A 140059-nucleotide genomic window follows, 5' to 3' on the forward strand; every position below is an offset into this window, starting at 1 on the left:
TGATGGACATTGCTTCAATATCCAATTCTTGGCCAACAAAAAAAGCTGCTATATATATTTTTGCACAAATAGGTCCTTTTCCTTTTTGTTTTTCAAGCTCTTTGGGATATAGACTTGGTAGTTATATTTCTGGATCAAAAGGTATGCACTGTTTTATAGCCTTTTGGGAACTGTTCCAAATTGCTTTCCAGAGGATTGGATCAGTTTATAACTTAACCAACAATTCATTAGTGTCTCGATTTTCCCATATGCCTTAAAGGGAATTTGTAAAGAAAATGACCTCTGATTACAAGTATACTAATAATTTTTCTTCTTTCTGCACATTGAGAGAAAATACTATGAACCAAATGTTTGTAAGCCCTTTCTGCTTTTTTTTCAGGTTGTCCACCTAACATACTTCTTGTCCACTAATTTGAACTTTAGCTTTAGAGTCCTGAAAACAGCAAAGAATTTCAACAGTGATAATGAAAATGACTTTCAGAAACATGGGAAATATAACTAAATTTGTAAATAGTTCTCATGATATTTCTGTCACTGAAGTTTAGATATTTAGGACACAGATTCCAATGAGACTGTTAATTCAAGAATGAACAAGTAGGTGTGTAATAATGTGAATGAGGACAGAATAGGATTCACAATAATGTCCTTCCTCCTAACATACATATTTTTTGGGTATCTAAGATTGTTTAATATTTAGTTCATTCAATTTTTCTGGTAAAATATTACTTTATTAAAAAGAACAGTATAAATTTGTTAACATTATAAACCATAACCAGTGATTAACTATAAGATACTGATAAACATAGTGGTGGTATTTAGTGGTATAATAGATACAGTACCATGCCTGAAGTCAGAAAGACCTGGATTCAAATCCAGCCTCAGTCACTTATTAACTGTGTTACAAGTCACTGAGTCTTTATTTGCATCAATTCTTCTCCATAAACTAAGGACATAATGGATTAGAAAAATGGCAAATGCCTCAAATATTTTTACCAAGAATGAGTCATGAAGAGTCAAATACAGCTGAACAATAAGAATGATTTTGTCCTATTAGTTGATTAACCAACAACTGAAATTTTGGGAAGCTATATAGTACAATGGATAATACTGGCTTAGAGTCAAAAAGATTCATTTCCTACCTGGGCAAATGAGTTAACCCTATTTGTTTCCATTCCTCATCTATAAAATGAGCTTGGGAGAGAAATGACAAACCAATCCAAAATCTTTGCTAAGAAAACCCCAAATAGATTCACAAATAATAAGACCAAAAAACACAGATAGATGGTAAGAGGTCAAATTGTTTTTAAAAAGGAATTAAAAACCTTTAATAAGGTTTAAAAAACCTTAGGTTTTTTTAGGAGTCTTTTGTAGTGCAGTTCTTATTAGGACAATTTTCCTTACAATCAAGCCTAAATTTGCTTGTCAAGTCCCTTTGTATGCAGATCTGGCTTTTTGGGGCCTAGGAACCACACATAGAAATTACTCTGAAACAACTTTGGAATGGACAAAAATGAGAAGTTAGAGAATCCTAATCTAGAATGGCTGCCTCAGGAAACTGAATTTCTATTAACTAGAGGTCTTTCAGCAGAGCTCCAATAACTACTTATAGAACATATTATATTATTGAGGAGGTTCTGCTTACCAGATGAGCAGATTCTGGTTGGCCTACATTACTTCTCAAGTGCTTTCCAACTCAGAGATTCTATAAATCTGTTTATGCTTTTTTTTAAATGAAATGTCTACCTAAGTTTTGAAAAAAAATTCTAATTGCTTCAGAGCTGCCTCTTATAAGAGCAAATGCATTTCTGGGGCTACCTGAAATACATTACATTTGACCAAAAGACCAAGAATTCCTCAATAATACTACCAGTGATTCAAATTACTCAAAAGTCAAGTGTTATAAAAAGGACTCTTTGTCTTATTCAGTACTTCACTACTGAAATTGTAGTCATCATTAATCTACTCTTCAGATTTAAAGAATGAAAAAAGTGTACTTTGAAAGAATAGAATGAGTTGAGAAAATTGTGATAAATATGAGAAATTTTATACCAGAAGGAACAAAGAACACAGAACTCTAAAAAATATAGGATACATATAAATTGATACCAAAAAAATGCTTTAAAGATGATTTAAAAGCATAACATTCAATGATATAAATGAAGACAAAATGTAACAAAAAAAGCCTTAGGTTAAAAACAATGGATGATATTAAAGTTAAAGTGTCTCTCCATCTATTCATTTTGGAAGACAGACTTGAACTTGTAACCCTGAGGAAATTTCCTCAAACTATGCAAGTCAGCACTTCCCATGCAATCCTCTATATTGCAAGTTTTTGAAAACACTGAAAAATTAAGTGCAAAAAGTTACAGAAACTGTATGGACCATGTACAAGATTAATACCTGGATCTGGCTCTTAGGCCAAGTCTCTATTGACTATACCATAGTGAATGATTCCATTTATTTAGCAATTGCTCAATTACAAAAATGTTGCGCAATTATATGACCTCGAAGACAGAGCATCAGCCTGAAATCAGAAGAATCTGAACTCAAATACAACCTTAGACACTTAACCATATTAGCTGTATTACCCTGGGCAAGTAACTTAACCCCAACTGCTTCACAAAAACATTTAAAAAAATGAAAATGAAATCCTACTTTAATTACAAAAATATACAGTAATATATACTGTAATTTATAAAAGTATGTTGTATAATTTAATGATTGTTGAGAGAATACTTTCATGGCTTGTACTTGAATATTTATGTTTATTAGTTATATTAAAACAATTTTTTTTTAAAAAAGACAGCATTTCAAAAGGAAAACAGAAAAAAAACATAATGTGAAAAGGTAAAAATCTAAACTTTGTCAAGAGACATGCAGTCAAGAGGCTCAAGGACAAAGGAAGGGAAGAATCATTGAATTATAAGGCAATAGAAAATGGAGCAGTATTTTCTGAGAAGGAAGTGGATCCTCATGTTCTAAGGAATAATGATAAAGCTGACCAAGAAGACTCAGCAGGAGAGCAGGTATCAATTATTGTGAAAGGAAGATGTAACTAAAATATGACAGACTCTATCAAAACTTGTCAAGACCAATGACTACTGCCTACCTATAATGATTCAAGTGGTGACTAATGCTACTGCCAGAGTAAACCTGAAAATGAACTCCTGGGAACACAAAAAAAAAAACAAACAAAAAAAACAGAAAACTATAGAGTCATGGATGTTTTCTTCACTGCTTTTAATTAAAGATAGGAGGTTTAGAAGACAAAAGTAGATTTTTAAAAGAAACAAACTGTTAAGAAAATGATCTTTGAGTCTTTCCTTCTCTGAGTATCAGTTTTATCATATGTAAAATTAGGATATTGGATTTTTGAAGACAAAAGGAAAAGCAATTACAGTAATGAGGAAAAGGAGGAGCTGCCTGAAGAGACTAATGTGGCTATATAAAGAATTTGACCAACTTTTATTTTTATAATACAGAAGATGGGGGAAATGGACATAATAATTCAAAAGAAATAATTTAAAAGCATTTGCAGAACCAGAAACACTAAAACTTTATATAGATTAAATTTGTAACAAACAGCAAATAACAACAAAAAGGTAAAGGAAGAAAGAAAGAATGAAACCTCCTTGAGTTGTATCCAAGATGACAAAACTACTCAAACGTTATTTTGCTTTAGTTTGTATATCAAAAAGAATAATAGTTGGACTCAAAAGCATGAAACAAAAATGATTAATTAGGAGATGAAATACAAGGTAAGTAGGGAGATAATGATAATACTGGGCTACATTTGATAAGTTCAAGTCTGCTAGACCAGATAAACTACATCCCTATGTACCTCAAGAGCTAGCATATATTGAAACCAGGAAAACTAATGTGGACTGATGTAGAGAAAAGTAAAAAGATAACAATGTTATAAAAAATAAAATAAACTTCAAAAGACTTTAAAACTCTGATCAATACAGTATTAAGCCATGAGTCCAAAAGAATGAAGATGAATTATTCTACTCACCTTCTTATGGAGGGGTGATTAATTTCACACACAGAAAGGCATATATTTTTGGACACTGCTAATATGTGGATTTGTCTTGCCAGACTATGCAGCTATGTGTTAAGGGTTTAATTTTCAAAGGTTTTTCTTTATTTGCTCAATTGGGTAAAGGCAGTAGGGAGGAAAGATGTTTGCATACTAATTAATTGAAAGAAACACCGCTTTTTTATAAGAACTAGCAGATGTGATAACTGAGACCCTGTTATTAATTACTGAAACATTATAAAGACACACACTGAACATGTTTAGTAATATTTCTTAAGCAATTAGCTGCAGAATATCTGAAGGACTGAGGTATAAACTCTTGTCACAAAAAAAAAAATCATTCAGGTTCTTTTCCAATATTACTACATTTTTTCTTTGCAAATATTTTGAATATAAAGTAGCAATGATGTATTGCATAGCTCACAAAAACTGGCCCTTAAGAACATACATCAAGAGCCTGTAAACATTTATGTGAACTGAGGCTGAATGAAGTGAGCCAAAAACCAGGAGAACGCTGAGAAGAGCTAAGTCTAACATAGTTGATCATCACATAATCTTGCTGCTACTGTATACAGCATTCTCATAAAGAAATAGACTTGGTTTGGAAAATGCCAACCATATTCAAAGAGAGCAATACGAAGACTGAATGTAGAAGCATAGTATTTTCACTTTTTTGTTTGTTTGCTTTATTCTTTCTTGTGGTTGTTTCCCTTTTTTGGTCTAATTTTTCTTATATAACAAGACAAATATGGAAATATGAATAGGTTTAGAAGAACCTACTTTCAGTCCAAAGAGTACAGACTTTTTTTTTTTTACAAAGATTTGTATGTCTGTGTGTCTTTGTGTGTGTGTATGTTGTAATCCGGGAGCCACCTCCCAGTGGCTACTGGAGGTCTAACTCAGAGCTGTAGAATGTATCTCTTCATGTGAGAGGATGATGATGATACAAAGAGACTCAGAGGCAGTTGCTATTCTCTGACCTCTCCACTGAGAGACTGTTATGTTGTCTCACCTCTCTCCTCTTCCCTCCAATTTATCTCATTCCCAGTCCACAAGGAACATCTACCTCAGCAAGGACTGCTTTGCAACTCCTTCAAATGTTATGATCCATAGCTGTGTAGACTCTTGGAGAATTGACCTGCCCCTTCACCTAGACATGGTCCTTAAACATGTGTGTGTGTACATGTGTTTGGTGCCTCTATAATATGTTTTAGGAAGCATGTTTCCTGTTCTTCCTAAATAATTTCTTCTTTTATTATGTAAGAGATGGATTCTATATAAGGCTAAACAGCAACTATCTTGAGGGGGCTAATATAATTCCTTTGTCTTGGTGTTAGATCATCTTTAATTCTAAATATACATTATTAGATTCATGTTGAATGAGAGTCTCTACTTCATTATCTTTTATAGGAATTCTTTTCTACTGAAAGATAAATAGAAATAGTAAAGTGATGTTTTTTCTTGGTTATCAGGAACTCTCTAGAGAGAAAATTCCCTTTATCCCTTCAATGTAGACATCTTTTCTGCAGTTTATAGTCTAAATTACCTAGAAAAGGGTTAATTAAACTCCCCCCATCAATCCCTTTTTACTAAAAAATTTTCATGTGACCCCAGGTATATAGGTAAATAAAATAAGTATATAAATCAGATATTTACTGATTATGAATCATAAAGAAATAAATTTAAGCCAATTCTTTGGTATACATATACCTTTATCATTTATTAAATACAAAAGCAAATTTGCATGCTAATAAGGTGGATGTGTTTGTTTATTTTTACATTAGGAATTAAATCTTGGAAGAATATTTGATGTTGCAGGATGTTCATCTTCAACATTTTTCAGAGTTGATCAATATTTTGATTTTACAGTCATCAGTGATGAGAATGCCACTTCACATAAATATGTAGTACAAAATGGCAGAAGTATTGTTAGGGTTACTTCACAAATTGTTGAAAATTCTGTTCTAATCCCAAGCCAAAATTCATTTAATGATTTTTTGAGAAAACTCAAGTTTTAAATCTGTGTTGCTTCCATAACAGCATATTCCTCTTGAACTTTTAATGGCAGATGACTAGAGATTTTACTTCAATAGAACATGGTTTTATGAACCCAACTTAGTTTTTTAGAATCAAAATTCAAAGGGAAGTATTTCTAAAACTGTTTCATGTCACTTCAAATGATGAATTACAACTCTTGAATTTAATCTTTGTCAAGATTATTTTCAATTATAAAAATCATCTGTAGCTATAAACATTTCTAAAGAATTATATTCCATCCTATTCTTCAACTTCCTTGATAAACTTTATGATTTTATCTTTGAATATAAATGTTACAGCCACTTCATTTTTGAGTAAATAATCTGTTTAAACTTTGTCCTCTTGAGAGCCACCTTATCTATGTAGTAATAAACTTTTATAATCAGAGTTTATGTTTTTTAAAGGTTTAAAGGTTGCTTATTAATGGCAAAATTTTAATGAAATTAATGATTTTGATAGCATCAAGAAAAACAGTATCTAATTCTGCTGATTTTTTTTGACTACAAATGCCTCCCAATGGATCATATAGTGAACACAAGTAATATGTTCATTGCCACCAACTTTAATTTTTGCTACATAATTCAATATTCTTGCCCATCATTGCTCTGGCAGCATTTATATAGACTTCAATGCAATTTTTCTATTATAAACCTTCATTTTTGGAAAATTCATCAACTGAAGATATATAAATATATATGTAATATGTTTTATATATTTATATATATATATATATATATATATATATTCCCCTCTTGTGTGTTCTTCCAAAAGATGACAAAACAATAATTTCTCATGTATGCTTCCTTAATAAACATGCTTTACAGAAAATACCAATTAGAAATATCAGTTGTTTCATCTAACTGAAATAAAAATTTGGACTGCCCTTAAGTCTGGTAATAAATTGCTAGAATTGGTCATTACTAATTTCGGAAATTCTTTTGTAAATTCTTTATCATGTCATAAAGGAATTTTACAAATTTCATCCCCACACTTTTTCCCATGAATTATTTCTGACATAGGGTTTTTTAAATTTTTGCCATTAAATAAGAAGCTTTGTAAGACACAAGTAAATAAGTTTCATTGACAGTTACAAATTTCTCAAAATATTTTTTCCTTATTTGAAAGTTTTAAGAGTTGTTCAAAATATTCCTTTATGCTGCATGTTTGATATTAACATGTCGTTTTAGTTTGACTGGTTTCATGCTTTCTGCAGTCAATTACAAGTTAAGCAAAAAAGACTTTTCCACACCATCATCATTATTAGAAGTGAATCAATATTGCAAAAATAATTAAACATATTTTCTTTTCCTTGTCAATTTAGGTGTCTTACAACCTGGTAGTGAAAACTCTGATTCATTGTCATCAGTATTTTTACCTCTTCTGTCAAAATTAACAACCTGTTTACAACCAAAAAATATTTTTATCCTAAAATATAAATAAATATTGCTAATAATTTCTCAAATAAATGCTAGCTTTAGCTTATGAAATTACATTTGCTTGTGCTTCATTTAAAAAATTGATGCTGATACTTTCATGCATATGCAGCAATGACAACAGAGAAATATTGTTAAAGAGCTTTTGTCTTTACTTGATGCTTATGTTTGTATAAAAGAAGGAGATAACTGCAACCTTTAAAATCAAGCATTTTAATATTATACCATCCAAAGATATATTAATTTGATACTTATACCCTAAGAAATGACCCCTTGTTCTAGAAGCTTTGGCCTAGAGCACTAAGATATTAAGTGACTTGCTCAGGGACATAGAGCCTATATGTGTTAGATGAGAAATTTGATCTTCCTAATATACAATAAAAAATTAAAATGCCATCTTGATCATATATTTTAATACCTTGTGTTCAGCTTCTTCAGAACAACATTTTGCTGTTTCTTCAAATTTAATCTTCTTAATATTTTACGAATACAACTAATTGCATTGCAATTCATTTTGCACTCATTCAATCTGAAAAATCTTTTGAATCTGAGAACTCACTTTCTGACAAATCACTCTTAAATTCCAAATCAATATATAGATAATCTCATTCAAGTCACAAAAATGTTTTTAAAATACATTAATTCTCATCTATTTTCATAGCCGAATCCAAATCATTTTTCTTTCAATACATTTTTGGCATTGTGAGATTGGTAAAAGAGTCTTACATTTCTTTATATAGCTCTTTTCCCCTTAATTTAAATTTGTTGGTTTAGGGTGTTTTTTTTTTAAGAGAACAAAATAAGTTTAATGGTAGTGAAAACAGTACTAATTTTCATTAAAGGACTGAGGATGAACTGTGCTTGGATTATACTATCTACTATCTGAACAAATATGTTCAAGAATCACCAACCTAGCATCAAAACATGATAGGGTAACACTAAATTTTTGACATGCCTTAATGATAATTCCATTCTTCAGAAGGTCAGGGAAACACTGATACTTTCATTTTATAGCTGATTTTGAAAAAGGAAAGGATGATTACTGAAGTAGAAAGATAGAAATCTTAAAAAAAGAAATAAGCTTGCCACCTTAAGAGCTTAAAAGAGAGAACAGGAAAGCAGTAGGTAGTCTGATGTTGTTGTTGTTATTGTTGTCATTTTAATCATGACTTTATTTGGGGTTTTCCTAGCAAAGCTATAGGATTGGTTTACATTTCCTTCTCCAGTTGATTTTACAGATGAGGAACTGAGGCAAACAGTGTGACTTTCTCAGGGTCGCACAACTAATAAGTGCTCAGCACATTCAATGCATGAATTCATGAATATGAGTCTTACTTATTCCAAGCCTAGTGCTTTACCATGCCACCAAGTTTCCTATAGCCTGCCTTACAACCTAGATTTTGTGAATGAATTTTAAGTATTTCAAAGAAAGATTGGTAATATATTATTGCCTAATGTCAACCCCAAAGGTTGACATTCACCAAACCATTCACCTGGCGAGCTTGCTATCTGCTCCTACACTGCCCTGTTTCTCCCTCCCTAGAACAACTCTCCTATACTATACTTCAGGAAAAAGAAATATTCACAGTTCCTGGGGTATTTAATTCACGCTTGGCACTTCCTGCCCTGGAGCCAACCTCTCTCAAAGGATGAGTGAGTGAGAGCAAATAAAACTAGCTTGCCATTTCTACCTGTTTTAACTCCACCAGAACAGATCATGTTTCATATCCCATCCAGCCACCTATTTCAATCGTCTTGCCAGAGATCCCCCCCAAAAAAAAGCATGCTTCCCCATGATCCCACTAACTACATTTTATTTTCCATCTCTTGCTTTTAGCTCAGTAATGAAATTAATTCTACCTTGTTGCTAGAAAGGGAATGTGAATTGAGTATATCATGAATCAAATTCACCATCCCTGTGACTCCTTTGATATTCCTATCTCTAGTTTGGCCACCATTTTCATATTTTGGCTGTCTTCCCCTATTAAACTGTAAACTCTTTGACAACAGGGATTATCTCACTGTGACACGTTTATATTTGCATCCCCAGTTGTTAACATAGTACCAGCACAGAGTTAACAATTACTAAATATTGGGAGGGAGAGTACATTCCGCAATTCATTCATACATCTCAAGTATTAAATTTAGATGGCAATTCCCACGAGGAAGAGCAGGAGGATCTGTTTGCACAAGAAACTTATTAACCATCTTATACTTGAAAACAACATATACTGCATAAAAAAGATTGGCATAAAGGCAGGTAACTGAAGATGAATACAAAAGGGTAGAATTGTAAGAATTGTGTCAAGAGTATTATGGAACAGAGTAGCAGAATCTGGCACAATAGTAAGCACAAAATTGATTGATTGTTGGTTCTCTTACAAAATGAAGAGTTCTGTTCAAGTGACTGAAAGACTTTCTGTGATAATGAATGTCACATACTCTGACAGATGGAATTGTGTGTTGTTGAACTGTTTCCATTCTTACAAAGCATGATTCTTAATACTTTGTGTAAGTAGTGAGGGAGAATGCTGACTTTGAATTTAATTCAACTCAACAAGCATTTATTAAGTTTTTGGTATTTTGTATTACATACAAGTTTTGGTATTTGTATTACATACCAAGAAGTGTTAGGTGCTAGGACTACAAAAACAATCCAATCAATATCTATCAAGGACTTATTATGTGCCAAGTACTGTGCTAAGCCTTGGAGATACAAAAAGAGGGAACCAAGTCCCTGCTTTCAAGGATCCTACAATATAATGAGGGAAAAACATATAATCAAAATATACACAGTTACACATGAGATAAATAGGAAATAATTAAGGGAAGGAAGGCACTACAATTAAGAGGGGTTAGAAAAAGCTTCTTATAAAATCTGAGATTTTAATTGGGACTTTAAAGGAAGCCAGAGAAGTCATTAAGCAAAAGGGAGGAGGCGAGGACATTCTGGGTTGATGTGACAGCTAGAGAAAATGCCTGGAAGTGAGACATTGAGGGTCTTGCTTGTGAAACAGGAGGCCAGTGTCAATGGGCTGAAGAAAACATGGAATAAATAAAATGTGAGAATACAGGAAAGATAAGAGGGGACAGTTTTGAAGGGCTTTGAATGCAAAATATGACTTTATATTTTATCTTTGAGGTGGGTGGGAGCCATTGGAGTTAATTTAGTGGGTAAGTGACACAGAGGGATGTGGGCTTTAGGGAATAAAGGACAGATTGGACTGAAGAGAGATTCTGAATTAGGCAAACCCAACAGCAAGTTACTGCAATAACCAAGCATGAGGTAATGAAGACCTACACTAAAGCAGTGGCAGTAGCAGAGGAAAGGGTCATAGAGGAGAGATGTTACAGAATTGAAATCAACAGACCATGGCAATTGCTTGGATACGGGGTAGAGAGACAGTGGAGGGGATGGAGAGATAGTGAAGAATCCTGGATGACTCCTAGATTGCTAGCTGATGGTGTATGGTAATAGGGAAAGGAGAAGATAGGGGGAAAGATAATGAGTTCTGCTTTGGGCATATTTACTTTATGATATCTATTAAGAGAAAGTTTGAGATATCTAAAAAAAAAGAGATGTGATATTGGAGGTCAGCAGAGAGAGTGGTGTTCTAAAAGTCTAGAAAGAAAAGAGTATCAGAGAGGAGAAAGTATGACCAACAGTGTCACTAAGGATAGGGAAAAGGCTATTGAATTTGGCAATGAAAAGAACATTGATAATTCTGGAGGGAGCATTTGGAGTGAAATGATGATATCAGAAGCCAGATTGTAAGCAGATAAGAAAAGAATAAGAAGAAAGAAAAGGAAGGTACCTGTGATAAATGGTCTTTCTAAGGGGTTAAGCTATAAATAGTGGAAGAAATATAAGACCATTCCTATCAGGAATGGAAAGATCAAGTGAGGGTTTTTTCTGGATGGGGGAGACATAGGCAGTAGGAAAATAATCAACGTAAAGGAAGAGATTGAAAATAATAGAAGGTGGTAAGAATCAGTGGGAGAAGATAGAATAAAATGGAATCACTTGAACAAGTAAAGGATTCAGAAAGTAACAGAAGACAAACAGAAACAAAAGTAGCCCAGACTCGGAAGAAAGTTGCATTCTATGGAGTGGAACCTTCTGCATAAAAAATCTCTGTGTGAGAGTGAATTTATTGTGTACATAACATAATACAAACTTATTAACTACTGAATGTTGTATATAATAAATACACATATAATATCTTTAGTGTGTGTGTGTGTGTGTGTGTGTGTGTGTGTGTGTAATTTCCAGATGAAAAAGAATAACAACTAGAGAGACTGGTAAAGGCTTCCTACAGAAGGTGGTGCTTGAGTTTTGAAGAAAGTTAGAGATTCTGTGAGAAAGAAGTGAAGGAAAAATGTATTCCAGATTTGAAGGACAACTTATGCAAAGTCAAAGAGATAAGAGATGCAAGGAATGAGAAATTAAAACATAGAGAAATGAAAAGGAAGAGTACATTATAAACCTGGAAAGATAGGCAGAAGTTGAATTGTAAAGGATTTGTACCTTTACGGAGAAAATTTTGAAGAATTTTTGTTGGAGGAAGGAAGGAAGGAAGGAAGGAAGGAAGGAAGGAAGGAAGGAAGGAAGGAAGGAAGGAAGGAAGGAAGGAAGGAAGGAAGGAAGGAAGGAAGGAAGGAAGAGCTGTATTGCCGAACTGGCCAATTCCTGTTCAGTTGGGTTCCTAGTACACAGCTCGCAGTCTCAAAGAGGACTATGACATCAGGCAGATGATCAAGAGATGACTCTCACAGAATCTACTCTTTATCATGAAAAATGTAATAGGCTAGATTTTTCACAAATATCTGGTTCTAGCCAGTATTTAAATCTAACAATTCAAATTTTAGAACAAATTTAGAATTTCCTTAAATGTTTTCACTAACTCTATAAAAATAAATTATTTAATTACTTCCAGGTGAAATTCAGCAGATTTTGAACCAAAGAAGGAATGGGTTAGGATTGGCATCATTTCATGGAACAGGACATCAGTGAAATTACAGATCCATCAGGAATCAAAAGAAGAGCAAGAAATGGATATATATCATCATTATAGCATAACCATCCTTACACCAATAAATATATCAAAATTCACATATATTTTATATAATTGCATTATATAGGTTAAACTTGAACACAGACTTATATATGAAGAAGTGAATGTTTTAAAGTTAAATTCTCAGTTCAATCCTCCTTGCACTAATATGTCTTTTGACACCTCTCCCCCAAACAATTCCTTTCATCAGGGATCAGATTATAATGAGAATTCATTTCAGGTTCCATGATGTGACCATAATAGCTTTGGCTTCATTTTTTTAATGTGTATTATATGTTTATAATGAACTATTACTCAAATATTGGAAGGATCTATAAAATGGTAACAAACAGATCACAGTTCTCTAACTCTGTCAATCAGTCTTAGAAAGTTACTTGAAGCACAGAGGTTATTGATTTTTCCAGAGTAACATAGCTAGAAAGCATCAGAAGTGGGATTTGAAGGGGATTTTCTCTAATCCATGACCAGAGAGGTATCCATTTTGCCATTACATCAAATTAGCCATTATAAACCACAAAATAACATTTTTCCATTTTTTCTTAACTCCTAAAATAATTTAAAATTAATTATTTCACATTTTTCAAAACTACAGAATTTTAAATTTTTATTAGAACATTAATAAATTTTTAACTGTCCAAATTTTTTTTCCTATTAAAAACTGACATTAAAGATCATCTTTGTCTTTGGTATCTTGGTAAGTAATGCAATATAACAATTTCTTTCTTTTTTCTTTCTCTCTCTCTCCTCTCTCTCTCTCTCTCTGAGGCAATTGGAATTAAGTGACTTGCCCAAGGTAATACAGCTAGGAGGTGTTAAGTGTTTGAGATCATATTTGAACTCAGGTCTCCTGACTTCAGGGCTGGTGCTGTAAATACTGTGCCATCTAGCTGCCCCAACAATTTCTATTTTCAAATAAATGTTTACTATACTTTAATGTTAACAAAAACTTCAAATTGATCAGATATCACAATGTAAATTTAAATCATCACCAATATATATGTTATTCATCCAGGAAGATTAAAAGCCTTATATCTGTTCTATAAAAAAGATTAAATCTTTGGACATGAATCTCTAAGCAATAGTATATAATCTTCCCCCAAAATTTGGTTAAAATTATCTATTTTCTTCTTTTTTATATCTCTAAATTAAATTATTTGTTCCTAAATGGACTCTATGTCTTTTAAGATTCTTTTATTACCTTTATCTGCTATTTTTTCTATTCTCTTTGCATTCAATGAAATATATTTGTAGTGTTCAAAAAGATGAAACCATCACATAGTCTTAAAGTCTGGTGGTAATTTCATTGCACTCTATCCATTTTTTTTTTGTTTAAAGTATTATGACTTCTAAGGAAAATTTCTCCCTAACATAAGAATAAAAATACTTTAGCGATTTCATTATAGTTCTCTGAAATGTATCTGTAGTTATAAAAATAAATGAATGAAGCTATAAATTATAATATAATCCTTTCATAAATGTACATATAAGTGGCTAAGTGCTGACTAGATATACTCAAAATTTGTCTTTTATCTAAATATGAAGGCATATTATCATAGATATAATTGTGTATTTACATCACCTTAATCTAAATTTCACATTAAATATTTCTAAAGGTGTCTTATAACTAAGACAATATAACTACATAGTAAAATAGTTCTTTGAAGGTAGAAATGTTTCCAATATCTCCCAAATTTTAATTTCAACAATTTTAACTGGAGTCAGTCCTTCTTATGTAAAAATACTCTTCAAAGTATTTTTAATGAGACTTAAGAAATCTGACGCATAGACATAGATTATGAGTCTTGTAATTCATCCTCCTTAATGCATGGAAGAAGAAAGAAGTTAAACAGATTGCCCAAGGTCTCACAGGTTTCTGTTTGTGTTTGTATCCCCAGTAAGCATGATATTGGATATTAAAAAGGTACTTATCAAATGCTTATTGGTTGGTTTGTAGATTGATTACATTTTCAATCCAATTGAATCAAACTATTTCTCCAATGTGAGATTTTTGAAATGAATTTTTTTCTATATATTTCAAAGTCAAATAAAAATGATTTTTGTATCATTCAGTTTATTTGTTATCAGCTCTTCTCAGCTCTCTTGTCTATATAAGTAAAGACTGCCTATAATGGTCAATCTATATATCTTTTTTGTTATTGTTCATGGGACTTTATATTAGTTTACTCTTTAGTCCCTAGCTTGTAACTTTATGCATTTGCTCTAGAATATATACTACATTTTAAAATAATAAACATGATGAATAAGTTTTTAAAGATTCTGATTAGAACAAATGATACCAGAAAAGAAAGGGGAAAAAATAGAAACTTCAAACATCATATTCAATGTTTAAGATATATAAACATCGAACAGAAATATTGGAGAACTAAAAAGTCATTCCCCAAAAGATAAATGGCCAAAGGATATGAACAGTCTTCACAAGAATTCTATAAATCACAAATAATAAGAGAAATGCAAATCAAAACAATCCTGAGAGTTTATCTCATGCTCGGTGAATTGGAAAAGATGACAAATGATGGGAATAGTCAACTTTGGAGAAGTTGTGATAAGGACATGAATATTTTGTTGATGGAACTATAAATTAGTATGACATTTCTAGAATTCAATATTCTTTTTACAAGTATTTATTATCTTTTCCTCTCACATTGCCCTCCCAGCTGATCAACAAATAAATAAAATCTTCATAACATATCTTTAGGCTAGCAAAACAAATCCCTCCTTTAGACATATCTAAAAATAGATGTCTCATGATATTTTAGGATTATTATTTTTTGACAGAAGGTTAGTAGATTGTCAGTCCTCTAAACTTGTGTTCCAAATGAATATAAAAAATATAAACCAGAACATGAAATGTTTTAAAATGAAATTTTGCAAATAAAGTGACTAAAATGGTCATACCTTTTTACCCAGATATTCACTACTAGGAGTCAATAAATAAAGACCAAAGAAGCCAATAACAATAACAACAACAAAAAGTCTTCATAAACACCAAAATATTTATAGCAGCACTTTTGCAGTAAATTTTAAAAAAACAACCTGGAAATAAAAGTGATGCTCATCAGTAAATGAGTATCCAAACTATGCAGAGATCATATGATCATATAACAAATATAGAGATGCATGGAAACACTCATATGAACTGATAAAAAGTAAAATGTAAGCCAGAAAAAAACAATATACACAATTAATATAACAACGTAAACTTTTTTTAAAAATTAATAAATAATTTAAAATGATGAAAAATATAAATAATAAGTTCAACACCAAAGAAGATATATAAAAAGATATTTGCTCCAACTTCTTTATAGAAGTCAAGTTCCATAAATGTAAAACATTATATATAACATCAAATCTTTGAAATGTTCTGATTGATTTTTACTGAAATTTTTTCTCTTCTTTTTCTTCCTAATTTAAAAAAAATTCAAATTATGAGAGATAGTGCTCCAGATTGGGAAGAAAAATGAAGAGAAGAAGAAATTTAAATGATATAACAAAAGATATCAGTAAGAACTTATTTTAGAATAAATTTATATTTAAAATATCCTCAGCCTCAAATTACCATGCACCATTAGAGTCCATAATACATGACTCTATTGCACTTGCTCTGGTAACTAAAGCCAGTCAGATGAGAGTAAAAGTGAGATGAGAGGCAGGCACATACTTTCAGGTAATCTGATAGCAGATAATACTCAGCCATAAGGACTATAGTTCATGGGCAGGACTCAGAAATATGTGAGAAATCAGAATAGTTCCAAAGGAACTAGATCATAGGAGAGGTTAGCAACTCAATGCATTAGGCACAGGAGACCAAGACAGAAAACCTGAATACTAGGATCATTGTTATACTGGCCAAAGCAAAAACCCAGGTTCTAGAATCAATGTAAAAGACCAGTGAGACAAGTAACAAGGGTGAACAAGTACAGAAATGGTTACACCTTGATCTTCCCATCACCTATGTATTCCACTTCCATGATCAAGAACTATGAACTTTGAATTTCCTTTATCTGATCATAAACTATCATACCATCTATCCCTATGATATATAGTATTCCTGAACCTATTCTTTGTCTTGATAATAACTTTCAAATCTTCCACTCTACCTTCTCAGATCATCATCCCTACTCTCACTTTATTTCCTCCCTTTTTAATCTCAATCCTTGAATTAACCAATTCAATTCTACCCTGTCCTCCACTGTCAAAATCCTTGCCCTTGCCCTACTTTTTCTTACACCTTACAAAAACCCAATCATGTATTGCTTTTATTATCTACATCCCCCACTATTATTCAGCTGCTGTTTAGAGGAGCTAGAGGAAATCATGCAATTGAGCTGACCTTGTCTATAATTATAACTATAAATTTGTTATCTACTCTCAATTAGACCCTCACTTTAGCAAAGCAACATTTCTACTTTTCTTTAATTTCTTTAATTCACTATCCCAGAGCAACTAGGTGGTACTATGTATGAGTAGAGCACTAGCCCTGGAATCAGGAGGACTGAGTTCAAATCAAATTCACATACTTGATACTTACTAGCTGTGTGATCCTAGGCAAATCACTTAACTCTGATTGCCTCACCCTCCCAAAAAAAATATATATATATATTTTTCCACTCCACAAAGCATCTCATCTAAATTGTCTCCTAATTTCTTTAATTCTCCTATCATTTTTCTCCTGATTTCTCAGCTGAGAACCATATCTCATGCTTTATCAAGAAAACTGAGACCATTTCTCATAGTATCTCTCTTCTTTTCCTGTTTTTCAGAACTTCTTGACATCATGTTAATCCTCTGCTCCTCTTTCCAATTTCAAATGATGAGGTAGCCCTTCCACATACTAAAGTCAAACTCTACACTTACCCTTGATCTAACTCTCTTCTATCTTCTTTAGTAGATTTCCTCAATCATCCCTTCTACTATTTGTAATAGCCCCCTAATTGGTATTCTTGGATCAAGTGTTTTCTCACTCCAATCCATCATATTCACAGGTGTCAAAGGGGTAAATCAAGCTGTCCACAAATCAAGGATCATAGATTTAAAGTTATAATGAATATCAGAAGTGATCTACTCCAACTTCCTATTTCTTTTTTTTTAAATTAAAGCTTTTTATTTACAAAACATATGCATAAGTAATTTTTCAACATTGACCCTTGCAAAACTTTCTGTTCCAAATTTTTCCCTCCTTCTCCCCACCCTCTCCCCTAGATGGCAGGTAGTCCAATACATGTTAAATATATTAAAATATATTTAAATCCAATATATGTATATATATATATATTTATACAGTTATCTTGCTGCACAAGAAAAATAGTTTCTAGGGAAAAAAAAAACCTGAGAAAGAAAACAAAATGGAAGCAAACATCAACAGAAAGCGTGAAAATGCTATGCTGTGGTCCACACTCAGTTCCCACAGGCCTCTCCTTGGGTATATATGGCCTTCTTCATCACTGAACACTTGGAACTGGTTTGAATCATCTCATTGTTAAAGAGAGCCACATACACCAGAATTGATCGCTTTTGTTGTTGCCATGTATAATCATCTCCTGATTCTGCTCATTTCACTCAGCATCAGTTCATGTAAGTCTCTGCAAACCTCTCTTAATTCATCCTCCTGGTTGTTTCTTATTAAACAATAATATTCCATAACATTCATATACTATAATTTATTCAGCCATTCTCCAATTGATGAGCATCCATTGTTTCCAGTTTCTCACTACTAGAAAAAGGGCTGCCACGAACATTTTTGCACAGTGGGTTCCTTTCCCTCCTTTAAGATCTTGTTGAGATATATAAGCCCAGTAGTAACACTGCTGGATCAAAAGGTATGCACAGTTTTTGAGCATCGTTCCAAATTGCTCTCCAGAATGGTTGGATCCGTTAACAACCCCCCCCAACAATGTATCAGTGTCCCAGTTTTCCCACATTCCCTCCAATATTCATCATTATCTTTTCCTGTCATCTTAGCCAATCTGACAGGTGTGTAGTGGTATCTCAGAGTTGTCTTAATTTGCATTTCTCTGATCAATAGTGGTTTGGAGCACCTTTTCATACAACTCCCTATTCCAGAGAAATTAAGTAACTTAATCAGGATATAACTTATATCCCAATGCCATAAACTCAATATATAGCTTGTGTTTAGCTAATGTTTACAGAAGTGGATATGAGTACTTAGATTCTGTACAAAAACTATAGAGGAGACAGCCTTGTTTTCACCCCACAGAAGATGCAGAAAACATGGACTTAAAGATGATACATAAATGGGATCCTATAGACCCTCTCAGAATCTTGGGGGTTTTTATTCTCCTCAAAAGAAACATAATTTGAAGATGCTAGGAATTTTTATCAGTCTTCCTTTAAAACCCATTGTTCAGAACTAAATACAACACTCTGGAAACAATCTTATTAACAGAGAGTAAAGTGAAATTTTGAATTCCCTTTTGTGTAAATTATTGACCTTATAGTCAACTAAAACCCTTATGTCAGTTTGACACAAAAACCCTGGAAGAGATGGAAGAGATATCTCTTCCATCCAATAAACGTACTGTTGTTTTTCTGAATTGCAGAACATATATACCTATTAAATTTTGCCTTATTAGCTTCACATTTCATCATGTCCAATATATTAACTCTCATTCACATTTTGCGTTATCTGCAAATTTCCTAAACAAGTCATCTTTAGTAGAGAAATGTATTGATCTTCCTTGGAAAGTCAAGGATGCAGCCTTATGGTAAACCACTAGAGGTCGCACCCTTCCTTGACTTTAATTCCTTCATCAGCACCCTTAGGCAGTTTATAAAACCATTTAACATTGTCAATCAAATTGTACATGGCTTTTCCAATGATACCCAAAAGGTCTCATTAATCACTTTGTCAAATTCCCTAATGAAATCCAAATAACTTATTCCTACAATGTTTCCTAGAAAAGGCCTTTCTTTTTTATTAAATATTTTTCCAGTTACATGTAAAAACAATTTTTTACATTTCTTTTAAAATCTGAGTTGCAGGTTCTCTCTGTCCATCCAGACCCTCCCCTGTCATTGAGAAAGTAATTTATTTGATATAAGTTTTACATGTGTAGTTGTGCAAAACATATTTCCACATTAGTCATGTTTTGAAAGAAAACAGATCAAAAAAACAAAAACAACTAAAATAAAGTTTTTAAAAATATATGCTTTGATCTTCACTCAGACTCCATCTATTCTTTCTCTGGAAGTAAAAAGCATTTTCATCATGAGTCCTTTGAAATTGTCTTGGATCTTTGGTTTGCTGAGAATAAATAAGTCATTCACAGCTTATCATCATACAGTATTCCTATTACTGTGTACATTGTTTTCCTCATTTTGCTCACTTCATTTTGCATGAAATCACTTAAGTCTTGCCAGGATTTTCTGAAAGCATCCTTATTTGTCATTTCTTACAACACAATAGCATTCCATCATGATCATATACCAAAACTGATTCAGTCATGAACAGAATGGTTGAATCAATTCACAACTTCACAAACAATACATTAACGTCCTAATTTTCCCACATTGTCTCAAACATTTATAAATTTCCTTTTCTGTCATATTAGCCAATAGGTGTGACTGGTACCTCAGAGTTGTTTTAATTTATATTTCTCTAATCTGATTTAGAGCAAGCTTTGATTTCTTTGTCTGAAAACTAACTCTTCATATCTTTTGATATGTTGGGGAATGGCTTGTACTCTTATAAATTTGGCTTATTTTTCTATGTATTTGAAAAATAAGATCTCTGTCGGAGAAATTTAATGTAAAATTTTTTCAAGTTATGATTACTGTATATTCTTCTCCAAACTATTTTTCCCATGTTGATCCTTCTCTCACTCTCCTTTTGTATTATCCCTCCTCACAAGTGTTTTGCTTCTGACTACTGCCTCCCCTAATCTTATTCTCTCTTCTATCAGCGCATCCTTATCCCTTTGCCCTCCTACTTCCTTTTAGAATAAGATAGATTTCTATACCCATTTGAGTGTGTATGTTATTCTCTCTTTGAGCCAACTTCGATGAGAGTAAGGTTCAAATGCTGTCACCTCCCTCCACTTTCCCTTGAAAAGGCTCTTTTCTCTTTATGTGAGATAATGTATCCAATTTAATTCTTCTTTACCCTTCTTTCAGTCTCTCTTGATCAACACCTTAATTTACTTTTCAAGATATCATCCTATCATAATCAACTCAACATCTGTGCCCTCTATCTATGTATACTCCTTCTAATTGACTTAATAATGAAAAAAGTATTGAGTTTCAAGTATCAATGTCCAATGTATGAATTTAAACAATTTAACTTTCTTTAAAGCTTTATGATTTCCCAATCCTCTTTACCATTTGATGTTCCTCTTGAGTTACCTATTTGAAAGTTATCTTTCTTTTCAGTTTTGATCTTTTCATCAGAAATTCTTGAAAGTCCTTTATTTTATTAAATATACATTCCCATCCCCTCCCTCTAACCCTGATGGATTACATTTCATTTTGCTGGGTACCTTGGTTGTAATCCTAGTTTCTTTGCTCTCTGGAATATCATATTCCTAGTCTTCCATTCTTTTAATGTCAAAGATGCTCAATCTTGTGTTATCTTCACTGTGGTTTCTGACTGCTTGCAATATTTTTCTCTTCACCTGTGAAATTTTGCCATTATATTCATGTAAGTTTTCATTTTGTAATCTTTTCCAGGAAGTGATTGGTAGATTCTTTCAATGTGTATTTTGCCTCTGGTTCTAGAATATTAGGTCAATTTTCCTTGACAATTTCTTGAAATATAAGATTGAAGCTCTTTTTTTGATAATGACTTTCAGTGGTCCAATATAATCCTTAAATGATCTTTTCTCAATCTATGTTCCAGATCAATTCCAGAAAGTTTGACTAAATCATAATAAATAAGGGTTTGTAAATCTTGTGCCAGCCACCGCGGTTATTTCACAAATGTTTTTATTCTTTTGACTTTGCTTTATTGTTTCTTGGTTAGTTTCTACTTGCCAATTCTAATTTTTAAAAAAAATTATTGTCTTCAGTGAGGTTTTGTATCTCTTTTTTCATCTAGTCAATTCTGCTTCTTAAGTTCTCTCCAGTTAACTTCTTTTACTTCTTTTTCCATTTGAACAATTCTGCTTTTTAAGGAGTTCTTTCCAATGGATAGTTTGTGCCTCTGTTATCATTTGGCCTATTCTATTTTTTAAAGAGTTATTTTATTTAGTATTTTTAATGCCTCCTTTAACAAGCTATTTTAGGCTCTTATTTCATGATTTTCTTCCATCATAACTTTTCCCATTCTTTTGTCTATCTCTCATATTTGATTTAAAAAAAAAAATTTTTGATCTCTTCTGGAAATTGCCTTGGGTACTGATATCAATTCACATTTTTTTTTGAGGGTTTTTAATGTTTTGACTTTGTTTTCTTCTTTTGAGTTTGTTTTGATCTTCCCTATCACCACTGGAACTTTTCTATGGCCAGATTCTTTTTTGTCATTTGCTCATTTTTTCCAGAGTACTTCTTAACTTTTGACTTTATATTAAAGTTGAACTCTGCTCCTAAGAAGATAAGAGGCACTGTTCCAAGCTTCATATTTTTGTGCTTCTGTTTTTAAACTACTTCTGGGGGTCTGTAAGTTTTCAATTCTTCCAAGGTGCTATGTTCTAAAAAGAGGTGCTATCACTGTTCTCCTGACCTTTAGTCTGGTTAATGAGTTACCACAAGCACCTTTTTCTGCCCTGGATGTGTGACCAGGGTCTCCATTTCCCTGTGACCATAGGCTCTGATGTACTAGTGCTTCCCCTCACCCTAGAACTATGCAATAAGGCAACAGAGTCCTGCCCTCCAATGCCAACAAAGGAACCACTGTCCCTTTCTGACAAGTTGTCCAACCTTCTTACCATCTGTGAGCTGAGAACTCCAGAAGCCACTGATGCTAATTCAATTACTCCAAAGTCTGCTCCTGGCTTTTTATCTGGCTCAATCACTCTCTGCCATTACTCTTTTTTTTTTTAATACACATTGCTTTATGAATTATATTGGGAGAGAAAAATCAGAACAAAAGGGAAAAATCATGGGAGAGGAAAAAAAACAGAAAAAAGAAATGAATATAGCATGTGTTAACTTGGAGATTCAATTTGGAAATTCAATCTCCAAAGTTCTTTTTCTGGATGAGGTGGCACTTTCTATTCAAAGTCTATTGGAATTGCTTTGGACCAGCCATTGCTTTTCAATAAATCTGGGCCATATATTTCATGTATAGCTTAATTTTTTCCAATAACATAAGAATGACATACCACATCAAATCCATGGATGATTCAGCCCCATATTTTGTATGGAGCAATAGTCCTGAGAAGTATTTTGTGAGAAGGGATTAAAAGGGCAGTGGATTTGGGTTCAAGGGACCTTATTCTACTATTCACTACAAGTTTGACCTTAGGCAATAAATCACTTAACTTCTTCTGACTTCATTTTCCTCATAGGCAAAATGAAGTTAAGTATCTCTGAGATACCTTATAGTTCTACATTTATGATAATATGATCTTCGGCAAATGATTAAAAGGTATTGCATAAAGTCCTGAACTCCCTACTACAAGTAGTCTATGAATGTACCTAAGTCTTTTTAGACTCGCTTTATATTTTCAACAAAAAGAACTTCCTAGAAAAACAAGTTTCATATATTTATTATCTATTATTATACCATCTAATCTTTTTGGTAATATTCTTAACCCACCTACTACATAAACTTAGTATTTAATCTAATTACTTTTCCAAAGAATTTGGCAAAGAAATTTTAGAACTATTAAATAGATACACAATCTATTTCTCAGGTAATGTTTATGATTATTGCTACTGATTATGGTGATATCTTATTTAAGATTTCCAGGTACTTTGCTGGATTTATATTAAACTATTTATTTATATTTTATTATATATCATATATAATATTATATGTAACTAGTTGGCTTTAAAGTGCTTACATTAAAAAAAATCATCTTTTTTTTAGTTTATGCTCCCTGACCCAATTCTTCTATTAAAAATAAAGATAAATCCTTGTTGTTTCTCTCCTTGTTTCACAATTTTTAAAATAAAGGTAAAATTCCAAGGATGTTTCTCTACCTTCAGCTATAAGTGTTGATGATGGTGTCTGGGGAAATAGTCAATAACAGGTCAGACTGAATGATAGAAAGTAGCAATGCACTGCTTAAAAAGGGGAGACCTCACCTGCTTCTGTCATATTTGATAGCCAGTTGGGCACATACAGAAAGTATAGGTTGACAAGAATATATTATTATGTGAGAGCCATTAGAACTAAAAGGAGAAAAAACGTATCCTTGAAAAAAGGAAAAACTATTAAACAATTGAACAGCTGACAAAGGAGGTTATTTAAGTGTTATCAGTAGATATGTCCCAAAAGAGTACTGTCAGCAAAATTATATAATCATTATGAAGGGTTGGGGATTAGTCTTGATGATTTGATGACATATCACATCCCTTACAGCCTTCACTTCTCAAGTAAACATTCAATTTTCCTGAAGGTTAAGCTGATCTGTGTCTGATGGCTATGATAGAAAACAAGACTACAGTCTCCTAAGAATGTTGACAACTGACCAAACAATTCTCATCTTTTATAAGAAAAATTCATTGAGGATACAAGCAGACAAACAGTATAATATTATTCAAAGAAGTACAAATTGACTGGATTTACATATCAGGTAAAAAATAGTTTTGGAGAAGAAATCAATGTTCATCTATTTATTAATCATTCCATTACATCAACAACAGCAATAATAACAATAAACATTATTTGAACACCTACTTTGTATAGACCTCTTGCTAAGTACTAGTGATATTTAAAAAAAGACATACTTACTACTATGTGTTCCCTTGACATCTGGTTAACCAGTTAACACTTGGCTGCAGATGCATGTAGTCTCATATCTTTATAGGGATAGTTAATGCCATCAAGTATCAATCAGTCATTTGACTACCATTTATAAAGCACCCACTATAATGCCAGGAATTTGGATAAAAAAGGAAAAGAAAAAAAAGTAGTTCTTGCTCTCAAGGAGTTCACAGTCTTACAGACTTTGTTCATTATACAAAAATAAGTATAAACAGATAGAATTGGGAAAGAAAGTCTTAGAGGGAAGATGCAAAAATTAGGGAGGACTAGAAAAAGTATCTTTCAGAAGGCAGAAATTTAGCTGAAGCTTAAAGGAATCCAAAGAAAATAGAAAGAAGAGATAAATAGAAATAGAGTTCCAGGAACAGGGGACAGCCTGTGAAAATGCTCAGTATGAAAATGTAGTATTCTATTGGAAAACTAGAAAAAAGGCCAGTATCAGCAGATTCCAGAAAAGGGTGGGAGGGGAAGAAAAATAGGGTGGAGAGCAAAATATTAAGAATACTAGAAAGATCATGAAGCATTTTTAAAGCCAGAGAATTTTATATTTGGTCCTGGAAGCAATAGAGGCACACTGGAATTTAGTTCCTTCTTATTTCAATATTAGGACAAAATGAGGAATTTGTGAACCTGAATAATTTACTTTACCCTGATACAGAAAGGTGAGCTAAATGGATAAAATGTCAGGGTTGAACTCAGGAAGACTCATTTTCCTGGAGAAGGAAATAGCAAACCACTTTTATATCATTACCTAGAAGACCCCAAATAGAGTCAGACACAACTCCAACAAGTAAACAACAAAATACAATCAGGCTATGCAACAAGGATACAAGGGCACTTGGATTCTCTGGTCAAGGCCCACCTCATCTTCATCTGAAAACACATCTGGTCAACCAGTTATCACAATAGATTATTCATGTAGTCTCAGGTACCTAACTAGTCCAAAAGGCAATGACTACATGTGGCTAGGATCTTTTTTGTCCCTAGATCAGTAAACTGCATAATGAAGCCCAGGCCCATCAGGTTGCATAGGAGCAGAAATCTGGAATCAGGGTCAGGAAAGCAATATCAAGAAACTATTGGTTCTAATACATACCATACTTTTGTGACAAGACACAAACGAGAGAAAACAGCTAGATGGCCCAATTCAGGAGGACCTGAATTCAAACCCAACTTCAGACACTTAATACTTAATAACTGTGTGATTCTAGGGAAGTCACAAATCCAACTTCAGACACTTAATATTGTGTGATTCTAGGAACTCACATTCTAGGGAAGTCCAATTGTCACAACAAAAAATAAAATAAAAAAAACTTAATATACAAATGAGCTAGAACATTGATGTCAAACACAGATAGAAACAAGAATCTCTAATTGTACATAGGGATCCCTGTGGGTGCATATAGACTTACTTTTAAAGTATATTATCAATGTTTTATTGTATTTTTTTACATATCCCAACTTTATTTTAATCTGATTCCAATCATACTCAGGAGTATTGTGGGCTGCATGCAACCCAAGGGCTGTGTGTTTGATACCTCTGTTCTAAGAATCTTCCACTATTTGAATGATTAGACAAAGCCACAGATTGCAGTACTAAGAAGGAAAGGAGGGAAGTCAAATCTGAATTCAATCTGGTTTCATGGGGAGAGAAATTTGTGTCATAATTGGGGAAACTACATAAGGAAATATGAAGAATGGATTGGAGTGGACCAAGACTGGCAGCATGAAGACCAACTTGCTGGTTATTATAATATCAAACATTGCAATTGTAAGGTAATAGGGGTCATAAATAGGCAGTGCCAGTGTCTCAGGAGAAAAGTAGGTATATAAGAGAAATGTTTCATATAGATAGATAGATATAGATATAGATATAGATATAGATGATAGAAACAACAGAACTCTTCAACTGATTGGATACAGGTGTCAAAGAGAGTGATAAGTGAAGCATCCTTCACTTTAGACTCTCTCCCTTTGGTCAAAAGGGGGAAATGTCAAGATATTAGGAGACACCCAGTTTTCCAGAGCTAAGTTATGAGTCTAAATCTGGTGATATGCTCACTAAGGAGATTAGAAAGAACAGCAATTTGAAGGAAGAGGAAGAAAATGAGTTAAAATTTTGGACATGTTAAATTTAAACCATCAAACATCCAGTTCAAGATAATTTTTTTCCATTGGATATTGGAAGAGAGGTAAGGCTAGATAAGTAGATCTGAGAGTCATCTGCAGAGATGAAAACTGAAACTAGAGGAGCTGATAAGATAGCCAAGTGACATCATTTAGAGAAAAAAAGAAATAAGGCCCAAGAGAAAGCCTTGTGGTTCCCATGTTTAACAGATGTAATTTGGATCAAGATCCAGTAAAGTACCCAGGGAGTTATCAGACAAATAGGGAACCAAGAGAGAATAGCATCATGAAAACCTAGAGAAAAAAAAGAGTATGATTGACACTGTTAAAGATTGCCCTGAGAAGTCAAGAAAAAAAAGATTAAGAAAAGATCTATCAATTAAGATATAATTAGTAACTCTAGAAAAATCAATTTCACTTCACTGATCATCTCAGAAGCCAGTCCAAAGAGTTAAGAAGAAAGAAGAAAAATAGTGGTGGTACCAATGGTGAATATCTTTCTCAAAGAATTTAGCTACAAAAGAAATATAGGAATTCCACTCAAGGAGTTCTAATGAAAAGATCAGAGCCATATAGAAACTTTGAAGTGTAAACATGGGTGGAAAGGGAAACCTAAAAAAGCAAATATGAACACTCATAAAAACTAAAAAATTAATAAACTGTCTATATTCTAACAGGGAGATGATATATTTGTCCTTTGAATGCAACACTATATACATCAAGGGTCATGGAGAGAGAATATACAGAGAGCCTAGGAGTGGTTCAGTTATATTTTGATTATCTTAAAGAATGGAACCTATGCAGTGAATTGTAGTAGCCCTGACAATGAGAGGTAATAGCAACAATTTGACAAATTTGGTTCATAGCAGGGCTTGTTGTGCCTTAGCTCTGGAAAACTGGGTGTCTCCTAATATCTTGACATTTCCCCCTTTTGACCAAAGGGAGAGAGTCTAAAGAACCTTTAACCTTATGACCAATAAAGGAAAGGCAAGTATATAAGTCAAGATGCCACAAAAGGCCAGCTGGGCCAGGACAAGTTGCTGCCAAAGAATTAGATCCTTGAGGGGATCTATTGGGGAATTGTCTCCCAATTATCATTGTTGTCAATTGTTTGCTCACAAACAGAAAGGAGGAGGAGGGAACCATGAATATATATAGGGAAAATGCCAATATACACTTGATTTAGGAGCTTGGTGGCTGGGCATATAACAAAACAAAAGAGGAGGAGGAACTAGGAGAGTATACTCAAGCCTCATCTGGAATCTTAGGACAGTGTCTCAATCTAGATGCTTCTGCATCTATATTACAGGGATTTTGAGGTGCCAGAACAGTTTTGCCATCCACTCAGGAGCAGGGTCTCTTTGATTCCAGGCATGATTAATATCTGACAGCCAATAATGTTGTCACAGGGTCTGAAAAGCAAGTCTCAAAATTAACCAGGTGGGAAAATTTCCTTTTCAGAAAGGAAATAGCACAATGGAGAGATAGACTCAAGAGAATCCTACCTAGGCTATGCCTAATTTGTCCCAAAAAAACTTTTCCCAAACATAGAGATCTCAGACTACAGCACATAGCTGTAATGTCCAGGCTGGGTCTCTGGAAGGCCTCAGGATCAGTCAGAGTCAGGATCAGTCAAAGTCCTTGGTCTTTAGGAGAAGAATTGAAGGAGGCAGGCAAGCTGCCATGTGGCTTGTAATAGATGGTTCCTGGACTCTGGAGTCTGGAGCCTGAAGTCTTCCTGCTGAGCATGCTATGGCAGAGAAAGTCTGACTCTCTTCCTCAGCCCTCCAATCCTTCCCTACAATTACCTCATCACAACACATTTAACAGGTGCCAATCATGAGGAAAGCCATCACATCACCATATCATTTGAGTATATATTTATAGAGCCATTATATCATATTGAGTAGGTACTTAGCCTTAAGTACTCTGCTGTCTTAGACTCAAGCACACCTTTTCAGAGTTTCTGCCCTTTACATCTCCCACTTTCTTTTGTTTTAGAACACAAGTGGTCACAGGTGGGGAGAACTCCAAAAAGGAGGTGATCACGCCCTCCCTGACTTCTTAGGAAGGGAAGTGAAAGCACTAAAAGGAAGAGAGATGAAAAACACTAAAGGGAAGTGGGAAGTCAAGCCAGATATTGTTAGTGGGTTTCTGGGCTGAAGGGTCTTATGAAAAACAGGTATGAACACTGATCAGCATGGTAGGTATTACACAAGCACATAGCAATAACACACAGACTATTAGTGATGACTCTCCCCACAGCTGGTGCAGGCTCAATGTGGTGTAACAAATATGAATTGTACACACAAGTAATGATATAACAAACAATATGAATCAACATGGCATTGTAAAAGATTTCCAGAAATCCTAGAAGGAGGGTATGTAAACAATAGTCACACATATGCCTTCTTTAGCAGCCAAGAGATAGTCCAAAACCAATCTATTGTCCATTGCTTCACATGTCAGGGAATCCAATGATTTCTGCAAATCTTAGAAGTCCTGCAACAGTCTTATTGAGTCTCAGGGATTCCAATGATTCCTGAGGGTTTTGAAGTCCTGGATTAGTCTCATTAACAATTTTTGATGTCCATGATTCAAACACCATAACTGCCATGCTCTTTTCAGTAGTAAGCACAATCAATGATGGAACCACCCGCTGTTTCTTGGGTCTTCTCCTTCGTTTCAAGGGTTTTCTCCATCTCTCTCCAATGGACAAGGTGAATACAGCTCACTGGTACCCATCTGATTCTTTCTCCATCTGTAGAGATACAAGCAAACCCTCTTCCCCAAGCAGTTAGTCTATCTGGTCCCTTCCATTCACCATTTTCTGGGTCGCACCACATCATCTGGCGATTATCTAAAGATAGTGGATCTGCTCACACTGGACACTGCCCTTACGGTGGGTTATAAAACCTGTCTGAACCAGTGCATCTTTGTCAAAAATCAAGAAGTTAATAGTATAAAGGACTAAGTTTAGAAATTCTCCACCTGTGGCTCCCCTTTCTTTTGTTTTTGGAGGAGCGTCTTAATGTTTCCATTTCTCCTCTCTACTATTGCCTGTCCTTGAATATTAAAGGGTATGCCAGTGGTGTGTAAAATCTTATACTGTGCACAAAAGTGTACAAAATGTTTAGAAGTATATGCAGGTCCATTATCTGTTTTTATTGCTTGTGACACACCCATAATTGCAAATGCTTGTATGAGGAATTCAGTGACCATTCGGGCTGTCTCTTTTGCTGCTGGTATTGCAAAAGTGAATCTTGAAAAGGTGTCTACTACAACATGGATAAAAGACAGACGACCAAAAGATTTATAATGGGTCACATCCATTTGCCAAATTTTATTGGGTCTCAAACCACAAGGGTTCTTTCTTGGAAGAAGCGTAGGAGGTGGAAAGGAAGGCAAACTATACAGCCTTTTACTATGCTCTTAGCTTCCTCTTTTGTTATTCCAAATTGCAAATGTAAAGCTCAAGCAACCTGATGATATTTAGAATGAGATTCTTGGGCTGCTTGAAATAAAGGAGTATTGGCCAACATGGTTAGAAGGCTATCTGCCTTTGAATTACCATCAAAAATAGGACCTGGAAGTCCACTATGTGAGTGGACATGAAAGATATAAATCTTACCTGGATGCTTTCTCACTTGCTCTTGAAGTTCCTTAAAGAATGATATATATTAGAGGCTACAAATTTTATTTGGGCTGTGGCAATTCTTTATACCACACCTACTGAATACGCCGAATCAGATATTATATTTATATCTCCTGGATAATAAGTAAGAGCTAGAATGATTGCATGCAATTCATTCTGCTAAGTGGACTGAAAAGGGGTTCTGACTACTCTCTTTATAGTTAAGTCACGAGAGTATTCAGTGCAAATATTATGTTTGGATGCATCTGTAAAGATAGTTGGTCCTTTAAGAGGAACCTTAGAAACCTTCTTCAAGAATCCATCATCAGTTATGTAATAGCCAGGTTATCTTTAATGGAAACCCGTGTGTAAAATTTGGAGCTGTGGCCAATAAAATTTGCCACATTGGGATGGTTTCACAGCCTACATTAATTTGTGCATTGGTATAAAAAGTATATATCTTGTCAAGTCTTATCCCAGATAATTGTTCTGCTCCTGACTGCTCAATTAATGGCCTTTAATAAAATTCTAGCCACAAGCACTGGGTAAGGAGTAAGGCTTTGTTCTGGTTGTGCTGGGAGATTCACCCACTCTGTGACACTGTCTCCTACATGAAGGACTGCTGTCAGTGCTTCATTTGTAGCAAAAACTGACATTTCCAAGGGTTTCTGAGTGACTCTTTTAACCACATTGGATAAAGCCAGTTCAACTTCTCAAAGAGCCTCTTGAACTTCTTTTGTAAGCTGGCATTGTGAGTTTAAAGCACTGTCTCCCCTTAAAATAGCATATAATGGTTGTAATTGATAGGTAGTTAAGCCTAACTCTGGATACATCCATTGGATATCTCCTATCAATTTCTGAAAGTCATTTAAGGTGTTTAACTTCTCTATTCTTAAAGAAAGTTTTTGTACTGTGAGCACCTTAGGATATATTTCATATCCTAAATATTGAAAAGGAGCATGTCTTTGAATTTTTTCTGGAGCTATATGCAATTTGTAATTCCTTAGTGTTTCTATGGTCTTTTGTAGACCTGCTTCTAACATTTCCTCCTCAGGTGCACACTCCAATATATCATCCATGTAATGCAACAGCATAACTTTTGGAAATGCTTTTCTTACTGAAGAGCAGCAGCAATATATCTTTGACACACAGTAGGGCTATTTTTCATTCCTGTGGCAAAACTGTCCATTTATATCTTTTATAAGGCTCAGCTAAGTTAACACTGGGCACTGAAAAAGCAAATCTTTTCATATCCTCCTTATCCAAAGGGATAGAATAGAAACAATACCTAATGTCTATAACCCAAAAAGGTCATTCTCTAGGCAATTGAGTAGGAGATGGAAGTCCAGGCTAAAGAGTTTCCATAGTTTCCATCTGTTCATTTACTTTTCTTAAATCAGTCAACATCCTCCATTTTCCAGATTTCTTTCTTAACAACAAATACTGGGGAATTCCAAGGACTTAGAGAAGGTTGTAAGTGTTTTTGGTCAAGTTGCTTCTGTACTATATCTAATAAGGTCTGGATTTTTACACTAGCTAAGGGCTGGTGTATCAGTTTGCCTTTGAATGGGAACAGGTCAGAGTGTTGGCAGGCCTTCAACAGCAGCCCTGCCTAAAAAGCCGAAGTACTCATTTGTAATCCTAGTTGTTGTAAGAAGTCTCTTCCCCACAAATTGATGGGGATCTTTTCAACTACAAAGGGAGTTAAAAACTCCTGTTTCAACTTCAAATGTCCATCTCAAAGGAGTAGCACTAACTTCAGCTGCTACTGATCCTCCTACACCAGACATGTAGATGTCTGCTTTAATCTTTGGCCAGTGACTGGGCCAGTTGGCACCTCTAATGACTGTACAATCTGCATCTGTGTCTACCAAACATTCCAAATGATATGCTATTTACATAGATAGTGAGCATAGGTCCGTAGATAAAATAGTTACATGTAAATAAAACATATTATTTTCTATTATTGGCTTCATGACAATTCAGACAACTATACTGCTACATAAAACTCAAAGCCAAAATAATTTACAGTCCAGGAATTTTTATTTTAAACAGTAAAGTTTCACTAACTACAATTCAGGGTTTGAATATCTTTTCTGATGTTTCCCTAACAGTGATATTTCATTTATCCTTTACTAATAAATTAAAACTGCCTATATTCTGGGACTTCAGACATTAAATACCTGATGGTTGACTCATTATTGATAAGTTAAAGGTACATCTTTAAGCCTCCCTACACATTTTCATAATAGCTTAGATTTTCAAATGAAAATTCACTATTATAGTAAAATTATTATTAGTATTATATCTTTTATAACAAAATGTGCTTCATTAAATATTTAAGTTTTCAAATATTTATTTTTATCACATCCTTTTAAAAGCACAATTCATGTGTAACAGTATCCAAATTAAAAAGTTGTTTTGTCTAACAGCATTTCTCTTACAATGGTCTTCCAAATTTCACAAAATAAAAGAATTTAGAAATACAACAATAACACAAACAATAATAAACTTCAGATGACATCAATTCAGTTAATTACATTTCCAAATTATCACATACAGGATGCTCAGGGGCACAGAGCCATTGGGATTACTGTCAGTGGATGCCCTGCTGCAGCTACTCTCCTTTCCCTCCACCAGCTGGGCCATGGGCAGTGTGCAGTTGGAGGGCTAGAATGTAATTCATGGTTCCTACATATTTTCAGCATTTTTTGTAACACTTGTACTTGGGAATCTGATCTGAAATGAGAGAGTGTTAACAAGGAGTGTATTCCTTGCGAGGAGTCATGGGGATCTTTGGTGTAAAAAAATCTTTTCTCTTTTCATGGTCAGAGGTGTTAAGGAAGAGTTAACGAGAGGTTCCTATAAGGTGAAAACCATTTACCTATTATTTTTTTTCTTTCTTCACTCTGGAATTATTTCCAAACTAGCTGCCTTCCTTCATTGCTCTAAAACAATGAAGCTATTAATCTTGCCATTTACTTTTAACTTTTATAAAATTGAATCCTTATTTTTCCTTAAAACAAATTCTACAGAATGGTACTTCAAAACATAATAAAATATTTCAGAAATGAATAAGTTCCTGGAATTATCCCAAATTCCAGGAGATCACCCTAGAAATCTTATGATAAATCTTCAAACTCCTTAATGATTAATCTGTTAAAATGTTTTTAATGGCTCTACAAACTTATAATGATTATATGACTATTTTTTCCAACATAGCCAAAGCTGAAATGACATTTAAATGACAATTGTTTTTTCTTTTTCTCTTTTCTTATAACCTAATCTCCCACAGAAACACTAAAGTAGAAATTAGATCTTCTGCTTATAGGAACAATTACTTCAACTATCAAAGTACATTAATCTTTCCCAATGTTCTAAACTCTCTGGATGTACAGCCTTAAGAAGTTTTTCTGGATAGTTGCATTCTAAATCTTTGAAAGTAACAGAATAACTCACAACACAAGTATGACATAGACATTTTACATTTTACAAAGATATAAATACAGACAAAGTGACAAGACAGATACAGACAGATATAAAGAGTTCTAACAAAGCACACAGTTACAGTTCTAATTTTAACCATTTCATCTGAGGTATACAAGTTACCATGGGATATAGTTGCAGAGGTGTACAGTTATTTTTACCAAAATGATCTGGAACAAAGCAGATCATGGCCTGGAGTTCTGCTCACAAGGAATGATGAGCTCAACCAATGATCAGAAGATTTGAGCAGAGACAAGAACAGAGGACTCCCCAAACAAGGGGGAATTGGGCTCTGGAAAAATAAATCTCTAGCGACACCTACTTCATTCCCACTGGTATTGAACAATCAAAAAGCCCAGTATTGCGTTTAACCCCACTTCTGACACCAATTAATATCAGTTGGATGGAACCAGCCTTTAACCTGTGACTGGCTGGAGTGGAAAAAAAAAGGGGGGGGGGGGGGGATGAGAAGAGTAGAGAAAGGAAAGTCAGTAATCAAACAAAAATTTAATTTCAAAATAAGGAAAATGACTTGTAAGCAAGGACACAAGTGCTAAGGCCATCCCTAAAAGGGAGGGGGGGGGGGCAGACAGTTTAGGGAAATCTCAATACTTTTATCTATACTATACAGTGAACTATATCCCTGACAATTAGAGATTATAGCTACAATGTGCCAAGTTTGATTCATAGTAGGGCTTCATGACCAGAAACCATGCTGAGATTTTGCTGTTGCTAAAATCATCCAGATTGTGAGCTCAAAGGGTAGACCCTGCTTACTATATCTTAGCTCTGAAAACAAGAGTGTTTCCTAATATATTTACACATCCTAAACTCAACATACCTAGGCAGTAATGGTAGTGGATAGAGCTCCTGGATTCAGGAAGACCTGAATGTAATCTAGCTTCAGACATTCATGAGCTGTGTGATGACAGACAAATCACTGAATTTCTGTCTGAGTTTCCTTATATATAAGATGGAGATAATAATAGCACTTCCTTCTCAGAGTTGCTATGAGGATCAAATGAAATAATAATTCTAAGGTAATTAGCCCAGTGTCTGGATTAGTCACATACAGCTCTTTTTGACCCCATTTGGGGTTTTTTTGGCAAAGATATTAGGGTGGTTTGCTATTTCCTCCTCCAGTTCATTTTTAAAATGAGGAAACTGAGGTAAACAGGACTAAATGTGTTGCCTAGGGTCACAGAGCTAAGAAATATCTGATTCCAGATTTGAATTCAAGGTCTTCCTGACCCAAGCCTGGTGCTCAATCTTGTAAAAAGGATCAAGAAACAAAATTTCTGGGTAATGTAATCATTGTATTAATAATTTCTGCATTTTAATAAGAGGAAAGTCATTTGAGAATCTTTCTCTTAGGCCAAAGTAGAGGAGTTGCTGACAATCAACTCTGATTTAATGAGAGAAAGAAAATTAGCACTGAGGGGATGTACCTGAACTTGGATTATATCACTTACTTCTAAAGTTACCCCCCAGCCTTGGTAAAAGAATTTATCCCTACTCAAATCTGAATGGAACACAATGGCTGCCCATCTTAGTGGGATCTGGATGGAGAGGAAGATAGACCTTCAGAGACTGAGGTTTTGATATAAGACTAAAAGAAGAAGGGGAAATCTGAATCTCTTCAAATCATTGTCATTAATAATAATTTCTCTTAATCTATTATACTAGCTAGCTGCCCATCAATATACATTTTATTTATTATATCCAAAATATAATTCATTATGCTTTCCCCTTAAATCCTTTCCTTTTTCTAATTTTATAGTTTCTGTTGAAGGCATTAACAACCTTCCAATATGTCCAGTTGACAACCTTGGAACCATTCTTGGATTTTCCTTCTTCCTCTGCCTTTAAATACAGTCAGTTATAAAAAGTTCTTAGTTCTACCTATATAACTCTCTCCATTCCCAAAACAACTGCATTACTGTCAGACACTCTACCTCTCCTCTAGACAATTACATTCCCCTCCTTCCTAATTTGTCTCCTTGCCTCTAGTCTCTCTCTTCTCCAACCCACTCTCCATATGATACTAATGAACAGTTCTTAAAAGGCAAGTCCAACCATGTCACTCTCCTGCTCAAGCTCTAGTGCTTTCCTATTATCTCCTTGATCAAATATCAGCTCTCCTACTTGACATGTAAAATCTTTCACAATTTGGCTCCTACTAGTCTTTACTGTTATCTCACACACCACTCTCCTTGACATATTCTATTCTCCAGCCAGACTAACTTACTCACTCTTTTCCTGTGCATGACAGTCCATGTCATGTCTCTATATCTTTGCATAAGTTATGTCCATGTTTTAATACTCATCCTCTTCATCTCTGCCTATTCCTATTTTCATCTAAAGCTCAAGTGTTACCTCTTACATGAGACCTATCATAATGCTTACAGTTGCTAGTACTCCTTTCCTCTGAAAATTATTTTGTATATATTTTGTGTATCGATTGCATTGCTAGACCCAGGGGTTTAAGACAATTTGACCCAGAAAATTAGTGCATTTATTCTCTTGGTTAAAAATTGAGTAGCATCTTGCCATATTTCAAATACATCCCATACCCTTCAGTATCTTTTTGGAAGAAGAAGAAAAAAATGTAGATATGTCTTTTCCCTTTAAATTATTAACTAGGATTGCTCTAGTACTTTTTTCAGTTATTGATATAATAGTTATGCATAAAATACAGCTGGAAAAACTTTAAAAATATTCATCTTCTTGCTAGTGAATGGAACAGTCAAGGCTTTTAATTGGATTCATTTCAAATATTCCTTGAACAAAGAATTTCTTGTGTCTACTGCATATTAAATCTATTTAGTAGGGAAAACATTTGATTTACATAATGTAAAATTATGTGAGTCCTCATTCTTGCTAAGCTAATTTATATCTAAGGGTGGGCCACAGGCTAATGCTAGAAAATAACTGAACAGTCTATCCTCTATTGCTTCTGCAACATTTTGAGTAGAAGAATGAACTCTGAAGTATATAATAAAAAGTCACTTTTAAATCATCTATTTCAGCAGAAATAAAAATGGTATTTTTCCTACTTATATCTTTCTAGTTATATAATGAGGTCATTATTGTAAAAATGTTTCCTCAATCCAATTGCCAGAAATCTTTGTCATAATAATTTGATTTAGATTGTAAAAAAAAACAATAGCCTGACTTTTCAATTAATAGAAATTCTTCATTTCCCAATTCCTTTCCTCCTCCATCATTTTCTCCAAAACTCATTACAAACCAAATAACTTTATTCTGTCCAAACAACTGCTAAAAATATAACCAAAACTCACGCTATAATTGTCAAGTTTAATGTTCTTCTTACCTTTTTCTTGAGAACATTTCATATAGTTTTATTGAAGAAGTGCTTGTGTCCTTCTTTTCTTTCAAGTGAGAGATCCACTACAGAAGGAAAAACAGGTTTAGTATGGTGAAGATATTTTTGATTGAATTTTATAAAATCCAAATACATGTATAATAAAGAATAAGACCATGCAGGAATGGCACATACTATATTAAATAGGGAAAATAATTCCCCAGCCTCAGACATGCAAAGATAATAAAAAAACAAGGATTTATCAGGTACCTGCTATATGTCAAGACAAAAAAATGAAATATATACTGCCTTTAAGAATTTATATTTTACAGAGGAAACAATATTTCCATTCCAAACCAACATCAGGATATCTAGTATATACATAAAACAGGCACAAGATTATCTTGGAAGGGAAGGCACTAATATCTGAAGATACTACCTATCTCCTTAAGAAGATAGTGTTTGAGCTGAATCTTGAAGAAATTCAGTGACTCTAAGAGACAAAGCTAAGGGAGGAAATAATTGCAGATATGAGGGATAATCTATGCAGAAGTACAGAGACAAGACCTAAGCACAATGTGTGAAGAAGACCAACAAGTAAATTTTGCTGTTTTATAGTTTTATGGAGAAAAGTGATATATTGAGGAGATAAGAGATAGGAAGGGACCAGTATGTGGAAAGCTGAGAAGTCTATATTTGATCCTAGATGTAATAAACCTCTGGACTTTATTAAAAGTTAGGAGAGTGTGATCAAATCTGCATTTTAGGAAAATAACTTTGACAGCTATGTAACCAATAGATTAGAGCAATGAGAGGCTTGAGGCAGCGAGACCAATTAAAAGACTATTGTCCAGATAAAAAGTAATTAAAGCTTGAAATAGGATGGTGGACATAAGTAGTGAGAATGAGATATATACATGAAATAGTGTGATGATAAAAAGGACAAAGTCACTTGTAAAAATGCCAAAAACCATAAGGCTTTCTAAGGCATTCCATTAGACATCTCCAGCCAGGTTTGATATCAAATCATTAATTACTATTCTCAAGACTACAGTTGCCGTCCAACTAGTTCAAAATCTATTGTACTATAATCTAGTTCCCAACTTCTTAAACTCTGTTTTGCAGTCCCACATGGGGTCTCCTAACTGAATGTGAGGGTCACAAAATTATGATTTATTATCAGTAAATGTTTGATTTATATACCTGTTTTATATACCTATATATCCAGAATGGGAAAAGTTTAAGAAACCCTAAACTAACCACATATTCACATCTTTTCCACAAGACTAATAAGAGACATTCTATCATATATTTTCCTAAAATCTATGTAAGACACATCTATTTCCCTGACCTATAAGGTTAGTAACTGTATTGAGAAGGGATATAAGGAGATGGCAGAGAGGAGCCAGGAAGTTCCCTGAGCTCTCTTCAATATCCCTCAGAAATAATGTTAAATCTAAACAGATTCTGGAGCAACAAAACCCACAAACAAGATGGAGTGAAACAATTTTCAGTTTAAGATAACATAGCAGGACTTCAGAAAACATCTTTCTCACTTGGGTAAAAGAGGAGCACAGCACAGCCTTGAGGCTTTTAGCCACAGCACAGATCAGCATCTGAATTTTCCTATTCTTCATCAGGAATCCTTCTGGTCTCATCAGGCCAGGATTAATGTAAGAAAGCTGTGAGGCCTCCAGCCCCATACATAAGGCAAATTGCAAAATTCAGACGTCTAGAACAACAAGAATGACTTGGCTGAGCCATCCCAGTGAAGTGCATAAACCACAAGCATCTGAAGTCCCAGCATGGAAAGCTAGTGACCAGGCTTCTGGTTCCCAGCATAAGAAAGTTGAGACGGTATTTCCTGCGCCCCAGGAATTGAGCTGTACTTTAAAAGTCACAAAACAAGCTGAGTAAGTAACAGAACAGAGCCCTAGAAGTCTACTATGAAGACAAAGAAGGTCAGAACACAAATTTAAAAGAGGAAAACATTTATGAAAATGCCTACATATGAAGTCTCAGAGAGGAACTGGAATTTGTTTCATGCCCAAAAGTACCTCATGGAAGAGTTCAAAAAGAATTTTAAAAATCAAGAGAGGTAAAAGAAAAATTGGAAAAATAAATGAGAATTATACAGGAGAATTACGGGGGAAATTACTTAGAAAAAGAAATACAAAAAAAAAATTGACTGCAGAGATGTCTAACAAAAGATTAACAGGAAAGGGGAAAAAAAGTTAGTCAATAAGATTAAATTCCTACACTGGAATATGATATTTATAATTCTTGAGAACTATAACTATATTAAGGCAATTAGGAGTATACATAGAGAATGTGGATATAAGATAGTTTTGATGTGATGATATGAAAAAAAATTAAGAAGTGGGGGAAGGGATTGCACTAGGAGAAGAGGAGAAAAGGAGTCAGAATAGGGTTAATTACATTATATGAAAAAGTGCAAAATTCCCTACTGTAGAGGGAAACAAGGGAGAGAGTAAACATTGTTTGAACCTCACTCTCATTGGATTTGATTTAAAGAAGGAATAATACTTAGTTGGATATAGTGGGTATATGTCTTACCAGATAAGAAAAAGGAAAAAGGGTTGGGGGAAGGGGATAAACAGGGTTACAGAAGGAAGGAGAGAAATAGGAGGGGACAGAGGAAAGAAAAGGCTGACAGAAGAGAGAGCAGAGTAAAGAAGGTGGTGGTCAGAAGTAAAACACTGTGAGGAGGGACAGGGGAAAGGGAGAGAGAAAAGTATAAACAGGTGAAATATAAGATCAAGGAAAATATACAATAATCATAACTGTGAGTGTGAATGGGATGAACTCTCCTATAAAACAGAAGCAGAGAGAGGATTAAAAGAACTTTATGAGAAAACAAGGAAAAATAAGATAAAAAGGTAACCTTATTTCAATGATTAACTACTGAGCTTCAGTGATTGGCTATTTTAAAGAACTGACAATACTTATAATATTCAAAAGCAACTTGGCATAATGGATAAAGTGCTAAGTTTCAATTTATTTTTTGATACTTATTAATTATATGACTAGCACCAAGTAATTTATTTCTCTGTATTTATTCATCTGTAAAATGGGGGGGAGGTAGTGATAGCTGTAGTATCCACCTCAACAGATTATTCTGAAACTCAAATAAGATGTCTGAATTCAAATAAATTCAAACTTCACTATAATTAATTTATGTATATTGTTAAAATTTCAAAAGCTAATCTAATGTGGAATGTGAGGTTTTTAGTTCCTACAATCATAAGCTAGCCATTTTAGAATGTGAATTATTTCAAATATTAACTCAGAAGTATCTAAATGTGAAATTCAATGGATTTGCCACCAGATGGCTCTTTCTGGCTTCTCACTTAACATATTATATAAACAGCTCTGGATTTTTCTAGAATGCTTTTTACCTCTGGAATCTTAAAGAATCTTGTTGAAATAAAGCCATTGAGGTTACCCATCAATTGGAGACTAGTTAGGTAAATTGTGGTACATGAATGTTATGTAATATTATTATTCTGTAAGAAATGGCCACCAAGATGAATACGAGGCTTGGAGAGACCTGAACTGATGCTGAGTGAAATGAGCAGAACCAGGAGATCATTATATACCTCAACAATGATACTGTATGAGGATGTGTTCTGATGGAAGTGGATTTCTTCAACAAAGAGAGGATCTAACTCAGTTTTAATTGATTAATCATGGACAGAAGCAGCTACACCCAAAGAAAGAATACTGGGAAATGAATGTAAACTGTTTGCATTTTTGTTTTTCTTTCCGGGTTATTTTTACCTTCTGAATCCAATTCTTCCTGTGCAACAAGAGAACTGTTCGGTTCTGCACACATATATTGTATCTAAGATATTCTGTGACATATTTAACATGTATAGAACTGCTTGCCATCTGGGGAAGGGGGTGGAGGGAGGGAGGGGAAAAATCGGAACAGAAGTGAGTGCAAGGGATAATGTTGTAAAAAATTACCCAGGCATGGGTTCTGGCAATAAAAAGTTATAATTATTTTAAAAAAAGAAAAGAAATAAAGCCATTGAAACAAAAATCAAACAATAACACAATCAAAAAGTAGGTAAATCCTATCAAAATGCTCTCTTTTTGTTACAAGTATAGAAATAATTTTTTTAAAAGAACAAATCTATCCAAAATATTTGTCCCCTGTGATGAAAAGTGCCCTTAAAAGAACTCCCAAAACAAACAACTAATTTAATGGGTTCTATCACTATTTTCTTAGATAATTTCTTTTTGCTACACTCTAGAAGGATTGAAAGAATTTTTTTTTTTACTTCTATAGTAATTATTACCCCTTTTCTTCATAGCAGTGCAGAATAAATCCCAACTTGAAAGGAAAAAAAAAAGGTTTATTACAATTAGAAGAAATAATGAAGTATAAATTATCTTTTTTTTAAAGATATATTACAGATGAAGTCACACATGTATTTTAAAGCAATATTCCATCTATATGGGGCCCAGTTTACATCCCAAGTAAGCTAGCCATTCCTATTACCTCATTCTTTGACTCCCTGTCTTTTCTTGTTAGCTCACCCTCCAATCAAAGACGGTTTCAGTTCCCATGTCTTTGGAGAATCAAGATCCTTTTGTGTCAGGATCTAAGGAAAACCCTTAGGCTGAGGTCAGAATTGTTCTACTGAGCCTTGGCTAATTCAGCTACATCTTCTAAACTCTGCACATAGAAACAACTAGAAGAAGGGTTTCTTCTGTTCTGGGCATTTAGCCTGCTTTTCATGCTTGGCCTCTTCAACTTGACTCTTCTGTCATTTTTAAAACTTTTTTTTTTTTGGGGGGGGGGTAGTAGAACTGGACTAAACCTTTCAATTGTGACCAGGGGTCTTCTGAGTTTCTCTCTCCTCACACTATTTCCCCCCTCCTTTAAAGCCAATATTCTTCACATCTCCTCTTGCTATCTGGGGCACCCAGCCCTTGAAATCACTTTGCCATCCCAATATCCAGTCACATGGTCTTATTTTGTCTCCCTACTATAGCAACATTAACATATTATAAAAGCTTATCCTCAATGAATTGAGGAGAAAAAGAGGGAGCTAAGGGTATGATTTTTTAGCTATATGTAAAGCACAGTAGAATATCATACTTTTTTAATGTAATAAAAAGATAAAATTTAAAATATCAAGACATTTTAAGACAAAAATAGTCTTTTACAATAGCATCTTCTATTGTACTAAAGAATAGAGATATTACAACAAGGTTAACTACCACATAAAGTCTTGTAATCCCTATCGGCAAAGAAAATGTATAATTCAGCATTCTTTATAACTCCTAGGGCATTGACAATACTAATTTGACTAAATTTTCCTTTTCATGCACAAAAGAACACTAATTGTGCACACTACACTTCATTCCATACTCAGGTATTCTCCCCCAACCAGGGCTGTGTATAATTAGAGAGACATCTGGCAGCCTATTTTCTGGCAATAGAGCTGTTAGAAAAAAGGAAACAAAGCAACCATGTTGACTTAAGACCACAGTTTTTAAAACTGCTTTTCCCACCCATATCTAACATGTTTTGACATATTCATTTGACATATTTGATATATTCATTCAAATCATCCAAGTATGCCTCTAATTTTAAAATCCTTCAAAAATCTTAACATTTATGGCCATATTCATTTTCAAATTTTGAGTCATTATTAAATAACTACTAACATGAGTTCAAAAATACATTCACCAGAAATAATGATATTCAAATATTGCTCATTAGAACAAGTCTTGGGTGATTCTAAGCCAGTTAAGAGCCTTTATTAGGTGCCTACTAGCACAGAATCACAAAATTTCAGCATTAGCCTCAGAATCCATACAGTCCACTTGTCTTAACCACCTGAAGAAGATTATTTAAATGTTAACTAAATCCTATATATCTTCAAATTAAGCTGATTATCTTTTTGTAAAAAATGGCTCCAGTAAAATTTATCCATAAAAAATAAGTTTGGCTTTTTTTTTAATAAATCAGTTCAACAAACAGTTTTTCAACAAAGAAACTGGTGAGGTTGAGCTATTCCTCTGAAGAATTTCTGAAGCATCAAGAAATTATTATTGAGTTGAAAGTATTAGGCACATATTTATTACTGGAAAAAAATTTCAAAGGATTACTAGTAATAATATGGTTTGTTTCTAATTTAATTAAAAAGGAAAATAAAAAAATACTTTATTTGTCCTTAAATTAAAAGAAACTAATTTAATTTTGGTTGACTAGAAAATAACAAAATATATTTTATTTACAATCAAATAAACTCACTAAAATTAAATTGTAGTAATTTTTGGACATATATTTCATCTTTTCTTCACAGAGTCTATGGTCATAACCATTTTATGGTAGAAGTTAGCTGCTATAAGACTGTAACAAAAATATAATTTTATACCAAGAATTTTGGATATAACAATGCTAAAATACAATTCGAAAACTTGAATAACATTTGATTTCAGGACTATGTGAAGACATATATTGCTATATGTAAACTTGGATAAGTCACTTAGGTTAGAGGTCTTAAAACCAAGATTAATGGCCTATGTTGGGACTATTTTAAAAGCTCAAAACTGAAACCACAAAGCTGGATTTAAAATTCTCCCAGGGACATTGATTCATTGTTGGTGGAGTTGTGAACGAATCCAACCATTTTGGAGAGTAGTTTGGAACTATGCTCAAAAAGTTATCAAACTGTGCATACCCTTTGATCCAGCAGTGTTACTACTGGGATTATATCCCAAAGAGATTATAAAGAAGGAAAGGGACCTGTATGTGCACGAATGTTTGTGGCAGCCCTTTTGTAGTGGCTAGAAACTGGAAACTGAATGGATGTCCATCAGTTGGAGAATGGCTGAATAAATTGTGGTATATGAAAATTATGGAATATTACTGTTCTGTAAGAAATGACCAACAGGATGATTTCAGAAAGGCCTGGAAAGACTTACACGAACTGATGCTGAGTGAAATGAGCAGGACCAGGAGATCATTATATACTTCAACAACAATACTAGATGATGACCAGTTCTGATGGATCAGGCCATCCTCAGCAACAAGATCAACCAAATCATTTCTAATGGAGCAGTAATGAACTGAACCAGCTATACCCAGAAAAGAACTCTGGGGATGACTAAAAACCATTACATTGAATTCCAATCCCTATATTTATGCACACCTGCATTTTTGATTTCCTTCACAAGCTAATTGTACAATAATTCAGAGTCTGATTCTTTTTGTACAGCAAAATAATGTTTTGGTCATGTATACTTATTATGTATCTAAGTTATATTTTAATATATTTAACATCTACTGGTCATCCTGCCATTTAGGAGGGGTGGGGGTAAGAGGTGAAAAATTGGAACAAGAGGTTTGGCAATTGTTAATGCTGTAAAGTTACCCATGTATATATCCTGTAAATAAAAGGCTATTAAATTAAAAAAAAAAAAAATTCTCCCAGGTCTAAAATTATATGATTTTATTAGTTTTTTTTAATGCTTTGTTAAACTAATGCAAATAAGATTAGAAAAGAAGCAAAAAACTGGGAAAACATTTTTACATTCAAGAGTTTGATAAAGACCTCATTTCTAAAATAAATAGAGAATTGACCCAAATTTATAAGAATTCAAGCCATTCTCCAATTGATAAACGGTCAAAGGATATGCACAGACAATTTTCAGATGAAGAAATTGAAACCATGTCTAGTCATAGAAAAAGGTGCTCTAATCATTATTGATCAGAGAAATGCAAATAAATACAACTCTGAGGTACCACTACATACCTCTCAGATTGGCTAAGATGGTAGGAAAAGATAATGATTAATGTTGGAGGGGATATGGGAAAACTGGGACACTAATACATTGCTAGTGGAACTGTGAACGGATCCAACCATTCTGGAGAACAGTTTGGAACTGTGCCCAAAGGTCTGTCCTTTGAAATCTAGCAATGCCACTACTGGGTCTGCAACCCAAACAAATCATAAATAAGGGGAAAAGCAGCTTTTTTTGTGATAACAAAGAAGTAGAAAGTGTAGATGCCCATTGATTGGGGAATGGTTGAATAAGTTGTGGTATATGAAGGTAATGGAACATTGTTCTATAACAAATGATGAACAAGCTGATTTTGAAAAGGCCTGGAAAGATTTACATGAACTGATGCTAAGTGAAACAAGCAGAGCCAGGAATACATTGAACATGGTAAGAGCAAGATTGTGCAATGGTCCACTATGAGAGATTTGGTTCTTCTCAGTGATTCAGTGATCCAAGGCAATTCCAATAAACTTTGGATGGAAAATGCCATCTACTTCCAGAAAGAGAACTACGAAGACTATGAAAACTGAATCTGTGAAGACTATGAAAACACATACAATATTTAATTTTCTTCTGTTTTTTTTTCTCTCATGGTTTTTCCTTTTTATTCTGATTTTTCTCTCCCAACATAATTCAGAAGGAAAGATGTAAAAGAAATTTATATGCATAACCAAAAAAAAAAAAACCATCAGGGTCTTTTCCAATGAGTCTTCTCATGTCTTCACTTGTGACCAAATATTTAAGCTTCAGCTTAATATTTGACCTTATGAATAGCCTGAATTACTTTCTTTAAATATTGACTACTTTGATCTCCTTGCTATCCAAGGGACTCTCAAAACTCTTCTCTAGCACTATAATTTGAAAATGTCTAGTCTGCTTCACTCAGTTTTCTTTATAATCTAATTGTCATACATTGCTAGTAGAAACATATAGATTTGACTATATGAATCTTTGTTCACATTAAATATTTTACAAATATTTTCTTATTTGATCCTCACAACTACCTTGGGAGATAGGTACAATTATGATCTCCCAAGTTGAGGAAACTGAAGCAAACAGAGATTGAAGGATTTGCCCAAAGTCACACAGCAGTGTATCAGAGATTAGATTTAAATTCATCTTAAACTCCACTCTTTCCAACAACCTTAACTAGACTCTAGTGAATCACAAAATGTAATTAAAACTTTGCTGATATTAAAATAATCAATTTAAAAGAATACTAACTCTGTCTTTCAAAAATTACTATAACAACCAATCAATTAGATCATTGCCTGGAGGGCAATAAGAGCTCAACTAAAATTTCTGACCCAATTCTTATTTAGTTGGGTCTTTTTACATTTCAGGTGATAAAATAATGCCCCCTTAAAAATCAGCTCAAACCATACCTTCAGAACCACAGCTAGTTATGTAAAGGACTGGGTGCGACTGCCTGGGAAGGAAAAAGGAGACTTCCAGAGCAGAGGAGGTGGTTATCACAAGCAGTGACAGTGGGATGGTAGTGATACTCCATTCTCAACATTTTTTGGCTCTTCTCTAGCCCCAGTGTCCTGATTACTACATATATTTCCAGCACATAATCCACAAAAAAAACAGCAAGAAGTGTGACAGTGGTGGCACAAAATATCCTACCAGAAGGTGCCTATTTGAGTCCTCATTTTCATCTAGACTATTGCAATTGGCATCTTTTGCCTCAGATCTTTCCCCCTTTCCCACTTATTTTTCAAACAACTAAATGATTTTTCTAAAGCACAGTTTTACATCACTCCCAGCTGGATAAGCTCTGGTAGTTCCCCATTTTCTCAGCATCAAAATATAAATTCCTCAATTAACTAAAGATGTTGACCCGGTTTTTTTGTTTTGTTTTGTTTTGTTTTGCTTTCTATTCTTTTTTGCATATTGGCCACCTTCACACTTTATGTAATCTAACTATATTTACCTACTTAATTGTTTAAATACTCTATTCCACCCCCCATCTTTTTTACCCAGGCTGAATTCCCTGCTAAGAATGCTTTTCCTCATTTAAACCTCTTAGAAGCACCTTTTTTTCTCAAGATTCTCTTCCTTTACTTATAAAAGGAAGCCTTTCCTAATCCACCCTACTACTCTCAACATGCTAGCAGCTTTCCCTCAAGTTGCTGTGTATTTATTTTGTATATATTATTAATGCACATGCCTATAAATACTATTGTATTTGTGGACATATGTGGACATGTATCTATGTATCTAAGTGTGTGTTGTGCATATGTATATACATATATATACATATATATACATTAAATCTTAATGTCTAAACTTTAATAAAACCTTTAGAATACTGTATACTGTCTCAATATGTATGTATATAGTACTTATGTTTGTGTCTTCTTCTCTGATGGGGCATAAAATCCCTTAGGTAATATTTATTTTTTTAAAAGTCTTGGTAACCTGAGTTTCTGGTACAAAGATACTTCGTATAGATTGCTTGGTTGCTATAATTCTTTTGTGAAATATATGGTTTTCAGGAGATAATTGTACACAACAAGAAGATTATAATTTTGATGGATGTGGCTCTTCTCAATAATAAGATGATTCAGACCAGTTCCAATAATCTTGTGGTGAGAGCAATCTATACCTAGAGAGAAGACTGTGGGAATTAAGTGGATTACAACATAGCATTTTCACTCTTTTTGTTGTTTGCTTACATTTTATTTTCTTTCTGTTTTTTCCCTTTTTTGTAGAGGGCCACAGATAGTGGGGGAACTCTGCAGCCCAGCTAGGGAACCTGCTGAAGCTCTAATTTGGCTCTCCACTCCCCTTGGAGGCATCTTGGCTTTCCTGAGAAGTCAGGGGGCCTGACAACCTGTGTTTTAATTAAAGCAGAGTTACACTAAGTTGTAAAGAGACATCTATACACAATAGCAAGTTGATTATGTAGTTCTACATGTGCAGTATATTGTTAAAGCAAAGGGTGCTCTATTTATGTCAGGGTATTTAGGATATATAAGGTTGAAGGAATTTGGAATAAATGGACTCAATGTTTGACCATCCACATGAATTCTACCTCTTCACTCCTTTCCTATGATCAAGGATAGGGGCTGGTATCAAGATCCTGCTGTGAGCAAGTCTAGACATTCCATTTTTTTTATTTTTCTTGTGCAACAAGATAATTTTATAGATATGTGTGTATATATTGGATTAACATATCTTTACTGTGTTTACCATATATTGGATTACTTGCTAAGGGAAAAGGGGAAGAGAGGGGAAATTGGAACACAAGGTTTTGCAAGAGTTAATGTTGAAAAATTATCCATGAATATCTTTTGAAAATTAAAAAGCTTTAATAAAGTTAAAATTTTAAAAAATTGTTTGGACAAGATCATCCATCCCTGAGGTTCCTTCAAACTCATAGTTGCTGAGTATAAAATGCTTCCTCCTCATAAAGCATCTTAATGTTCAACTTATTTCAATTAATAAGAAAATGGGTTAAAGATAAATTTAAATTACCACTATTTTAAGTCATTTTTTAAAAAAATCAAAATATTGATATTGAAATACCAGTTAAAATAACTACATTTTTATAGATCAATAGATATTTTACCAAAATTGGTATTTACTTTAACCCTAAATGCAGATTGCAATCTGCATGCTTTCACATACTGGTGAAGTAGATTAGTGAGGCATTAAAAAAAGGCACTAGATAGTAAAAAAAACTATGTAATAGACAACTGTGCAATAACTCCTGCCCTACCTGGTGCCAATCCACTTAGGACTCTTGCATCTAGAAGTATACGATGCCATAGAATAGAAGTTCTAGCTTTCCATTCAGAGCATGGGCAGATTTTAGGTTTCTTGTCTATCTACTATGTAGTAAAGTGAGTGCACTCATGTGCAAGTATGCATGTACCAAATATACTGCTTCCTAGTGGTGACTTGTGGCAAGAACTACTAAGCTTTCGAGTAGGGGAAAATATAGCCCTTATCAACTCAGGACATGAAGCATCGAGTATATGACATGGCTGTTCTATTCCTGTTTTTCATTTTGTCCTACTCTAAAGTGACTGAATATTGGAAATGGAACAAAGTAATAAACCTGAGAATTTTAGTCCAAGGAATACAGCCCATTCTAAAGTTTGCTGCAGCCAGGTCCAGTGGGAAATGAACTTCAACCTTTGAAATCCAGCCTAGCAATGATTACCTGGGAGCTGACTTTATTAGTCATTAATGCCACACTTGAAAATGAATGTGATGTATTGGTCAACCTGCCATCTGGGGGAGGGAATGGGAGGGGAAAGAGGGAAAAATTGTAACAAAAGGTCGATGCTGAAAAATTACCCATGCATATATCTTTTTTTTTTTTAATAACTTTTTATTGACAGAACCCGTGTCAGGGTAATTTTTTACAACATTATCCCTTGCACTCACTTCTGTTCCGATTTTTCCCCTCCCTCCCTCCACCCTCTCCCCCAGATGGCAAGCAGTCCTATACATGTTAAATAGGTTACAGTAGCTCTTGGATACAATATATGTGTGAAGAACCAAGCAGTTCTCTTGTTGCTCAGGGAGAATAGGATTTAGAAAGTATAAATAACCTGGGAAAAAGAACAAAAATGCAAGCAGTTTACATTCATTTCCTAGTGTTCTTTGCCATGCATATATCTTGTAAATAAAAAGCTATAATAAAAAAAAAAAAAAGAAAATGAATGTGAAAAAAAAAAAAAAGTGATGGTATAACAACCAGAGTTTGTGTTTTCCAAAGGGACTGAGATAATATAGGAGATTAATGTATCCTGGATTAATTTTTTTTAATTTTAATTCTTGCCATATCTTTTCAGTAAATGTCTGTTTGTAAAAGCTAATTAATGTTAATTCTTATTAGAAATGTGATATTAACACTGGCAAATATTGAGGTAATAATCACTGACAAGTAATATTGGGGAGAACCCAAGGCAATAGAGGTTCAAAATAGCATTAAAAATCATATGACCTCTAAGTTACCCTAGAACCCTAAGAAGAGATATGTAGATAGCCAAGTTCTAGACCACAGAGTAAATACAGATTGTTGTTCAGTCATTTCGGTTATGTGCAAATTTTCATAGTATCATTTGGAGTTTTCTTGACAAAGATACTGGAGTAGTTTTTCACTGCTTTCTCCAGGTCATTTTACAGATGAGGAAACTAAAGAAAACGGTGTTAACTATTTACTAGCATACAGCAAGTAAGTGTGTAAGGCCAGATTTAAATTGAAAAATCTTCCTCATTCTAGGACTCTATCCACTGCACCTCGTAGCTACTAAGTATGCAACTTTTTCACAACTACAAAATTCTTCATATTTTTGATCCAGTAACACACTATTAGGACTATGTTATTGATATAGGAATGTCTATAAAGAATATGAATATAAAGGAAATTTGATGAACACACACAAAAAATGGAGAAAACATTAAATGTTAAGCAAAGAAATCCAAAGAAAAATATAAAACCATTTCAAGTATTTAAATTATAATGGTAATAGCAATAACATCCAGGGAAAATATATAAAGGGATAAAAATATGTTCAGACAGGAACATGAAAACAAAAGTTATTACATTACTAACTTGTTAAAAATATACAACAAAAAATTCTAAAGAATCATAATGTAAATTTATTGTTTCCTTTAGTTGGGTTTTTTAATTTCTTGCTTGTGTATTTGAATATTTCTGTTAGTTGATAGTTTCCAAGTTTATAATAAAATATAAAAAAGTTTAAAGTAAGTAGGATTTAAATAGGTAGGCAAGATTTAAGAAGGGGAATGAAAGATATAGGATGAGAAATTAAATTAGTAAAAATTATTGAGATAGAAAATATTGTGTCTAAGGAAGAGAAATTATAGGTAAAGTTAGACATGATTTTTAAGAGCAGGGAAAGATAAGATTTTATCAGTGGCAGAAGTATTATGGCCCCTAAAGATAGGATACTTAAAATCAAAATCATTATACTGGAGTCTATTTGGAAAGTATTCCTTTTTCTTTGAATACTTGCTTACAAATACTGAGCCAAAATGACAGATTTGAATCAAATAGACCACCAAGCTTCTCAAAACAAATCTAGAAAACTCACCAGATCAAATATAGATGGGGAAAACTAAGACAAAAATCACAAATTTTTGTCCAGCCCAGGTCAGTCAAGGAAGATGAGAAGTCTATTAACACCACAGGGTGGAGCCAGCCACAATAGAGAAGTCCAGCGCCCAGAAAATGAATATTTATTGGCCAGAACAAGAAAAGGTCCCAGACGCAGTCATCCCAAGATACATAAAAGGCAATTCAACAGGGATAAGGACCAACTTGAAGCTTTGAGCATCACTATCCTCTTCCAGGTCACAGATTCAGAGTATATTGAGGCAACTTACACCCAGGAATGGTGTGACTAGGTAAAAAAAAGTCCTGAATAGGTTCAGAAAGAAGCAGAAGTTGAGGGTTCTAAAGAGTAAAGAAAAATAATCAGTTCAAAAATTACACTAAATATCAGTCTGCAGTTCTATCACTCTGAACTAGTAGAGCTATCTAGATCAGTCATAAGGTCTACCCCCAGCAAAAATCTCTATTTTTTAAATATTATTTTATATTTTTCTCCAATTACATGTAAAAACTTGTTAACATTTTTTGGGTTTTGTTTTTTTAAGTTTTGAGTTCCAAATACTATCCTTTTTCCCCTCCTCTCTCACTGCAACAGTAAGCAATCTGTGATAGGTTATATGTGTGTAATAGGCATAATCATGTAAAACATTTCCATCTTAAGTGATTTTGTGCAAAAGCTCAAATGAAAAAAGCCTGAAAAAAAAAATAGTATACTTCAGTCTACATTCAAACAATATCAGTTGTTGCTCTGGAGCTGAATAGCATTTTTCATTATTGGTCCTTTGGGATTGTCTTAGATTATTGTATTTCTGAGAATAGATAAGTCGTTCATAGTTGATTATCATACAATATTGCCTTTACTGTATACAATGTTCTAGTTCTGTTCACTTTATATTAGTTTATTTCTTTCCAGAAATGCTGCTAATAATTTGTCATAGAATTACAGTCATATATACTAACTTGTTCAGCCATTCCCCAATCCCAACTAATATTTCTTAATTTTCTAATTTCTAATTCTTGGCAACCACAGAAAGATTTGCTATATTTTTGTATGGAGAAGTTATTTCCCCCTTTATTAAGATGTTGAATTACAGATTTGACTGTGATATTGCTGGATCAAAGGACACCAAGTTTTATAACAATAGTTCCAAATTGCTCTCCAGAATAATGAGATCTGATCACAACTCCACATAGTTCCACATCCTCCCTCTGGTATTTGTCATTCCCCTTTACTGTATTTAACTTGAATTTCTCTTATCAGTAGTGATTTAGAGCATTTTTTTCATATGACAATAGCTTTGATTTTTTAAGGAGTTTAGAAACTGCCTTTTCACATTCTTTGACCATTTATCAATTTAGGAATTTTCATAGTCTTATGAATTTGACAGTTCTCTACATAGTTGAAAAATGAAACTTTTATCAAAGATATAAAAAAATGTATTTCCCATTCTCCTGTTTTCTAATTTTTGTTGTATTGGTTTTGTGCAAACTTTTTATGTAACTGAAATTATCCATTTTATATTTCATAATGTGTTGGAATCTTTACAAAGTGTTGTCATTAGAGTTGATAGAGACAATAATTATCTAATTTAGCATGGTTCAGTATGATTGATCTGCTCCTACAAGGAAATATTATGGGCCAGAACTTGAAACAAGGTACTAAGTACAACTGATAGAAACAATGCTTGTGTTCACACCTTTAGAGAGCTCATATAAGCAAGAAGTATTTAAATACTCATTGGAGTTCACACGTTTGGGAGATTTCAGGGTTTAGTATGAGATATCCGAATTCACACCTCCCTTAATCCCTCTCTCAGGAGGAGTCAACCTTTGGGAGATCATATATATAGAGAGAGAGAGAAGAAGCTCTTAGAGCTTCAAGTGAGTTACTTCAAACATTGCGAGGAGTCAGAGAGAAGCACTCTGGGAGGAAGCCCACAAGCCCTTTCTCCAAGGCAAGAGAGATTCATTGCATCTTCCACCTTGGTGCTGGCTGGAGGCTGAAGAAAGCAGAGGCAGAAGCAAAGGACAAAGCTGCAAGAGCTCTTAGAACCAAGCAGAAAGATAGGCCTCTAAGAAAAACTAACCAGGTTATTTTGGAGGAAGCAATAAAAGATCTGAACTTTTAACACCTGGCTGCATTTGGGTGATTATTACTTTTAACTGAAATTAAGGCTGCCTCCAGAAAACCTCCCCAAGAAACCTGCTCCCAGAGAGAACCATTATATTATTATTATTATAAAGAAAAAGAACACAAAAATGCTCTCTACATCTTGCTTGGTACTAAAATCTTGCCTTATCCATAGAACTGAGAGGCAAACTATTTCATTTATGTTTATACCCATTTTGACTTTACCTTGGCACTTGGAGTGAGATGTTGGTCTATACCCAATTTTTGCCATACCATTTTCTAATTTTCCCAACAGTTTTTGCCAAATAATGAATTTTCATCTCAAAAATTTTGATCTTTAAATTCATCAAACCCTAGATTACTGCAGTCATTTGCTACAATGTATGATATATCTAATCTATTCCATTGATCCACCACTATATCTATGATTGTACCAGATTGTTTTGATAATTATCATCTTATAATACTGAACTAGAAATCTATTATTGCTCAGATCCAAATCACAAACTTGCCAAACCCAGTCAAGGGGGTAAAGCAAACTTTATCCTATCATACCACTTTGGGAGCATTGAAATATGTAAGTTTCTAGTCTGAGATATTTCTGAAAGTATGGAATAAAGCGACTCTTAATATCTTCTCTGAGCCTCAACAGGACCATCCCAGGCTTTCACTCAAAAAGCACATAGAGCCAAACCCTAATATCAAGCCCCAAAGTCAAAAAGTTGACTGGAAAGATGAGCAAAAATAGCATTCTAGCACTAAAAAAAAAAATGACTATAGCCAAAGAAACAAATACTCAAGATATGGGCAGTGAGATGGTATAATGGATAGATTGTTGGGCCTGATGTCAAGAAGATGGGAATTCAAATATGGCCTCCAAACACTTACTAACTGGATGACCTTGGGCAAGTCTCTTAAATCTATTTGTCTCAGTTTCTTCATCTATGAAATGCCTGGAGAAAGAAATGGAAAGCTAATCCAATATCTTTGCCAAGAAAATCCCAAAAGGAGTCACAAAGAGTTGGATATAACTAAAGCAAATGAACAACAATTCAAAACACTAGCCCAAAAGAAGAAAATTATTTTAAAACATCTACAAGTAAAACTTCAAAAAAGAACATAGTATGGGCACAAATTCAACCAGAATTCTTGGGAAAGATGAAATGAAAACTTAAAATAGAGGTAAATGTTTCTGTTAGTGAAATGGGAGGCACAGAGTGAAGAAATTAGAGAAGAAATAAACACTATAGAAGAAAGAATTAGAAAGGGAATTAATAGCTAGGCACAGGAGGTTCAAAAATTAGAATGGACCAAATCGAAATCAATGATTTAATAAGATAACAAACACAAAAAATAAGGCTGAAAAAAAATCAAAGAAAATGTATCATAGTAATAATAAAAATAATCGACTTTGAAAACAAATCAAGGAGAAAACAGTCTATCCTTCATTAGGTTACTTAATGAATGCCATTATTAAAACAAGAGCCAAGATATCATATTTCAAGAAATCTTACAAGATAACTTCCCAGAGCTTATAAGAGACAAAAGGGCAAAGTAGAAATAGAATCTACTGATCATTTTTTAAAGAAACCCCAAAATAAAAATGACTAGGAACATTAATAAACAAAATCCCAGATTAAAAAAAAATGAAAACAGCCAGAAAGAAAAAATTCAATAATGAAGGAATCACAATCAGAACTACACACAATTTATCATACATTTAAAAAGTAGAACATTTGGAATAAGATATTCCAGAAAGTAAAAGGATATAGGCTTGCAACTAAGAAAATTTACCCATAAAAACTGAATATAATCATAAGTGAGGGAGATCATTAATGAAATGAAAGATTTCCAAGAATTCCTAGTGAAAATACCAAAACTTAGTAAAAACTTTGAACTTCAAACATATATGAGGAGAACTGGAAAGTAGTCTGGCAGAAATTAGATTTAGACCAACAATTTACACACTACATTCTAAATGGATATATATCCTTAATGTTGTAGATAATACTATTTTTTTAATTTCTTCAAAGAAAAACATAATATGCCTCTCACACATTTGGGTAGGAGATGTGTTCTTAATGAAACAAAATTTAAAGGCAATTACATAAAATAGATAACTAATTACTTGAAAGTGAAAAGCTTTGGCAAAACAAACTTGGTGCACCTAGGTAAGAAGAGAAGTGGTTAAAGAGGGGAGGGAGAAGTCTTTGCATTTAAATTTCTATGGAAACAGTTTGTTATCCAAGATATACCTATACATACAAACATATATATATTTACACATATATATGTGTGTGTTGTATACACATTCATGTCTACATATGTCTATGTGTATACAGTTAATATATGTGTGTGTGTGTGTGTGTGTGTGTGTATAGGACTAGTTGTCATTGCCCAATCACTGGTCAAAGGATGTGAACAATCACTTCTCAAAACAAAGAATTGTAAAGTACTCACAACAGCTAGTGATGGCCTGTGATGCAGTGAATGATCTTAATGTCTTCTATATCTGACCAAGCTCTAAATGCTCCACAGTATCTGCTTCTAGCTGCCTTCATGGCTATTGAAACTAATCATTCTCAACCATCAATTCTGCCAAGGAAGTCTTCATATGCTTGGAGTAGACAACCCCCTATCCCCCGACTAAATCACCTATGTTTGAGTTCTATCAGTTACCCTCAACCTAGTTTTAGCTTGTCTGCCGAGATGGTTTTACCAGGGTGTGGTCTGATATCAGGGTGTGGCTTCTTGGAGCCACAGGTGAGAGTTGAGTTAACAGATGGACACCAAGGTTGATGAGCAGCCCTGAAGAGGGGCTAGCAAGCCCTCACACTCTAGAATTCCTCCCTGAACACTGTAGTCATTCAATACTGTTAGGAAGATGCTCTTGTATGTACTTGTATATTTTGAATCTCCAAATTTTATAATAGCTATCAGCTGAAATTCTGAGATTAGTGAATCTCTAGAGCTCAGGAGTTCCAAGCTATACGATCCAAATTGATCAAGTCTTGGCACTATTTTGTATTATTATAGTGAACACATGAGAAAGGACAGCAATCAGGCTGCCAAAAGAGGGGGAAATATGAGCAGTTTGGAAAATGGGAGGTCAACCTCCCATGGTGATGAGAGTAGTTAGACTTGTAACTCATGCCCTTTAAGCCTAAGCAACATAAGGAGACCCAGTCTTTTAAAAATATAATTACAAAACGGTCATAATAATAACACCTAACTCACTGCATTGTTTTAAGAACCAAATGAATAAAAATACATTTGTTGATTGCTTACTAGATGCCAACCAAGTAAAAATATCAACAATCTGTTCTCTCAAGGACTCTTATACTATAATTTCAGGACTCATCAAATCAAAGTTGAGCTGCAGGGCAGATGGAAAGACCTTTAAGACCTAAAAGTATTGTATTGGAGTAGATGGTGAGGCCCAGAAGTTCTTATTAAGTAGATGATAGTCCTAGAGGGTGTATGACTCAGAGGAAGGGTAGATAATAAGGTCAGGAAGATATAAGGAAACAGTAGCAGGGCAGATGGTAGTTCCATGATCCTGATCCTCTACTTCATCAAAAGGATGAAGAGTTATTGACTGCCATCCTAGCCCCAAAAGCAGTCAAGGAAAAGAGGGAAGGAAAGGAAGAGGGCACTGATAAAAGTGCTTTTCCAATTATAAGGTCCTACATAAATAGTATTAAAAATTATTCCATTCAAGGTTTACCAATGAACTCTTAATTGCAAGACTCAATATCCATTTTTTTCACTCCTCATTTTCTTGACCTTTCTATAGCATTTGATGCTATTGACTTTATTCCTCCTTCCTGGGCGCTCTAATCTCCCTTGATTTCTGTAACATTGTTTCAGCAGTTGTAGTTGATGAGTGAAGATAATTGTGAAAGAGATCCTTGTGCCTATAGCAGAATGCAACGAGGGTAAAAAGGACTTCTTTCTTCCCCATTCTATTAGCCATGCCATCAGAGCTACTGTACCAGTAGGAGATACTATATTCATGATGGAGCATAAATACACACTCCAGAAAAACAAAAATACAAAGATATAGTCTTCTATGTAAAGAGTCAGTTTCAGGGAAAGTGATCCCCAATAGTAAAAATAAGACTTGGACCATGGAACAGAGCACAGGCATACCTCATCTTATTGCATTTTGCTTTCTTGCACTTTGAACATATAGGGATTTTTTTCTTACACATTAAAGGTTTATGATACATGGGTCAAACAAGCCCATTGACATCATTTTTCCAATAGTGTTGTTCACATCATGTCACATTTTGTAACACATTCACACAATATTTCAAACTTTTTCATTATTATTTTATCTGTTATGGTGATCTGTGATCAATAATGTTTGATGTCACTATTGTAATTGTTTTGGGGCATCATGAACTGTGCTCATATAAGACATTAAATCTAATAAATCTGCTCTGCCTACCAATTGTTCCTCCTTTCTTCTTCTCTTCAGATCTCCCTATTTTCTTTCAGATCTTTCCTATATTGAAGAACATTACATAAACAGACTTGATAAAGCAACAGCAGGATTTAAGATGGATTAACTTCAATTTTGAAAGAAGTTCTACTGTGAGTAAAATACAATCAAATAATATCACAAGGTAGAGAAATCTTTAGTAAAGGAAAGAGACAATCAGTAAATTTCATTGTTGCCTTATTTTAAGAAATTGCACAAGCCTGTGCTGTTCTGGTAGCGACCACCACTCTAATCACTGGAATTAATATAACTAGCTTTATTGCAATATTTACTTTATTGTGGTAATATAGGTCACAATATCTCCAAAGTATAACTATAAATACCAGGAGCCTAGCTAGCCAACCCAGCTAGCAAAGATGCTATACAAAAGGTGAGGAAATGAAGACTATAAAAAGATTTCTAAAGTCTGAAGTACCAGAAGCTATATTTTTGCCATATACATCTCCTTCATATGTGACTTTCTACTATTGTACTATACATTTAAATCCACACACATATATTGTATTTGTGGAAAGGTATCCTCCAGTTTATGAAAGAAATGTTTTATACTCATTACTATATCATCTTTGTTATCTTTGCTAAGATTTTTGTTGTCTTTGCTAGTTTTGTTATCTTTGTTCTGTGTCTACTGACTAATGGGAAGAAGACCAGTGGTTGATTCTAAGCTATAATTAAAAAAAAAAAAAAAAAAAAAAAAAAAAAAACATCCACAAGATTAACCCTAGAATCTGAAGATAATAGCCCCCTCTGGGGATCCAGCCTTCCAGTTCTAGTGCCAATTGAATGAATAGCCCAGAGAGGAACTAGAATTTAAGACCTTCCACAATCAGATCTTAATCTGCTTTTTCAGCTTTATTTTATTCTATTATATGATTCCATATTTCAGTCAAACTAGACTATTAACATTATTCTAGTCTCATTTTGCCCTTTCCACTATCATATATTCTTTCATATAAGTCTTCTATACCTGAAGTGCCTGTTGAAATCCTTCTCATCCTTCAACACATTGTTTTGATGTCATCTCTTCCCTATAACCAATCCTTATCCCCTGACCTGAAAGTAAAATTTTCCTCCTTAGATTTTCCTAAAAAACATTTCTCCTATGCATTTTGTCACATCCAACTATATGTTATACTTATTTGAGTATGTCATATCCCTTGTAATAAATGATAAATTCTTTGCAAATATGCTTTGTTTTAGCTGGACTTGCGATGAGGAAGAACCAGTTTCAAATCCTGCCTTTGACAATAGCTGTGTGACCCTGGAAAAGCAATTAATCTCTCTGACCCCTACAATACCTATACAATCAATCTCACCAGTGTTGTTTAGTTCAAATGAGATAGCATACAGAATTATTTGAAAACTTTAAATTACTATGTGTCAGCTGTTATCTTTATCTTCCATTACCGGTACATTGAGACTTAGAGGCAATCTCAGAGATCATGTAGTCCACTTTCCCCCTCCCATCCACCACCACCCCACCTTTTTTTTAATAGACCAAGATATTATATAGAAGAAAGGGGATTTGAACCTAAATCCTTGATTCCAAATCCAGCACTCTTTTATATCCCAAACATCTGGCAGAGAAGTTAGTATTTAATAAATATTTCCTGAACTACATGAAATTGAATCTACATAATACAACAATCTTATCAATACGTCTTCAGCAATTCAAAAGGGAGCATGTAATGGTCTCCCACTATAGGCATCAAATTAAAAAAAAAACTTCCACACAATTCCATTGTTTTCATGAAAGTATCTTACCAAGAACCAATTTTTTGGTAATTAATTGAATTTTTCATGATGACACAAAGTTTTGTCCAACTCCTCTTGCAGAATATTTTTAAGTTTCTGGAGCAAGAATATTTATTTCACAATTGCTTTATACTTCATGCTGATGAATTAAGACTTAAACAATGTATAAATTAGCTTAGATTTCCAATCTAAAGGTTTACAACTGTTTAAGTGTTTTACATTATATGCAGTTACCACCAACTTTATCATAAAATCTTACTAGAAGTATCTTTGTGATAAATTTCTTCATTGAAACACTGCAAAATGTTACCAATTTCTTGCCATAGGAAACAATTCTCATTTTTACATTAGATACAAAATGTTGTGGGTCGATTACTGTGTTGCTTTTACAAGGAATACTCCTTTTACAAAGCCTTGTAAAAAATATCTCTTCTTGCCCTTTATATTTAATGTTGACACTAAAATTAAGTACCTAGCAATATTTATAACTCAGACCAGGTAAGATATTCCTTTAAAAAATGATGATTGTCTAATAACTTTAATCTTATCTGACCATATCTATCTCAGAAAACTGAAGAATGATAAAATTCTTAAATTCTTACATAAATTTCCAAAGATATTTTTAGCACTTTTCTTAAATTCCATGTTCATCATACCACTCCCTGAGAAATCATCAATGTTTTCCAAGTTCTACCACATCAATCTAATAGAATTAATGATAATAAAAGTTAACATTCATATAGCACTTTAAGGTTTGCAAAATGCTTAACAAATATTAGCTAATCTTCATAATAATCCTGGAGAGTTGTTCCTTTATGTCCATTTTACAGGTGAGGAAACTGAAGCTGACAAGAGATTAAGTGACTTGCCAAGGATCACACACAGTAAGTGTCTAAAGATGAATTTGAACTCACCATTTAGCCACCTACTACTGAGAGCCTACTATGTGCCAGACAGTGCGCTGTACAGGAGATAAAACATCTCTGCTTTCACAAGCATACATTCTATATCAAGGCAGGTAGAGAAAATATATACATCAATTCAGCTATTCTGCTTAGTTTTCAAAATCTTATGTAAACTGAGGCCCCCTTACCAAACCAACTTTGTCACTACTTTTCACCTTCGTCTTTCCACTTTAGTCAGGTTGGTCACATGTATTGGTCCACAATCTTTCTATATTTATATTCCTATTTCATTATTCTCCTTCCTTGTCTGGCATGCCCTACAAATCCTTTAACCCAGGTCAAGTCTTAACTCTTTCATAAAAGCTTTCATTCAATATATTTAGTGTCTGTTTTGAGCATTTAGGTAGCTTAGTAAATAAAAGCACTGGACCTAGAGTCAGGAAGACCCAAATTCAAATCCAGGTTCTGATACTGTGTTACCCTGGGCAAGTTACTTAATCTCTATTTCTCTCAGTTCTCTCATCTGTAAAATGGGGATAATAATAGTACCTATCTCCCACAGTTGTAATAAGGTGCAAATGAGATAACTATAGAACCCTAGCGTAGAATAAGCACCATATATAGCAGTTATTATTGCACTATGCTAACAGAACTACAAATATGCATATAAAACTTGGTGTTACCTAAATGGATTACTGCATAGAACTGTCATGTCAGATTGACTGGAGTGATGATCAATGGACTGATGAAAACTTAAAGGGAAATATTATAAAGTCCTATATTTGTCCTTGCTTTGCTAGATATTTTTAGCCATGACTTAAGTGGCATCCTTATGAAATATATGGATAAAATAAAATGAAAGGTAATCAATACAGAAACTAGATCCAAAAGGATCTTAACAGACTAGAACAGTGAACTAAAGCTAACCAGATATAATATAATAGGAATATAATAGAAATAAATAAAAGATAAATAATAGAGATGAAATATAATAGAGAAATAATAGATAAAGGAGATAGTCATACTTTCATTCAAAAAAAATCAATTGTACAAAAAGAAGGAAAGAAACATGGCAGGGGACATGCCATCAGTATATTAAAGAATCAAAGAATCTCCACAGTGAAAAGGATGTCAGAAATCTAGGGCTTCTTGGAATTTTTTCTATTCATGACCCATTTTAGTTCAAGAAATTTTTATTTGACCCTGGATATATAAATATATAAAATAAGTCTATAAATAAAACATTTACTGCTAATAAATCATAAATTTATTTTAAAATAATTCTTTACCATTTATTAAAAATGAAAGCAAATTTCATACTAAGAGAGGGATTTTTAGATAAAGAATTAAATCTTGGTAGAATATTTGATATCATTTACTGTTGCCAAAATTTTCATAATCCCCACATTCAACTTACACAACTCAGTAGTAGGCTGTGAACCACAGCTTTGATCTAGTCCAACTATTCCTAAAAATGTACCATCTGAAACATGCTCAATGATCTTCCATCATTATTAACATGAAGATTTTCAGTGAAGTTTCTCTTACTATAGATAATTCTAATTTTCAAGGGGTTGTAGGTTTGTTTTTGTTTTTGTTTTTAGATCTGAAATCTGCTTCTATATAACTTTTACCCAGAACCCCTAGGTTTGTGCTGTAGAGTCAAACAGAAAAAGTCTGATTCTGTTAAATAATTTGCCTTCCATGTGATAGTCCTTCAAATAATTGAAGACAGCTAGATTTAAAACTTCTCTATGCAATTTATAATTCAGTTTTTTAAAACTCTTTTTTTATATAACATGGATGCTGCATACTATGCTGAGACACATGACTAATTGACAGTCTTCTTTCTGAACCCAGGATACTGTATATGGCATACCAGAGAAGTGATGAGTGAGGAGAAAGAGGTAGAAGGAAGGAGACCTAAATGGAGTCAGCAATGGATATATAGAACTGATTGTCCCTTCAATATGTTCCATGTTTCCCCAAAGCTGGAAATCACAATCTCATTAGAAATTAAATGAATTAAATCCCACCCAATTAATTAATCCTTCTATTACATTTATATGGCATTTATCTCAAAATCTTTCACCATCTTGGTTGCCCCTCTATGCCCTCCAGCGTATTGATTTCATCCAGAATTAAACACAATTCTCTGGATGTTCTCCATCAGGATATAATACAACAGTACAGTCACTTCCTGGACACTATGACTCAAAGCATTCTAAGATAGTTGTTTTTTTTTGTTTTGTTTTGTTTTTGTTTTTTTTGACATTTTGGTTTTTTGTTTGGGGGAGTGGTATTTTTTGGTATATTATATAATTGATCATAATAAGGTTACAATCCATCAAAAAACACCCAAATCTTGATGAGATGCGCTATTGTTTAGCCCTACCTCTTCCATCTTATACTTATGGTTTGACTTTTGAAATACAAATACATGATGGCATATATCCTTTATGAATCTCAGTAGATTTGACCCAACACTCTGGCTTTTCATATTACTTCTTTTGAACATTTTTTTTTTTCAGACAAACCTATCTGAAATCTTTCTTATGTGTAAGACATCCATCTCCTACTTCTGGACCTTAGTGAAGGGAATTTTCTGTGTCTATCTCCTCTGCCTCCTCTTATATTCCTAACTTCCTTCAAAAACCAACAATACTATACTGCCTCCTCTAGTAGGCTTTTCCCTAGTGTTCCTTATTACTTTTTATACACTTTGTCAATCAGGACTCAAACAATGACCAAGTGGTGCTTGGCCTGGGACCTATCAGGATCAATCAATGAGAATCAGAGTGGTTTTGCATGGTTCTTAAGAAATTTAGTCATTAAACCCCAAGATATCATTTGTGCTTTGGACAGAAACCCTGAGGGTCTTCCTCTCCCAGATTTAGTTAGTTTGGGGTTTTTTTTTTTGACTAGGTGAAAAAAGACTTGCTTCAATTGCTACCTAGCCTTAATCACTGAATAAGTGAGGCTTCAGTCAAACTGAGACCTGTTCAAGGCCTTAGCTTTAAAAGGCCAAGGTGTCCCATTGCATCCAGGGGCATCTCCAGTCATCCTGATCTTAACTTGTCAGATGGCTCTAGAGGGGAAAGTGAGGCAGATGACCTTACACAACCGTCCCTCACTTAAATCTAATTCACTTGCATGTCATGGCATCACTTTCCTGATGTCATGATTTTCTTTGAGAAAGAAGTACGAACAGCATACTTTGTACTTGTTAAGATTATTTGTACTATCCCAGAATAATGAAATACCTGCAAGGCAAGGATTATCTTATTTTTCTTTCTCTTATATTAACATTGCAGAATAGTTAGAGATCTACATGGATAGAGATTTACTCTCCAGAACTTATACCATTATAATCATATAAGAACAAAACAAAACAAAACAAAAAGCCCAGTATATAGTACAGTTCTTTATACATATTAGGCACTTAGTTTATTGAATTAAATTTATTTGTATTTGGATCATGTCTCTTGTCAGTGTTTTCACTATCCCTACCAGTTTTGAGTTAGCCACAAATCTTATATGCTATATATTTTTCCAAATTATTGATTTTTTTTAAATATTAAATAGAACAAGACCAAAGATATATCCCTGGGATACTTCCCTAGAGATTCCTTACTGACAAAAATCTGCTTTCTCATCTTCCCACATTACCTCTTTAAATGAGAAATAAAGAAAAATACCTCTATTACAAGCATATAAGGTAAAGGAAAACATTTCAGCACTGGCAATTACAGAATTAATAGTAAATTTTCTTTGGGTCTGAGTATGTGACCAGTTCCAAACTAACCTGTTTTAATTGTCACCTAGTCCACTCTTTTCATCATTACTATAAAAAATACTTATACTTTTCCTAATATCTCAATAAAAATTATAGCATTCCCTTTAATTTGCCAGTCTAATAAACTTATTAAAAAATTGATGTTCTGGCACAATCTATTTTTCACAGAGTCATACTAGGTCTTTGTGATCACGACTGCCTTTTCCACATATTCACAAATTGTCCCTTAAAGAATTATTTTCTACAATTGAAATTGAAATCAATCTTCTTCATTAAAGACAGCTAGATGGTACAGGGAATAGAGTGCTAAGTCTAGCATCAATAAAACTATAAGCTGAAATCTGACTTCAGACACTAAATTCTCAAAGTCTGCTTCAGTTTCCTCAACTGTAAAATGGGGATAATAGCATTTATTTCATAGGATTCGTGAGGATCAAATAGCACTTGTAAAACATTTAACAGAGTGCCTGTCACATAGTAGGTGTTTAATAAATGCTTGTTCCTCTCTTCTAAATGGCCTGTTATATTTCTTCAATTTTTTTGAAATTGGGATACATGATTTTTTTTTCAAATCTTTCAGTATCTTCCTAATTCATCATATTTCAAGGATAACTAAAAATAGTTCAAGAATCCTATATGACACTTCCTTTAGTATCCAAGGATGTTTTTACTTGACATCAGAGTACTACTTAAAGTGCTCTCTTATTGTGATCTTACTTAAATATCAACTTCTTTTTAGGCACTTGAATTGAGCAATCTGGTTTCTCTCTCTGGCAATTTATCATTTTCCCTTATTTATCATTTTAACTTATATCTTTGATTCTACCCTTTCCCCATAATATGTTGTTGTGATTGATTCTTCATGATACCATGGACCATTGTATTCCAGGCCCTTCTAATAGTCCACTACCTACCAAAATCTGCCCAACTGCATGTTCATTGCATACATGACACTAACCATCTCATTCCCTTCTTTTACCTTCAACCTTTCCCAACATCAGGATTTTTCCCAATAAGTCCTGTTTTCTCATTATATTATCAAAGTAAACCAGCTTTTATATTTATCTTTCCAAGGAACAGTCTGAATTTTTTAAAATATTAAGCTCAATGTCCAACGGACTCTCAAAAGTCTTCTCTAGGATCATTCAAAAGTACTAATTCTTCAGTGCTCAGCTTTTCTTACTCTCACAGACTCTCACACTCTCACATACATTGCTATTGCAAAAACTATCACTTTGACCATCTAGACTTTTGTTGGCAAGATGATGTCTCTGCTTTTTAGTATTCTGCATACATTTCCTTCTAAGGAGAAAGCATCTTTTAATTTCATGGCTATAGTCTCAGTCTGTAGTGACCTTTGAGCCATATAAAATCTAGCACTGCTTCCATTTCTCCTCCCTCTACTTTCAAGGAAGTAATGAGACCAGTTGCATCATCTTGGGTTTTTTATTATTATTATTCTTTAGCTTCAAGCCAGCTTTTTCATTCTCCTGTTTCATTCTCATAAAAAAGATTCTTAATTCTTCACTTTCTACTATCAGAATATGTATCCTCAGCATATCTGAGATTATTGATTTTGATTCAGCCAACCTTGCATTGTACATGATATACTCTGCATATAATTTTTTTTACAAGGTGACAATATACAGGGCTTGTCATATTCCTTTCCAAATCTTAAATCCATCAGTTGTTCCATGTTTAGTTCTAGCTGTTGTTTCTTGACCCTCATATAGTTTTCTCAGGAGACAAGGTGATCTATGCCTCTCTCTTCGAGAAGCTGCTACCTTTTGTTGAGATGCACAAAGTCAAAGACTTTAGTGTCGTCAATGAAGCAAATGTTTGTGGGTTTTTTTTTTTTTTCCTGGAACTTTCTCTATAATACAATCAAGTGTCAGCAATTTGGTCTCTTGTTCCTCTGCCTCTTTGAAAACCAGGCTGCATTTTGGGGAATTCTTAAGTTTACATACCGCTTAAGTTTAGCTTGCAAAATCTTAAGCAAAACCTTGTTGGTGTGTGAAATACGTGCAATTATTTGGTATTTTGAATATTCTTTGGCCTTGCCCATTATTTTTGGACAGATCTTTTCTAATCCAATAGCCAATGTTAAGTTTTCCAAATTTGCTAGCATATTGAGTGCAATATTTTAACATCAGCTTTTAGGATTTTAAAAAGCTCAATTGGAATTCTATCACCTCTGCTGGCTTTATTGTTTCCATAATATAGGCTTTTTTAAAAAATCTTTTGTCTTGTTTTCTTGCTAGTTTTATGTCATGTTGAGCTTTAGGACTTTTGATACCATTGTTAAAGGATTGTCATTTTTGTATTTATCTATAATTTGCTCTTCTATCTTCTGTAGATGCCTTTTGAGAAATTAAATTGATTTATAAGTTCCATGCATTTTTAACAGATACTCCCTTTATCAGAATTAGTATTCTAGCATTGGTGAGAGAGATAGCATAGCTATCAATTTCCTTTTTCTGACTTCTAACTCTCCTATGAACATATATATTCTTTTCTTTTTCTGAATCATTCCTTATCTCATTAACTCAGGCAAACTCGCACCTCCAACAAAAGAACCTGTTTTTTTCACACAGAAAAAGAACAAAAGTGACTGAGTCCCAACCTTTCAGCTGTCCCCCCTAGCTCACAACTCCTGTACCCAAAAAAACACATTCCTGATTAGCTAAATATGCAGATCCATTTTTTCCTTGCTTTGGGAAGTTATGAAATATTGATATTTTCCTTTCTTTAGCCTGAATTTTCAACATGTATTTTCTCTTTCTCCTTTGCCCCAATACTGTTTATCCCAACCAACACCCAATCTCTCATTAGCCCTCTCTCTTTTGGAGGTCCTTCCCCTATTATTTATGATTTGAGTAATGAAACAAGTAAATCTGCAATGCAATGGTTATTCACATTTATCTTTTAAAACAAAAGTTCAACAGAAGCAAAACTTTTAAAATGGGAAGTAAACTTACGTTTAGAAGAAACATTGGGAAGGAAAAAGGACAGAAAAGTGAGAAATCACTAGGCTTATTCTCAGCAATCTATATAAAGTTTCTAGAAATATGTAGTTATTCCATTTGGTTCCTGAATAGCCAAATTATCTAGTTCATATCTTGGTGTCTCAGCATTTATTCTTTAGGGTTCCCAATATAAGGAGTAGTCATGTCTCTACTCCTAAATAGGCACCTTTAACTCACAATAAACCAGTAATAGTGTCGTCATCTGCTCAGAGATATTTGTCCTTGCTTCCTGTCCAGATCACATAAAGTTGTTTTTATCCTTCTAACTCTTAAGAGTTGAAGGATGATTTATCAGTCAACAACAGATATATCAGTCCAGGGGTAGACTGCTGAAGGGCATAGGAGGGGAATGTTGGAAGATTTTCATTATGACCAGAAGACATTCATAACCATCATTCTTGTCTCCTTGGAAAAATATTGTGTCTTCAATGGGATGATTCCCCTTCCATCACACATATACATGCCAGCCAACATATATTTGATCTAAACCCTCAGAATTTGAAAAAGTTTTGAGCCAGGTCACATATAAAAAAACACAAGAACAATGCTCCCCCCACTCCAAATGAATCTACCCAGACTAGAGCTTTTATCTCTTTTCATCCTGGTCCCATCTATTTGCTTAGAAGTTCAAATTTCATAGTTGAGAAAACTGAGGTTAACAGATGAAAGTTGATGTTCAAAGCAGACAAACAAAAGGATAGCTTAATGGAAGGGAAGAATCTAAAATGATGAATGGCTACAATTAAACATCCTAATCTCAAATTAGATAAATTTAGTTATGGTCATAACCCTCCATGCCGAGAAACTTTAGTGTTCTTTATTTGGCAGACATTTCACACTTGATGTTCCTTTTGGGGATAAATAATTATTAGCCAAGTTCTGAGAACTGAAATTCTTCTCAGTTGGGAAGAAAAGCTACTAAAGTCTTTTTCTTATCTTTTGGTTTTGGCTAATCCAGAATCTGAGGACACAGCCTTTAAAAAAAAAAAAAAAAAAAAAACTAATTTAAGCTTCTGATTTTACACTCAAAGAGGTCCAAAAACTCACTCATTTTCTTACAGAAAAGTTGCCGATTAGCTAAGGACACAACTGAAACCAAAGGGTAAAAACAAAATGAATTTTGTGCCCAGCAAAACCATACCTGAAAGCAATGGGCAATAATCACTGGACCAATGAAGCACACTCCAACAGCAATCTTGAAAGTCCATTGAGTAGTTAACACATGACTGTAATAAGCATGGCAGAGAATATACTCCACAAAGGACCAAGGAGAGAAGAATCAGAAAGAGCAGAATAACAGAAGATAACATCCCTATTCCATTGTAGGTGTTAAAACTCAAGTCTGTGGTGTAACCTGGCCACATGTTTACAGACGCATCCCTCCACCTGTGTTATATGACCCTTCACCTGTGTTACTCAGGCAGGGCCACTCTCCTTACTATTGATATTTGTGGGAGAATCATGCCCCAAGTTTATGGTTACGGATATGTTTTATCACTCTTGTGCTATTTCAGTGAATCAGGAAAAAAGCATTACATGTTTATGTGCCTGGCTCTATGCTACATACTAGAGATATACAAAAGCAAAGTCAATCTCTGCCTCATGGAGCTTACATTCTAATTGGGATATACAACTTTTGTTGATGGCTCTGTTAGGATACTGTCCAGAAGTTATTGGGATAGTAAATGTGAAGCTGTAAAGGAGGGGATTAACACACACCCCTTCCAGAAGTAATGGCAGAGTTTTGTTTGATTTTGATTTTTTATATCTTGATCCTGGAAAAAGGAAAGAGCTGGGCCAGGGGAGAGAAATGATAGATAATATTAAGTGACAAAGTACCTATCAAAAACATGATCAGGAAGAAAAACATGGAGCTTGCCTGAAATAACCAGTCAGGAAAGACACCCATATATTAGGCAGCAGACACTCAAGCTAGAAGTTCTGGGGCAGAACTCTAAGGCATGGTTTCTGATTTGATGTAGGCATGATGCAGAAAAAAATGCCTCAAATTTGTCCTCTAGATGACAAGTAAATTAAACATTGTTGGGAATTTATAAGCCAAGGTTTTGAGTAGATAAGACTCACAGAGGGTCTTGTTAAGATCCATGTACAATTTAGGGTTAGTACTACATGCTATATGGGATCCACATCCAAGTTGGAGAAAGTTACCCCACGTACTATATTAGGCCTATGTAAAAAGTGTGAGAGAAGACCTCCCCATCCCCACTACATTTAAGATTTTGGCCTCAGCAGTAAACTGCTCCTTGTTGATGAGGATCAGATCCAGAATATTAATTCCCCTAATTGACTTTCCTACATTTTTAAAGATGAAATCATTCATGCAAGTTAAATGCTTTTGGCAGAGTTCTTATTGATATCAAAAGTTTTCCTATCACTTTCTTTCTGCATCAGACCCATCAGCTGTTTTTTGAATTTGTTTCCCATTTCTGTTCAGGTGATCAGTAATATACTTCAATGATACTTATGCTTCTCCTTCTGATGATTTTCACCTGTTCATCCCCATGCTTCCAACCTCACTCAATCCCTTTTCCATTTCCAGTTATAACTTTTTCTTGTTTACAGTGGAACTTTGCCCTCTCCACTCTGTCCAATCTTTTTCGTTTGACCCCTCCAGAGCTGTCCAGTTCTTTCATGTACCTCATTGCACCAAGTCTCAGCAAGATCCATGCAATCAAAATTTGTCTTCAAATTCATTTTGTCTCTTGGTCTTTATTTTGTGAATGTGTGGGTTTTATAAATGCCTTCTTTCTTGGGTTTTTGTCTCCTGTGAATTTGTGAGCATTTCTACTGTTCTTTCTACACTGCTAACTCTCTGTGCCATCCAGCTTTGTTTGTGGTTAAAGGTAGGTTTTTTTCTCCATACACCTTTCTCAAAAGCCTTGGTGAAAAGATTTGCAGGGCTACAGTAAAATACATTCTTATCGGCATTTTTAAACAAATACAATATCACCCTTCAGGAGCTTGTCATTCCTGTCAATTGGGTCTTTATTTTATTTTATTATAATAACTTTTTATTGACAGAACCCATGCCAGGATAATTTTTTACAACATTATCCCTTGCACTCACTTCTGTTCCGATTTTTCCCCTCTCTCCCTCCACCCCCTCCCCAGATGGCAAGCAGTCCTATATATGTTGAATATGTCACAGTATGTCAACTGGGTCTTGATCCAGAAATCCACATTCTTCAGACACACCTTCTTAATAGTTACCTCCCATTTAAAGTCTGCAAAGCACTTTACACACACTAATGCCATTTGATGCTCACAACAACCCGATGAGTAGGTACTACAGATATTACTACTCCCGTTTTACAGATGAGGAAATAGGCTTAGGGACATTTAATGGATTGCCTATAGTCACATGGCTAGTCAATATTGGTAATGGGATACTTAGCTTGAAGTGTGCTAGATGTATAGATTTCAACAAATTGCAAAAAGAAAAACAAAAAATATATTGAAATGACCATAACTATCCTTTTTTCTTTCCACTTCTGCCATGGATTTAAAAGTGAATGAATATAGGGCATCACCATCTGGATGTTTCAAATTTAACCTGTCCAAAATAGAGTATCACGTCAACAACGATACTGTATGAGGATGTATTCTGATGGAAGTGGATTTCTATGACAGAGACCTAAATCAGTTTCAATTGATCCGTGATGGACAGAAGCAGCTACACGCAAAGAAAGAACACTGGGAAATGAATGTAAATATTTGCATTTTTGTTTTTCTTCCCGGGGTTATTTTTACCTTTTGAATCCAATTCTCCCTGTGCAACAAGAAAACTGTTTGGTTCTGCACATATATATTGTATCTAGGATATACTAGGACATATTCAACATATATAGGACTGCTTGCCATCTAGGGGAGGGGGTGGAAGGAGAGAGGAGAAAAATCGGAACAGAAGTGAGTGCAAGGGGTAATGTTGTAAAAAATTACCCAGGCTTGGGTTCTGTCAATAAAAAGTTATTAAAAAAAAAAAAAGTGATCTCTAATACAAAACAAACAAACAAACAAACAAAAACAAAAACAAAATATATATATATATATATATATATATATATATATATATATATATATAAGAGTATTAAATTTCCCAAAATCTGCTCCCTTTGACTTACTTTTATTAAGGGCACTATCATAGCCTTGTCTTTTAACACCTCTGACTCAGATCTTATACCCCCATCAATCATTTAAGGCTCATTGATTCTCCCTCCACAACGTTTCGATTTCCACTAGAAGTTTCTTGCCTATGGGCTTCATATTGCTTCCAAACTAGCTGAATGCCATCTGCCAGGGTAGACTCGGAGAGGGAAGGGTAGCTCTGGCTAACATCCTGGCTCCTAAATCGTTTATATCACCTACACCCACCCACCCCCAGTCAAAAGCAAAGTCAGGAAAGCAGACTAGATCGGGCAGAAATACGACTCCCGCGATGTTACATGGCATCTTGGGAAACGTAGTCTTCCGGTCTCCGACAACGGCGATTTGGGAATTGCAGTCTTCCCGAGACTCTAGGTCATAAAACAAACGTAGAGTCGAGAGACGTTAGGCTCCTCCCACGACAGACCTAGCTCCAGCTGTTTTCCTCTCAGGCCACGGCCCGCCCCTCGAACGTAGCGTCACTACAGCGAGTGGCGGCTCAAGCTCCTGGGGGCTCCCTCTGCCGTCCCATTCCCGCCAGCCGGAGCTGCGGCGGCTGGAACGCCGGAGAAGGCGGCGCGGGGCCGGGCTGAGGGTCACGTGAGGCCGCTCGGGCAGAGAGCCGCTCGGAGCTCGTTTAACGGTGGTGGAGAAGAGACAGCGCGGCGCTTGGAGGTACGGAGCGGGGAAGGAAGGGGAGAGCGGGCTCGGGAGCGCCGCACCTGTTCTCCCCTCCTCAGCCGCTGGCCGCGGGCTAGCTAGGCCGTTCCTGCGGTAGCCCGTCGCGCTTGGCACCACGTGGGAGAGGGGGAAGCCGTGCGGGAGGCCGGGGCGGCCCGAGCTCGCGCGCGCCACTGTCCGGAATCCTCCCCGGACTAGCCGGGCTCGCGACGTGCGTGGCCCCCCTCTGCCGCCTCCCGAGTGCGGACCCATTGCCGCCGCCCGCCTCCCTCCCTCCGGGTGCGCGCTCAGCCCGGGTTCACCTGCCCCGAGGTGCGGCCAGCGAAGATCCCCGGCTTTGCTGCTTGCTCCGACGTTTGGTGACCTGGCAATTTGTCCCTCCCCGCAGGCACACCCCGTCATGTCCACTCCCTGACCCCGCCTGCCTCCGTTTTCCTAGGTGGGCAGGTGGTGTTAGGGTCTCCTGCTGTGGCTCGTTAGATTTGAGTTTTTTCTGTGATTCAGCAGCTCCTGTGGGCGGGTCTTAGAAGATCTAGAAGGGAGCCTGGGAGCGGGGGGAGAGGAAGAAAATGGGGAGGGGTTGTAATTCTAGTTTTGATTGTGGTAGTGTTGGGGATCAGATATCTAATAAGTTGGCGTAAAGCGTTTTGCAGTCTTTTAAAAAGCCTATGTAAATGCCAATCTGCCCCAGACTGTAATCTACTTGGAAACAAGACCTGTATTTTTGCCTTTTTTGTTTTTTATTTCCCCAACCCTTCGGACCATACCTGATTCACTGTAGGCACTTAATAAATCTTAGCTAAATTAACCTGCAAGTTCTGCTGGTTTGGGGTTGTTGTTTCAGACTGCGAGCATCTATATAGTTTAAGGTGTATTTATTACCTAACCTTTGGTATTCTATTATTCATATGATTACTTAATTACTTTATTATTCCACAAATTGAAAGGTAAACATTTGGGCTTCTCATTTTCCCCATGTGAGAGTCTGCTGGTACCTGTGAAGACAGCACTAAAAAAAGTAAAAATAATGTTGATAGTATTCATGAACGTGTATTGAGTTCCAGCAGTTTGGTACAAAGCTGTCAATAAGGAAATTAAAAACTTGATGGAAAGAATTTATTCTGTTTAGTATAAAGGAATTTACATATTGCTTTGTTTCTGTTTCTTAAGTTAAATAAGGTAAAAATATCAGTAGCCTAAAATGAACAGTGAAGTCTCAAAAGGGCAACATACACCCATAGGGGAGTGGAAAAGGGGGAAATTATTTGTATTTGCTTTGCCTTTTGAAATAATTATGGCCTTTCGTATATGAGTAAGATCTTACATTTATATAATATTATGAATCTAAGTCTTACATAGAAGCAGAAAGGAATTTTAGAAATTATTTGTATTTGCTTTGCCTTTTGAAATAATTGCCTTTCGTATATGAGTAAGATCTTACATTTATATAATATTATGAATCTAAGTCTTACGTAGAAGCAGAAAGGAATTTTAGAACGTATAATCCCCTAGTAGATCTACTGTAATAATCAATGTGTTGTTTTTATGAAAGTAACAGACCTTTACAAATTATTGTTTACCTGTTAATTTTTCCATATATATTTTCTGTCATTTCTAGACATTGGATTCTTGAGAAGAAAACAATGGCACGTATATTACTTTAACTGGTTACAAAAATTGTTAAGATTTGCTTCAGTGTTTCTGAAGAGGATGGCAACTCCTTATGTCCCTGTGCCTATTCCAGTAGCAAATTCTTCTTCAAATTTTACCACAAACAGAAGCCAAAGAAGTTCTTCTTTTGGGAGTATTTCAACAAGTTCAAATTCTTCCAAAGGCCAACCAGAAGACTCTAATGTGGGTAGTTACAAAAAGACAACAATGCCAGATCAAATGGACAACAATTCATCTATCTGTAGCAGCCCCCTTATTAGGACTAAATTTACAGGTATAGAATCTTCCATTGAATATTCTACTAGGCCAGTGGAAAATGAAGAACAAAGTTCAGAATCTGTGAATTGGGAAGAAAGACCCTCTACACCTACTATACTGGGTTATGAGGTGATGGAAGAAAGGGCTAAATTCACTGTAAGTATTGAGAATACTTGAGAAAAAAAGGGGAAAAGCGCATTGGAACCTGAAAATCCCCAAAATATTTTCATTTGGCTACCCATTTTATTTTCCAGTATTATAAAGTTTATTTACAAGTATAGATTCAAAAGGATAATTATCCCAGTACTTTAAATGAATTATTGCAAAGTCATGTTATAATCAGCTGTCTACTTTTAGAAATTAATTTTCACCAAATATAATATGTATTCTTCTAGATGGGTATATGAACTGGATTTGTTGATTTTCTGTTTGTCCTTGATTTCATTGAATGTCTTAGATGCATAATTTTACTAATATGAGTACTTTGTCTATTTGGTACAGATCACATCCTCTCCTTGATTTCCCATAATGCACATTTCCATAAATCTTTTACAAAGTATTCACCCAATATACTAGAAGTTTTCTTCTGGTTTTTGTAATATTTCATGATTACCAAGGCTGCTATCAAGCTATTATCCTTCACTTTTACTATGGAATCAACCCAATTTTTTTCTGGTCTTATGTGTGAGGAGAATTTTGATGCCCCTATTCAATTTGATCAATATCTATTAATTCATTGTCATTTAATAAGCATCAGTCATTATACTAGTGAATGAAGTAAATTTGGATTAAATTTAAATAAGTTCTGATAATTCATAAGGAAATGTTAAATGCCATTTTTTCCCTCATCCAAGTTCATGAATCCCTTGAACTTAATACCAGGTTAAGAATTCCTTGTATCGAGGTCAAAAATCTTTTAATTCTTACCTCAAATATATCATAAGCTAATTCAGAAACATTAATGTTCATAATCTTTACAGAATGTTATTCTTACTACTTCTCTTACCACTTGACTGCCATCACCATAGAGCTTAAAGAGAGCTTCTTGGATCGAATCTATACTACCAAGTGATTTCTGATTAGGACTTTGGTTCGATTTATATTTATAAAAAAATGAAATCCTTCCATAAACTGTTTATAGAAGTGAAATGAAAGGATGAGATAAGGAAACAAATAGCTAATGCATCTAGATTGGACAGTGAAAAGAGTGCTGGCTCTGAAGTCTGGAGAACATAAGTTCAAAACAGGGCTTGGACACTTATTAGCTGAGTGTCCCTGGGAAAGTCATTTGATCTAGTTTGCCTCAGTTCCTTAACTGTAGAATGAGCTGGAGAAGGAAATGGCAGATGCAGTATCTTTGCCCAAAAAAACCTCAAATGAGGTCATAAAGAGTGGGACACAACTAAACACAAAACACACTTCAGAAAACACTGGACTTTCTAGTTCCATCTCTTTAACTGTATTTGATATGGCCAAATAGTTTATAGTTATTTTCCATTTGTATAATGAAATCTTACACTACCTTTCTAAGTTGTTGTGGAATCAAGAGCACCATTGAAAGAAAATGAGGTAAAGAAAAAGACTGCAAAAGTACCTTAGGCATTACAGAAGAAATTTTCACCTTTTGTACTCTCGAGTTGTATCACCAAAAGTTAATTTAAACCAACTGGCTGACGTTTCTTTTTGGTGAGAAAGACTTGCATCGTTAGCAATCTACACTGGCCTGTCCCATATGATTGTTGTGAGGACCAAATGAAATAATAAAGATGACAACAGTTTGAGAAAATTAAATATGATGATTAAAAATTATGATATGATCAAATCAGTTTATGTATTTCCTCTGATGAAAATCACAACTCATCTATGTCTATGCTCTACTTCTGTGACTTTTAACTCTGCATTTCTCTGGGCATTTTGCCCAGAACGCTGGAGACTTTCCTCTGTTTTATGTCAACTGATTCATCATGTAGAAAAGTGTCCCATTTTCATTGGTAACATTTGTGTTCATGGTCTAAAGTGTTTTGTTACCGTCTCTCTCACATTCAGCTATAGAATAAAGAGGGCTGCTTTAGAACTAGGGTCTTCTCTACACGATCAGGTATTTTCTAATTAGGGCTTTAGTTAGATTTATATTTATATAAAAATGAAATCAATCAATATATAGGTAAAAATGAAATGAAAGATTAGATAAGGAAATAGAAATGATTAGTAAAATAATGTCTCAATATTATATTTACCCATGTGAAGACTCTGACTAGGAAAATACGAAGTTCAAAGCTTCATTGTTTTTCCCTGTTTCTAGCATATGGTTCTCCCCCATACCTCTTTTTCTAATTTTGGCAGTAGAAATTGGACATCTGTCCTAGATCTCACCTTGCTGGTGGTATCATGTTATTTTTTTAACCTGATGTCTATGGACTTTTTTTTTTTTTTTGCTAGCCACTAAAGAATAATTTTTTAAAATTATGTGTGTTTTATCTTATTCACTTCAAAACATTCTAAAAAGGATTTAAAGGCTTTAACCTATCAAAGGTATCCACAATACAATAAAAGATTAAGAATTCTTGCTCTAACCCATTGCGTTAAAAATGCTGCATGTAACTTTTGTTGCCCTTTTCCTCAAACTTATGCTTGTATTCCTTGACAAAAACGCAGACTTCACGAAAAGCATTTTAAAGAGAATATCAAACAAACATTTTCACTACCCATTCATTAGAGCATGATACTGCAATAAAGCTCTCCAGTTAGATATGAGCATGATACTGCAATAAAGCTCTCCAGTTAGATATGAGACTAAGTATTTGAAAAGAATACTGTCAAGGAAGAGAATAAAGCAATAAGGGGAAAACTAAAACTAAAAATTTGTTGACACAATATTACAAAGAATTAATATTAAATTGTGGCAAATGATTTAAAAGCTTGAAGCAGCTTTGAGAAGCATAAATAATATTTACTTGGTAAGGAATAAAAATTCAATTCTTGACTCTTTTGCTGCTCAAAAACAATTGAGTACTTGAAATCTGAAGATCTCATAGTGCTACATTAGAAGATGCAAAAGAAATGAAAATTATAATCTCTACAGGCAAACTCTTGCCTTCTGTTTGAGAGTGCTTTCAATTTTAATTCTTTGATGAATATATTTTGAATATCCCTAATATATTGCTCTGCTGTGAAAGTAACCCTAGGAGTTGAAAAGTTTTAATATCTGGTTACTTCCCCTAACAAGCTCATAATTTAGTTGACAGGATATTAACACAGATTAAGAAAGACACTGTGGTATAATAGAAAGAGCCACTGACTCAGTCTACAGAAACCTGCATTCTAGTCCCATCTCTGACACTGACCATATGCAAATCACTTAGACTAAAAAAAAAGTTCCATCTATTTCTTGTTTGTTAAAGTTTTTTTGTTTTTAATACTAAATAACAAAGAAGATCTGAAACTAAAACCCTTATTGCTTGCTCTCATTTTAACTACAGTTCAAAGTTGATTAAAAATCTAAAGAGTGTCCAAATACTTTGACCTGTGTCACTTAGGTAGATGAAAGAACTAACATGGTATTCTCACTTTTCTTCCTCTAGCTACTTTTTTTGATAGAAAAGTTAAGTAGCCGAAAAGAAAGGCTCCCATAACAAAATGTTGGGAAAATGTTAGAAAAGTTGTGATAAGATAGGCATACTCATGCATTGTTGGTAGATTTTTGATTTATCACAACTATTCCAGAAACAATTTAAAATTACACAAAATAACAAAACTAATCTATACAAATGGTGTCAAATGCAAAATATATCTGCATATAAGGAGCCCTGCAGGGCACATTGATTTAGTTTTAGAATATTGTGTATGTTTTATTGTATTTTTGTTTATTTTATTAAATATTTCTCAAATATATTTTACTCTTATTTGGACAGTACTTAGGGGTGTTGCTAGCCCTTTGATTCAGAGATTCCACTGCTAAAAGATGCTACAAGGAAACAGTTTAAAAAAAAAAAAAAGGCTTCATATTGAACGGGGAGAGAGAGAGAGAGCGAGTGGCATTTTTGATGGAAGTAATGAAAATAAAGTAGATCCCCATTGATTGGAGTATGACTAAGCAAAATATAGAAACAGAAGCAAAAAGACCTATATGGACTGATGCAAAATGAAACAGAACCAAGATAATATATAGAAACCAATATGCTTTCCATTTATATTGATGAAAATAATGTAAACAGAGACAGCCACAGTAAACAAAACGAATGTTGCAAAATTATAAGGAACTAGTATGACCCCAAAGGAGATATAAGAAAACACTTCACTCCACTCCTCTGCAGAGGCAGGTGGTCCACAAATGTTAAACATTGCTTATGATATCAAATTTTTTTTGATGTATTGATAAGTTTTGATCTCTCTTTTTTATCTAATTGTTCATTTTTTAAAAATACATAGGAGAGAAGAAGATACGAGGGATAGCTTACATGAAAAGGATACAAGGGGAAATCTAGGTGATCCATAAAAACTAAAACTATCAATAAAAATGTGTCTTTTTAAAATTTATCTTTCAAAAGAAAAGAACTTCATAATGGAAGAGAAGAGACAGAATTAATTTTTTTGTGTCTATAAGGTGATTGGATTACTAGTGCAAAATAAAGGATTCTGTATTTGACAACAGATTGAGGGGACAGAATTTTCTCTATATTCATGTAACCGAAATGCTGTGGTTTTTAAAAAAACTACATACTTTTTTTGTTTAAAAAAAGATTTATCTTAAATACTAATTTTTCACATTCTGCTTGTAAATTTGATTTTTACTTTACTTGATAAAATATGTTGCCTTCCATTAGTCAGGTTTTAATATTTAACATAAATTACTATTTTGAACATTCAAAAAAATAATTTAATAAATATACTTTGTTTCTCAGGTTTATTTCTTTAATAGTATTTTTTCCCCAAATACATATATATATATATATATATATATATATATATATATATATATATATATATATAGTTTTTAATATTAATTTTTGTAAAATTTTATGTTCCAAATTTTTCTCCTTCTCTCTCTTACCCACCTCCCTCCCCAAGACAGCAAGCAATCTAATAGTTAAACATGTGCAGTTCTCTTAAACATATTTCCACATGTGTTATGTTGTACAAGATAAATCAGGTCAAAAGAGGAAAAACAATGAGAAAGAACACAACAACAAAAGGGTAAAAGTACTGTGCTTTCATCCACATTTAGTCTCTGTAGTTCTCTTTCTGAATCAGATGGTATTTTCCATTTCAAGGTTTATTTTAAATATTAAAATGTATTTTTGAAAACTTTGGTGTTCAGAAAGTTGAAAGAATATTATTTCTTTCAAAGCTGCTCCAACTATCATTAGTTTTTTTAATCATTAATTTTAATGTTATTGATCTGAAATAATATTCACATAGTTAGAGACTTGACTATTAATAGTTTTGAGCTAAATTGATGTTGTTTTCCTTTTTATTTCTGTCCCTTTATTAACTTATAGGAAACATTGAAACAGTTAATTGATGGCAGTTAATATTATGCTATATAGAAGCTAGATGGTTTCAGAACCAGAATAATACACAGTTTTCTCCTCACATTGCATACCAAAATTTTCTATTAATTTTGAAAACAAACTGAACCTTAACTTTAATATTTTATACTTTGAAATATATCTTTTCCAGTATGCCTCGTTTAATCTTTCTACTTAAAGTTTTCATATTTTTTCATGCGCTTTTATGTACAGGTATATAAAGTGCTAATTAGAAGAAGTCCTGAGGAAAGCTGGGTAGTTTTCAGAAGGTATACAGATTTCTCTAGACTGAATGACAAAGTAAGTAATTTGAATTGCTGTCTCCTGAAACTAACTTTTAAGTTGTTAATTATATTGTCATTTCTTTAGTTTATTTTTATGTTTCTTTTTAATGCCAATAAGCAAATTCTAGTTAGCCCTTTGCTATGAAAAACAAATTTTGGCTGCAGTCATATTATGCAAAAGCTCCTTTTTTGTTTTTGATAAATAATGATACTACATATTTTATATATTTTGTTTCCACTGATTGTTGGTTTATTACTTCACTTTCACCAAAATCTTATGGCACTAGAGACATACTAGAATTGTCCAAAATGACACAATTTTAATAACAACTGGCTTTTTTTTTCACCCACTGTTATATTCAAACAATGAACAGTCAGTATATATTACTTAATGCTGAGCACTAATGGAGACTGTAATCCTGAAAAAAAATTTCCTCACAATTGGAATCTTATAGGAGCCTTAATAACTGAGAGCAGCCTTTATTTCCTGATTTCATATATACTACCATACGTAGTCAGAAACATTTTTTCCCAATCCGATTTTTCACTTACTCCTTGAAACACTTAAAGTTAACTTGGAAGTTATCTTTTAAGGACGGAGAAAAATATTTATCAGAATTTCTGGGTCATTTAAAAAATTAACAATTGGATTTTAGCTGCAAGAAAAAATTTTATTACAGACTTAATTATTTCATATGATTACTTCTATATTCTTCAAAATGTAAGAGAAAAGATGTTTTGAATACCATATTATTTTAGAACACCAGAAGCACTTAGACTAAGTCTTTTGTTAACATTCCTCTCTGAATGTATTTTAACAATGGTATTAAAATAAATCAGGTGTGTCCTAAAGGAAATATTTAGTGTTTTTGAAATAATATCTGTTCTGTGTGAAATTTCATTATGTTTCTGAGTTTCAATAACATTTTAAAAGACTGTTAAGTTATGGAGATTGAGAAGTGACATATAGAATTGAAATGTTAATCCTGAGCTTTCTTACATAGTTGTAATAATTTTATTTAATCATAACTTGATTTTTTTAAAAGGCCCTTTTGAAAGCCATTTGCTCTTTTCATATTTATTGCCCATTTCCTTTCCATGGCTTACCCAGTATTAAGTGTTTACCCTTTTATCTCTATCCAAATAATTTAATCTTCACTGTCAGAATACTTTTAATCCTAAGCAAATTCAGGTTTCCAAAGAATTTTAAAGCCATTTGAAGAAAGATTTTATAACTTAAAAGAGCAAATACCACTTGTTTTCCTGTCTTGAACCCCCAGCATTGTTGTTACCAACTAGATAATGATTCAACTAGATTGCCCATTTTTTTTTAATATGGTATCATTTTGGCTGCTAGTGATTTTAAAGAGCTCCATATAACTCCTAAAGAGATAGGGGATTTCTATTTTGGTTCAATTGGCCACATGTCAAAAAGTCGTGCTTTTTCCCTAATTTGTATATCTAGCACTATGCTAGCCTTTTTAAAAGATAATGAACTTATGTCAGACTTGACTCTTACCTCCAGGAAACAATGTTGCATAAACAATTTATTAACATGATAAGAAACCACAAATAAGATGAAAAAAACAAAACTGTATGGGGTAGAGTAATTCAGACTTAAGTAGGAGTTGGAGATCAGAATAGATAAGTTTAGAGGAGAGAAAGTTAGAAATTCTATATTTGAAGTATCTACATATTTAAATTTTTTAGCGCTGAGATAATAAAACTAATCCTAATTTCCTTTTGTTACTTTGTGACTCTAGTTTTCTAATTCATTGTAGGAACTTATATGAATGGGCGCATTCTTCACACATTTGCTCAGCATATGTGATTAAATAGAAATCTATTTAGTAAGAAAATTTGCACATATGCTATGGGTCAGAAGTTTGACAGAAAATGTCATGATAAATCACATACTGTCTAATATACTAAATCTAGCCTTTTCATAGATTTAGAACTGAAAGGCACCATCCTCTCATTGTCCAGGTATGGGGAGCTTTAGTGATTTTTCCAATTTCATATATCATCAGGATGAGATTTGAATTCCCATATTCTCTGATTTGAGAACCAGTACTCCTTTTCACTATATCATGCTGCTTATAAAATTTTCTTACGTTATATATTCAGATCTTTATGTCCTGTTACTTTTCTTCATTTTAGTTCTAATAATTTTTTGCTATGAAGTCCTTACTAACATAAAGTATTAATATGAAATAAATTGTAACTATCAGGAGTAACAAAGGACTTTGTATTTTTAATTTTATAATTGAGTGTATTCAGTGATCTGTCAAAGATTAGTCCACATTTATTGAGACTTTTTAAGGTCATATTAAATTTTAGCCCCCCCCCCCTTTTTTTTTTTTTTTTTTTTTTTTGGCTGACTTTTATTCTTTTTTCAGTTAAAAGAAATGTTTCCAGGCTTTCGGCTAGCTCTTCCACCAAAACGCTGGTTCAAGGATAATTACAATGCTGATTTCTTAGAAGATAGACAGTTGGGACTTCAAGCATTCCTACAGAATTTAGTTGCTCACAAAGACATTGCTAACTGGTAAGTAACTTCTTAAAGAGACAAAGTTTATTAAAAGCATTCTAATATCCAGAAATACCAGAAAGGCTAAATCAAGGAATTTTCTTTTCTTTTTTTTAATTAATTGTTTTTGTTGTTGTTTTTAATTAAATCTTTTTATTCTTATATGCATGCGTAATTTTTCCAACATTGACCCTTGCAGAAACTTTTGTTCCAAATTTTTCTCTCCTTCCCTCACCCCCTTTCCTAGCTGGCAGGTAGTCCAATACATGTTAAATACGTTAAAATATATGTTAAATTCAATATATGTATACATATTTTATACAATTATCTTGCTGCACACGAAAAATCAGATCAAGAAGGAAGAAAAAGAAAAACTGAAAAAGAAAACGAAATGCAAGCAAATAACAACAGAGTAAGAATGTTATGTTGTGTTCTATACTCTATTCCCATGGTTCTCTCTGGGTGTAGATGGCTTTCTTTATCACTGAACAAGTGGAACTGGTTTGAATTATCTCATTGTTGAAGAGAACCACATCCATCAGAATTGATCGTTGTATAGTCTTCTTGTTGCCATGTATAATGATCTCCTGGTTCTGCTCATTTCACTTAGCATCAATTCATGTAAGTCTCTCCAGGCCTTTCTGAAATCATTCATATACCATAATTTATTCAGCCATTCTTCAATTAATGGACATCCACTCAGTTTCTAGTTTCTTGCCATTGCAAAGAGGGCTGCGGGAGAAAGGAAAGTGTTTTGTAGTTTTGCTTATATAGTTCCTGACTTTCCTTTGGCAGATTCCCAAATATTTTCTCTTATCGACAGTTATTTTAAATGGAATTTCTCTTTGTATCTCTTGCTGATTTTGTTAGTGATGTATAATAATGCTGATGATTTATGTGGATTTATTTTGTATCCTGCAACTTTGCTAAAATTGTGGATTATTTCTAATAGTATTTAGTTGATTCTCTATTCTAAGTAAACTATCATATCATCTGCAAAAAGTGATAATTTGGTTTCCTCATTATCTACTCTTAATTCCTCTAATCTCTTTTTCTTCCCTTATTGCCAAAGCTAGCATTTCTATTGAATGCTATATTCAATATATCAATATTGATATTGTAACGGTGATAGTGGGCAACTTTGTTTCACCCCTAATCTTATTGGTAATGTTTCCAGTTTATCCCCATTACATATGATGCTTGTTGATGGTTTTAAATAAATGCTACTGACTTTTAAGGAAAAGTCCATTTATTCCTATACTCTCTAGTGTTTTTAATAGGAATGGGTATTGGATTTTATCAAATGCTTTTTCTGCACCTATTGAGATAATCATATGGTTTTTGTTAATTTGGTTATTGATATAGTCAATTATGCTAATAGTTCTCCTAATATTGAACCAGCCCTACATTCCTGGTATAAATTCTACTTGGTCATAATGTATTATCTTGGGGATAATTTTCTATAATCTTTTTGCTAATATTTTATTTAAGATTTTAGCATCAATAGTCATTAGGGAGATTGGTCTATAATTTTCTTTCTCTGTGAACCTACCTGGTTTAGGTATCAGTACCATGTCTGTGTCATGTCCTTCATTCCCTATTTTTTCAAATAGTTTATATAATATTGGAGTTAATTGTTCTGTAAATGTTTATGAGAATTCACATGTAAATCCATCTGGTCCTGGAGATTTTTTCTTGGGAGTTGATTAATAGCTTATTCTATTTCATTTTCTAAAATAGGACTATTTAAGTAATTTATTTCCTCTTCTGGTTGTGGTGGTTTATCCTGGGAGAGCAGCCTTAGTCTCAGTTGCAATAAATAATTACTTCGAAATCACAGCCAGCTGCTAAAAATGCAAACGTTTATTTCTCCTTACAAGTTAGCCCGGTTAGTTGAGGCCTATCTCTCTGCCTGGCTCCAAGAGATCTTGCCACTTTGTGGTTGGCTTCTGCCTCTGCTTTCTTTAGCCTCCAGCAAGCTCTGACTCGTGGCTTCTCAATCTCCAGTCTGTGGCGAGTAGTCTTTTCTTCCAGAGTGTCCTGTCTCAGAGCCCTGTTGATGTTCCGGAGAAATTCCTCTAGTTCAAGAGCTTCCTTCATTTATGTGATCTCCCAAAGGTTAACTCCACCTTCTGGAGGGAGAGGGATTCTGGGTTATCTCCCAGAGTGCTCTCTGGTCCTAAGGGAGGTGTGAATTCAGCTCTCATACTAGCCCTGAACTCTTCTGTGAACTCCATTGAGTACTTAGATACTTGAGCTCTCTAAAGGTGTGAACACAAGCATTGTTCAATCAGTTCCACTTAGTATCTTGTTTCAAGTTCTGGCCCAAAATAACTCTTAAGATTAAATTAACTCCAATGTCTTTAACACTTTGTAAAGAAATATCTTAACACTTTAGTAAAGATTCCAAATCTGGTAATCTGGGCAATCTATATTTTTGTAGACATTCCTCCATTTCACTTAGGTTGTCAAATTTATTGGCACAAATTTGGGCAAACTAACTGCTGATAATTGCTCTAGTTTCCTCTTCATTGGTGGATAGACTAACCATTTTCATTTTTGAGACTAACAATTTGATTTTCCTCTTTCCTTTTTTTAATCAAATTTACTAAATGTTTATTTTTTTTTTCATAAAACCCACTCTTAGTTTTATTTATTAATTCAATAGTTTTTTTTTTTTAGTTTCAATTTTATTGATCTCTCTTTAATTTTATAATTTCAAGTTTGGTATTGGATTGGGCATTTTTAATTTGTTCTTTTTCTAACTTAATTGCAAGCCCAATTTATTGATCTTCTCTTTCTCTGTTTTATGCAAGTAAGCATCTAGAAATATAAAATTTCCCCTTATTACCGCTTTGGCTGCATCCCACAAATTTTGGTATCAACATACCACAACTCTCATTATCGTCATTCTCTTCGATGAAATTATTGATTGTGTCTATATTTACTGTTTCACTCATTCATTCTTTAGGATAAGATTATTTAGTTTCCAATTACTTTTTGATTTATTTACCCCCTAGATTTTTGATGAATGTAGTTTTTATTGTATCGTGATCTGAAAAGAATGCATTTTCTATTTCTACCTTTCTGCCTTTAATTTTGAGGTCTTTATGTCCTAATATATGGTCAACTTTTGTATAGGTTCCATGAACTGCTGAGAAAAAAGTGTACTCAATTTTCTCCAAAGATCTTTCACGTTTATCTTTTCTAGTATTCTATTTAACTCTTTCCTTCTTATTTATTTTGTGTTTTGATTTATCTAGTTCTGAGAGAGCAAGGTTAAGATCACCCACTATTATAGTTTTGCTGTCTATTTCTTCTTGCAATTCTCTTAATTTCTCCTTTAGGAATTTAAATGCTATACCACTTGGTGCATGTATGTTTAATATTGATATTAAACAATATTGATATTGCTTCATTATCTATGGTACTCTTTAGCAAGATATAATTTCCTTCCTTATCTCAGTTGTTGTTTTTGCTTGATCTGAGATCAAGATGGCTACTCCTGCTTTTTTTACTACACCTGAAGCATAATAAATTCTACTCCACCCTTTTACCTTTACTCCATATGTATCACTCTACTTTAAATGTGTTTCTTGTAAACAACATATTGCTTCTGCCTTTTAATCCAGTCTGCTATCTGCTTATGCTTTATGGGAGAGTTCACCCCATTCACAGTAGGGAGGAAGACCATTTGAGGTATAGAAACAGATGGAAGGCTAGTACAATATTACAGGAGGGTTTTATAGAGAAATTCTTTACATCAGTGAAATCACTAGTGTGAAATCTACCCTCTCAAAAAATCCAGTTCTGAGAGTTTAGGCTAGATTAACGTGTGAATGTCAAAAAGAGGAACTTCAATGAAAGAAATGAACAGAATCTGGTTATTATAGGAATTAAAGGAAATAGGATATTTTAAACCTGAATAATCAGAATAGTGGTAGTAAGTATCCTTAAAAGAAGAGGGGGAAAATATTGATGGTAGTCATAAATTGTTGCTTTTGACAATAGTTGTCACTTGAAACTAAGCTTATGTAGTTAACAATGTTACAAAGTTGAAAGTTAAAAAGTTAAATTTTTATTTTGCTAACAACAAACCTTATTTGCCCCCATCAATTAAGAGCTCAGGTTACACCACAGTTGGAAATAGATCCCAATCTTTTGTGTGGAGGAAACACTACTGTTGTTAGGGAATAGGAAACTTTTCCCCCTAATAGTTCTCTAGAGGAGAACCAGAAAGTACTTGAATTAGCAAATAACATCATCAATCTCCCCTTTGGTGCACTATTATTGATACAAATAGATTGTGAATCTCATCATTATGGGGATTTATTTTATAACCTGCAACTTTGCTAAAGTTATGGATTATTTCTAATAGCTTTTTAGTAGAATCTCTGGGGTTCTCTAAGTATACCATCATGTCATCTGCAAAGAGTGATAGTTTGGTTTCCTCACTGCCTATTCTGATTCCTTTAATCTCTTTCTCGATTCTTATTGGCGAGGCTAGTGTTTCTAATACAATATTGAATAATAATGGTGACAGTGGGCAACCTTGCTTCACTCCAGATCTTACTGGGAAAGGTTCCAATTTTTCCCCATTGCATATGATGCTTAGTGTGATGGTTTAGCTCCTGACTATTTTAAGAAAATAGTATGCTCCTGACTATTAAGAAAAAGTCCATTTATTCCTATACTCTCAAGTGTTTTTATTAGGAATGGATGTTGGATTTTATCAAATGCTTTTTCTGGATTTGATATTTTGGCTACAGATCTAGTTCTTTTGATTGCTGGTATATATTATTCCAAGACCTGCAGTGTTTTATTGTGTGCAGCCACTCATTAATCTTGTACAATTCTAATTGCAGTTCCAGCATGTTTGAATGTTTTTGTTGTTTTTCTCTTTGTTTCTTGCAAATTTTTCTCTTTGCTATGGAGATTTCAAAATTTAGCAGTAACATTCCTATTTGTTAACAGTCAATAACTTTAGTAATCTAGTGTTTGACAAACACAAAGACCCTAGCTTTTGGGATAAGAACTCACTATTTGACAAAAATTGCTGGGAAAATTGGAATCTAGTATGGCAGAAACTAGGCATTGACCCACACTTAACACCATACACCCAAGATAAGGTGAAAATGGGTTTATGACCTAGGCATAAAAAATGAGATTATAAATAAATTAGAGGAACATAGGATAAAACTATCCTTTCAGACCTTAGAAGAGGAAAGACTTTATAGAAAATTTTGATTATATCAGATTGAAAAGTTTTTGTACAAACAAAACTAATGCAGACAAGATTAGAAGGGAAGCAACAAACTGGGAAAACATCTTCACAGTCAAAAAGGTTCTGATAAAGGCCTCATTTCCAGAATATATAGAAAATTGACTCTAAGAAATCAAGCCATTCTCCAATTGAAAAATGGTCAAAGGATATGAACAGACAGTTCTCAAACAAAGAAATTGAAACTATTTCTAGCCATATGAAAAGTTGCTCCAAGTCATTATTAATCAGAGAGATGCAAATTAAGACAACTCTGAGATACCACTACACACCTGTCAAATTGGCTAGAATGACAGGAAAAGATAATGCAGAATGTTGGAGAGGATGTGGGAAAACAGGGACACTGATATATTGTTGGTGGAATTGTGAATACATCCAGCCATTCTGGAGAGCAATTTGGAACTATGTTCAGAAAGTTATCAAACTGTGCATATCCTTTGATCCAGCAGCCTACTGGGCTTATATTCCAAAGAGATTTTAAAGAAGGGAAAAAGACCTGTATGTGCAAGAATGTTTGTGGCAAGTCTCTTTGTAGTGGCCAGAAACTGGAAACTGAGTGGATGCCCATCAATTGGAGAATGGCTGAATAAATTGTGGTATATGAATGTTATGGAATATTATTGTTCTAGAAGAAATGACCAACAGGATGATTTCAGAAAGGCCTGGAGAGACTTACATGAACTGATGCTGAGTGAAATGAACAGGACCAGGAAATCATTATATACTTCAACAACAATACTATATGATGATCAATTCTGATGGATGTGGCCATCTTCAGCACTGAGATGAACCAAATCAGTTCTAATAGAGCAGTAATGAATTGAACCAGCTACACCCAGCAAAAGAACTCTGGGAGATGACTAAGAACCATTACATTGAATTCCCAATCTTTATAATTTTGCCTGTCTGCATTTTTGATTTCCTTCACAGGCTAATTGTACACTATTTCTAAGTCTGATTCTTTTTGTACAGCAAAATAACTGTTTGAACATGTATACTTATATTGTATTTAATTTTTATTTTAACACATTTAACACGCATTGGTGAACCTGCCATCTGGGGACGGGGTGGAAGGAAGGAGGGGAAAAATTAGAACAAAAGGTTTGGCAGTTGTCAGTGCTGTAAAAATTACCCATGCATATAACTTGTAAATAAAAACTATAATAAAAAAGAAAAAAAAATTCCTATTTGTTTTCTACCAAAGAGTTCCCTGAGCTGGTGATCAGTGGATTTTTTTTTTCTATTTCTGTTTTCCCCTCTTAATTTATTTACACTTATTGGTGTTTCCTCTTCTCTCCTGAGGAAAAAAAAATTTACTTTTCTATTTTTTGTATATAGCAGAGGACTTATTTGTGAACATGTTACATTACATTTACTTTCTGAGGGCAAGATAACTCACTTTTGTAATTATATCCCTAGTGCCAACACAATGTATATAATAGGGCCTTATCAAATAATTGATCCTCCATAAGGAGTCATTCAGCTTATGCTAGAAGATCTTCAATGAGTGGAATTAACACTGTTTTCTACATTATCCCATTCCACTTCAGAATAGCACTATTAAGCTAAGCAAAGAAGAAAAACAATGGAACAACCAATATTACCTAGGTTTTTACCATTGCTACTTCTGTGGCACTAATTAGTGAAAATAATAAATCTAAAGAGAGGCCTTAAGCATATTGAATAAATCTTTTGTTTGAGGATCTATGTGAAAATTATGATCACAGTCACAGTTTATCAATGAGCATTTATAAATAGCTACTCTTACCTAGGCACTCTGCTAGCTGCTGTGAAGTCCTTGCCTTCAAAAACTACTAATACACAGGGAAGAACATACATCAATAAAATAGCGGAGGATCTGTTTAAGTTTTGAAGTAATAATGCTTATTAGCATCTATAGCCTATTCTCTTGTATTTTTTGTATCACCATTGAACCCTCAACAAGTATGTGGTACGCATTTTACAAATTAGGAAACTGAAGCAAATGATAATAAATGACTCGCCAAAGGTAGTTCCTGATTATTAATAAAATATCATTTGCAGAATTCTTTTTAAAATACAGTTCTGATAGATTTAAACTTCATCATAATTGATCATTAACTATTCTAGAATCTGAACAAAAACTTAGTTTTTGTTGAAGCTCATTTTCCAATTAGATATTGGTCAAAAATTAAAATAAGACAGTTCTAAATAATGTAATGAAAGATAAGATATTATTTGATTTCACATACTTCTTTAGGATCCTATTTGAACCTTTAAAATTGGAGTTGTGTCGGCTGAGTCCATTTTAAGTTAGCCCACCATAGTTTTCTGCCTCCTAGTGCTATGGCTCATGATGTCTTTTTCCTGCTAAAGCTAACTAAGTCTTTTAGGGTGCTAAATTCTTGTATGGTTTTAGCCTGCCAATTCTTTGGCATACTTCCATCTCATGGTGTATTTCCTTTCTCTTAGTTAATTGTGAGTTCCACTAGGGAACTTGTTTTTTCCAATTTTTCGGGGATTAAAATTTTCTGATTAAAAGCCCTTTGCTGTTAACTATATGCTTTCCCAAATCTATTTCGTATTTACAATTCCTGGTACCTATTTTACCTCTTCATTTTGTCTGTAACTTTTTCTCATAAATCAAATACCTTTTGGTAACAAAAAATAAATAAAATTGGAGCTGTAATATCATTGATGCAGGAGACTTTTCTTCCGATGGTGATCAGCAGCTTATTCTATAACTTAGGATATTTGACAGTTGTCTAAGGCAGTGGTTGCCAAATAGTTTGATCATACTCAAAGCATGTATTCACATTAAATATATATTTATAAATTATATAACTGTACTATATGCTGATAATTGTAAAATATGCACAAAAATAAAAATTCAAAAAGGAAAAGAGAAAAAAGGAAATATTTTAATCCTAGAATTAGTAAGAACAGTTGGGATTCATTGACTATCTGAATAATACATTCTATGTAAGGGATGGGTTGGAATAAAGAGATAATTGAAGCATGGAGACCAATTAGAAAGCCATTATGGTTGTACAAACAAGAGCTAACTAGGTCCTAAACTAGGTGGCTGATTGTGTAAGTAAAGATAAGTAGATAGAGGCAACAGATATGTAGAGAATGAATTTTAAGATTTGCAACTATTTTGATTAAATTTGAAATAAGCAAGATAGAGCTATCAAAAGTAACACTGATTTGGAATCTGAATGAACATTATGATGCCCTCATCAGAAATAGAGAATTCAGAATAGGGGTAGGTTTAGGAGAAAAATATTAGGCCTCCTATACAAATTGAAGTCTATCCATGTTTGTTTAAATTAAAAGAAGGTAGCTTCCCAGGAGCTAAAACACACCTAGAAGAAATCTACTATAGGCAAAGATGAGGGGGAGAGATTTTACAAATGGCACTTAAACAGCTGCTACTGTGGGGGCCTCAGTAGCTTTTAGTTTATAAGTGGGCAATGCCAGATGCAAAAGGGGAAAGATCCTGTACCAATAAAATCTCAGGTTTAAATCAATTTTGTATAGTTCTTGACTTGACAAACATCTCTGTATATGTTATTGTGCTGTGCACTAGAAACAATACAAAGTTTAAATTAGAAGAGTGGTCCCTACAGATATGGTTTACAGAGGGATAAGACACAAATATATTTATCAGATAATGTATATGGTGATTATTAAGATGTTCTGTATATAGTTTAAGGTGGAAGATTTTCCTACTTCCATTAGATATGGTTATTTGAAAATGTTAAATTAGACTATGTATAAGGCTGCCTGCATTTTTTGGGGTACATAATACAGAGTTAATGACCTGAAATAAACAAATGACATTATGCCATAATACACTAAGTGTATATGTATGCATATATGTTATATTTACTATAAAATCCATTTTTATTTTGTGTGAATTTTAGAATGCTCCATCTGATAGATTTTTCTTTTTCTTTTGAAAAGCCTTGCAGTAAGGGAATTTCTTTGTCTGGATGATCCACCAGGTCCTTTTGATAGCCTGGAAGAAAGCAGGGTAAGTGCTGTATTATGTCATATTGAAAACATACATATATCTATATAAGTACAGTAAGCATATTGTTCTTAGACTAGCCTGAAAGATTTGTGCCAAAAAACAGAATATTATTAATTTTCATAGTTTATTATGGTAGTAATTTTCTATAGAAAATATATACTGTTCATGTAATAAGACTATTTATTATTAATTATTATTATTAAAACTATCTTCTTAATGACATCTTTTGAAGTAGGTAAAAGTGTACTTGAATTGAGTGTAAGATGAGAAAAGATATGGCTAAACTGAACTACATATGAAATAAATGTAGAGGTTTGCAAGTTTAATGAGATAGCTGTATAACACAAAGCATCATTTGTTCTCCAAATAACTAATTGGATCTTAAACTATGTTAATAAAAGTTAAATGTCAGGAGCAGGGCAACATAGTTCCTCTATCTTGATCACACAGCATGTTGGGTACTACATCCAGTTGAATATGCCCATTTAATTCCCTGTCGCTCAATTTTTTTCATGGACAGACTAGATGACAATATATTGGGTATATTATGGATATGATTCTTCTTTGGGTAGGGTAGGTAAGATCCCTTCCATCTTTTAAAATTATATGATTCTAAGTAGAAAATATTAATGTTATAATAGATTAGATTAAAAAAAAAACCACAGAATGTGCCGAAATCTACACTAGCTTTTGAGGATACAGGCCCCAAGAATAAAACAATCTTGCTTTCCAGGAAATATATTCAACATTATACAAAATGGATAAATGTAAAAAGTTAAATGCATAATTTGGGGATGTAGACACTAGCAATTGGGGTGGGTGGAAGAATCCAGAAAGACTTCTTGCAAAAGATGGTGATTAATCTACATAAAAGAAAAAAAAGCCATTCTTTGAGGAGGTAAGGACAGCAATATGGGAAGAAATGGCTCATGCAAAGGCATGAAGCCTCATAAGTAAAGAACTGGGACGGCCTGTTTATTTGAATCATAGAGTACAGGACTAGGAGTCATAGGAAAGATAGATTAGGTTCAGATTGTAAAAAGAAAACAGAAGCTTATATATTATTCTAGACGCTTCACATTTTATTGAATCAACTACAATTGATTGTAGGTGAGTCACATGATCAGCTCTGCATTGAAGGGAAATTAATTTCACAGCAGTATGTAGGATCATTTGGAATTGTGAGAGACTTAAGTTAAGGAAACCAATTAGGGCATAGTAGAAATAATGGTGACGTGAAGAGAGCATAAATCAAGATGACTACTGTGTAAGTGAACAGAGGTTGGACATAGACACGTTTAAGATTTAGCATCTGATCAAATTTGGCGCTAAAGCACAGTGAGGAATCAAGATAGCAAGATTACAGACTTGGGAGAGTGAAAAGATGATAATGCCTGCGACAGAAATAGGGAGGCTTAGAAGGAGCAAAGGTTTAGCAAAGGAGGAAGATAATTGGTTTAATTTGGTATATATGGAGTTAAGATATCTTCAGAACATTCAAGTTTGAAATGTCCAGTAAACACTGGTGATGTGAGATTGAAGCTCAAGAGTATTTAGATCCATATACTGAATATATAATACAGAAAAGAGTGGAGGGCACAGGACAACACTTTGGAGAACTGCCCACATTTAATGGGTGTTAATTGGATGATGAATCAACAAAGGAGACTAAGGAAAGGCTGAACAAGTAATAAGAAAACCAGGAGAGATTAGTATTATAAAAACGAAGAAAGGGAGAGTATCCAGGAGCAATTGGGGTAGGTGGTCAAGAGTATCAGATGCAACAGAGAGGTCAAGGATGAGAACTCAGAAAAGATCATTAGATTTGGTAATGGGGAGAGAATAGTTTCAGTGAAATTATGAAGACAGAAACAAAGCTTAAGAAGTGAATAAAAGAGAACTGAGCATAGTTAGATTTTTTCTAGAAGCTTGGCTTAAAAGGAAAGGGGAAATATAAGGTTGATAGGAAAGAATGAATCCAGTGGAAATTTGAGAGGGTTTTTTTTTTGTTTTTTTTTTTAAGTGAAGATAGACCTAGATGTATTTTAAAGTAGTTGATGGGGAAAGGTTGAAGACTTAAGCAAGAAGAATGACTTTTGAGGATGTGGTCTATTAGAGAAGATAAAAGGGCATAGAGTCCAAAGGCACATGTAAAGGGGATTGATCGGAGCATGGAGATTGTCAGAGATTAAGGAGAAAGAATAAGGAATGATGTCAAAGGCTACTGAGATGAAGAGAATGGAAAGAGAGGGATTCCGAGCATGTGGCTCAGTTTTTGTTTTGTTTTGTTTTGTTTTCCATAAGATAGGAGAGATAGTCCTCAGCTGAGGGACTGGTGGGTAGGGAAGTTTTGGTATGTTTGGAGATAAGAGAAGGCTTGAGATAGTTTCTGTGGGGTGTGAGATAGGATACCAATTAGGTATCAGTAAAAGGACTGCCTTGTGCAGTGAGGGTAAAGTTGAAGTTAGAGAGTATAATTTTGTAAAGAACATAATCAGCACAGTCATGAAACTTATTCCAGTTGCATTAAGGAATAGAAGAATTAGATGATTAGAATAATCAAGAGCTCAGTTTTTGGTTAGGAGATATGCAGTAATAGGACATGAAAGTGAACATGGGGTAGCATCAAATTGGTTTGGGGTTGGAAAGGTAAAAAATGAATTCAGAATGGGGAAAATAGTTTGAAAAAGTCCTGGGGAGAAAAGGAAGGAATTTGATCTTTCAGTGAGAATAAAGAATAGAAGCGACAGAGAGATGTGAGATGATTTGAAATTATGTTTTGGAGAAATGGTGAAATCAAAAGTTTGATCATGTTTGTGACTGAAGTAGAGTGGTATAGGTAATTGTATTTAAAGAGGCTAAGAAATTGGGAGTTTAAAGGATTGTCTGGTTAATAGTCTCCTAGTTTAAGGTGTGAGGAATTAAGAGAAGAGGAAGAAATGATGAATGAAGGGCTGAAGTCCTGGAGAAAAAGAGACTGTCTTGAATGTTGGTATTCTTTAGCCAAAATAATTCATTGGTTCATACAAAAGGGGAAAATGAATACCACATTTAAAAAATGTCAAAATTATATTTAAATCTTCTTTTACATGTTGAACTTTTCTTCACCTATATAGTCAAAATAATGAATATTGATCACAACAGTAAGCCCTGATTTTAGGGGAGTTAATGATGGTATATCTCATAAATTCAACTTTTTCCTAGTGTAATCAAGTTACTTTAAATGACGTCTGTCTCAGTGACACATATCTTTAAACAATAGCTAGATTTTCAGAACAGATTTAGTTAATAATAGAGTATCTGGATAGGTAGCACATCTAAATGGTCACTCACCTAATTATAAATGCAACTCTTTTCTTAGGGCTTTACATGTTTGAAATGGACTATGCTTAATTGATGAAAAGTCCCAGGTTGCTATTCCACATCAGTTACAGTAGATCACTTGGAGCCTCAAGGTCTAACAAACAGCCCTTTTACTAAAAGCTGTTCAAGTGCCCACAGATAGAGGCAACTCTCCAAATAGCTACAAAGAAGCTCAGAAAGAAACAGATAAAAGTGCTGGCAAGGAGATTCCCTGAGCTTCAGACTCCCTGCTAAGTGTCAAGAACTGCCTTCATATTCTTCCTGTTCAAACTCAGTCTAATTGCTGGCCGTCCCATCCAGAAACAAAATTAACTTCAATTGCCTCAGGCTTATGATCAAAACTTCCTAGTATCCAGCATTATTCTCCTTGGGGGTTATGGGAATATGGGGAGTCTTCACTCAGCCCTCTTGATTCCAGTTTCTTGGTCCACAACAGGAAAATTTTTTGTTTGTTTTCTGTTTTATTTTGTATTTTTTGGTTCCCATTAAATTATAAGTTTTCTTTTGTTACAGTAGAACTGTTAACTGAAGTTCATAAATCTAAGCACATCCTTTCCTTAATGAGTAACAACTATAAAGGATTGAGCTAATATTGTAAATTATATCTATTTGATATATTTTGTATAATTATAAATTATAAAATTCTATAAAGAAAAGATTAGGAAGGATAAATGCTCTATCCACTTCGTCATCATCTAGTTGCCCTTAAAAACCTCTTGATTCAACTATCCCCACTAGCTATGATCCTATATATTTCTGCAATCTAAGTTATCAAGATATTTGTAAGGAAATTTTGAACTCCTTGGATATCATCTTCCATTGAGAAAAACATCCCTAGTGATATATAGCTTTTCTGAAAATCCCAAAATTGAGTTAAACTTTAACTATAAAATTATTGAAACTAATTTTTGGTAAACTCCACATAGCTTGAATCAGTCTTTTATTATGAAAAATAACTTTATATAAAAATAATTATTGTTGAAGGCTTCTGTTTTCTTCTTAAGTTGTTTATTAAGCTTGTTCTTTATAAAAATAGAAAGATTAACATCAGGCCATGGCAGATCAAATTTATCTCAAATTTCAAATTAGCAGAATACAGATTACAGAGGTTTTTCTGTACCAGTTTATTTCATTTTATGAAAAGACATTAAATTTAAAAAGCTGTTTTTTTCAAGTTTTTATATTTCAAATTGTATTTAAAAAGTGATTAAAAAGCCAAAAACTTCTAGGTTTCATTAAGGTATTAATGTAGCTAAAGGATACTTAGTTCATAGATTTTTGATTATATTAAATATGGCTTTGTGTGTTGGGAATAATAGCGAAAATAGTATCCCTCTACTTACTAGATAAAAAATTAATAAAAATCTTTAATGCCAAAAAAAATGAGTTCATACCTAACAAACTTTAGGTTTAGAAAATCCTACCTTCAGAGAAGTCAAGAAATATGGTGTGTATATATAGCACTAACATCATTTTCTCTGAAAATGTGCAAATAACTTATTTTTGCAGTGCTTTAAAGTTTGAGACAAAAGTCAGAAAAATGTTATTCATACGATACCTTCCAAAATACTTTTTAAAATACCCTCAAAATATGTGTATATAATAGTTAGCATTTATATAGTGTTGTACATTTTACCTCTTTGAGCACTGTGAGATAATTGCTATTTTGCTATTCTTCCTGTTTTATATGTGAGGAAATTGCGGCACAGAGAGATTAAGTGACTTGCCCAGGGTCATTCAACTATTAAGTGTCTAAGGCAGGGTTTGAATTCATGTTTTTCTCACATATGTACACAGACACACACACACACAGTCACTTGTCTTTTTTCTACATTTTCATTTAATCCAGTCCTGTAACAAAATGCAAAATAAATTGTCAGAGTTACAATGATGGTAATATCAGAACCAAGAGTAAATTTCTTTTCTTTTAAGTGACCACTTGTCATTTGAAATCACATTTCATTTTTCTCTACATTCAATTAAATAGCAGTAACCAACAGCCTGTAATACCTACTAGTGTGTCAGCCATGTCCAGTATTTTTATATATAATTATTCATATTTTACATTATGGGTCAGTCTTGCTTCTATTCCTGGGTAATGATGTCAGCTTCCAAGAAACTATGTTGGATTTTTTTAACAACACAGACTATTCAGTAGTTTTAGCATTGTTGTTTCTAAAGCCTAGTGATTCATCTTCCATGAATAAAAGCCCTAAATATGGTAACCTATATGGGAAGCCATGAAGTTGGTTTCCCATAGCAAAATAACTTGTAGAAGTTGATTAGTACCCTCTACCCATTTGGAGAAAAAAAATGTATTATTTATAATCTAGTTTCTCTTCATTAGGATAGTCAAATATATAATAAATCCTGAATAGAGAACTCATTTCCACATACCTAAATTCATTAGGATAGGATCACTGAAAAGAAATTTGCCTGAGGTATATATTTTTCAATTTCCATAGGTTTCTCCCAAGATTCTCTTACCTTCTAAACCCATCATAATGAAACTGCTATTTTTAAAAATTGTACTACATTGTAATGATAGTGTATGCCTCTAGAAATCAATAAGCATTTATTAAACTACTATATGCCAGATGCTGTTAGTTGCTGGATATACAAACAGTTCTTACCCTCAGAAAATTATTCTGTAGGGGAAAAGGGTGTAAGGTTGTAGGGCAAAGGAAAGGGTATAACAAATACTAAGTAACAGGGTTGGGGGAAGAGTTATATTAGAAGCTGCAAGGATCATAAAATACCCTCTGTAGAAGGCAACCCTTGAGGAAAGCTTTGAAGGAAATTCAGGATTCTGAGAAATAAAATCTTTGTGTGTTGGAAGGAGTGAATAAAAGGAGGGCAGCCTATGCAAAGGCATAGAAAAAGGAGATGGAATGACATGTATGAAAGATACAGCTTAGTGAAGTAACAGCTTAGATAAACTATAAAATGTGTGAAGGGAAATAATAAATATATTCAAATTATAAGGGCAATTTATAAGTTGGACCTAGGTTGTGAATGATCTCGATAGACAAACAAAGGAATTTGTATTTCTGGTGTTTAAGGTAACCTAAAGCCCCTGGAGTTTGGAAAGTGATAGATCTGTAATTTAAGAAAATCTCTTTGGCAGGTATATGGAGAATGAATTGGAGAAAGAAAACAAATTAGCAGAGAAATAAAATAGAAAACTTTTAAAAAGATGATAAAACCTAAACTATGATGTGTAAACTTGAGGAGTGACAGATTTAATAATCTACTATGACTTTAGTTTCAAACCTGCATGATTAGAAAAATGGTGGCAATCTTGAAAAAGAAAATAAGGAAGTTTGGAAGAGAAATGGGTTTTACTGGAACGATAAAACCCATAAGCAATCCAGTTATGTAAATCAAGTAAGTTTTATTCCCAACACTAAATAATACATGGATGTAAACAATTTTTGTTATTGATACTTTCTGTAAAACTAAACACACTGCTCAAGTGAATTTCAGGATAGAAAACTTTGTGTTGTCAAGAAATCCTGGTTTATAAGATTCCACATTATAGCGAACTGTATGTATAGAGTATAAACTTAAAGAGCAAAGTACTACTTTTGTCTTGATTTATACCGTCAGTACCTAATATGTCATATAGATAGCAATCATTCAAAAGTTTGTTGGATTGGATCAACTGTAGTTTAAAAGAAAAAGCTTAATCAAAGCTGATAGGTTTATGAATTTATTTGGACTATTTAAGCACAATTTTTTTTTTTATTTGGACCTTTTGAATATTCGAAACAAATTAATTAATAGTAAGGATGACTGATATAAAAGGAAATGGTTTACATAAGTTCTTCAGTATGTTTTTTTTAATGGAAAATGATACATTTTTAGAAGTATTTTATAGCTATTATTTGAAAGATTAAAGTTTGACATTTGATTAAATCTTTGTAGTGGGCTATGTTGCTAGTTAAAAACTAAGTTACAAGATTAGTTTACAAATTGCAAATTGAATATAGGAAAAAAAATACAATCCTTATTTCAAGGAAAGAAATCTTATTTTGGAGATACTATAAACTATGGTATTTCAGATATAGCCATGATATAGCCAATATCTAGATTATGTCATATAATGTACTTGTATCAAATCCCATTTAACATAAAAAGGAGGATACCCTGTTGATCTTCACCTATATATGTCCCTTGATTTTTTTTGGTCAGGCCAGAAACATAAGTCTGGATTGTCTGCTGTTTTTAAATTATTACTGATACTTTAAATTTTTGTATTTGATTTTCAGTAAAAAAAAAAATTATCTCCCTTATGAACCTTTTTTGTTCAAGGCTTTCTGTGAAACTTTAGAAGAAACAAATTATAGATTACAAAAAGAACTACTTGAACGACAAAAAGAGGTGGAATCGCTGAAGAAATTGTTAAATGAGAAACAACTTCACATAGACACTATAGAGAACAGAATTAGGTATGTTATAATGTCATGCATTATTGAATAGCCTTTCTATTGTACTTGTTTTCTCTCATTGTAAAGAATAATTGTTTGTGTGTAACTTGGAAGGAAAACCTTAAAAACATATTTTCAGTTCTGCATGTTATACTTGGAATAAATTTGCCATAATTCATATCTTCATTATTATTTATTGGAACATGCTGTGCAGTTTTTACAATGTTAAATTTTCTTTAAATAGTAAAAAAGATTCTTGGAATGTGTTTTTGGGAGAAAGGATTGCTGTGGGGGAGTACAGTGGAATTTTGAATGTTATTTCTCCTTTCCCTAGCCCCACATTAACTCCTTTTACTCTTGTAAACAATTTTCCTTTTATTATGAACTTGACAAAAATCAACACACATGGATTTATATGAAACTAACATTGTATTTGTTTTGGTTTTAAGTGTATATTAAATTTTACAAGCTAATAATTAAACTACCGGTTTATCATTGGCTACCTCTTTCTGCTTTCTTCAGTGTATCTTATAAAGTGCCGTTGATACTCTTTTTTTTCTTTTTTCTTTTTTATTGGCATCATTATCACTACCTACTTTTTTCTTTTCAAAAGCCCTCAGAAAAAGGGGGAGTGGAATCCTCAAGTTCACAGTTTCTTTTGATATGCTAATCATGTCCTAATAATCCATAAATTTCTGTAAACATGTAATATCTATTCAAAGTAAAAGGACAGGTGTGAATCATTTTCCCAAGAATATCTCCCTTAATTTTAAAACCAATATAAAATAGAGAAAAAATCTTCCCCCAGGCTAATTGCCACATGATAATTTCTAGAAAGATATATATGAATGTGTATTCACCACCCCCACACAAAGATACACTTTTTAAAATTTATCATTTAGTTCTATGTATGTATCTGTGCCCCATGATAGTTTTCATTCATTCTACATACAGTTCTGGGAAGAACACAACCTTGGTATTTATGGAAGCCCTAAGAGGAAAAGATAAGAGTCATTTACTAATACTGTGCAATTCTCTTTTGAAAAATTAGAATTTAAAAAAAATGGGTAAATGTCATAATTTCTTTTAAAAGATTTCAATTCTAAATTAAGTTTTTCAAATATACACACTCAGGAAATGACTCCTTTATTCTTAACAGAAAGAGGGGGAAAAAAGCTTGAGTGTGTAAAATATAGAATATCATTTTAAACATAAAAGGGGCTACTCTCATAGAGTAATGTTCCTGTTTTGGAAACTTTTAGACAGCTATTGCTGAGGACTGGTAATTTGTACTTTGTAAATAAAACTATCATGCATTTTAAATATTGATAGAAATAAATTGGTTTTTATTGCCAACTTATTTCATTAGGTTATTGTCTTTAGAACATGAAGAAACACTTAGAATTTCAAGAGAAGGTGAATGTACCAGAAAGATAGAATCTTCTGCAATTGAAGCAGATCAAGATACCTTGGGTGAAAAAAACAGGTATGTTACATAATATAATCTTACTATAACATAACTTGACCTTACTAAATTGAAATTATTAAGGGAAGGTGATTACAAGTTGTAGAACATTTTAGAAGAATGTTTTCCAGCAAAATAATGGAGGCTCTATTGCAAACAGGAAATTGAAATGATCTGTGTAATGTGTGTGATATATGCCTTTATGCCATGGCCATATAAAAACTATGGTCAAAGTACAAGTTGGTCTCCCTCCCAGTAGAAAAAGTAAAAGAGTCCTCTCCAAATTGACAAGAAGAATGAGCTTTGAGGAGAAGAGAATAGTCAGTTACATGGTACTAAGCTTTTATTAAGTGCCTACTCTTTGCCAGGCAGCATGCTAAGCTCTGGGGATACCCAAAAAAAAAAAAAAAAATGAGGCAAAAGGCAGTTCTTGCTCTCAAGGAGTTCACAGTTCAGTGGGGGAGACAAATATATACAGACAAGCTGTACGTAGGATAAATAGGAAAGAACTGGAATTAAAAGAAGTTTGGGAAATGCTTCTATAAGAGATAGTTTTATTGGGGACTTAAAAGAAGCCTGCGGAGTCAGTAGTCAGTGATGCAGAGGGACAGTATTCCAGGTATGAAAGACAGCCAGAAAATATAGTCTGAACCAAGAAACAGATTGACTTGTTTGTTACTAGATCAAAGAGTTCAGTGGGAAATAAGTTATAAGAAGACTGGAAGGATAGGAAGGGACTGAGTTATGAAGGGCTTTGCATGCCAAACTGAAGATTTTGTATTTAATCGTGGAAGTGCTAGGAAGCTACTATAGTTTATTGAGTTAGAGGATTCAGACATGATCAGACATGCACTTCAGGAGACTCAATTTTGGCTGCTGAATAGAATATGGATTGGAGTGGGCAAAGACTTGAAGTAGGCAGATTTACCAGAATGCAAGTGTGATGTGATGATGGTATTAAGAGAGAAGCTATAATTAAGAGATATTGCAAAGATAAAATCAGTAGGCCTTGACAACACATTTGATGTAAAAGTTGAGAAAATAGTAATGCGGAATCTAGGGTAATAAAACTTGGTTGTAATCCTTGGTGTCTAGGAAGATGGAGTTGCCCTCAAAAGTAATAGGGAAGTTTAATGAGAAAATTTTGAGAGACAAAAGATGAGTTTTCTTTTGGACCTGTTGAATTTAGGCTGTCTTCTGAGCATCCAGTTCAAGATTTCTAAAAGGCAGTTAAAAATTTGAAACTAGACAACAGAAAGGTTGGAGAAGAATAGATAGATTTGAGAATCATCAGCATAGATGCATATGCAATGATAATTAAATCCATGGGAACTGATGAGATCACTAAGTGAAGTGATATAGAGAAGAGAAGAGAACCTATGACAGAGCACTGTAGGAAACTTACAGTTAAAAGACATGACCTTTTAGGAAGGAAACAACAGACTGTAGAAAGGTTGAGAATTTGGACTGAGAAAGATCATTGGGTTTGACAATTAAGAGATCATTATTAACTTTTGAACAGAGCAGTTTTAGTTCAATGATGAAATCAGAAATAATATTGTAAGAGGTTAAAAAAAGAGAAGAGAAGAAGTAAAGCTTACATAGTAGATGCCTTCTCAAGAATTTAGCCACAAAATTCAGAAGAGTGAAAATTTTTTGAGAATGGGAGGCATGGGCATGTTTATAAGTAGTAGGGAAGGAGCTGGTTGGGAGAGATTCAAATGATAGAATGGAGATGACTGAAGTTGCAGAATTGAAGGAAATAGGATAGAATTGGATCACTTCTGCAGGAATAAAGTCACCTCTTTATATAATACTGGGATGAAGAAAGAAATAATAGTAAAAGACACCCAAGTGAAAAGAAATGAAGAAAAGAAAAGGGGAGCTCATAGTGAATGGTCTCAACTCAATTTTTTCTGTAAAATATGAGACCAGGTGAAATTTAGAGAGAGAGAGCCATAAGAGATTTGAGGAGGAATGAAAAGCTTTGTAAGAACTGCTGTGGAGAGTGGATTAATGAGTTGATAAGTGTGTTGTAGAGAACTGCTTTGGGGCAGTGAGGGAATAGTTGCAATTGTATAACAAATTTGTAGTGGACTACGTCATATGTCATGTTCAATAGTAGAGTACAATGTGTAGGAGCAAAGGGAACAAACCAGTCATGAGAATAACCCAAGGCCTAAATTTGGCCAAGTTCAATTAATGACACTATAAAACATCCAAGAACTCAAAAGAAGAGGACAGTACAGAGTTGAACTGGTTCACTATGGAAAAGTATGGCTGATATAGGATCAGTGGCCTGATAGATACTTGAGCAGTTAAGGAATTAGAGGTCATGGGTGTAAAGATTAGATTTTAGTAAGGAAAGGCAAAGAGAGAGATGGAAAGCCACTAAATTATGGTCAGGTAAGGGGATTTTAAATTCTTAAACATGGAATTTGAAGTCTTGTTGGTGACGGCAATATCAATGTCCTTATATGACCATTTGGGGGGAAAGGGTAGGGAGAGGAGTAAGTCATGAGAGTGAATGGATGGCATAACTGAATGGTAATGGTGTTGGAGGGAAAGTTAATATGTATATTGAAGTCCCCTAGTATGAGAGTAAGAGTTGAAGAGAAAAAAATTGTGAACCAAGTATAGAACTCTGGGTAGAAAGAGGAGTAACTTAGAGGTCTATAGATAATAGCTACCAAAATTTTGAATAGGTAATAGATATGTTGTATGAACCTCAAAGAAAAAATTGAGTAGTATATGAGAACCTGGAAGTGGCAGTAGGAAACAAGGAGTATTCCAAAAACAAACCTGAAGACTCAGAATGATGTCTTGATCTACATTAGGAAATTGGAGAGTACCATAGAGGAAAAACAAATTGGCGTTAAGTAATAAAATAAGTTTCTTCCCAAAAAAATATGGAGTTGGATCTGAGAATCTGTAGTTAGTTGTTTATTCTCCAGGGAATGATCATTTAAATCTACAGATATCTACTCCAGTAAGGATTAGGGAAAGAAGAAATAAAAGTTAGTGATACCCTGCTGAGGAATATACTGGAGTAGCTATTTATTGACTTGATAATAGCCAGATTGTTGCTCTTTTCCTAGAGCATGAATATAAGACATGGCTGAGAACCTAACAAGATTTATCAAGCCAGAAGACTACTACTTATACTTAGTGCAAAGCTTCTTGAACTGTGGGTCGTGACCCCATATTCCCACATAACTGAATGTGGGAATGAGAAAAATTTGACAGCAATAAAAGCTATCAGATATTCTGCCAACAACTTAATTCTCTTGTAAAAATAAACAAGCATGTCCATCTCCTTAGTATACAACTTTCATCTTTGATAAATGGTACAATTATATGTATACCAAAGAAGTGTTTTAAAATAAATTTCTTTCATGATTTACTATCAGTAAATGTTTACTTTATATACCTATATACCTGAAGTTACATAAAAATTTTTCAGGTGAAAAGGAGTTTTGAATGGGAAACTTTTAGTAATAAATAGAAAGTGTTTCTAAAAAGAAGAATGAATATTCAGGAACAGTAATAACTGGCTGATAAAATTTGTAAAGCATTTTACATACATGTCATTTGATCTTCAAGTCTGCACTGGAGTATTAAGATTGTGGTCTGACAATCCCTTTGTGTAACTTGGTCATAGAATGGACATAAAGGGTCATTTTTCTATGCCTATAAGATTATGGAAAAAATTAAAAGGAAAAGATGAAGGATGCTGGGGATGGGGGCAGAAAGGGTAGGTGTTATGTGTTATCTGTAGAGTGAATGTAAAATGGAAGGTGAAAACAGAAAAGAAGTAGGAACTGAGAGATATTCTAGGGCCAATCTAGATAAGAATGAAAGTACAGGGACAGGTAGAAGTGAAAGAGGTTTTTGCTTCAATTTTTGGCAACTCTGAATTAAATTTTCCCAGGAGCAAGATCTAGAAATTTGTTAGTCCTAAGGTAGGAAAAACTATACATTGTTATCAGGGGAAAAGAGAATAAATGAATAATAGCATTAGGAAGGTCTTATGGTAGTAGGCGTTAATTCCAATCATTATACAATTCAGCTAGCCAGTTCAATCTTGTATTTTCTCTCACTGGTTATACCATTGTAGGCAAGTTGCTTTCCTTAAGTTATTTTTTTTTTAATGAGGGAATCAGGCTAGATGTTTTCTAATATCTCTTCTAACTCTATATCCAGTATTTAATGGATAGTTTGGGGCTTTTTTTTCCCTTCTGGTAAGTAACTTTAAAAGTATAGTGAAATATCATGAATTTTGAAATTGTGATCATTTGAATGGACAATATTAAAGTTTGACTGATCTTACCTGTTTTTGTAAATGGTAATTTACAAAATTAATTGAGGATGAAGGGAATCATGTAATCTACTTAGAACACTAGCAGTACTTTGACATTTATATATTATTATTATTATTCATTTATATATAAGCATATTTTCATATGGAGGCTATTTTCAGTTTTTTATTATTCATTAGAATAATAAGTAACTTACATTTTAATAGCTAGACCTGTATTCTCAAATATTGTAAATAAATGATTATGAAATTTTGCAATATGCTTTAAGCTATATATACATATATATGACACATAAATATCACCATTAATATTAGTCATGTGAAAATTTATTACATGTGTGAAGCACACTTATTTCTCATGCATATTTTTTAATTGGTTAAAATAAGTTAATAGTATTTTTTAGTAAAGATATAAGAACCATTTAAATTAAGACATTGATTTTTAAGTACCTTAAATTTTTTTAAAGAAATTTTCATTTTGATGCATTAAAAAAAGAAAAACTTATTACCAAATGAAAGATGAGTCTTCCTGAATTCAAATTTGCTTCAAACATTTAATAGCTAGGTAATAGCCCTAAGCATGTCAGTTGGCCCAGATTGCCTCCATTTCCTCATCTGTAAATTAAGCAGTAGAAGTAAATGGCAAACCACTACAGTATCTTTGCTAAGAAAACCCCATATGGAGTCAAGAAGAATCTGATACAACTGAACAGTTATAACCAAATGCTGAAGTTGTAAGCAAAAAAAAGGACAGATTTGATCATTTTAGTAGTCTTCTCTTTTAATTAAAGTAATCCTTTGTGTGAAAAAAATGTGAAGAAAATTGATAAGATTGAAGGGAATGGGTTGGAGCCAATATAGTCTGTAGAAGCTTTAGGAGTCAGACTTGTACTACAGAATATAGCCCTCCACATGTTGAGCACTAACCAGTCCATAAGCCCTCTGCTTCCTGTCACTGATGTCACTTATATAATTCTAGATTAGAATTTAAGGTTTGGGTTTTTATTCTGGCTATGCCTGTTGTTAATTTTTAACAGATTTACAAAATCTGGACAACTCACCTGTATCATATCTGAATATTATAATAGCAGTCACTTAATGTGCTCCAAAAGAATTCTGGAGAGATTAAAATATAATGTATGTGGGATATATAGTGAAGTATTATAGTAGCCAAGATAATCTTATTAATATTTTGGTGGCAATAATTAAGTCACTCCCAACTTAGTGTTCTATGTAAGTCGAACAAAGTGTTCTATGGTAAGTCAAATGTGACAAGTTTTGCAATGAGTTATTTTAAAGGTAATAAGAACATATATTGAGTTCATTCATTAGATAAGTTTTGCTATTGTTCTAGGTCTGATAAGATTCCCAAGGTTGGATGGAGTGATTGTGAACCTGAAAATTCAGTAACCCAAGTGGAGGTAGCTGAAGTGGCTTATGCTGCTGAAGAAGAGTAAGAGATCAGCATCAGCTTCCATAATCTCTGGAAATTTAGTGGTTTGGACTGGATTATATTTTAGCAAAAACTGTTTTTAAAAAAGAAAAGAAAAGTAGCTGCAAAGCATTTATGGGGGGAGGAAGGGTGCACATGTGAGATGTTTACATAAACAAAATTATAACTTATTGGCATAGGAAATATTCATTGCTGCTTTTAAATTGCTTTATCTAGCCTTCATATTTAATATATTTTAAAAGGTCTGGTTAGGATTACTTTAACCTAGACCTATATTCTTAAATATTGTAAATAAATGATTATGAAATTTTGCAATATGCTTTAAGCTGTATATACATATATATGACACATAAACATCACCATTAATATTAGTCATGTGAAAATTTATTACATGTGTGAAGCACACTTATTTCCCTCATACATATTTTTAATTGGTTAAAATAAGTTAATAGTATTTTTTAGTAAAGATATAAGAACCGCTTAAATTAAGACATTGATTTTTAAGTACCTTAAAACTTTTTTAAAGAAATTTTCATTTTGATGCATTAAAAAAAGAAAAACTTGTTATTACCAAATGAAAAGTACCTGAAATAACAACAATCAACTTTCCCTTTAGGGTTCTTGGAAGGGAAAGTAGTAAAATAGTAATTGATAAAGTAACTAATTTATATACAGATATTGTATTATTTACATTACTATTATTACTCTGTATTACATGTTTATTTTTTATCTCTCATTCTTGAACTATAGGGATAATGAGTTTGCCTTTTTCCCCCAAATACTACCTCTTACTAAATAAGGTATGCTCTTTTGAAAATGTATTCTAGATTATCTAAAGATAATTCATTTATAACCAAAAGAGAAAGCCATAGTTTTGCCAAGTTAATATCTAGGTTGTTCCCAATTGCAGTGCATTTTTATTTCAGTGTAGCTGAGATGTTTCAGCATATTATAACCTATTTTTTTTCCAGAATGTATTTATTTAGCCAAGTGATGCACTTTACAGTGATTAAAACTCCTTTGTGCCAAGTTTAATTGGTTAATAGCTTCATTACAGAGAGGAGTTAGGAAAAATGATTATGTAGTGCCTTTAATATTTAACTGTTAGAGAAGTCTTAGAATTCTATGGATCAACTTCGTGAAACTTTTTTAATGTTTATTTTGGCCCTGCCATTAGTTATTGGAAGTGCCTTTGTTTTTCCCCCAGTGAGAAGTTGTTTCACGTTTTTTGCCCATATGGTTTTGCTTAATGCTAGCATGACTAAGGTGCATAATTTAAAACTAAGTTAATGTATTGGCTGTGTACATATATGTGTATATATGTATGTGGTTTTTTCCTAAAAATGGAAAGAAATTGATAAATAAAGTTGTGACTGTCCATTTTTGTAACTGTTTATCTATTTTCTCTCTGTTCCAATACTACCAACAGATACCTATTTCAAATTCTAATAACACTTTCAAGGAATAAAATGTTGTTCACCTTTATTTCTAAATTAGAATACTCTGGGTTGAGAATACCAAAAATTTAATTTAGGTTTTTGTGGAAAACAACAGGTATTTATTAAGCACCTATTATATTCAAGGAATAAGAAAAAATGAAGACTAGTATCTGCACTAAAGGAGTTTACATTCCTATCAGAAGGACAAAACAAATGTGTCTAATATTTTAAAGAATATAACTTTATATGGGTATGCCTTTTTCTAATGAAAACTGAAAACACTTCACAACTTAATGAACATCCTTCATGAATTATTGTGGTTAAAAGAAATTCATTAGAAATATTCAAAATATTTAATGTTTTTTTTCTTAACTGCATTTGATCTTTGCCCAATTACTGAAGTAAAATAATTTACTTAATTTAAAATGAACCAGAGTTGTAGCTCCTAAAATATCTATCTCTAAAAAATTTCTACCTAACTTGTATATATTCCTCTCCTCCATCCCATACTTCCTTAGTGTAAATTTGAATGAAATTTAAATATCCAAATTACAGAATTTTTTCCCATAAATTTACGTTCCATATTATTGATTTTGAGTCTTCATGCATAGGTATAGTAATTTCAAATGTAACCACCAATTTGAATATAATTCATGTGAAAAGAGTAACTTTGAAGCCAATTTGTTAGCATAACAGATAGAAGTTCCAATAGATAGTGTACCATGAAAATAACTTTTATTTTTTTAATTAAAAGTTTTGCTATGATTCAAAGCAATAAAAAAGCAAGTATTTATTCTTATGGGAGAAGAAAAGTGTGACTCATTAAATATCACTCAAGTCTCTTCCTTTCACAATTATAGCCAGATCAAAATTAAAATAAATTTATTCATTATTGTACCAAATTCCCAAAGAGGATTTCTGTAGTAAGAAGAAAATAGTGGAATTCATATGAGAGGAACAAAAAGTCAAGCATTTCATTAATGAAAAAAAGCAGGAAGGGAAAAGGAATCTATCAGTATCAGAACTCAGAATACCACAAAGCAGTAATCTTCAAAATTATTTGGCCCCGATTTCAAAAATGGATGGTTAAATGGAATAGTACACAACAAAAAAGAGCAAACCCAGTATACTACTTAATAACACAGTAGCTCCCACTACTGAATGGAGAAGAACTTGACAAAATCAGGTTAGCAGTTTGACAGAAATTACATTTCTATCACCACTTCAGACTACATATCTAGAAAAAATACATACATACCTATAAGGTTCATAAACTACAGTTATCACTTGGATTATTCAACAAACCTCTTTGTAAGTGATTTTTTTTTTTAACTTAATGTGAATTTGCCCATAGGGAAGGGAGAGAGGGAAGGAACCAGGAAAGGGCATACCTGTGGGATAAGGGGCCTAGAAAAGGATTTTATAGTGTTATAGCCTGGAACAGAGAAAAACAGGAAGAAAAAGTTGGGGGCAGAGATACATGGTACATGGGTGGCAAAGTTCTCAGCACTGTAAGTTTTAAGTAGTACTTGGAAACCCATCACAGTAGAGAAGGTAGCTATCTGCTTTTATTTGGAGGGTTTTTGTTTTTATGTTTAGTTTTTTTGTTTTGTTTTGTTTTGTTTATGGTGGTGGTGTTTTTGTTTTATTTTGGGTTTTTTTGGTGGAGGACATAGAAAGGAAGAGATAGAATGGGGGAGAAGTGTCAGATTTTTGAGGATTGTGATATAAAAACACAAGATACCAATAGAACTTTGCTTAAATTATCTACAGCAAGTATAAAAGGATTTTCATGAATTCATTTAAAATCATGTAATCCTTTATCATTGAGTTTAGCAATTTAAAGGAACTAATGCATTTTTGGAGGAACTATGAACTTAACTAGACCAACCATTATGGAAAGTGTTTTGGAACTATGCCCAAAAAAAGTGCAATATATATTCTTTGATCTAGCTATACTACTCTGGAGTTATATCCCAAAGAACTTTTAAAAGAAAATAAGAAAGGTGTAATTAAAAACTTTTTTTTCTTTTTCTTGCTTTTTTGTTGTTGTTGGGGAGGCTGGTAGTAACATGGTTTATGTGAAATTTTGTTTTGCATGACTAGATATATTTCTAATAGGTTTTGTTTCTCTTCCTCATTTGGTTGGGGAGGAGAAAGAGAGGGAGAAGAGGAAAGGAGGAAAAATTAACAAAGTAATTTTCCAGAAGTGGGGAAATTGGTACAACATTGGACCATCAGGCAAGGAGTTTGTGAGACCCAAAACTGCATTGTCCCATAGACCAAGGAAGTATAGTGGAGAATGTGTTCTGGAATTACTAGAAGAGAGAAGAAATGTTTGTTCTTCAAATCTTGCTATATTTTAAGCAAGTATCCCTTTGTAAAAGCTAATTGATATTAATTGCTTAAGTTAGGCAATAGTCACTGAGAGCTAACAGTGAGAGGACCTATGCCAGAGGTCCTCAAACTTTTTAAATAGGGGGCCAGTTCACTGTCCCTCCAACTGTTGGAGGGCCAGACTATAGTAAAAACAAAAACTTTGTTTTGTGGGCCTTTAAATAAAAAAAAAACTTCATAGCCCTGCATGAGGGGGATAATCATCCTCAGCTGCTGCATCTGGCCCACAGGCTGTAGTTTGAGGACCCCTGGATACCTATAATACCTATAAGGAGGGTTTGAACCAATGGCATTAGAGAAAGACATTCTAACATCTTATGGATACTTCTAGAACCATGAAAGGGAGAGGAAACCAGTTCTACTGTGAGAGGAGGACAAAAAAATTTCTACTCACACCATTAAACTAGCACAAGCTAAATCAGATACATCTGGTAAAATCTATGGGGAAAAAAATAACAGTGTAGTGCTTTAAGTTGTTAGAAACATGATCAGACATTTCCAAAATATATAGAGAGAACTGATTCTAATTTATAAGAAACCAAACCATTCTCCAATTGACAAATGGTCAAAGGATATGAACAATTTTCAGATGATGAAATTGAAATTATTACCACTCATATGAAAGAGTGTTCCAAATCATTATTAATCAGAGAAATGCAAATTAAAACAATTCTGAGATACCACCACACACCTGTCAGATTGGCTAAGATGACAGGAAAAAATAATGATGATTGTTGGAGGGGATGCGGGAAAACTGGGATACTGATACATTGTTGGTGGAGTTGTGAACGAATCCAACCATTCTGGAGAGCAATCTGGAATTATGCCCAAAAAGTTATCAAAATGTGCATACCCTTTGATCCAGCAGTGTTTCTGCTGGGCTTATACCCCAAGGAGATACTAAAGAGGGAAAGGGAACAGTATGTGCACGAATGTTTGTGGCAGCCCTGTTGTAATGGCTAGAAACTGGAAAATGAATGGATGCCCATCAGTTGGAGAATGGTTGGGTAAATTGTGGTATATGAATGTTATGGAATATTATTGTTCTGTAAGAAATGACCAGCAAGATGAATACAGAGAGGCTTGGAGAGAATTACATGAACTGATGCTAAGTGAAATGAGCAGAACCAAGAGATCATTATATACGTCAACAATGATATACTGTATGAAGATGTAATCTGATGGAAGTGGATTTCTTTGACAAAGAGACCGAATTCAGTTTCAATTGATCAATGATGGACAGAAGCAGCTACACCCAAAGAAAGAACACTGGGAAATGAATGTAAATATTTGCATTTTTGTTTTTCTTCCTGGGTTATTTTTACCTTCTGAATCCAATTCTCCCTGTGCAACAAGAAAACTGTTTGGATCCGCACACATACATTGTATCTAGGATATACTACGACATATTCAACATATATAGGACTGCTTGCCATCTAGGGGATAGGGTGGAGGGTGGGAGGGAAAAATCGGAACAGAAGTGAGTGCAAGGGATAATGTTGTAAAAAAAAATTACCCTGGCATGGGTTCTGTCAATAAAAAGTTACTATAATAAAATAAATAAATAAAGTAAAAAAATAAAAATGTAAAAAAAAAAAGAAAGAAACATGATCAGAACAAAGATACTTCACTCCAGATTCATACAAAGAATCCTAAATCAAAAATGCTCTCAACACAAATTAGTAATTGAAGGTTATTACAGAAGGGATCCCAGTGATTCACAAAGATTTTTTTTTATCTGATTATTTTTACAATTATGCTCATTTACAAAATCACTCATTCTGTATTAGACTATTCTACACATAACTAAAGGCAATAAAATAGAACTTTAAGTCTACATTGGGAACAATAGAAAAATCAAAGAAAGTAAAGGGCTACTGCTCAGAGTGGATAAGATAATGATAATGGACAACTGAGAAAAAAGGAAAAATGTTTTCATTTTCTTTCTACCAAAGAGAATGACCTTTGAACTTAGAACAGGAAGAAGGAACAGGAAAAGAATAGTCATTTATTTTTATTAACCCCAGGCACACTGCTAAGCACTTTAAAATTTCACCTGCTTTTATCCTCAAAACAACCTAGTGAGGTAGGTGTTATTGTTTGTCCCCATTTTAGAACTGAGAAAACGGAGGCAGACAGAAGAGATAAGATCGCACACCTAGTAAGTATTTGAAGTTGGGGTTGAATTTAGGTCTTCCTGATTCTGGATCTTAGTGCTCCATCCATAAATAAATGATTAACTAAAGTGAAACTTACATGATGAAGAGGTAGGAAAGCACCTATTTTCAAAAAATGTATAATTTGTGATTTTCAAATCACTGTAAGAAGTCTCAAAAAAAAACTTCATAGAGAGTGGAAGAGGTGATACAATGGGCAAATGTCCAGATTTTCCAAAAAAAAATGCAGGGGGAGGGGAGGAAGAGAACAATAAGCTTGATTTCAATTCCTGGCAAAATTCTAGAATATATTTATTAAAGGAGTAGTTTCTGAGCACTTAAAAAAGAAGCAGTAAACACAAAGAAGCCAGCACAAGTTCATCAAGAACAAATTGGTTAAAACATTTGACAAAGTCTTGTGCTATCTTTGTAGATCAGATAGGGAGAGAGAATAAATGATAACAATTAACTCAAGGAGAGGATATGGGAGGGGAAGAAGGAAAGGGAAAAAGGGTAGGGGGACCAGGGGAGGAGAGAAGGAAGGGCAAAAATTGGGAGATGTGAGAAAGGGAGAGAACAACTTAATGTTGGGGAGAAGACTTGGAATACAATTAAAGTAATAGAGACCTGATTTATGGAAAAATAGCTTTTAACCATAATATTCATTGTTTACACAGTATAGTCAGAATCTCAGCATTGTACTGGAGTGCCTTTTAAGGAAAGAGTCCTTTGGAGTGTGATGGTCTTTTTTTCAAGGATATAAACTATTTTCCCATTTCAGGAAAATAATACACAACTCCAGTGGAAAAATGGCCTGGCAATCTGCATCTTTGAATACTTGAGAAAGAGGTGAATATAAGGACATCAAAAGTCTCTAATAGTTGAAGCCCCTAAGATTTTCTCATGAAAGATAATATATTGTTTCAAGTCTTATTTCTCCCTCAGAAACAAGGTAAAAGTTGAAGAAATATGACATCCTGACAATATAATGATTTGCTCACCTTTTCATTTAACATGATCATATCAGATGCCTATGATAAATTGTCATATTTATCTAAATCCAAGTAGACAATTGTTTCAGAAAAGGCCAGCCTCTCAAGATGTCATATAGATACTCAACAATGAGCATAAATGTTGGATTTTCTTGCTTATGTTTTGTTGTGTTCTGTCCTTTAATAGAATGACTCTGAAAGCCCTGTGCCCTCATTCTGGATAATGAATCTCTATACTCCTTTGTGAAGCTGGAATATACATCTTTAGTTCCTTGCGTCATTTATGTATAATTTAGCAGACATTTCATGTGACCTAGAAATCTTTGCCCATAGCAGGCAATCCTTTCATTTAAAAAGGAGGAAAGTATTTGTTAAACATATTGCTTACATTTCTCTTTTAATTTTTTTTTAAATGACAGAAACTATGGATTCTTTGTCTTGTCAACCTTTTTTTTCTTCTGGGTTACATTATAATCAATAAAAAAAAAACACAGGGAAGCCTATTAGCAGGTAGACAAAATAACCTGCCCATGGATATAGGACCATCCATGTGGTTGCATTTCTTTTTCCCTTCCTGAACACTTTCTGATTTCTATGTCTGTCAGAATGGAGAGCATTTTATTCTTTTTTCCTCTCCTTTGATGTGAATCAGTAGACATCTTTCAGGTGTAACAGACCCTTTGGTTTACACTGGCAATGTACCTTAAAAGACTCTGTGCTGATAACAGCACAGAGTGCTGGAACTCAGATCAAACAGTTTAGAGAGCTTCTTTAAAAAATAAAAAATTTCAAGGAAGACAAAAGAATATTACAGGTTTGGATATATGAGAATACTAAGGTGTTTTCACAGAACTTTGGGAAGACAAATGACTTCTCCCAGATGCTAATACATGCCCACACATTCTGGGAATGAGATAACTTCACTATTCTGCAAGAGATACTAAAGTTAGATATAGAGAGAATGCTAATCAAACAAAAGTTATGCAACAAAAAAAGCATAATTTTCAATGATTTTCCACTGAAAGTTTAGTCAGTTGTCTCACCTCATTCTTTTCCTTTACTTGATATCTCTTTTTTAGGGCTTCACTATCTCTAAATTCTCCAAAAATAAGGTAGCAGAAGATAGTACCTCTCTGTCTTCCAGCTTTCACCACCTCAGATTAGCCTTTTGGCAAATTATTGACACTGCATTGCTCATTGATCTGACAGACTCACCATAAAATGCAAAGAAGATATTTGTGCTTATGTCTCCAAAGACAGTTTCCTAAAGAACTGAAAGCAAGACCCAGAGGTGCATGACAGAATCTCTGCAGTATTGTTACAGATGCCTCGGAAATATGTGGATGAACCCAGGTGTTTCCATAATTGACTCAATTCTACAGCAATTAAATACCTCTGAAATTTGATGTTGTTTATTCTTTCCCTCTTCAGGAAGCAACAAAAAGTTAAGCAATTATTTTTCATTTCAGTTTAACAATGCATATTTAATATTCTAAACACTACATTAGTGTTATCACATTAGCAACTAGCCAGGAATGGATAGGATAGAGAGAGGGTAAAGCCAGAGGTTAGGAAAGAGGAGTTTTTTATTTACTCTGATCTAGTCATTGAATATTATTTTCCTAGCTCTCCTTACTTACTATGCATCAGTTCAGAGATGTCTTTCCAAGGATTTGCATTTGTCATTTTTGTTGTTTCATGTTCATGGAATTAGTACAATTCCATTATATTTGTGTACCAGAACTTGTTTAGCTGTTCCCCAATCAATGGGCATTTACTTTGTGAAGATGGAATATGGAATATGGTAGCACAGTTCTTTGCTACCATAAAAAATTGTGCTATAAATTTGGCTGTGTTGTTGGTTCAGTCACATCTGACTCATCATGACCACATTTGGGGATTTGTCAGCAAAGATACTGAAGGGGTTTGCCATTTCTTCTCCACCTTCCTTTACAGATGAGGAAATTTAGGCAAATAGGGTTAAGTGACTTGCCCAGGGTCACACAAGTTAGTGTCTAAGACCAGATTTTTAACTCAAGACCTTCTGATTCCAAGGTCAACACTGTATCATTCAAACAAGCTCGGTGCCCTAATTATGATTGGAACATATTACTAATGATAATTTACATGTAAAAGTAACATAAAACAACAGGAAATGGAATTTGGCCAGTCATGTGAGAGAGAAGAATAACAGATTATTAACCTAAATGTGGTAGTGGTTCCTTGTTCCAAATAGCATGATCCAAAAGGCACCAGTGATCTGACTAAGGTAGAATACTCATGATTACCTTTGGATAAATTTTAAGAAGGGAGTTAAAAATTAACTCTTACAAGGTGCTCATACACAGCAGAAACAGAACTATATGTTCTCTCTGAAGCCATAAGACTATGAATTAAGTGGGAAGTGGACTTAGTTCAAATTCAATCCAATAGTGATGATAACTTCCACATAGAGTATTCTTATATCTTGAGTTCAAATACCTGAACTATTCCAAGGCACTAGTGATATGTGTAAGCCAAGAGAAGCAGGATGGAACTCAAATCTACTGCTGGTATCTTCATAATAATTGATTTTCACCAGATATTAAAACAATCAGAAAAAAACTTATGTTCATTATAGAGAATGCTAACCAAAAAATCATACCACAGAAAGGCTTGTCAGTGAAGAAAGCATATTCCCTACACTGCCTAGCTTGATGATTTTACCAGATTCACAATAAAGATGCAGAGAAGATGTTTGCAGTAATATCTCCAAAGGCACAGATATCAATGATTTTCACTTCCTGAAGAATTGAAAGCAAGATTCAGAAGTACATGCCAGAATCACTGTACCATGGTGACAAGTGCCATGGAAATATATACATGGGCCCAGGTGTCTTATTCAGGTAATTGGTGTTTAATGGTATAAATTGCCAGGATGTTGCATGCCAACTCTATGGAAGCTTTATACAAAAGTACATATAAATAAGGAAATCACAGAATCTCAGAGTTAGAAGGACTAAAAAGTCATATCTAAAGCTACTTGAACAAAAATCTCCTATGATACATAATAGGGTAGAAATAACAGGAACCTTGAAGAAGTGATCATTCCATTTTAGAATTCATAATCAAGATAAAAAAGAAATCATAGATTAACTTGACATGTATGCTAAATTATGGGAGAAGCAGATTTCAAAGGGTACAGAAAAGCAATAAGTAGGATCCCACAATCTAAATTTTGACAGGGGATGTTGACCCTAAAGGAAGGGAAAATTGTTGAGATTGAAATTCTGAAGATGAAAAAACAGTGCTTATTCTGATGCAAAAGAGAAAAGAGAGTTGCCAGATGTGAACTATATGGATACACAAGAACTTAAAATTTTTAAAGATTTATGCAGAAAATGGAAGCAGACAGGAAACGGAATATGAAAGCAAAAGCATGACACATCTTGTTAGAATAGTTTCAGGATTATAAAAACACAAGCTGATCTGAAACTGGTAAAGCAAGCTAAAAACAACCCCAAAAATATTTTTAAGCAATATCGGGAAAATGGGAATATGAAAAAAGGAGAAAAATGGGTCTGGGTAAGTGGAATAATGATAATGCATAACAGAGACAGGGAAGAACTATTCAACTCTTAATTTTGCTTTCGTTTTCTCCTCCAAGGAAAGTCATCTTCGCATTTAAAAGGACAGAATAACGAATGGCTAATGAAAGGAGTTGATGCCCAAGATAAGTAAGAAGATAATAGAAATTTTGAAATGCTTCCTGAAGAGTTACTCCACCATGCCCAAATGAACTCCATCATTAGGTCCTGATGAAAGAGCTAGCTGTTATGAGTACTGAATCACTGTCTATGGTCTTTGAAAGATCTTGGAGAAATTAAGAACCTAACTTAAGGTCTTCAAGTAGAGGTTGTAAGACCAATTAGAAGGTATGCAATAGACAGAATTCTTGTTCAGGTATAGGCTGGACCTTAAAATTATTTAGACTTCAGTTGATGAACTCTCTTAAAGGGAACACACTACCTCATGAGACACTCCACATAGTTCTAATTATTTGGAAATTTCCTTCCATCAAATCCATGGTGGAAGAGAAGAAAAAAGGGGAAGAACTGAAAAAAAGGGAAAACAATTTACATGAGAACCTTATATATTTAAAAGGAATAGCAAATTGTACATAAAAGATTTGAAATTCTATGTGCAATCATCTTTTTTATTACACTGTTATTGAAATGCTTGTTTTATTCCATAAATTGAAAATAAAATAAATTTTTTTAAAAATCTAAATTTACTTTTCTAGTCTTAGCTCTGCTCCATGGGGCCAAAAATAATAAATCTAATACTTCTTCATTAAACATGGAACTATAACTAGAATAAGACTCTGGACAATTTGAATAGTTTTCTTTTATTCAAAAGAAACAGAATAGATAAATGGGGTATATTTGCAATGTAAGATGATGAAAAGATAGCATTGTATAATAAAAAGGTGGGAGAAAATCCAAGGAACTAGAAGATGCTTTGGTAGAGAACATTAGGGATAAAGGTCAGTGAAAGAAAAAACAAAATATTTTTGTCTTTAGAGTATGCTATAAATCACCTAAAACCTAGGTCCTTGACAAAAAGAAAATATGAGGAATGTGGGGAAAAGATCAGAAGCATGATCAAATAGTCTTGAGAGACTTTAATTATCTAGATAGCTACTATTAATTCTTTGTGCCAGAAACAAAAGAGCTAATAATTTTTTAATTTGCCTTAATAATTTCATGGGGGCAACTAGGTGGTGCAATAGATAGAGCACCAGGCCTGAAATCAAGAGGACCTGAGTTCAAATGGGATCTCTAAAACACTTAACACTTTCTACCTGTGTGATCCTGGGCAAGTCACTTTAGCAAAAAAATAATAATTTCATAATTTGAAAGAAGGGGAGAAATCAGTAAGGAAAATTTCTATTTGGGGTCTAATTTTTTAAAAGACATGAACTGATTGCAGGGGGGAGCGGGGAATGATGGGAACTCTGAGAAGGAATTATGACTCCCCCCTAAGATGATGGATGCAAAGTCAGGCAGCAGATGATGAGTATAAGAAAATGTCATGGTCCTTTAGAAATAGTGTCAGAGAAGAACTGAGGCTGACTTGGAAAACTAAAGACAAAAAAAAGAAGAGGGTTTTTTGTTTTGTTTTGTTTTAGGCTATGTTGGAAGAAAAAGAAGAATCAAAGAAGGACCAGGGCCTTTCCTTGGAATGAAGAGACTAATGATAGCTGACAAAAGAAGGAAGGCAGAACTGTTTATTTCAATTTATTTCAAACTGTTTCTCTTTTCTCTGTCAAAGAGAATGATCTTTCTCTGGAAATGACAGAACAAAAATGGTTACATGGAGATGATTCCAAAAATAAATAAGAATATATAAAGTACCTAATTGTCCATAGTGAATTTCAGTCACCTAGCCCAGATGAATGATATCCTTGGGTTCTTTTTCATTCGCTCTCAGATGAGGATCTCAACTGCTACTTTTCTGTGAAAATAAAAGCTAAATTGCATGTAGCTAGAGGAAATTTCACAACTGTGTTTGACTAGATACATTGTAAATTCATGTTACCCAACCTCAATTCAAGCAATATAATTTTTTCCACAAGAGCTGTTCCACATTTTTGCTCCCCTACTCAAGTACTCCCCATTTCAAATTAGAAGCTGATATCCATACAGATGTTTCCTCAAATTCCTTAACCTCTCAGTTCCTCTGACTCCTTAAATCCCATTACCTCTTTCTTTCTCCATTTCAGACAAACATACAGGTGATTACACACTACATCTTGCCACTTCCCATAAATATTCCATTTCCCTTTTAGAAATTCTGGTATTTCCCATCTGAATATTACCTTTCATCATTCCATCTCTCCCTATAATGCATCTCTGCTAAATCTGTTCCTCATCTTCATAAAGGACTCAAATCTCTTCATTTCACTTTTTCTTAAAATATGCCAGCTCTAACTTGACTTCCTACCCTCTCCAATCTCAATCCAATAGTTAGCCATTTGAACTCTATACTATTCTCTGTTCTCAAATCTTTGCCCCCTTGTCCTATCAGTGTTTTTCATTCCTATATTACTCTTACCATTCATAGCTTGTACTTCCACTTAGGAGCTGCTAAACATAGCTGGAAGAAGCTTACCAGATATATTATAGATCCATATTATCCAGCCCCAATTGGGTTCTCATTGCAAACAGGCAAAACAAAAGGACTTTTTTTCCTTTTTTGATTGATTTTCTCTATACACATAAGCTGTTCCACAGCTGTACTTCCCTACTCAGTCCTCAGAAGCCTCTCTCCTTTTTCCCATGTCAGCTTAGGACCTTGACTCTTACTTCACTGAAAAGATTTTTAATTTTCTATGTACCCTCTTTTGCCCTTCTCTTCATCTCAAAACCCAACAATATTGTCCCTTAGTATTTCCTCTTTTTTCCCAGTCTCTAATCAAGATATTGTTCTTTTCTTTGCCAAAGTCAATCCTTCTACATGTCCTATCCCCTGCTATTTTATCCAGTACATTGACACCCACAATCATCACCTTTTCTTTCAAATCTTCAGTCTCTCCCTAATAATTTGTTCCTTTCCTATCAAAAATGCCCAAGTCTCCCCATCCTTAAAAAATGCATTATGCCCTACAATCCCCTCAAGTTACAATCATAACTCTTCTCTCAGCCAAATTCCATAAAAGTTATTTACAATCACCATTTCTTTTTCATCCTTGCACACTCCTCAGCTCTTTGCAATCTATCTTCCAACTCATTCCTCAACTGAAACTGCTCTCTCCAAAGTTACCAGTGATTTAATTGCTAAATATAATGGTCTTATTTTAGTCCTCAGCCTTCTCAATCTATCTATTCCTTTTGACACTGTTCACAGTTCTTTCCTCCTGCAAGCCCTCATCTCCCTCCTAGTTTTCCTTCTAATTATCAGACTGTTCCTTTGAACTATTTTTTGTTGGTTCATCATCCATATCAGGACCTATAACTATAGGTACTCTTCAAGGTACTCTTGTAGGCCCTTTTCTCCAACCCATTCTCTTTTGGTGTACTCTTTTACTCCCAGCTTCAAAATCCCAAACTTATTTTTATGTATATGACATCCAGATCTAAATATCCAACTCCAATCTCCCCCTGAGCTTTATAAAAGCACATCACAAATTATCTATTGAACATTTCAAACTGGATGTCCCAAAGACATCTCACATTCAGTATGTCTGAAATTGAACTCATACTCTTTCCCCAAAATCCACTTCTCTTCCAAACTTTTCTATTTATGTCAAAGCTACTCATCAAATTTGTTATATCTACCTTCACAACATCTCTTGCATTGACCCTTTCTTTCTCCTCACACAGCTAACACTTTAGTTCAGGGTTTCATTACCCCTTTCTTTAATGAGTCCAACAGCCTCTTAATTGATCTCCTTCCCACAAGTCTTTCTCCACTTCATTTGATCTTCCACAGAGGTGCCAAAATGATTTTCCTTAACTACAGATCTTATCATGTTGCTTACCTATTTAATTCAGGTAGCTTTCTGTTGTCTCTAGAATTAAATATAAATTCTTCAAATCAGCTTTTAAAGCCATTCACAATCTTGTTTAAACCTATCTTTCTGGTTTCAGTGGACCTTACTCTCTTTCTTGAACTCTGAAATCAGGCAAATTGGCCACCTCTCTGTCACTCAAACATGAAATCCCATTGTTCCTCTCCATGCCTTTGTACTAGCTGATAACCAGACCTAAAATCAGCTCCCTCCTCACTTCTATCTCATAAATCCCTTTCTTCCTTTAAAATGCATCTCAAGAACATCTCATATATGAAGTTTTTCAAAGTTATTGCCCTGCATTCCAAAAACCTTATATTTTGTACTTGTTCCTTATACAATAGGATAATACAACAGAATAAATACAAATTTATTCTTTTTGTTCTACATATGCTTACTTGTCTTTCTAGTTAGGATTATAAGCTCTTTGTAAGTAGTGATCAATTTATTCCTTATATTTGTTTCCCAACATAGTGCCTGATACATAGTAGAAGCTAAATAAATACCTGATTGATTAGCAAAATGTGCAGTGGATGATAATATAATGTGAGATGGGGAGGAGGAAGTAGTTTTCAAAATTGGATGGATAGCAAAACTCAAAAAAATAGTTATTAATGATTCAATGTCAATATGTCAGGAAATATCTATTGAAATACCACAGGATCTATGCTTGGATAGTACGTTTATCAAATTTGCAAATGAAATAAACTTGGGAGTGACTAATAGTGACACTCAAGATGATAGTCAAGATCTAAGAGGACTTTTGACAGACCTAGAGGATTGGATTGACTCTAACAAAATGAAATCCAAAAGGGATTAATGAGATTAAGATCAAGTTTTACACTTAGGTACAAAAAAAATTAACTTCTGAAGTATAAGATGGGAGAAGCATAATTAAACAACATTAGTTTTGAAAACAATCTGAAGGTTTTAGAAGCCTTTAAGCTCATCATGATGTAGTAACCAAAAAAGCAAATACTATCTTGAGCTCCATTAAGAGCTCCAACAATAAAGAATATTTGACTCTCATCAAACCTCATATGCAACATTGCATTTAATTTGGGGTACCACAAATTAATTTCCAAATTCTAGAATTTGTCCAGAGCAGGAAATCAGGAACGTGAAAGGTCTTGAGCCCATATCATATGAGGATCAATTGATAAAACTTAATATGTTTATCTTGGTGCTGAGTAAACTAATGATATCGGTCTTTGAGTTTTTGAAGGGCTGCTATCTGACCATTCTGTAGGTTCTATTGCAAAGAAACACATTTAAGTTTAATGTCAAAATGAACTTTCTAATAGTTAGAATTTTATCTAAAGATACAAAGGGCAACTTTGAGAAGTGGTGGATTTCCCCTCCTGCAAGATCTTTAGGCAAAAACTAGATTACCATTATTAGTTGGGTTTATAGCAAGGATACTTATTTGTATGAGTTAGATTTTGTGGATATAGAGGTTCCTTCCACTCTCAAATTCTGTGATTTTTTGATCCATGCCATGCTTTCAGATCCTCAAAGACACATTTTACATACCTTCCCAGTAAGTCACATATTAACAGACTCATATATCCAAGGTTCCTTTAACCAGTCTTCCTATGGTATGATTTTGAGGCCCTTTTTCACCTTCCTGTGGAAGCCTTCCTGCTTTTCAATGTCCTTCCTGAAATACAAAACTATATGTGATCTAACCAAGAACAGGATGATCATCTTCTTAATCCTGGACATTATACCTATCTTAATACAGCCTTCGATTAGCCTTTTTGTATATCAACTCACAACAATTGATCACACTGAATTTCAATCTACTAACACTTCTAGTTCTTTTTCTTTTCTTTTTTTTTTTTGATACACCTTGTACTTGTGAAGTTGATTTCTTAATCCTAATCTTAGTATAATAGTAATAATCTTAATTCTTAATAAAACTTTACATTTGTCCCCAGTAAATTTCATTTCATTAGAACCTCCAAGTATTCTAGGCTACAGCAATCTTTTTGGATCCTAAAGTCATCTAATTCAATTTAATGAACATTTATGAAGTATGTACAAAGCACTAGGCTAGACAAAGGTGAAAAAAATTAAACAGTCCTTACTCTTAAAAAAAAAAAAAAACTTATGTTCTATCAGGGAAAAAATACTACATACATAGACACAGAATATTTGATAAATAAATATGAATTATTAAGTTCAAGATAAAAGTAAACATTAGCATTTGGAGCATCAGGAAAAACCTTGTGTAGGAGTTAATATTTGGACTGTTTTAAAGGAAGCTCTGATACTACAAGGTTAAAGTGAGGATCAGGAGTATATTCCAGGCCTCAGGAGGCAGCTTGTACTAAGGCATGAAAGCAGGAAGTATAATGCTATGTATAAAAAATAAATAAGTAAATCAGTTTTGTTGTAATATAAAATTCATGGCAGAGAGTAATGTATGATAGACTTGAAGTCAGACCATAAAGGCCTTTCTATGCCAAATAGAGGAATATTTTTGTCCATATAAATAGCATGAAAATCTAGGAAAAACGTTACCTTTTGAATTCCCTTGATCTATGAGTACAGTTAAATGAAAAAAAGAAGTTATAGGGGATGGAGGAAGAGGGGAGGGAGGGAGAGAGGGAAAAAAAGAGGGAAGAAAAAAGAAAAGAGAGAAAGAATAAAGTTAACCTGATTTGACCTGTTTTGAAGAATATGTTATAAAGAACATATTGGTCTTTGTGATCATTATTTCATTAGCTATCCCTTTAATAACATATAGCTTATACATATATAGGTTTTGTTCCCCCTAAGATTCTAGGGGGTGCCTCTGAGGAACAGCAAGTTTCTTCAATATGTTTTCAGCACAAGTTCCCATCCAAGTGTGTTCTAATTGCATACATTGCATACATTATAAATTAGTATCTCTCCCACATTACTGAAAAGTAATTCAGGGCCCAATAACCTTTAAAGTAAAGAAAATTTGGTTTTGAGACCCTTTGTCAATGTGGTCACCTTCCTATAGAAGCCCCTGCCTTTGGTTGACTGCCATGCCAGAACCTGGCATCCATACCAAAGTACCCAACAGAAATATTTGCCCTGTTTTCTTTCTTTACACATATGATATAAAAGATGTCTCTGAATTTTAGAAGGATAGGAAAAAGGAAGGGGAAACTCACTCTTCCCCCTGATTCTCAAGCCCCCAATAGGCTTGCTCAGGAGTATACAATCTCCTAGACAATCTGTTGTAGAAGATAAGGCAACCTCCTATTTGTATCTTTTTTTCTTTGGTACTTGACTTTATGAGACTTTAAAAGGTCAGGGCAGCAAAAGTCTATTGAAGTAGTCCATACTAGAGTTTGCCAGAATCAGAACCTGATACACAAGTGTAAGCCCAGGGAACAACTTAATTATTAGTGGATCAACCTGGTGTCTAAGATGCAGTGTCTTACAGAAAGTAAGACTATACCCAATCAGAAGTGAGCTTGGTGAGTTAAATGCTTTGTAATAACCAATTTAAATTTGAACCCAATCTCTTTAAGGTACAAAATGTAAAGCACAGAATATATCTTCTTCTGGGAGTTGTTTCTGGATTTTTTTTTCTTCTTCTGTAAGGAAATCTGCCTTAGTTTCCTATATATAAAGAATTGTTTCCCTTAAAGAAAATGGTAAAAATATCTGGGCATAAAAATTCTGTATTAAAACAAATAGTTCCTGATGCTAAGTGAAATGAGTAGAACCAGGAGATCATTATATACATCAACAACGATACTGTATGAAGATGTAATCTGATGGAAGTGGACTTCTTTGACAAAGAGACCTAATTCAGTTTTAATTGATCAATGATGGACAGAAGCAGCTACACCCAAAGAAAAAACACTGGGAAGTGAATGTAAACTGTTTGCATTTTTGTTTTTCTTCCCGGGTTATTTTTACCTTCTGAATCCAATTCTCCCTGTGCAACAAGAGAACTGTTCGATTCTGCACACATATATTGTACCTAGGATATACTATGACATATTCAACATATATAGGACTGCTTTCCATCTAGGGGATGGGATGGAGAGTGGGAAGGAAAAATCGGAACAGAAGTGAGTGCAAGGGATAATGTTGTAAAAAAATTACCCTGGCATGGGTTCTGTCAATAAAAAGTTATTATAATAAAAAAAAAATAGTTCCCAGACAATATAGTAATTATATAGTTAGGAGTATTGACCTGCTAGCCTTTGAAGGTTGTATTCCATGAGACATGAGAGGGGAACAAAACCAGATGGGGAAATTCCAACTACCTCTTTCTGTCTTTTCTTTGTTTTGATGAGGCAATAGGGATGAACTGACTTGTCCAAATCACAACATAAGCATTGTGTTTGAGTTTAAATTTGAACCCATGTCCTCCTGACTCCAGAGCCAGTATGCTATCTATTGTGCCAATTAGCTGCCACTTAGACTGCCTTTTCAACAAAACTTTTAGCCTTAGACAGTTACATTAAAAAAAAAAATTTTTTTTTTTTAAACAAGTGGTTACAATTGAGCTTCCAAAAATGTAAGATTAAGCAACAAAGAGGAGGGAGGAAGTTATTTTAGGAAGTTTAAATGTTTGCAGCTGAATGTTTAATTCCTTTGAATTTTTCCTGGGGATTTTCTTCCCTTGGCTTTTTCTCACTTTCAACTGTCACTATTGATTTAATGTCTTCTCAAAACATAAAAAGCTAATATGAAGTCAGCACTTTGACACCCTGAATGTGTTTTTAAAATACAAAATGGTCACTTTGGTTTATCATTCATTCAGTATATCGCCAATGCATTTTTTTCCCCTTCTCAAGTATGTATAAAATGAAAATTTCATGAACTTTGGGGTTTACTAGTCAGTATCTACTAATTTCTTTATCAGTGCTGTTAAATATAGAGTTCATATTTATTTACACATGCACACCTATACACACTCCCCCACCACTACCCCATCACAACCAATCACAACAACTAAATGAATGCAATTCAATTTTGCAACATTGCCACAAGTAAGAATAGCTCTGTACTTGTAGATCTGTTTTCACTCACATCTGTTCCTTTTGTAGAAAAAGTCTAATCTTTCACTATGAATAAGAAAGAAAAATTGGTTATGGCACATTTTTATATGCTTCCTTTTGCAGCATGGATTGAGCTGCATGCAATATTGGGAATGGGCCTCTAAGAGCCATCCCAAAGAGTGTGCACTGAGTTGCCCTGGCCACTTTGAAGAAAACATGTACTCACATATGACTTGTCACTTTAGGATATAATACAAACTTTAGGATATTTAGTCTCCCAAGGGAGTGACTTTGCCCATTTTCTCCCTCTTCCATCTTTTCTCCAGAAGACAATATAACATAAATCTGGGACATCTGATGAAAGATAGAGAGAAATTATTTTCTCCACCCATATAGTTTAGCAAATAATTACATGTGGCAGCAAAAGTAGGGGCTTTAGATAAGTAGATAAATTTAGAAAGTAGATAAATTTAAACCTGATCTTTAGCTATCCTCTGATTTGCTTTTCTTTTCCTGATCATAGATAACTGAAGAGTCATACCAACTTTGCCCAACCTTGGAGACAATCTTTTGAGATCCAGAGATCAAAGATCCTGAGTCAATCAATTAACAACCAAGTAATAACTATTTTTCATAGTCCAGTTTGTGAACTAAGAGGTACAATACAAGTATAAGGAATGAAATAGGACCTACGCATAAGAAGCTTATGTTGTAATAAAAGAAGAAAACATATATATATATATATATATATATGTATGTATGTATTTATGTATGCACATACATTGCATAAAATAAAGGAAATATACAAATATATACAAAATAAATTACATTGCAGTTAATTTAGAAGCAATAGTTTTTGGGGAAGGCAAGAAAAGCTTCATTTAGAAGATGATTGATGCTCGAGACACATCTTAAAAGAAGAAAAGTCCTCCATTATGTAGAAATAAGAGAGGATGGTAGGTGACAGACTCACTGACCAAATGAGGTAATAGAGTGCCATGTATGAGATAGAGAAAGGAGGCCAGATTTTATGAATCTCAGAGTGAGGAAAGGGGAGTAATGTCCCCCAGAGTAGAAAAATAGATTGAGGACAGGCTGTAGAGGACTTTAAAAAACTAAATAGAAAAATTTATATTTGAGACAACAGGAAGCCACTGCAGTTGATTAAATAGGGGAGTCATATGATCAGATCTATGTGTGAGGAAAATTACTTTGGCAGCAATGTGAGGACATACTGGAGGAGTGAGAGTATTGAGATGGAGAGACCACTTAAAAAGGCTATTGCAATAATCCAGGGTGAAAGCTAATTAGGGCCTGAAGCAGCAGTGTGCTGATAAATGTTTAACCAACCCATAGAATATGCCTAGAGATGGGCCTCCATTGAGTGGGTTGGAAATTCAGGTTTGGTCTAATATCCTAGAGTCTTACAATCTTTGATGGACAGAAATTGTACACAGTTTGCAACTGACCTACTGTTCTCCCTAGAATGTAAACTCCTAGAAAGCAAAATTGATTCATCACATATATGTAAATTCTCATTACCTAACATAAGTCTTGGCACAAAATGAGCATTGTATAAATACTTGTTGACTGACTGGCATCATATGTGCTTAATATAGGACTGGTGAATGACATAATAATAAGTGCTTAATGTATGATGAATACTTGGCTGACTAACATAGTAGACAATAAATGCTTGTTAGCTGACATCGATTTTAATAAATTTTTGCTGAAAAACAAACAGCTATGATTCCAGAGAATCCATGAAGAAGAAGAATATTTCCCTCACCCTCCTTCCTGACATGTATAGGATGAGACACACAGTTTTGGACACAGACAATATGGGAATGTTTTTTTTTTTTTTGCTTGACTATGATAATTGTTTTTTTTTTGTTGTTGTTTTTTATCTCCTTCATTGTTGGGAGAGATGTGAGGAATAAAAAAAAAAAAAACTAAGTGCTTAAAAATTTAAAAGAATTACAAATAAAATTAATAATAAATACTTGTTGGTTATCTGATTGATTTCTTTAAGAAGCATCTTCAGGAAACTTGGAACCATACTAAAGATCTGGCATAGATGACTCAACATTTCTTAATGTTTTTTTTTTGTCTTTGGAATCTAGCTGAAGAGGTTATAGAGTTATTGCTCATGACCCCATTAGAAGAAGCCCTGAATCTTCCAGTCTGTAGGTAAGGAAAGGGAGTGAGAGGGTGGGGTACATCAGAGAAAGGATCATGTGGGTGTAGATCAGATTAGAGAGATAGCTAAATGATAAAGGAAAGCTTGAAGTTCACTTCCCAAAGGACCTTGGGTCCTTCCAACAATGACTTTCCATTCCTTTCATACTTTCTCTCTTAGAATTATATTCAAGGTTTACAGAAACTCATAAGAAATGCATGGTCCTAACTCTCAAGAGAAGAAACATGCAAAGCAGCAGAGGAGCTAAGATAACCATTTTCCTAGCACTTTCTGTTCCTGTGTCTATCATAGGAATAGCCAACCTATTCTCTGTCCTGTTGAAGCTCTAGGTCTCAGACCCTGTGAAAAAGTTAAGGAAGGCATATAGACATTCAAATGATTAAGAAAAATAACTTTTAACTAACCAATTCTTAATATTACTATATAACTTTATGGAACAAGGGAGATGAATTCCGTCACTCCTTTATTAGCATGCAGAACTCTCCTACAACTTCTGTGATGACTGGATATTAAGGGTAAATAAAGGGATATTTCAGCATGAATGGAGTATTTCTATAGGGAGAATTAATTTTTGAGAATTGTTTCATTTTTCAGTCTCAAGGAGATGAAAGAGGCTAAATATGGACTCATACAGAATGCCATGTTTAAAATCAGTAGAAACTATTTTCAGCTTAAAGAAACTTAATTAGATGTCTAGAAGTTCTCCAGGTTGTCAGATATTCAAAAAGACTACCCTTCTTTACCATTCCCCTATTGATGTGAACCTCAAATGTTGTCCAATTCTATTCAATTAAAAAAATAATGTTTATCTATGTGCGAGGCTTTGGGAATACAAAGATGAATTAAAAGTTACCGTCTACATTCTTAGGGTTTGCAATCTAGCAAGTATCAAGATAAGTACTTTATAGGCAATGTAACCTTCAGTATATATGTGTGATCTCCCCATATCCAAAAGATGGTAGTAACAACTTTCCTTGCCTAAGAAATCGTATGTAGGATGGGGAGTCAGGAAAATATAGGTTCAAATCCCACCTCAATTTACTGGCTATGCAACCTCAAGCAAAAATTGCCTCAGTTTCTTCTTCTATAAAATTCAGATACCTCTTCTCTTACAGGATTGCCAGAAAGATCAAATGAGATAATGTATAAAACATGCAATATAACAATACATTTTCAAACTTTAAAGTGCTAGGTAAATATGACTGTATCTGAGTTATAGCACCTGAGGCAAATTTTTTGAGCAGGAAAGGAAAGGAAGAAGAGGTTACATATATGACCACTCCCATGCATTATCCAGATAGTAGGAGAAAAAGGTCATAGGAGTTATGAAGTTTGAAAGTCAAAAAACCTAGCAATGTGAATTAAAAACAAATAAACAGTGCAATAAAAAAAGAAAGTCAAAAAGCCTAAGATGTCAGAAGAGGATAAGGATTGGAATGGAGAAAACTGTGAACCAGTACTGATTTTATTGGTAAGGACAGCTGAACTGAAGGTTCATAGTTAATACTAACAAGAAATTGGGTAAAATGGAATGTACATTAAAGGAAGAGTGTTGAAACTGTAGGAAGTGACAATGGGTAGTAAGGAAATGTCATCTCCCTCTCCAAGCTGGGGTCCTGGGTTTCACAGAATATAAATGAAGGAGCAGGTAACTTTGGAGAGGGAATAGTGTCTTCAGGAGCAATGGGCACCAGAAAATGGAGAGAATGTGAGAAGGAGAGATATAGGATCAGGGGTAGTTAGTTAACAACAGAATAGGACCAGAGCTAGGATTGAGTTTACTGAAATAGGATTAGGAAAGTACTATGCCACATATACCCACCTCACCCTCTCCCATAGCAGAAAGTGTGCTCCCCTTCCCCAGAATAGGCACCTAGAGCAAAGCCCTTGCCCTGCCATGCCAGTTCTGGCCATCCTTGCCAATCAGTTCCACTCATTCATCCCCAGCTTAGTAAGAAATGACATAACATATGCCAGGGATGCCTTATTCTGTTGAAGCTAGTTAGAGAAATAGTATATAACAACCAGGCAGGCGTGCAAATGCTCACCATTTGTCTTGTCCATGGCTGAATAACTGATTAGCTAGTCATGCTTCTTCAAGGAAAACTTGAAACACTGCATTCACCCAAATGAGTCCTAAGCCGAGCTAAATGTTTGGAATGGACAATAATGATGAAAAATGCTCAGTGTACTCCAGCTTACTGAAGTCTCATACACTAGCAAATCCATCGAAGGTGAGTAAGTCCCCAGTTTCTCCTTTAAATACATTTCTGCATCCTTGCCACCTGACTTGCTTGTACTATGGCACATGAGTAAGGCTTTTGAGGTAAAAGCCAGCCTTCCAAATCCTGGACTGTTTCAGGCTCAGTTAAGCCTGGCAGTCTGTCTTGTTCCCCCAGTTTGTGTTCCTTGATAAAATACCATTTTCACTACTAAGGTTTTCAATTAATGAGACTCCAATTGCTATCAATTTCTCTTTAAAAAAGTGCAGTTTACAACACAGATTTTGGTCAGTTTGCTCTCTTGTTGTTATACATTCACTATACAGTGAGTTCAGAGCCCCACCTAGAGGACAATACAGCCCTTTACACTTGCTCCATAGCAGACTTCTTTCTAAAAACTGTTGAGAAAAATACCAGATATGTCAGATGTAACAAACTCAAGGTCCCCAAACCTGAACTGTTATCGTTTATATTTTATAGGTTTGGCTGACCTAGGTTGACTTTATTCCAAGGAGGCTTATCTTAAAGAGCTATTTTACTGCAGAATATTTGCTCCCTTAAGTGAGATGGATCCATGTGTTCCTCTATGCTATTTATCTCCCAAATGAGTATTTCTTAAATGGTTTCCCCCAGTTACTCACAGGTTATCTTTGAGAATTTATTCCCTTTGCATCTTTAGGGAAGTAACAGGAAATAGTTCTTGCTATGTTGAGCAAGCATAGTAACCTGAATCACTCAAGAGTCACAAGAATCACAGGATTTTAGCGTTAGAAAAAACCCTAGTGATTATTTCATCCAACTCATTTATATTATAAATGAGAGAACTGAGGTCCAAAGAGATCAAGCGATTTGTCCAAGTCCACACAGATTATTTTCCTGACATAGGGGAAAGATACAGGTTATAGAGTGCAAATCTCAGTAATGTTGCTAGTTAGTAGCATTTTTTTTTTAATCTTAAGAAAGTTATTTAATGTCTCTGGGTCTCAGTTTTCCGCTCTATAAATTGAGGAAATACATGGTCTCCTCTAGAAATAATTACTATTAGTCTATACTTAAAATTTGATAAGCTTTTTTCAGTCTGTTGCTACATAATTATGATTTTAACTGCTTTTATCTTTAACTCTGTACCTACATTTTACTCATCTTTTGTGTAAATTAAGGGATCCATCAATAGGAGCCTAGCCCTTATGAGTCTGGGCTGTGTGGTTAGTCTGATGTAATCCTCCCACAGAAACTTAAGAGCATGCATTTGACCTGAAATGAAGTGCACATTTAACTTAAAAGGACACTTCAAGTCATAGTAAGCTCTTTTTGGTCCCCAGGTACATTCAAGTGAGGAGTCAATAACTGCTGTAAACTTCAAGGTAGGGAGACTCCTTGTGAATATTTGCATTGGCCAATCCCCTTTATAAATTAAAGTAAACATATTTGAACTAGATGAAATTTAATGTGCTTTCCTGCTCTATGATTCTGTAGCAAGACAATTTTCTTGAAAGAAATAGATCTAAAGCACGGTTTCCTAATTCTTTTTATGTCATGGACCCATTTGGCAATCTGATGAAGCTTAGGAACCCCTTCTTAAAATGATGTTTTAAAATCCATTTCAAAGGAATTATAATTAACCAGAGTTATAAAAGTATTTCAAAATTAAGTTCACAGATGCTAATAATTTTAATGCCCAAATAAGTTTAAAATAAGTTCACAGACTCTAGGTTACTAAAGTAAAAAGTTTAATGGGTTATTTGACTGTTAGAAAAAGGAAGAGTGTTTAAAGTTGTAAAAGATAATATGGTTTTCCATTTCATATGATAATTTTAGTGGAATGGGGCCGATAGGTGGCCAAGTAGATGGAGTATTGGACCTGAAGTTAAAAAGATTCATTTTCCTGAGTTTAAATCCAACCTCAGACACTTACTATGTGAACCTAGTCAAGTCATTTAACCCTATTTGCCTCAGTTGTCTTATCTATAAAATGAACTAGAGAAGGCAATGGTAAATCACTGCACTTTGCCAAAAAGTGACCCCAAAAGGGTTCTTGAAGAGTTGGACACAACTAAAAAACAATCGGGGTAATAAGGCTTTCTGGCTTCTTAGTTACTAAGAACTACTTCAACAGACCCTCCCTATTTTCTCCCCTTCATAGCTATAAAGATAGTGTTTGATTTTCACTGGGTAGCACAAGGGAGCAGCACTTACCAAGGCTTCTGTGCCCTCTATCCTCCTAAGTTTGTTTGAGTTTATGAGTAGGAGAAATAAAAAAAGAATATTCCCTTAAGTCCTAAAAAAAATACAAATGCCCAAAAGAAAAAATGAAAAAATAAAAAGATTGTTGAAGCTGCTAACAGCCTCACCAGTTAAGAGCAATCTTTTACTTTCTTGTTCACCCAGTCTTATTTTGATCTCTTCTTTCTTTATTCTCATAACCTTCAGCCTATCCACATTCTAAATTAAGTTCTGGTCCACTTCAGTGGTATGGTCACCTACACATACATGTGTGCACACATACACACATCACTTGCAACTCCCCAAAAGATGGTGGAGTGAGGAAGGATTCCTCTGGAACCTGCCCTCACTGTTTGGAAACATGTTCCATCTGAGGAAGTTTTGTGGGGTGAGGAAAAAGGATTGCTTCCTGATTAGCTTTGTGAAAACCCTATTTGCTCAAGTTGTATGTGATGTATCTGTGTTGTTATTTGTGACCTCAATTATTTGGGTTCCCTCCAAGGATGCAGATTTTAACCCTTCTATGCCTGGCCACCCTATGTAATTATTGACCCAATTTCCCATAAATTTGCCATATAAAGTTCTGGATGTTTTTCTGGCTTTCTCCTTACACCAGCAAAGTAACAATGGAGCTCTTAAATTCTCCACTTTTCACTACTTGCTCCCACTATGTGAACATCCCATCTTCTTTTCTGATCAAACATTTCTTTGATGCGATCCTTTATTCTAGCTTTTTAAAGTTGCTTGTTTGTTAGATGTTGAGTCTATTCACATCCACAAAGTGTTCCATGTACCACTCATTTGAAATTCTTTAGATATTGTAATGTTCCTTGATTTGTAACCCTGTAACAATATGAGCAGATATTGATATTTTAAAAGATCATTTTTTTCTGGAAGAAATTTAGGGCCAAAAGAGAAGCTTTGCAATTTCCTGAAGGCAATTCTTCTCCTGTTTAATTCTGAGTCCAACTCATTGGCCATCTGTCTAATATATACTGAGTGTCCCAAAAGTCCTAACTATGACAATGCATGAAGACTTTGGGGGCACCCTATAAAAACTGGTGGGCAAACTTTCGGAGGCTGTACAACATTCCAAGGTTTTATTCAACCTAGATAATATCACCTACAAACAGGAACACCTGGAAAACCTTTTGGGATTCTGCATTGATTCTTCTCCATCACAAGTAGTGAAGACCGTTAGCCCGTTTTATACCCCATTTCATATTTAAGATCATAAGGTTGACAAACAGTTAAATCTTTCAAGAAATTTTAAATGTTTTTTGAGGTATGGATGGCAAGTATCATGTTGCAATGTAGCATGTTTTCTATCAAATAAAATGCTTTTTAAGATAATCAACAATGACTAGAGTGGGATTGCGTATACTCTACATCACCAGGTATCAAACTCAAATAGAAACAGATACATAAAAGTTGTATTTTTATTCATTAGGTTAAATATTTCCTAATTACATTCAGATTTCCTCTATTCTAAAACAAATAGCCCACCAAAAAAAGTTGTTCTTAATTTAGTTCCTGAAACATAAGGAGTTGTGTTGATGGCAATGTTTGACATCCCTGTTCTTTGTCTTTAGTTAATAGTCAAATGGTAAATAAATAGTTCACTCTTATGCCAGCTGCAAAAATCCTACTGATTCTATATTAACATCCTCAACAAGATCAGTATGTAGATTACTCTCATTAAAATATCATACAAATGGAAAAGTAGGCAAATTCCATAATTGCTGATGTTCTTTAGAAGTAAATTTTTTCAGTATTAGTATGATCCAAGATTTTTTTTCAATGCTTCTAATAAGTTCTCATCTTTCAGACATCTTTTGAATTGGTCCTTCATTCTTCCATCACAGACCTCTTTGCTTAATTTAGTATTTTTTCCCATCTCTATTTTCTTTAGTGCCACTTTCTCTGTGTCTATAAACACACATGGAACCATGTGGTGATTCTACTTTCTTTAAAGGTGAAAAAGATGGGGAAGCTGGATGGTGCAGTAAATAGAGCACCAACCCTGAAGTCAGGAGTACCTGATTTCAAAACCAGCATCAGACACTTGATACATCTTAGCTACGTGACTCTGGGAAAGTCATTTAATTTTAATTGCTTCCCCTCAAAAAACAGATAAAAGTTGTAAAAATCTTCTGTCTTCAATTTTTTTCCCTTTATTTTTTCACCTTAAACACCTTCAAAATGTTTTTGGATTAGTTGAGACTCTGATCACACTTTCTTTAAATTGGCTTTACCCTCTACTATCTATTTATTAGATAATATTGTTCAAATTCTTCCATCAAATGTTTTTTCTTCATAAAATTTTACAAATAAGCTTGTGTAGACAAAACTATTGGACTCACTTTTCCAATCCACACTCACAATAGTAGGTAAGGTCTCCAGAGAAGGCTATGTTTCTTCCTCAGAGTTTTAGGGGCAACATAGAAGAAGTAAGGGTTTTTTTTTAGTATAATTTCTCAATCCCTCCCCCCCATCCAATGTGTTGTTCTAATATCAATTGTCAGTTACTATTTCCTCAATATTATTGGTTTCCAATTAGTGTAAATTGGCTTTCACAAAGAGATATTTTCTTTCAAAGTACAGCAAGAATTGAACCATAACAAACTTCCAAACTGGGAGCTGTCTTCATCTCATTAAATCTGGGCATGAAACAATAATCAACAACTGTTAGATTTTTAGTTAGTATTAATAACATAGCTACATAAATGCTTACTTTTTAGGAGGCATATTATTTACCAAATGTTGAATTGCCATATGGTTAAATTTTGTATCTGTCATAGGAATTTATCTCTTCAGTTACAAAAAAAAGAAATTTTTCTTCTTGCATCTGGTGGATAATGGTAGCAATAAAAATAACAATAATAGCTAACATTTAAATAGTACTTACTATATGCCAGATACTTTTATAAACATTATTTCACTTGATTTGCACAACAATTTGGGGAGGTAGAAACAATTATTTTTCCTATTTTATAGATACAGGAACTGAGAAAGGTAGGGGTTAAGTGGCTTGGCCAAGATCACACCGCTACCAATTGTCTAAACCCAACATCAAGCTCAAGTCTTCCTAACTCCAAGCCTAAAGCTCTGCCTACCTAGCTGCTTCATAAATACACATATATGTGTGTATGCAGTTATATATATGTATACACAAATTACAAAAAGATTAATTGTTTGAGGGGAGAAAAAGAGATTTAGAAGAATCTATAGTGCAGTGGGTGAGATAATAATTCTCAAAATCCATAGTCAGTTAAAATTACATATGTGTGTAAATATATATGCATACACATATGTTTATGTACATAAGAATATGTGTATAGCTATGTGTACATATATATATATATATGAAATATATATAATTCAGTACTATACATGCACAGTAGAAAAGATGTTTCATGCCTTAAAAGTCTTATCTGGTATACTAACACAGAGTTGGAGAAAATCTCCCTGCCTTTTATAAGGGATTAATTTTCTTCTACAGGCACAAAAGATTGAAGGGTACACAGAGAGTCCTTTGGTTGGCTAGAGTTTCTCATAAGCAGGTACTAGTTCCCTATAAAACATTTATAAAGCCCGCTTCCAAATAATAGCTCTAACATTCTATCAATGGACTTTCCACAGAATGGAAGCTCCTTGAGGGAAGATACTCTCCTTTATCTTTGTATATCTCCACCTGGCACATAATAGAACTCAATGTATGTTTGTTAATTGATTTTCTGATTGGTGTGAACTCAATCCTTTTCTCTAAAAAAAATTAGAATCTGTACAGCATTAGAAAATTGTTTCCAAGCCAAAATCAAATGATAAACAAGTGAATGCAAAGATGGAAAAGGACTGGCACCATTTTTAAGGCATTGCTCTGTAGAACACAGTTCCTCTGTGTGCTAAATAAAGGGAAGGAGGGTGATGTCAAGAGAGAAAATGCTAACACTTCATCAGACACTGAATCAATTTCTTCCCCAGGGCTATGATGTACTGAAATGATGAGAGCCTGATTAAGCACAGTTTTCTATGGGCTATTTTTTTAAATGGCAGCCTTCTTGCAAGGACAGCTAACTCTAACACATTCATCCAATTTGTTTTAATGGAGCACATACCCTTGTCCAGTCTAAAACATTTGCCACTTTAATTTCCCATAATTAAGAACCAAACTGTCTCAGCTCCAGCTCTTATCGGGATTAGAGAACTTGTGTCTGAATGTCACCCTGACTGTCACCAAGTCAGCATGTAACATTACAAAGTTCCTATTTTAAAATAAACTGACCAACAAACTACCAACTCTTTTTATCTAGGGTCATCTAAGAAGGAGTTTTTCAATTTATAAAATATAAATTTAAGATTATATTGATATTTTTTAAATATTTCAAAATATTCTTAAATGTTTAAAATTTAAATTAATTATTTTAATTTAAAAATTAATTCTTTTAAATAAAATAAATAAAATTTTAAATAAATATTTTTAAATGTATCAGTATCTATAACTAAAAATGAGCTTTTTTCTCCTTCAAAGTAATTATATTTATTCCAATGTACTACCCTTTGCTCAAAGCATTTTTGGAATTCTTTGTGAATTTTGGAATTCAGCTCTGGTGCTGAATCTTAGGAAAATGGGATCATAAATTTAGCACTAGTAGGAACCTGAAAGATCAAGTCTGAAGTCCCAATTTTGCAAATGATGAATTGGAGGTCTAGAGGTTAAATGACTTGGTCAGAGTTACACAATCAGTATTTTGATTGTTTGGGATCAGCTTCCCAGTGGACCAATTTCTCTTTGGGACCACATTAAGAATTTTGCATTCAGCCCCTGAACTTTCATTTTTCATTAATTTTGAAATTCCTTTTAATCATTAAAATTTACTCAAGCCACTAAGCCTCTGAATATTAAGGATCTTCAAGTTCTCTTAGCATCTGTACTCAGAGATCTATCCCAGCTTAATTCTTTTTTACTTTTCACCCTTTGCTTGTCATTATTATTATACTCTAAAGTAGATTATCAATCCTAATATCTGCTCTTTTTCCTCTTTCTATTCCCTTCCCCATTCCAGAACACAAGAGATTCTTTTTTAGTCAGTCAATTAATAAACATTTATTAGGTGCCTACTATGTGCCAGGCAAAGTGTTAAACATTGGAGGTACATGAAAAAGAAAGACAACCCCTGCCCCCAAGGAACCCACAATCTAATGGAGGGAAGACAACACACAAAAGGGATAATTAAATCCCCGCCCTAACTCCAGAGAATTTTCTAGCATTGGAAAGGACAGATGAGTTAAATGTACTCCAGATGATTTAATTGAGGGAGTAAGAAAAGCTATGGAGAATTTACAGAGCTGTTCTCAGTCAACATTGAAAGACTCTAAGAATGATGAAACAAACCCCTTATTGGCCACTGAACTAATTCAGCAGATCTTTTTCTTCTCTCTAGTTTTTCATATGTGTCTATATAAGAATATGTTTTGTTTTAATTCCTGAAAGAAAAATTACAAGATACAGTTGCTAGTCAAAAGATTTTTTACTTGCAGTGCAAAGGAATTGCACAGAAATGGTTTCTCTGAGTATTCAATCAACTTGATTTTCTTAGTGTATTTTTCTTGCAGAAAAGGAACAAAATCAATGGAAATGCTGGCTGGATTTTGACTGGCTACACTAACAAGGTCCAAATGATATATAAAAACAAATTCACAGGTAAGAACTATCTGCTTTAAAAGAAATATTCACAATTTGGACAGGATATAGATTATGTATAGTATAGGCAATTAATAATACAAGAAAACATTTGTTCTATAACCAGGGTTAAGCCAGCTACATTTGCCTAAGACTCTCATTGGTAGAGAGAATAGCTACTCCATGTTGCATCAGTGCAGGCAGAGTTGGTGAGAGCTTAGGAAAAGAAATGTCTTTTTGCTTCTAACTTTAAGAGAGACCCTCTTCAGAAAGAGTCCCCTGGAGGGAAAGAATGATTTTGGGAAAAAAACAACATGCTTTCAACACCTCAATATGTTTTGATTTCCAGCTTGCCTCCCTGGAGACTGGAGAATTTCTCATTAGATGAACGTTTTTTCCCCTTGTGGTCTGATTTTTCTTGTACAACATGATAAATATGGAAATATGTCTAAAAGGATTGCATATATTAACCTATATCAGATTGTTTCCTGTCTTAGGAAAGGGAAAGGAAGGAAGGGAGGAAGAAAAATTTATAATACAAAGTTTTACAAAAATGATTATCTTTACATATATTTGGAAAAATAAAAATACCATTGAAAATAGAAAACTTTAATTCAGTTTCTAGAGAGTATGGAAATCGGAATGTACAAATTCAAAAATAATATATAATAATAAGATAATTAGAGGTACTCAGGTCCAGACTAGATAGGACTAGTACAATTAGATTGTACAACTTTATTGTCTGTGATATCCACCTACTGGTTTTTGAGCTTCACATCATCCATGATTCTCTACAGCCATGGTGAGGTGTGATTTTTCTTATGGCCTCAAATGGCTTCATCTTCTATCTCAAAATATCTCTTTAATTTAGGGTTTTCCTGTCTAATTTAGTCCTACAAATCCAGACTCACTCTTCACCAAAAAGGAATGCTTTCAATGTGTGGGATTCCATTCATATTATTACTCAAATAACTAAAAATGTCTTTGTCCATCCACTTCAAAGAAGAGAAACTAAAAGTATCTACCACCTATATTTAGTTCTCATCACCTCAAAAACAAAATACACCACTACTCCAAAAGTATTCAAGGATGATGCTAGGCTATTAGAATTTCCAACACAACCTGTGGCAATTTCTGAATTTCCTCACTGATAACAAACTTTCATTCTCTGAGGAAAGATTTTGTTGTAATTTTTCTTCTGTCACCTTCCTTATTATTAGATACACTTTTTGTCACGGTCAGTATGCTTGTTTTGATTAATGGCTGTTCCTTTATAATTTCTAATTTTTACCAGACTTGTTAGAATTGTGTATCAAATAGGAGTAAACAAATGTTGAGTGAAAGCCTAGGGGACTCTCTTACAACTAAAGTTTATGGACCCATGAGAACTATTTCAACTGCCAAGAAGTTTTTATTTGTAAGTGGCTGCATTCTATTTGATTGAGGTTGCTTGATTCAAGCAATGATGATAGATAAATAGATAGATAGATAGATAGATGTACACATGCAAATATATTTAATCAATTACAGCTTATATCCTCATGTTTGCATTTCACAATATTACATTTTCCTTTTACTTTAAAATAAAAACATTTACAAATATTTCCTTTTATTTTCAAAATATTCTCTAATGCCCCCATTCCAAATACTAC

General features: G+C 33.9%; 2 protein-coding genes across 2 annotated transcripts; one reads left to right on the forward strand and one right to left on the reverse strand.

Annotated features, from left to right (window-relative positions):
• Positions 1-32581: 32581 nt before the first annotated feature.
• Positions 32582-72349, reverse strand: LOC116420586. Its single transcript, XM_031946459.1, has 3 exons — positions 71694-72349; positions 37071-37147; positions 32582-32989 (listed from the first exon to the last, which is right to left on the reverse strand). Exons 1-2 carry the CDS (start codon positions 72347-72349, stop codon positions 37132-37134), a joined length of 672 nt encoding a protein of 223 aa, XP_031802319.1. The 3' UTR covers positions 32582-32989; positions 37071-37131.
• On the forward strand, positions 71855-109081 carry SNX16 (sorting nexin 16). Its single transcript, XM_031946222.1, has 8 exons — positions 71855-71941; positions 73566-74032; positions 79618-79704; positions 82088-82236; positions 91448-91517; positions 99195-99331; positions 100680-100796; positions 106448-109081. The coding sequence occupies exons 2-8, from the start codon at positions 73658-73660 to the stop codon at positions 106548-106550; spliced, it is 1038 nt and encodes a 345-aa protein (XP_031802082.1). The 5' UTR covers positions 71855-71941; positions 73566-73657; the 3' UTR covers positions 106551-109081.
• The last annotated feature ends 30978 nt before the right edge of the window (positions 109082-140059 follow it).

Source organism: Sarcophilus harrisii, chromosome 1 (genome assembly GCF_902635505.1).
Source record: "Sarcophilus harrisii chromosome 1, mSarHar1.11, whole genome shotgun sequence".
Taxonomy (NCBI): domain Eukaryota; kingdom Metazoa; phylum Chordata; class Mammalia; order Dasyuromorphia; family Dasyuridae; genus Sarcophilus; species Sarcophilus harrisii.

Coding starts and splice junctions, on each gene's coding strand:
- LOC116420586 (XM_031946459.1), bottom strand. CDS start 72,349: ATGACGGGGTGTGCCTGCGGGGAGGGACAAATTGCCAGGTCACCAAAC.
- SNX16 (XM_031946222.1), top strand. CDS start 73,658: ATGGCAACTCCTTATGTCCCTGTGCCTATTCCAGTAGCAAATTCTTCT. Junction 74,033..79,617: donor AAGAAAGGGCTAAATTCACT/GTAAGTATTGAG, acceptor TTTTATGTACAG/GTATATAAAGTGCTAATTAG. Junction 99,332..100,679: donor ACTATAGAGAACAGAATTAG/GTATGTTATAAT, acceptor TTATTTCATTAG/GTTATTGTCTTTAGAACATG.